Genomic DNA, 144,179 nt, shown 5'->3' with positions numbered 1-144,179 from the left:
TATTTTGATGGGAATTTTATTAAATCTGTAGATCATTTTTGGTACAAATGGTCAATAATTATATGAGAAAACATTCAACATCTTTAGCCATCAGGGAAATGCAAACCTAAACTACCCTGAGATTCGATCTTACTGCAGTCAGAAGGGCCATTATCAAAAATACAAAGAAATTCTGGTGAGGATTTGGGGTAAAAAAAAAAAAACCTTATACAGTGTTGGTGGGAATGTAAATTATTATAACCACTATGGAAGTCATTAGGGAGGTTCCTTAAAGAACTAAGAATAGAACTACCTTATAATACAAAAGAATTAAAGATAGATAAAGGCATAGCCATGTTTATCAACATAATTCATAATAACCAGGAATTAATTGAAACAGCTGAAGTATCTGTCAGTGGATGAACAGATAAAGAAAACATGTTATATATATAAATGGAGTTTTATTCACCCATAAAGAAGAATGAAATTATGTCATTTGCAGGCAAATTATTAAATGTGGTGAGTCAGAGAATTATCATATGTTCTCTTTTATATGTAAAAGCTAATGGGTGGGGAGAACATCACAGAAGTAGAAGGGAGACCAATAGAATGTAAAAGAGGAGAAGGGTGAAGGAGGAAGGTAAGGTAAGGAGAGTTATTGGGGGAATGAAACTGGTCATATTATTTGTTATATACATATACCCATGTGCTACATGAAACTCACTATTCTGTTTAATTAGTATGCACTAATAAAAAAAGTCAACTATAGTTCTTTAGTTCTCAAAGTGTGATCTAGGTACCCTTGAGAGGTTTTCAAGGTTAAAACTATGTTTATAGCAATAAAAAGATAATATTTGCTTTTTTAACAAAATCAATGCAAGAGTCTATAAAATCATCTAAGGAATAAAAAATATCCAAAACATAAAAGGGGCAGAAGAATTGTTACATAAGAGGGTATGAAGAATTCCATTGATGTGGTTTTATATACCACCTTACACTTAACCTATAAGAAATTACCATTGGTTGAGTTTCAGTATAGTAGCAAAGAGGTATATTTGAAAAGACTATTAGAATTCTTCCCTATTTTCCAATAACTGTGTGATGCAAAATTTTCCTCACATGTGTCAATTAAATAACATAGCAGAATATGTTGAATGGAGACACAGATTCAGGATTCAATTGTTTTCTACTGACCCACACATTAATGAAATTGAAAATAATGAAACATTGTCATTCTTCACTAATCTGCTTTTGTCTGCTTATTTAGAAAAATACAGTTATCATGCACTTATTATTTTTTAAAATAAATTATTAAGTAAAAATTTTAAGAATTTAACAGCAATTAACAATAGATAATACATATAGGAAAATATTATTGCCATCCACAATAATCTTTAAAAATAAAAAATACTAGAAAGATTGAAATATTGTCATCAGAATAAAATGGAACTTGGTCTTCAAGATAAAAAAAAATTAAAAAAATAAAAAATATTAATACCTAGACTTTGAAAACTTCTGTTGTAAGATCATGCTTGTATACTCCAAAGAAATAGAAAATGAGTGACATGACAAAATAAAAACTTGACTATTTTTTCCTATAGAAAATAGATATAGAACACATAACACATAGTAAAAATTGAATTCTAATGTATGGTATCATTTGTATACCCACAGTCCTTTTAAATTCTCTGTTGATATTTTCTCTTAAAAATTATTTAAGAATAAGGTCACATATCATGTCATAATATTTTCAGTAGGGCTTGACTAAGCAATAGGAAGAGGTAGTTATCTTTGTGATACAAGAATGAATATTTCTAAAATTACTAAAAAAAATCATGAAGAATACCTTATTCAAATCAGCCTCTGCTTATTCAGTACAATATTCATGAATTCAAACTCATTAATTTAAACTCAGGGATCACATTGTGAATAAATCACCCAAAGTTACAGAGATATTTCTTTTTATCAGTGAGGTAACAGGGAATCCATCCCACAAAAACTTAGATGGTCTTTAGTTATATGTGCCCAAACAAATGTGCTTTAGTGTATCTAGAAGTTATTAAAATTTTAACATAATTTGTATATTTACTCATATATTTCTTCATAAGCATAATTAACAACCTTGGTCTCAGGCACATGGTGTAACAAGCAAACTCCTGAGAGGACAATCCATGGTCATTCATAAATGATTACTGGTGGAAATGTACTCTTGGCTCTCATGGATGGGAAGATCATTGCTGGCTGGAGTACACATTCTCTGTAATTTGTTGGCTTCACTAGTACACTCTAAAATCAGATTTCCCAACAGGGAAGCTGTCTCAGCCTGTGTGGGGGTCAAGAAAAACCTTTCTATGATGAGAGCATGCTCCATATGTTTAAGTGTTATACTCAACATCTTGTCTTGTGATGCTCACATGATTTCCTATGTTAGCCTTTTCCACATTGATTATAGCTTCCCAGTTAATTCATACCCAGTAGTTTCTCATGTTTTCATTATTCCCTCTGTGATTATCTTTTCTCTTTATTTCCAGATGTTCTTCTGTTCCTTCAGTGTTTTCTATTAGTTTTCATTTTTATAAAGTTTCATTTTTTTCTGGCAGAATATTTTAGGGACATCTAAAATGGAGTGATTGTTTTCCAGAGGAATGTGCAAGATAATTCATTAAGACACAGAAAGTAATTGTCAGTGCTATCATTCTGATTTATTTTTGCTTCATCCTTAGAAATTTATTTCAATATATCTTACAGTAATCACAGTATATTAGTTCAGAGGTAAATGTGTATAATTTATAAACATATATCCACATATAGTGAATGTGTATCAACACTTATTTTTCAATGGTGTATACAATAAAAATATTTTGAGCAATGCATAATGGCCCACATTTGTAACTCCAGTGACTTGGGAGCCTGAGGCAAGAAGCTCACAAGTTCAAGACTTGTCTTATCAACTTAGTGGGACCCAGTCTAAAAATAAAAAGGACTGGGGATGTAACTCAGTGATAAAGTAACCCTGGGTCTAATTTCCAGTACAAATACACACACACACATTTATATATATATATATATGTATATATGATTGTATATTATATATATGCATGATTATATATTGTGTGCTTTTCCTTTTTAAATTACTTCAGAGTTTCTTTTAATGTATTTATTCATTTATTAGTTATACATAATATTGAAAATGCCCAGCTATTTACAAGTGGTCACTACTTGTTTGTCACCTGTGTTACCACTGGTAATTTTCTGTTGTGAATTTTGTATAGCCTCTGATGCCTATCTATCTAGTTCTTGCAAATTACATAGAAATTGTTCACCACCATGCCTCATCTAAAATATAAATAACTAATCACATATCTAGTATTATATTTCTTTAGTTCTGATAATCTTTATACCATGAGTCACAAATACTGTCAAATGTGTTCTTATGAAGGTGATAGAAATTTCCAGTATCTTTGAAAGTATGTGCAGTTTTTACTAAATGTAATATCAATGTGCTCATAATAACTTGGTCCTGATTTATCATAAATAAAATAGTAGAGTAAAATGTAATGTCAAAGGTAATTTAATTCCAACTCCTGGTTTTTAGCAATATAGAAAATATTCCTCAAAACATTAAGGAACTTACTAAAGATTATATAGCAAGGCTAGAACTTAAACTAACCTCTTAATTCCTAATATAGCACACTTCAACGAAACCAGGGCAGGAATCTAGAGCATGTTGTGATTAATGCTTGGATATTACTTATGTAAAATATTTCATTGATCATTGTTTTAGTTAGTTTTTCATTGCTATAACCAAAAGACCTGGCAGGAACAAGGTAGAAGAGGAAAAATTTATTTTGGCTTATGGTTTTAGAGGTTTCAGTCCATAGTCAATCAGCTCCATAGCTCTGGACCCAAGATAAGATAAAACATCATGACAGAAAAACATGGTGGAGGAAAGAAGCATAGGACATGGAAATTGGAAGAAGAGAGAGCTCTGCTCACCAGAGACAAAATATAAACCCAAAGGCATACCTCTGGTGACCAACTTATTTTTTTTAATATTTTTTAGTCACACATGGACACACAATATCTTTATTTTGTTTATTTTTATGTGGTGCTGAGAATTGAACCCAGTGCCTCACATGTACAAGGCAAGCACTCTGCCACTGAGCCACGACCCCAGCCTGACCAACTTCTTGTACAGCTACTCCCCAATTAATCCATATCTGTGGATTAATCCACTGATTCAGTTTTACATCTCATAATCTAATTAATTCACTTCCAAAAATTCATATATCATCTCACACATGAGATTCTGGCGGCCATCTCACATTTAAACCATTACAATAGGTATTGATTTATTCCCTTAATTGTTCATTACATTATTTTTTAATCTCTCCTACAGTGTTAGAATTTAAAGGTCCTATATTTGTCTTCCATTATAACATAGATACTCAAAAGCTCCGTAATCAAATTGGACTTCATAATAATTTTGAAGAGGTGAATGGGACATATCATAATCATAATTCTTTTAGTCAGAATGTTTTGTATATTTTTTTCTGCAAGTGAATATTTCTGATTGTTGCATGCAGCAATGATAAAAATCTGAGAATCCAAATGTCTTTAATGTCACCATCATTAGTCTCCACATCCTGACACATGCCTAGAAGAAAAGAACAGAGTGGGACAGCAATGTGTGTGTTCTCTCCAAAGGGTGTTTACAAACATCCTTAGTCCTCAGATAAGAATGTGGATTATTATTTATTGAATATTATATCTTCTGTAGCAGGCATTTTACAATACCATACTCTATATTAGTATTAAGTACTAATAATGGTCTCATTGCTGGTGTAATAAAATTGCTTCTAATGGATTCTCAGTCTTCTTTTTTAAAAATAAATTTACCAGAAACTCAACTTATAGTAAATGCAGTTTCATTTCTTTGTATAGCTTTAAAGAAACACAAAGGTGTATCCCTGAGCGCACATTTCAGAAGTTTTAAATGAGTCTTTGTGTCTGATTTTTATTACAATGTGAATGTTACAGCAATTTTGGTTTCAATATATAAACTGGAGCCTGTTTTATGCATAAAATCATGTAGTTCAATCTCCAAATACATTGCCCACTCATGCATGATAATTAATTTTTTATTGAACAAAGCCCTAAAATATAAAGCATTAGTTGATTATGTGTAACCAAATGATGTTAGATGTCCAAGGGCAATTATGATAAAATATTAAAGCAATTTTATATCAAGAAAAGATAAAAATATACAGCCACATATTTTTAATTCAGTTACTTCAATATTTTGCACATTAAAAATGTATATAAGAGCTGCCAACTCAGTTGCTTCAAAAATGAAGTTACTTTATTTTTGAGAAACTCCAAGTTTGCTGAAGTGCATTTGAGACACTAGGAGTCACAAAAAGTTGCTACCATTAAGCCTCCTCTAAGCCAGGGCGAGCTCATGATCCTTTCTTTAATAATAAATTTAGAATTATTATTAGAAAATGTGCCACATTGTAGCACTCAGAGATAAACTATGTTGCAGTAGTCTCTTGAAAAAAGATAGAAATAAGTCGCTTAATAAAGTCTAAATCATTCCTTAGGTTAGCTAATAGAAGCACCCGTGGTTATAAAATTAATCAGTCCCTGCTATTACAGCAAATTGGTGAAGATTGTATTGACACATCTTCATCTGCATGTCTCATCAGAGGTGTCCGTGCCATTTAGCTACGAAACCCTGGAGGCTTCCTCTGCACAGAATCTTATAACACTTCAATTAAGGGACACCAAGCTGCCAACCAGACAGCGGCGCATTTATTTCTTGATGACTCCTTAAGTTGTGCCACAGGCCTATCATTAAGAGAATATTTTTCACAGCAGGTTGCAAAGATCCTCATGCCATTAAAAGGAATTGAAAAAGCATCAATTTGTTGTTTCCACCTAACACAGATATTTTTCATTGCTGGAACAGCCATTAAAAACAATCTGTTTTATTGCATTGTGAAAAGATCACATGAAGTACACATAATGATTTATTTTAAGGATGACATTAGGATTAAAACCACTGTGAAAATGTAGTATTTGAAATAAATATTTAGGAAAACAAAGTCTCAAATATGCTTTTCTCTTTTACACCAAATTACTAATAGACACTTATTGATACCTTGAATCAGAGTTTGAAAAATGTTCCAAAAGAATGGCTTTTAGAAGGTGGTGAAGAAGAGCTTCTTTGGAGAAGCATGCCTCAGAAGAGTGGCATGCCTTGAAATTTTAAGTGGAAATTCTTTGAAAATTAGTAAACCAGAACTGAATTCTTTGAAAATATAATGGATCAAATGCTTCTTGGGGGCAATTATGTGGGGATCTTTTGGAAGGAGGAGTTTAATGCCATTGCTGCATTGTATTGACTTAAATTACTATTTTTCAGAGTGACAGAAAACACCTAATTCTAGTGATTCACTTAGATTAAGGCAGCTGCTGGCTATGGGTGCCTCTCTGACATTGAAGTATACAGTGATTCATTTTGAAACTTGTTTTCGCAGTCCCAGAGTTGGGCACTACTTGACAGTTCACATCAAAATTAAGTTAAAACAGGGAAAAATCTTTGTCTAAGAGTCTCCTTAATGTTGTTGTTTAGAAAATTCTAATGTTTTTCATGAGTTGTTTTTGACAAAATTATTAAAGGAAACAATTTAAAATCACATATTTCAGTAAGGGCAATATAATATATAAAAATTGTTTCCTAAAGAACAGGAACAACGACACAAACAACTTCATGAAAGAGGACTTATCACTCTTGTCATACCAAATGTGGGGTACCCTATAAGAAAACTGGTCTTTCTGAAACCTTCTAGGACTGCAAAAAATTGTGAAAGGGGTACTACAGAGCCCAATACAACTCTTATGTATATATTATATATATTCTATAACTCTTACATAATAAGAGTTATAATTGACTTTAGTATGTGTGTGTGTGTGTGTGTGTGTGTGTGTGTGTGTGTAAACCTATATAAAAAAGAGAGTGGACTCTGTAGCGCGCGCACACACACACACACATATAAAACTCTTATGTAATAAGAGTTGTAATGGACTCAGTATTTTGCCATCTCAAGACTCAGACACTCATTCCTACTGATGTTAGGAGTATTAGTGGCTGGTGATCAGAACTGAGTTCCTTAATGAAGACTGTATTCAGCAGTAGACAGCCCACACCCAATGACTAGTCTATGGAGAAAGGGAGTACAGGCCTTATCCCCTGGCAGCAGAAGGGGAAAACTCTGATAGACCTTCTCCCCTCTGGAGCTCCACCTGTGGAGCTGACTGAGGTCTTTTGGTAACATCATCACAATTAAAATATTATCTCCCCTTCAATCTGACTTATTCTCACTGTATCATAGGTGTTGACCTCAAGGGCATACACCAATAAACCTTCTACATGAAAATTTTCATCTCAAATATGATCCCAAAGAATATAACTAAACAATCATACCACCTGTTTAATGCATAGGATTTGATTAGTATGAGTAGGTTGGAGAACTGTAGTGGTATGGGGACACCTATTTTTTACAAAGGAGGTAAAACCAAGGAAACTCCTTTGCAGGGGATATGTCGGATATGTCCACAGCCCGAATGTAACTCCCTTTTGGTTCCCTACTGCACCTGCACTGAGAACAGAAATGTGAGATGACACTGCCACGGCACAGAACCATTCACAATAGGAGCAGCTGAAATCACAGGTAGACTTTGCAGATGTGACCCAGGGCACAGAAACTTGGCATCAAGGGATTATTGAGCCAAAGACCTGGGATTGTTAGTTTTGAGGGAGCAGTGTTGGATCTCACCAGGGACTCTAACTTAAAGTGCAAAATGTAACTAAATACATTATGTGTGCAACTAAACATGTACTGAATCTTAATATTTATGACATGGAGTTATTCTCTACACAGGAGATTTCTTTCTCTTTTTTTTTTCCTTTGTTGTCTTCTTTGCTTATCTTCTATGAATTATGGAGCACGTATTTGCTCCATTTGGCAATTTAAACTCTCTGCTCCTCAATTTTCTCATGGGTAATGAAGGGATAAGAATTTCTTTCACAGGATCATTTTCCATCTATCCATTAATTCTTTCACTTATTTAAAAATATCTTTTGAAAATTTACTATGTGCCGGTTACCACTGTACTGTTTAATGCATAGAATGAATACAATGGAGAATATAATGAATGTAATGGCTGTGAATATAATGGAGAGTAAAAATATATAAAAAAGGGAAAATGCAAGAAAGATTCAAACTGACTAAAAATAATTACCAATCCCTGACATAATAAGTCTGGTAAAGTAGAAACACCAAACAAATTGGTCAATATCAGAAGATGTACAAGTTATAATTTTCATATGAGCATATAAAAGGAGTGAATAATTTAGACTTTTATTTTTACAAATCCCTTATGGAATTGCTGACCATTAAACTAAGTGAAGAATGAAGTGCAGTTTCATGAGTGAGGACTTGGAGGGGTGGGAGGAGCCCTATGCATGAAGACTATAAGGTAGAAGGGTGAGAGCCTGGCCTATTTTGAAGAAAGTGAGGTTCTCAGAACAAGATGAAAGTGGGGGAAGAGAATCAGTGAAGAACAAGGCTGGGGAGATAAATGGGAATGAAAACATAAGGACATGTGTACTACCCTTGTAGTCAGCATGAGTGAAAAGCAATGGGAGGTCTTTGAGAGATTTTAAGCTGAAGAGGTTTGGGATATGACATATTGCTAGAGAACTGGTCTAACCCCTTTGTATAAATTGGATGAACATTGGAATACAGGGAAAGTACACAGGACAATAGTCTTGCTGAAAAATACTAATTTCCTAAAGCAACCCATTGTGGGCTTATTGAGCACCTTGACAGAGTTGATAGAATTTGGTTGCATTCCATTTATATATAATGTCTCTCCATTACCTTTATTTCTCCTGTTTTTTTCTCCCTAATTTAAAAAAAATCTTTTTAATTAGAGAAAGTGGTACCAGGGATTGAACTCAGAGGCACTCAACTACTAAGCCACATCCCCACCCCTAATTTGTATTTTATTTAGAGACAGGGTCTCACTGAGTTGCTTAGTGTTTCGCTGTTGTTGAGGCTGGCTTTGAACCTGTGATTCTCCTGCCTCAGGTTCTCAAGGCGCTAGGATTACAGGCATGTGCCACCACACCTGATATAATTTTTTTTTACCTTTTAATAACATACATTCAGCACTTTTTAAGGAAATTTCAATAAGAGAACAAAATCATATTATTCATGACCAATAGAATACCACACATCTCTGCTCCTAAGTAATTTGCACTGCCAAGAAAGGAAAATGGGAATACCAAGCCATTCCCCTCAGGATTTATGGGGCAATGAGAAGAAGTCGTGGTTTTCACGGTGTTGTTAGAGGTGAAGAAGGAGAACTTAGGAATCATTTGGCAGATGGAATTATGGGTAAAAAGAGGTTAAAACTCTTGGGTAAACTAGAAGAGGTGAAGTTGAGATGGAAGCAACAATGATTTACGAAAGAGATTTCTGAATATCTGATCATCAGGCTAGGAACTGAACATATTAAGTTTTAAGGAAGTATAATGCAGTTTCTTCATGATAGCAAAAGGAAAATATAAAGAAATATAGGTATCAAATATTATGGTAATATTGGCATATTAAAATAGAATCCATGCACATTAGTATACATAATATGAATTTTCATTCATTAAAGAATTATAATTATAATGAATCAGACATTTCAAATACCTTGTTTCATATCTTTCAAGCAAAAATTGGTAGTAGTCAATTTATGTTGGAGAGAAATAGCATAGAATCAAATAAATTCTTAGACACAATGTATACCATAACCACTATCCTGATTCTTCACAGAAAAATATTGGATAATAGATCTGAGTTTACTAACAATGAATTCAATTTGCTTATATTTTACTTCTTTCAAATTTATTGGGGTAACATTTAGTTGCACATATATCATGGTGTATTTTGATGATCTTGATATATGTGTTCCTTTGAGACCATCAGTGTAATCAAGATAACACATACTTCCATCATTTTTGAAAACTTACCCGTTTCCCCTTTTTAATCATTTTCTTCTGCCACTTCCCATCCCTACACAAGCTCTGAAGTACTTTCTTTAACTATACATTAGTTTGAATTTCCTAGAATTTTATATAACTGCCATCATACAGTAGGAGTCTGACTTTTTCCACTAGCATACTTATCTGCAAATTCATCATGTGGTTGCATGTATCATTAGTTGATTCCATTTTATTAATGAATAGTATTATACTGAATGAGTATACCACAAGTTGTTCATCATTTCACCTACTAATGAACAGTTGATTTGTTTCTATGGCCTATTTATCACCAAAAAAGCTATTATGAACAAGGATGCACAGGTCTTAGTGTAGACATATGCTTGTGTTTACATGGATAAATGCTTAGGAAGTGATTTGCCTGGTGATATGATATATGTATATTTACCTTTAAATAAACTTCCAAAATGATTGTATCCTTTTTTTATTCCCACCAGTAATTTTACAAAAAAATTCCAATGGCTGACATTGTCTATATTAACTTAAAGGACATTTATAAGCTAATTATAATTTTCTCATTATAAATAAGGAAACAAAAGTTCAAGTTTATCAAGAAAATTATTTGTTGTGGCCACAGAACAAGTGAGTAGATGAGGTGGAATTCTAATCTGTTGGATCTGACAGCAATAGAACCCATTTTCAGAATGCCCAAGAAAAGCTTTTATAACTGGAGGACTACTTTTTCTTTGGATAGATGTGATTTTCACCCATTGATTTGTTGCCTCCGGTTTGACTTGGATAAATGGAGAGAATGGGAAATTATTTTAGTCCAAGTAATGGTTCTTTGAACATACAAGGTCAAGGTATAGCTTTATATGGTTGACTGAAATTCAAACTTGTGATTTGCCATCAATTGGTGAAGAGATATATAAGACTTCAATGAACAAACAATCCCTTTAATTTAAGAGAGTAGCTTGAATTCAGATGAAGTGCTACTTAAATCAGCAACCATAGCCATGCTTTCATTGGTTTAATGGCTTCTTCTTTTTATTGTTGATTTTGTTTCAAGGAACAGATAAAGACAAAAGGACTGAAACACACACACACACATACACAAAACTAGCTTGGGGGAAAACAAGAGGATAAGGCACCTGCAGGAGATTAATGGACAGAAGTGCTTTCTCTTTGTTTCCATTTTTAATAAGACAAACACATTATGTAAAATTTAAAATGTGAGAACTGTACATAGATGTATGAAAAGCAACCTACAAGAGGCTCTTGTGGTTTTTGATGCTGCTGTTGGCACCGTTTCTTCTGACTACTGACCAGTGCTTTGATTTTTATGATTACTCCTGATGCAAGCCTCTATTGTAATCTGAAAGATAATGATGAAATAAGTTTTTTCTTGGGGACATAACATTTTAGCATTGAAATTAAAACAAACAGATAATTGTAACTCTTTAGAGAAGAATCTGTGTAAGGGTGGAATGCATTTAGGTATCAGTGACTAAAGGTCCAAAATGTCAACATCAGAATTACTATTTCTCAAAAGTTTTCATTCCTCTTCATTCCTCTACTGCTGTCAACTGCAGTAATCTCTCAGACAGATTGAACAAATAAAAATATATGACAGTTAAATTTGATTTTTCAAAATAGCTTATGCAATATTTGGGACATACTTATAGCAAAAAATTCATTGTTTATCTGAAAAATTTAAATGTTTGTCCTGAATTTTTATCTGACAATCTGATTACCAACAGAGTTTACCTCCTTTTTTACTTTGAATTTGTGGTGTTGGCATATGGAATATTAATATGTATAGAAGAAGTAGGAGACCTAAAAGCAGTCATTAAAAATGGAAAAAGTTCAGTGAATTCTTTCAAACTTTCAAAACACAGCCAGCTATATGGTTTATCTATTCATACAAACATACCATCAATAGTTAGTCATTTTGTACAATTTGACTATTATCTTTTAATAAATTCACTGAATTTGAATGAGGCACAGAACTCAACATAATAAATAACCTAATGGTTAATGACTAATATTCTTGACCTCTATGTATCCACTATAGCAAGGAGATTATCTTAGCCCTCATGATAATGAAACACAAAATTTAATAAGGCAGGAATAATAATGATTATTCTCTTATTCTATAGGTGAGGACACTGAAAAATAAAGAAGTTAAGCCCCATTTTTTCCCAAAGCACACAACCAGTAAAACATACAGCCAGGAGGTTCAACTTCAGAGCCCATATTCTGAACTACTGTGCTATATTGACATGCTCCATAGAAACAATAATAAATATGCATTGCTTAGGAATGATGTAAATAAAAAATATGCAGGATTTCTACTATCAAAAGAGTTGAAAGACTAGATATATGTTTCATGGTTTTGAAATATATTACTTTTTATTTGAAATATATGACTTTTTCATTTTTATATAATTTCTCAATTTTAAAATGATAAAAGCTGAATTTAAAAATGTCCCTAATAGTACAAGCTAAGCAAAACATAACTGGCTCTGAATTCAAGTTATAGTCATCAGTTTCCAACTTATTTTTTCCAGTTTTACTTATTTACATATTTTATGTGTGCATTGTAATTATACATAATATTGGGATTTATTGCACATATTGGTACATGCAACAATATAACAACATGGATCCTCTGTACTTCCTCTTTTCTTCCTCTCTTCCTTCCCCTTGGCCCCTTTACTCTGCTCTAAAGGGCCAAGTATTTTCAGGAGATACTTGTTTTCTCTTTTTTTTCTCACTAGCTTCCACATAACAGAGAAAACATGGTACTTTTGTTTTTTTGTTTGTTTGTTTTCTTTTCTTTTGTATTTGGACAGAATGCCTTTATTTTATTTATTTATTCTTATGTGGTGCTGAGGACTGAACCCAGCGCCTAAGCACGTGCTAGGGGAGTGCTCTACCACTGAGCCAAAATCCCAGACCAAGAGAAAACATGGTACTTTTGACTTTCAGCATTTCTTATTTCTCCTAACATAATGCTCTCAAGTTCCATCTATTTCCCTGAAAATGACATTTTTTCCTTCTTTATAGCTGAATAAAACTCAATTGTGTATATATACTACATTGCTTTTATCCATTCATCAGTTGATGGATACCTAGGCTGGTTCCAAAATTTGGCTATTGTGCAATGTGCTGCTATAAACAGGGGTGTGCGTTCTTTGAATTTTTTTTTTTAGTGTAGTTTGTTTTTAATTGACATTTAAAATTGTACATATTTATGGAGTACAGTGTGAAAATTCAACACATGTGTACAATGTGTAATGATCAAATCAAGGTAATTAGCATTTCATTCTCCCGAACATTTTTCATTTCTTTGGGTGGAGAAGCTTCAAAAGACTTAAAGTTACAACTCCTCAGTTTCCCCTGAGTTCCAAAATCAATATACAGCTAGAATGAAACTTCAGTCCTCCAGTAATGCTTTTCAGGAAGTAGGAAATTATTCTAAAGTCAATCTTAAAAGACGCATTAGAAAAATATTCACAAATATTTGAGTAAAGGAGACTAAATAGAGGGAGGTTTGCTCTACAACATAGTAAGAGTAAATATTATAAAGATACAAATCTTTTCCAAATTAATATTTTAATTCAATAGATTTCCAATAAAATCCTAACAAGTGTATATGCATATATAACTCTTTAAGTCTATTCTAAAATTTACATGGCTGAGATTAGTTTTTTTCATTTCATTCAACTGTATTTCACATTTTTTATACCTTAATATTGTCATATATCCACTTAATATTAAAATTTAGCATTGTTTCATTAAGATAATAATTATTCTACACTTTTAGGAGTCAAATAAGGCCCGAATGTCACAAATGGTGGCAAGTTAATACATTTCTCTTTCATCAATTGCTTTTCTTTCTTGTAACTTATTTATTAAACAAACCAAGTTGGGTTTCCAATAGAGCTTTTTATAGTCTGAATTGATAACTTCATCCTACAATGTAGTTTAACATCACGCTTTGCTCTCTGAATTTTCCGGTAAATTGCAGTTTATATGAAGACTTAGTAAGACAGAAGTAGCACAGGTGTGGTGGCTCAGGGTCATGGGAGCTGGGGCGTGGAAGGTGAGGCAGAGGCAGGAGGATCCGAAGTTCAAAGCCAGACTCAGCAATTTAGCCAGGCGCTAAGCAACTATCTCAGTGAGACCCTGTCTCCAAATAAAATACAAAAATAGGGCTGGGGATGTGGCTTAGTGGTCGAATGCCCCTGAATTTAATCCCTGCCCCCACCACTCCTTTGGCAGGACTACACTTTCCAGGTGGTATTCTTCCAATTGGAAGCACATAATGCCTCATTGTGTTTCTCTTTGAAAGGCTAGTAGCCATTGGTGATAAATGTCTAGATCCATTAATCTATGGAAGAGATTGCAAAACATTGATACTTCAAAGCTGCAATAATTCTTCTTCATCATTAGATAGAATGCTCCCACAAAACAACATTTCTTCATCTACTATTTAATTAACTAAAATACAGTTTGTCTGTAAGAGGGAAAAATAAATGCTTCATTACTTTAGCTAATATAAATCAGATAAATAAGAAAATAGAAAACTCATCATCTTTAATATGAAGACTTATTTCAAAATTTAGTAATTATTGCAATCTGGTATTGGTGTAGACATAAATGGACAAAGCAAAGAGTCCCCACAACAAATATTTATTGAGTCTTCAAAATTTTTCATTGAATTTCATTAGCAACCAAAGAAACATGCATTGTCAGAAACTTAGATATTTCCCTCTTATTCCTAGTCACTACTCTTTTTATGCTTTATGTAATTGGAATAATATTATATGTATTCTTTAGTATTTGGCTCTTTTTATTCAATATTACATTTGTGAAATTCTTTTATGTTGCATGAAGTTATGGATCATTTTTGTTTTTATTTATGTATAAAGTCCAAAGTAATAAGCACCTCTCAAAGCATTGAGAATAGAACAGATGATAAAGGAAAGTATCTGATTTCATGGAGCTTTACCTTCTAGTGAATGTAGTACAAATGCAAAAATATGCAAAAATCTAATTGCAAGAAATTAAAAAATTTAAATGTAAATTTCATATCTTTAAAACTTTTAGAAGAAATACTTATTTATAAGTTGCAAATACTTATTGAAAACCCACTTGTACCAAGCACTCTTATAAGTAGTATAGGTGCATCAATGAAAATAACATAAAAGTATTCTTATTCCTCTAAATCGCACATTTAATGCAATGAGCAGATACTAACACATAAACAAATTATATAGATTAGAGAAGTGTAAGTGCTTCAAATAAAAAAGTCAGTGAGAATACAGGAGTAGAGTGCCTGCAGAGGTAAGGACTAGGTTGCAATTGCAGATAGGATGGTCAGGAAATTTAGAAGAAAATTCCTTGTATCCTTAGAGTGTAAAGGATTCTTAAGTGACTTTAAAAACACACACCGTAAAAGAAATACTTAATTAATTTTACTGCATTTGGTCAACAAATTTCATATATCAGAAGGCATCAGAAAACAAGTTAAAAAAATCTCATATTTTTAAAAAAATAAACGTAGATTTATTATTGATTTATAAATTTTAAATAAATATATAAATTAAAAATAAATATTAAAATCCATAATATACAAAGAACTTTCTCAAGTTAGTAAAAAATACAAATAAGCAGTAGAAGAAATGGACAAAGTATATAAATATAAAACTCATAGACGAGGAAACTTGCCAAGTGCCATGGTACACACCTATAATCCCCAGTGGCTTGGGAGGCTGAGACAGGAGGATCAAAAGTTCAAAGCCAGCCTCAGCAAAAGTGAGGTGCTAAGCAACTCAGTGAGACCCTGTCTCTAAATATACTGTAAAATAGGGCTGGGGATGTAGTTTAGTGATTGAGTGCTCCTGAGTTCAATCCCTGGTACCCTCCCTCCCCCGAAAAAAAACATAGAGGAGGAAACTCAAATTTTGACTAAAATGGGGAAAATGCTAAATATCAAGGAAAATATAAATTGAATCAGAAATATTTGTATTTAGTTATTTAGCTACCCATCAAATTAGTTAAGATTTCAAAAAGGATTTCATGAAGATGAAGGGGCACAGCCATGAATTCTTGCTGGAATCAGAGGCACACACTAGTCAGAATTTAGGGTTACAAAGGAGATCAGAACCACAGATCCAAGGGCATTTGAGTTCTGGTTCACTTGTCCTTTTGAGAAAGGATGTTAACCAATTCTCCTATAACTTCTGTAATAAATATAAACGTCTCCTACTGAATTTTGAGGTTCTTTCAGGTTAATAAAGAGAAGGAAAGTGATATTCATCAACAAAAAGAGTTTGAAATGTACCCATTAAAGTTGAAGTCTACTTAAGCAAAATAAATAAACAAAAGAAAAAGAACAGAAAAGAAAAAAACATCAATTTGTGGGTTACCCAGGACACTTGCTTTGTGTTTGCCTTCCTCATACTCAGTTAGTGCCCATTTCAATACAATATGTTGTGAAGTCTCATCAGTAGTGATATAATTCAGATTTATAAAAAAAAATGTTACTCGATATCAAGATATCAAGAGAAGCTACCCTGTGTGTGATGCCAAAGTGAACTCTCCTTAATGAGAATTGAAAGATTACTCTCCTTCAAAGTTAGGGTTTACTATTTATGCTATCTTTTTACTACTACCCCTTTCTCATATTAAGATACTGAGATCTAGAATGGGAGTACTAGGAAGAATGTGGACACTCTCTTGAGAGTCTTCAAATAGGCGGAATAGATATATTTGAGTTTTCCTGGGGACATTTAAAATATGAATAGTAATTTTGAGGATTGGTTGTCATCATTTTCTAAGTGGCTCAATCAGTCTTCCCCACAATTCTGCTTTCTTAGAAGCTTGTCATTAGGCCAGCCTAGGCTACAATTGCAACTCTCCTTTCAAGCTCTGACAATGTCTCTTTGACCCTAATATGCCCTAGCTATTTAAAAACAGTTCACTTTTGAACCAATCTGTCTTTTAGAGTTTCCCAAGTATAATGAATGTGCTAAATGAAACCAAGCAATACTCATCCAACTAAGTCTTTTCTAGTGGGACATGTGGGTAAATGAAAGAGAAAGGACACCAAAGTAATTATTTATGGAAATATGAACATCATTATTAAAGACAAGGGATAGATGGAAATTTTAAAGACATCCTGATCACAAATTAAATATCTAAAAGAGCCATGAAGTGTTAGTCTATTTACCATGTAGAGGTATACGCAAATTTTAGTTAATCATTCATTCATCAGGCACTTCTTTGAAAACTTACTGTACATATGACATTATGACAGGATCTGGGATAAAAGAGGTTTTTCAAAATGTAAGCACTATCCTTGGAGAGTTGGTAGATCATGTAAATATTTATACAAATTGTTACAATATAACTTGATGATTGTTCAGTTAATTGTTTATGCAGTCCATTTAGAAATGTGGGGAGAAAGGCCCAAAACCTACTCTGATTTGGGAAGGAGAGAGAGTCAAGGAAAGCATCTTGAAAACATTTTGTTTCCTTGAATTTGACTAATAATTCTAGTAAATTAGAGCTGCAAACCCAGAATATTTCCTCTCCACAAGCACTACATAGATTAACAATTTCCCATTATTTGCACATGCTTTTATGCCTTTCCTTTAACTATGTCATTAGTTACATCAAAATAGTCGGGGGCACCACCTTTTCAGGCCATTCCCAGAAACACTCACCTCCTCCTCCCCTTTCTTGGCCAGTTGGTTTTTCCAGGAACAAGTGACAACCTATTCTTAACTATGTAACAGTATATGAAACTGTTGGGCCATTCCTGGAAATGCTACATTCAAGGATTGAATGATCAGCAGCCTGAACGGTCAAAGATTTCACATGGACCAAGAAAATTATCTTTCAAAGCTGAGACATTAGTCTCTGGAGGGAACTTGACCAGAATTCCACAGTGAAGTAGTTCACATGGTACAGTTGATTTCCACAGCGATTTCTTTCTAAAGAGTGGATGAGCATCAATAAAGGCTCATTCACGCTGAACTTTCAGTAATCGACTCATAAGGAACTTTAATGTAATTTGTTTTTACATAATGCAGGCTCATAAAATGCATCATTTTTCTTACCCAATTCATAGTTGGAAGATTTATCATTAAGAGGTTTTATTCAGGGCAAGACAATTTAAAAAAAAATGGAACTTTTTTTTTTTCTAATTCTAGCAAAATTCTCCCTGTTAAAGAACTGAAGTGCTTCAAACACCCTAGTAATGGTACAGTAAATTACATTTTCTCATTTAGAACATTGTAATAGATTTCTCTACAGAGTGATTTATCATGCAACAATTAGGAACCCAAGGGAATTAGATGACCATTTTAAATTTTATCAGCTTGTTTCAATAAACTGTTAATGTGACCCTAATGTTTGGGAAGCACTTTAATATAATCAGATTTTGGTTGTTCAATCTACTGACATTAATGGCTACCTCATTAATCATAGCATTCTCACTGAGACCTTGGAGGCTGAGCTAAGTTCAGTGGACCAAATTCTTATAATAATAAAAATAGGCAATTTCTACTGGGAAATATTCTCACTTTAACTACAAAAATGTGTTTTGTTATTTCTTAAAAATTGACAGGATAACTGGAAACTCCAAAAGCTTACAAAATAACACTTAAAACCCCTTTAGAGTTACCTCCCAAATTATTCAATTAAATTGAGACCTCCTGTAATCATTAACAGTAATGATTTTCTATTATTTAGAAGTTTAGAGGTATATAGCAAGACCTCAAACAAGCCAGATGATGAATACATAATAAATGTCTGTCTCCCAAACCTGGGTAGAATCTGATGGTTTGCACAAATCCTGCAGAAACTTCAGCTTTTAAAACCTTATAGTTAATTGCTCAGTTGTCTTTCAGGAAGGATATGGGAAGAAAGGCACTGCAGGGTGATTTATAAGATTTGAGGAAATTGTGTGTAAAAATAGAGGTTGATTTTAGTACTTCTGAATTTTCCCTTTTCATTTTGATAACAGACATTCTCTCAATCTCTTTTATGTCTATAGAACTCAAAGAAACAAGATATATTGTTTTTACCCCAATATCACTATAGTTTCCTGCTTGGATTACTGCTATAAAATGTCTTCGTATTACATATCATGGCTGGAAAAATGGACATAGTACCATCTGTTTCTAAAGTTAAGGTTTTATTTTATTAATTTTTCTTGTTAAACTTAATATAATATGATCCTATTGGAAACAGAGTTTAAAAAACCATGTAGTCAGCTGGAAAAGGTTTCTCTTTTCAGATGTTTTCAAGTCAGACTGAAATGATCTATGCTTTAAAAAAATTCATTTCTGGTTTCAAGGAAATCTCTTCATTAATTGTGTGGTTTGTTTTCTGGGTTTTATATTAGCCTCAAAGATTAAATTACAAAAAAATATAGCCATAAAAATTAAATTTAAAAATTTATAAAATGGAACCAAACATATCTTTCCAAAGCAGAAATTTTTTGAAAATAAAATATTACTGAATCATTCATTAGTCATAATATTTTCAATCAACTATTTAAAATATATTATTTTTAATAAAGACTGCAGGATAGAGATCTTTAAGAGGAGCATGAGCCCTCTGAAAATAATGTGGTAAATATACCTTCTCAAGGTAACTATGAGTCCAATTACACAGAACCGTGCCAGTTCATCTATTCACTCACCACATATTTATGAAGTACACTCTGTGCATTCTAGACTGTGGGTTCTTAAAATAACTTGCTGAATTATTTGCTAGTTCTATACCTAAAAATATTTCAAAAGATTAGAAAAAATTATATCTACTTTGCCTGGTATTCAGTAGGCACTTAATTCATTACTTTATCTTTGTCAAATGAATAAATACATCTACAAACCAACAAATTTTACAGACCAAGAAAATATAGCCAGATGTCCTTAAGTTGAAGACTCTCGAATAACAGATTCTTTAGTAGGAAGAGATTTTTCTGTGAAAACAAACATTGTTTATTGGATTGATTAAAAGGCATAGGTGAATTCATTGTCTGTCAGTCTAGAATTGTTAACAGGTTCTTTAAATAGTCTCTCTATTTGAAAAATGTAGAGACCATGGAAATACACTGCTCATGTCTTTAGCTGGGGTGCATCATTGGATGACATACACAGCTACCATCTTTGTCAATCCATAATCAGTCCTTGTTCAGGGCCATACTTCTTTCAAGTTGCTCCCAGCTGGGGGTACTGTGCAGGTTATTACAAGAAACAAGTCTCCTTTGAAGGACAATTTGGCTTGGGAACTCCATTGGCTTCAGCAAAACTTTCTTAGTATTGTGCTGCAGTATGAGCTTCTTTTTGCCCAAGCCTCCTTCCTTTCTCTTGACTTTCAGACATTCAGACTTCTATGGGGTCTGAAGGCTCTCTTTGCCTGCACTGGCTTCCTCCTTTTTATCCTCTCCATGTCTCCCCTTAGTAAAACCCTACCTCAGCCTCTTCTTAGAGGATACAAACATGGAAAATTTGTTTGTTTTTTAAATCCTTGAAAGCTCTTTTATATGGTAGAAAAATGGTCTTTTAATAATGTTGGCAAGGGCACTAACTGCTATCAAAAGGCTACAATAATAATCGTTATTATCTCTACAAACACGTAGAATAAATAAATATCTACTATTTGTCTTATACCTTGTTTATCCTGTTTTTATTAGCGAGAGGTTTTTTTCCCCCCCCCACCGGAAGCAGTTGGCAACTGTTATGGGCCAGCACTGACATTAACTATTAGACAAAAGAGAAATACTATTTTATCTTACATCACAAGCTTTGACTCTGTGGTTTGGTTTCAAGTTGCAGATGAATGAAATGCACAGATATATTACAAAACCATGTACATGTGCCCATTTGATGGCCCCAGATATATCATCTTGAAAAATAGATAAAGGTTTATTACCACTAAACACTATTTTTTTACCTTATATTCTGCTAATGCTTTATGTCATAGAATTTTTATTGTGCAACACTTTTCTGATTATTTCTCCAGCTTATTTAGGATAGTGATTTTCAAATCTTGTTTTTAAAGTATGAATCCCCCCATAAACAAACACTATCTATTAAACAAATAAAAGTGTTAGTGTTTAAGCACCCAGAGATTCAATCCTTCAACCTCACTTCCCCCAGAGACTTCTAGAATTCTACCTTGAAGTTTGAAAACGACCATTTAGATTATTGCAATCTTTTGGATCACAAACTAAATTTATACCCCCACATGCTGTAGGAAGGTATTTACGGACCTTGTTCCATATGGTGTCTTTTTTCAACTGTGACAGAACTTTCTATGAATGACAGTAGAAATTACATATCTGAATCGGGTGAAAAATTAATCTCAGCTGGCACCAAAGTTTTGCTTGAGAGACAATTGTCTTTGTTTAGGGAAATACTTTGATAAGTCTTTTAGAGAGTGGCATTTGAGACACTCAAGTCATGAGCTTTGAAGACAAATTTAAAAGTGATAAGGAACCTGCTCTGCCAAAGAAATGTATAAGAAATAGAGAGTTGGAAAAGAATGAAAAAGGATTGGGAGAAAGAAGCAGACAAGAGTCAGGCAAGACAGTGAGGGACAGAAGCCCAAATGATATTTGAAAAGCCAAAATGTAAGATATGCCCCATTATAATTTCAACTATGTATTGTAATTACAATGACTCTCATAATAGTACATCAACTTATGCTACAGATGTTATATTGAATTTATTTCTAACTGACATGGCAATTACCTAATGTATGATACACTTCTACTTTACTGATAAAGAAAAGTAAAACCAGGGCTCTTCCTTTATATATTCATTCTGTGAACACTCATTTACTGAAATATTGCTAATTAATAGATGCTGTGTTAAATGCTGGGAGTATGTATAGGTGAAAAAAGGTGAAAGTTTTGGTCTTAGGATGTGTACATTTATGTTGGTGGTAGAAGATTCGGTGTTAGGTATATATACATATAGATATATACATATATTTTTTTAAGAAAATGCACTCTAATAAGTCAAACATTTTAAACAAGGCCACTCTTTAAAAAGTTAGAAATCTTGGCTTTTCTACTTCATGTCTTATAATAGACCTAAAGTGGGTGGATAACCTACTAGAACTGCACACCTTACCATGTGTTATTGATTACTTCAGGCACCTTTCATAGCTACTCACAGGACTTGGAACAGTGCTTTGAATTTAAAATGTCTTCTTCTGTGCTTGATGTGCCTAATTATGTCAGCACCAGCTGGAAGGAGATATTGACAAGACAGTACAACACGGCTATGTTCCCTACATAATTCAAATTCAGTGGCAGCCTTCCACCTCCGTCTCCCCCTTCCACCTCCATCAGCATGAAGTGGAGCGAGTGTAGTGCTCCATATTAAATGCACAAGAAAGAAAGGGCTCAAAGACAGGGTTTGCTATGCTTTCAGTCCTTCAGTACCAAAGGTCTCTAATATCAGAATTATCATCAATAATTAAATTACTTAATAGCCACAGGATGTACAAAGCAAGTTAGGTTCAAATGATGTTTTTAATACCTTATTAATTTGTTACTTCTGATGACAGATTTTGATCATGTTTGTTCCCCTTCCTAGGGTAAAGCAGGAGGATATCTTTGGGGGATAATGCCTTCATAGGTCTAACAGCAACTTGAAAATAAGTACATACTCAATGGAAGCACTTAGTTGCTGCTTAAGCATATATGTACATGTATTATATAAAGTCATTTAAAATGTAGTTTTATATGTTTCATTGATCTTTTACTGGTGTTATCTAACAAATATTTATTGAATACCTAACATGTTCCTGATATTGGGATAGACCATACAGAAAACAGTTTTATTCCACTAGAATTTTCAAGTTAGTGAAGGATACTACATGCAGGCAAATAATTTAAGTGAATAAATAGAAATTCACAGAATGCTATGGGAGCACTTGGGAGAACAGCCTAGTCTTTTTTGTTTTGTTTTGTTTTCCTAATTAAATTTTTTGTTTAAAAATAAAATGTTTACATATACCACATGTAGCAAAACAAAACATGAGCTATTCAAATAGAATAATATTTAGAGAAAAAAATTACAGAAAATGAACAAAGGCTTACTTAAACTTCCTTATACAATTTGTTGAATATATATATTTTTGAATAGCTGGGAAGACTAATCACTTTTTTGATTCATTCATTTAAGCACAAGGCTATTTTTAGGAACATATCCTTAAAATTCTGTAATGTAAACAATGCAAATAAAAATACAATTTTAAAAGAATGCTATCATAATAATTGTAACATCAACATATGAAATTAGTATAAAATGACTAATGGGTTGTAGCCAAATAGGTGTTTAAAATGTAGACTATTTATGGAAATACACTTGAATTTCTCCACAGATTAGGCACAGAAGGCAAACAAAAAATATTTCACTGTATAAGGTAAAGATTTCTCAGTACTAAGATACTATATATGTAATTTTTTTTTTCATTACTGACCATAGGTACACTAATAAACTAGATCAATGTAAGGCATATTTTAAGTCCAACAAAATTAAATAGCATTTGTGTTATTTTGCTGTTTCTATAGGTTCTTTCCTTTGCAAGGAACAAAAATTCATTCACTTCACCTCACATAAGCGATCCTATAAAAATAAGGCAAACAAGAATCTTAATCTTGAAGGAAAGCTGGAAAAAAATGTTTTAAGCAAGAATAAGAACCAATGAACAGTCAGACATGGTGGCAAATGGAATGTAGTCTTTGAAAGCTCATACAACTATCAAGTTATCTCATTGCTTCCTCAGCTGTCCAAGGCCCATCCCTACTCAGTCAGCCTCCTATCTCTGCCTGGCTTCCTTTTGCATGTTTTCACCACCTTGAGCTACCTCTGTACAGGTCCCAGGTGGAAAATCTGATTAGTTTAGATGTCAGCATCATTGGGAGGTGAGACTCTCATGTGATGCCATATCATAAGCCCTGAAGTTAGGTCATCACCCCAATTAAATTGTTGTGGTCAAAATGGCAGGGTCAGGTGGTAGAGAATGCCACTATCCATGACAAGGCTACTGCCTGGGGTCCTCTTTACAGGAAATTTACTAAAATACTAATATTTACTTCTAACATTACTTCCACTTTATGATATGGCATCTTCATCATTTGAATGAGCACCCTTCATCCCAAAAAAATTATATTTAAGATGCCTTAGTTTTACAGATAAAATTAAAACTTAAAGTAAGTGCATTAACATTTGCACCCACCCCAAAGTTTTTTAAAAATATTAGTCAATATTTGATGTTATACAAAGTGGATGAAATAAAAATAGAACTTGAGACTCTAGGAATTTACCAAGTGAAGCTATATCAACATAGAATAAAACAATAATTACTCACTTTACTGAATTAAAATAAAAGAGAACATCAAGAACCATGTACTGACATCAGTATGTTTTTCAGTGCTTTCTTTATTACCTATGTGTTTTGGTATTACAAACCTATCACTAAGAATAGACATGCCATAAATTTGCAGTCATATAAATTATTATTAATAATTTAAAATATCAATAAACTATTTGATAACATTTACTGACTGCTTACCATATGTTACATACTCTATTTTTTTTGCACATGTAAGACACTTTCATTGTTGACAGGGTTGAAATTTATCAGTCAGTAATATACTTGACAGCATATTCCCATTTAATATTTTTATGCATTAACTTTTTGAATGTCCCAAACCAATGAGTTAATGCCTATTAATTAGCCCCACTTATAGATGAGGAAACTAAATCAGGTTAAATTATTTGGAGGAAGTCACCTCACAGAGCTCATTGTCTTTATCACTGTACCATACTAGCTCTGAGAAATCTTTTATCTGAGTGTTCCTGCTGAGAAAATAAAATTTTCATCAATATCTAGATGACCAAAAGTTCAGGCAGAATAAAAGAAGCTAATAAAAAGCCAGAAACACTTAGGGAAGTTAAACTTGAAGACAGATTTGTAGGAAGATTAGTTGATCTACCAATACGAATTTTCCTTATTATATACTCTAAACACATGTATACACCTTATGGCATGCAAAGTATTTTCCTTCCATCTTTGCTATTGCCCAAGTATCCACTAACTTTTCTGAAAACATCACTTAAAAAAAATGTCAATAACTTTGTCTCATCTGGGTCTTAGTACCATGGAATTCTTGTGTTCCATAAATTCCTGAAGAAAACTGACTGTTGCTAAAGTCATGCTAGGTTCATTTTGAGGTGTGGGGTTTGAGAAAAGCAAGAATGAGCAAACCCTGCATATGTACTCGTGTGTGTGTGTGTGTGTGTGCGCGCGCGCGTGTGTGTGTGTGTGTGTGTGTGTATGTATGTAGTGTAGGTACTCTCAAAAACCTATTTAAATACAATGCCAATGAGGCTTGATTCAACATTTTTTTCTACTCATTTTACTAAAAATCCTGCAATCTTTGTGTTCTTTGTCTTCCTAAAGGTCAGATTATTTCATCTACCACTGCTGGAGGCTTATGAAAGAGGCTCCAGCAAAACTAAATCCCACACAAACTGGATTACTTAGTACCTTGACAGTGTTTTTGTCCCAACACCTATCTGAAATCAGATGCTCTGAAGGTTGACATCTCATCTCCACTCGTGGTTTCCATGACGAGAGATTTCCACAAGTACTTGCCAAGAAGCAGAGTTGGAAGGGCGCAAAAATAGCACCATAATTGGTGCCAATGTTTTTCCTTCACTGTATTTCTTTTTCTTTTTCCTCATTTCTGTTCCTAATGATCTTTAACCTAGGAAATGGATGTAAGAGTGATATGGTCAGCCCTGGTGTGGCGTCAATAAATTTTCTGAGTTGTTATTAGAATCTAACCCATTTACAAGGCATTCGAGTATCTTCAAAATCTGTTTCTAGCCTACTTGGACTGCTTAGATATAACCAGCCTTATAGTTTTTGTATGGAAATATTTCAAGCTTAGAGAAAAAATGCAGAAAGTATTACAATACCATGTATCCTTCATCAAAAAATGGGTTAACATTCTATGATATTTTATTCAGATCTTTTTAAAATTTTCATTTTAATTGACAAATAATAGTTACATATATTTATGGGGTGCAACAGGATATTTTGATATATGCATACACTGCAGAATGATTAAATTAATGTAATTAACACATCTATCACCTCGCATCCTTAATTTTTTGTGGTGAGAACATGAAAAACCCACTTTTAGCAATTTTGAAATATACATTATTAACTATAGCTATCATGATGTGAAGTAGATGTCAACAATTTATTCTTCCTGTCTAACTGAAACTTGGTAACTTTTGAATACCATTTTCCCATTTCTCACTTGTATGAAGCCTGTGGTTATCACCATTCTACTCTCTCTGAGTTCAACTTTTTTTAGATTTTTAAGTGCAACCTGCTTCACTTAGTATACTGTACTTTACATACATCCATGTTGCAAATGACAGGATTCCCTTCGTTATAAAGGCTGAATAGTATTCAATTGTGTATGCAAATCACATTTTCTTTTTCATAAGAAGATCTTCCACTAATCCACCTATTAGAAGTCATCCACTCTGGATGCTTGGGATGTATCCATGAGCAAAACAGACCCCAATCAGTGTTCTTGGGAAGTCACCATTCTCTGTAACTTATTTTCAAATCTTTTGGAAGAAAAACAATTGCTGCCCACTCCTGCTATTTCCTCCTGTTGGAAGTGACCCCCCCCCCCATCAGCTCAGCAGTACTATGTCTCCAGCCTCGTGCCTTTACTCTCAGGGGAAGCTATTTCTATTTGGTGAGTTTGGGAGAAGGAACTGGACATTCAGCTCTTCCTTATCTTCAGACAGGTATGCCTGTGGGAATCATAGTATAGATTCCCAACTGCAAAACATTCATTCCTCAGGGAAAAGCTCTGCCCCTGTGGGAGAGGGTCTGCATAATTGAGAGATTTCCACAAGTACTTGCCAAGAAGCAGAGTTGGAAGGGCGCAAAAATCTTCCAGAGATTTGTGGACAACTGCATCTATTTCAATATGAAGAAGTCAATTTTACCGCATTCCTGTCACATCTTTCAATGTGGGCTTGATTAGAATAACAGTGATATTTTAATCTCCAGTCCCTGTATTTTCACTTGTTAGAATGAAGGAGAGTCACTAATGGGAATTTGCCAAAAACCTGGAATTCTATTCCTCTTCCATTCTATCCAGAACAATAGCTTCTTGATGTTGCTATACATTCTTATCTATATATTAGTCTGTGTACGGCTAGTTTGTAACATTACATCATACAGATATAATGTAAATGTTTTATCCATTCTCTCTCTTGTGGAGCTTCTTTTGGTAGTCTTACATCTTTCCTCTAATTGTACTTCATCTCTGATGCCCAGTTCTGGGCCTTTAAAACTTCCATTTTTTTTCTCCCAGGAATAATTACCTCCTCTCTCCTCAGCCTCCATTTCTGTCCTCAGTGCCCACTGCCTAATTAATGCCAAAATTTAGGATTCAATCTAGATGTTTCTTCCTTCATGAAAACTTTCCTGATCCTCATCGGTCTTGCTTTCCCCAGATTTTGGTAAGTATCCACATTTCAAAAAGAAGAGCTGAATTTGAAAGTGTTTTATAAACTTGATTAAGTTCTATACAAAAGTAAAATATCTGTGAGGCATGCCCTGTAAATTCTTTGCATTAGAAATTAGCAAAATTAAGCTTGTTATTAAGTTGTTGGTAGTTCTGTTTCTCCAAGACTGGATTAGAAAACTAGTTGTTAATGAAGCCAAATGTGCATCTCATATTCCCGTTTTTACACATTGCACTGAATAATTTCTGATTAGAATAGAAAATGCCCACTGATTAAAAAACTTGCTGATATCAATGCCAGAGGACACATGAATAGATAGTTGGAGAATTTGTTCTGAATTAGCAAGCAGCTACCTTTTTTTTTTTTTAATCAGGGGAATTGCTTTGTGAAATGTACTTTGTTCATTTATTGTGATGACTGTATTCTAGTTTAAATAATTTATGATGAGACTTTATACCTAATTTTATAGGCTGAGTAATAGGAGTCCTTACCGAGATCTTTGCTAGTAAATCTTTACTGAGAAATATTCAGGATCATCAGTTTTCAGTGAGGAATTCCAGAATTAGTAGAAGAATTAGTTTGTTTATACTATACATCATACATATTAAGTTCAGTTCTGAGGAATATAAATCTCTATGCATAGCCCAAGGATGTATCACTTTATTTTATTATTTTTTATTTGGAAACAAGATATTTTTGTTTCTGATGAACAAGGTGGCTTGTGGATAGCACTCACAAGGGTTAATGAGAGTAAGATGCAAAAATCTTCTCTGCTTCTTTTTTTGTGAAAAGTACAGGCTCCATAATGTTTCCAGGAGGAATACTCTGAAACCTTCATAAAACATTTATATCAGTTGGGTAGAAAAAAAAGGAAAAAGAAAAATCTCCTTTAATAAAACATTTGCCCCTATTTCACTATGCTGCTTTAGAATTTTATTTATTCAAGCATAATATGCAATAAATTTGCATTATATGTACATTTTGCACGAAATGTGAACATGCCAAGGTCCTCATGTTATAAAGAAAGATAGTTTCCCACACATGAAAGGTGAGGATTTTGGTAGAAACTTCCTGATTTTCCACTGTCCTGGCTTTTATGTGTGTGTCATTTCCAGTTTGGGTTTAATCTATTGGTCTTAAATTGATATGATAAGGAAGCAGACAAAGCTTATGCATAACTTTCTGAGTGAGGGGTAAGTGAAACTATAAAATTAAAAATATATGATTGGGGAAAATAGCAAATTATTAAAAGATCTTGAAGAATAGTCATATACTACATTTATTTTGTAGTATTATCTTATTTTGACTACATATTAAATCCTGTAACTTAGTTGAAATTTTAAAGGTATGCTAGGATTTTATGAAGGAATTTTAAAATACTATAAAGCTCTTTATGAAAGGTCTTTAAGTGAAATATAATGTTAAAAATCACAAAAGCAAAAACTACACATATTATTATATAAACACGTGTATGCATAATTTCATAAATTCTAAGAACATACTATGTCTGGTCAGCTTTTTCATATGATTGCTGATATTTTGATAGTCTTTAAAAGGTAGCACAGTATACAGTTAATGTTTATATATCTTGAATAAAATATGCCACTGTTCTTGAGGAAATGTTAAAATGTTGAACATCTATGTTCTCCACAAGTAAATAACACATTATATGGCTACATTATGACCAGATTATATCTATTAGTTACTGCTGTGCACCATGTAAATCTCTAGATTCCCCTGGGAAATGAGAAAATCATTTCAGACTTCAATAACTAACAATCAGTTATTGCTCTGGGCAATAATAAAGCTGAATGCAATTACCTAAAGTGAAGTTAGCAGTGTAACAAATGAAATACAGATTTTTTCCTCTCTCTTCAAATAAATGTAGCATCTCCTCATCGTACACTACTGTGTATATTATAATAGAGACTTCCAAACAGTGCATTTTCTGAATAGTCTATTTGAGATTTGAAATATATGTGATTAAAACTTACAAAGTTACTTTTTATGGTATCATTTATTTGGTGCTCAGAAAAGTCAACAATAACAAACAGCAACATAGAAACAAACAAAAATATCAGACCAATAAGACTCACAGAACTGCACAATTAAAATATTTATTTAAAAGAATTATTAGATAGTTTGGCATCTTTAAAAATACTAAATTTTCCTAAAGAAAATGTTAAAATTTTCTGCTTAGTCTTTGTTAATGAAGCAAAATGGCCAGCATGAAAAATGATAAAATTGTTTTCTGAGTTAGCCATGAAAGGCTTACTTATATATCACTACACGGCATTATTAAAGTGTTTAATGGAATGAATATTAAAGAGAAAGAAATGGTTCATAATAAAGGCTAATTTACAAATTTTACTCTTAGAATTTCTTTTTTTCTCTAACATTACTTATTTATCCAAAATTGATTTCTAATTCATTATTTGCATATATTTCCTATTTGTCACAACAGAATGCAATTATACTGAAACAGATTTCCCAGTAGAAAGTTTATCCTGCTGTTTCACATTTTGTTTAACCATTTTTTTTATGTATAATTGTAGTCTGTATTTTGGCATAGACCTCTCCTGAAACAGTAGATTTTTTTTCTGGCAATTTGGCTGTTAGCATACATTTGATGGTGAATATAGCCTTTCATTAGCTCTGTATTCAAATAGCACTGCCAAAGTATTTTTCATGTTCTTTACTCATTTCTGTTTATAATAAGTCCTTGGAAGCTTGAAGCTGACATCTGTTTTCTGAAGTAATCCTTTCTCTTTCCTCTGTATGAGCACATACTGACTTATTATTGTAGGGTTGTTTATTAGAGTTGGGCTGCTAGCAATTATTATTATTTAAGAAAAATGGATTGTTTTGTGGGGAAAAACACATAGGAAAACTGCATGAATAATGTTACAACAGGATATGTAAAAATTGGCACCTACAAACATTGACAGCATCTGCTTAACCACATATTTATATTTCATAGTTTTATTATATGTTGAGTAATTAGAGGAATGCTTCTATTTCATGGACCACTCTATTAGAAAATAAAACTCATGTGCCATAGTAAAATCATTATTGAATTTTTGTGTCTAAAAACCCAATTTTAATTCCTTTATTTTATTCAAGTTAATCCTCTTTCTGTCTCCTTCCCATCCTTTCTTCCTTCCTATTGTCCTTGCTTTCATTAGCAATTATTGACCACAGGACTGTTAGGCATGGTCTGTAGCTATCAGGAAGGACATCACCAGCTAACAAAAACAATAAATTATTTTTTTTAAATTGGATAAGAGTCAAGCCAAATTGTCAAAGTGTTACTCAATAAAGGCTTATTAAATAAGTATATTTGTCCATTAATTAGCAATCTTCTGAAGATGGAATATTGAGGGGATTGTGTATTTCATTCCACAATACGTACTATGAGGGATCAAAAATTAGTGAAATGTTAAAGTCTTTGAAATCTTCTCTTAGTGTATTGTAGACAATTCTGAAGATTTAGCAAAGTCAGATTGATTGATTTCTCTTGTGTAAGATGTCACATTTCTTAGATATGACCTTCATACTTCACACCCATTCATAGAAAGATCAAGAACACCAATGTGTTCAAATCTAGCATGCATCAGAATCACTTAGAATGCCTGTGGAAGCACAGACTACTGAGTCCTCATGAGCATTTTTTTTTCTGTTTCAAAAGATCTAGGGTAAAGTCTAAAAATTTGCATTTCTAAAGTTTTCAAGTGATGCTGCTTCTGTTACTGGACTGAGGAAAGCACTTTGAAAATGACTGCATCATATCATTTAGTAATATTTTCCATCCTTTGGTTGGGAGGGTTTATAAACAAACAAAATGTACTAGAAAATACTATTGGTATTCAAGATATAATTAGGATCCTCAGGAGATGACAAATCATTTCTGCTTTATTGTCTAGCATGTACAATTATTGGAAACTTTTGAAAAATTTTTAAATACAATTAAAAGCCAGGCAAAATGTTTAGTATTTTGTCCAGTCAGTTTTCCACAACTATATCTGACAATGACCAAGTAAAACAGTAGAGAAAAAATATTCATAACAATAACAGAAAGTTTACTTTCTGGAAAGCAACAGCATCTACCTGGGACTGCAACCACTACTTCCAGTTTATGAATTCATAATATTTTGACCAATGTGTAGAATTTTGTAACTACTCAAGTATTTTGCTTGATCATTAATAAAAATAATTTCTGTGCATTCAGTTGGACTTAGGATATTTTCTAGCACAAATATAGAATGGTTATCATTATTATTATCATTATTATTATTATTTGGTACAGGGAGTTGAACTCAGGAACATTCAACCACTGAGCCACATCCCCAGCCCTATTTTGTATTTTATTTAGAGACAGGATCTCACCGAGTTGCTTAGTGTCTCGCTGTTGCTAAGGCTGGCTTTGAACCTGCTATTCTCCTGTCTCAGCCTCCTAAGCCACTGGGATTACAGATGTGTGCCACCACACCCAACCAGAATGGTAATTATTTTTAACACAAAAATAAAAATTTAAAAAGCCTTTGACCTTTAAACAAAGTTTCTGGTTCAAGACTTATAGAAGTGTAGCCAGGCATGGTGGTATACACCTATAATCCCAGCAGTTTGGGAGGCTAAGGCAGGAGGATCACAGGTTTGAAGCCAGCCTCAGCAACTTAGTGAGGCTATAAGCAACATAGTAAGACCTTGTATCTAAATAAAATGGTTCAGTGGTTAAGTGCCCCAGGTTCAATCCTCAGGACCAAGAAGAAAAAAGAAAAGCCTACAGAAGTATGATTTATTCTTTTGAATTTGAAATTCCAAAATTAACCTATATTACCTTCCCATCCATTTTGAATTTCATCTTATTTCCCTGGATTTTTATTTTTTTGCATTCTTGTCTTCATAGTTCAATACTAAATATCTGCTTCATGACCTTTTTAGATACTTTTCTTCAGTTTATGGATATTTCTCCTCTAACTTCATCATATACTTCTATCTTGGGCTCTCTGAATTTGTATGTATCTTGGTTTTGATATATCTGAAGTAGAAAGGTACTAGGTAAGAAAATGGGCTTCAGTTTAGACCAGTTTCAATAACACCCCTGCCAAATCAATACTTGGGTCAAGTTTCCTGGCCTCTCTAGTCCTCGGTTGCTTCATCTGTAAAATATGCCTAATTTCCATTTTACAGTTTTGTGCTAATGGTTGAATCATAAAATGTTTGTAAAATACAGACCAGTGTTTGTCATATAGTGAATGCTTATTTGATGGTTTCCTACTCTCTCCACAAGTTTAGTCCCTATATGACCACATTGCTAGAATCTCCACTGTAACCATCTCTTCCACCTCTGACCGGGGAGGGAGACCTGAAAAATGTTGTTTGTGGTTCTATGATGACATTTTCTTTAAAAAATATGATTTTGCTTAATGTAAAGCTTACCTTTGAATAGCACTTTAAGTGTTACAACAGCATCTTTTTCATTTGCCTCTCTCATAATGAAAAATTTATATTTTACTTGTGAGTTTTATATTTTAAACAGCAAATATTGTTGAAAATATTGTTCATGTTAACTTCCACTGCTTTTGATCAGGCAGTACTGCCATTAAATTGGAGCAAGAAGGGTCCCTGAAATTAGAAGGGTCACTGGAAACACATGCACGTGAGTGTGTGCTCGTGCGCACACACACACACACACACACACACACACATGAATCATATACACAGTTTATTGGAGACCAACTTAGCATCTATGACACTCAGAACTGTGCAGTCAATATTAACAAAGAGTAGCTGATAACTTGAAGCAGTCATTCTTATAAGGAATATTGAAACTAGACCATAAATTATGCAGCAACTTCCCTTTTCCTAAAAACTATGATGATGCTCATATCTATCTGTTCTCTCTTTCCTCCTTTCTCTCTCCCTTTCTCTCAAATACAGAAATTCATATTCTCAGATAACCGAATTTTATTAAATGTTACCAAACTCTTTGTAAATATTTTCTTGTCATTCCTGAACTTAGAGACAATATCAAGCTTGTTCTTCACTGCATATCTAATATACACTGGACATTTAGAATATAATTGGTACTAAATACATATTCATTTTTGTTTGAACAAACTGTTTTCTCATGAGTTGATGACTTTGAATCTGATATTCCTACAAGTCTATAACCCTTCACTAGAATCTTATTCTCTTTCCTGAGAGGTTTCCTAATTGTCTTAAAAAATATTTTTAAAAAATCTTTCCCTCTATGCTCGCATGCTCTTTCTTCACCATTTCCAGCATTCCTTGGTCTTAATCGATTAAAACATGTTAGGCCCTCTGAAAAAAAAATGTTGATTTACCTGTCTAACTTTTTCATTAGAGTAACTTAAAGTTGTCATTTCATTTTTGTAGTTTTAGGTTTCCCTTTCTTTGAATATGTAAATAATACATTTCAAAGTCCTATTATCTCTACTGTGAAAGGTCCAATGAGATCTACGATATCTTTGAGGGTTTCTCAGAGGGATTATTTCTTTGCTGTTTTCTACAATCTGAATTCCTAATGCAAATTTGATTATTATTTTTGGTGCCTATTGTCTTACTTTCTGTGATTTCTTCTCTTAATTCTTTTCAGTTCAAACATTTATAAAGCATTACTAAGCAAAAGGCTTACAGGAAATGAAAGGAATTACATCCATAGCACTGAAATAGAAACACAGCATAACTGAGAATTGGTCATTTTAAAATTATCTAGATATCTTCAACACCAGGAATGTCTCAGTAAATACCAATGTCTGTGGATCACACTCTGTCTCCATACTGATTATAAGTCTTCTCCCTCTGTTAGGTGATTTTCCCATTTCTCTGCTTTTTAACACTCTTTTTAAAATTCTGACAGCTAAGGAGTTTTGTGTACTTTGAAGAGTAAACGTGTTCTCAATGTCCACCCTAGTCTTTATCTTAGGACTCTCTGTATAAATTCATTAAACTTCATTATTAAACTTTCTAAGAAAATTAAAAAAATAAATTAAATAGAGAAATTAATCTAAGATCTAAACCCTTAATAACAAAATAGAGTAGAATATTCCCAGAATTCAGAAAGGTAGGGATTTCACTATTTAATATATTCAATATCATCTTATACTAATAAATAATCAGTACTGAGATGACTCAAAGAAGAATTAATCTTAGTGCCTAATATCAATTGTCTGTGAGTTCATGTCATTACTTTAAAATAGTTTTCTTATAAACCACACAATTCAGCAGCCCCATGCTCCTTAAAGTTCAACACAATTATTCAAATAATACTGTTATAGCATTTATAGGATACAACACAATTTTTCTTACAAGTAGGCCTTTATTTCTAATTTAAAGGTGTAGTCTGAATATTTGGACTGATTTTCCAAAATTTATTGAAAAAACTCAAAATATATGAAATATAAATGCCATGAAAACACTGGAAAATAATAAAGGGTACAAGTAATGGACCAGAAATGCTAAAGTATTGGGGGAGAATAGAAAACAGAATGGAAAGATGCAGTCTATCATAGTGCATTCTGAGACTGGGAAGATAGATAGCACCTTACTTGAAGTCCATGGGAAATAGTTTAGAATTCATTCCAAGGGCAATGGAATGTTATTGAAGAATTTTAATCAAAGAAGTAATATCATCAGATTTATATTGTTATAAGCTCGCTCTGTGAGATTTTTGAAAAGTGAAATTTTATTATAATACTTATGTTCTCAATTACTTATCTTCTCAGAAATGCAGAAAACAGTATGGGTAATTGATGGAGCTGAGACTATGCATACCTGTTTCAAGGCTTTGCCGAAATAACTGTGGGAGAATATATTTAGAGTATGCTATAGGTGGGGAAAGGAGTGCTGACATTTTGGATCTTCTCAGACCTGAAAAGACTACCAGAAGAACCACACAGATGGACCAAGACAATTCCTATGCCCAAGACTGGGAACACATTGAGAATTGTAACGAGAGAAGATGTAAATTAGAGAAGCCTCATCCTGGTGCCACAACAGAGACTTGAGAGTTGGTAAGCTACAATTCACCTGCTCATAGAAAGCATGGATAGTACCTTCTATTATGCATATATTTCCCATCATATGAATAATTCAGAAAGATGATCTAGCCACTAGGGTTGAAGAAGATACGAGTAGATGAGGGAAAATATGAGGACTTAAAAAGGAACCAAGAAGATGACCCTTAGTTTAATCCCTGGTACCAAAAAAAAAGAAGTAAAATATTATAGATCACACTCCATGATACCAGATAAATAATAAAATAATGATCAAATATTTCTTTGTTTGGAATAACTCTTAATTATTCCTTTTAGTGAGTAGTTATGAAATTAAAACTACAATTACAAACTAGAAGGTAATAAAAAAGAGAGCATTTCATACACAACCCTAAAACTAAAAGCTCTAATGAGAAAAAATGCAGGTTTAAAAACCTTTCAATATTTATAGTAGAATATAATATATGCAATAATACTCATGTTAGTAAATTTTTAATAGGAAAATCGAATAAAAATATAGCGTAAGATTTAAATTTTTTAAAAAAAATAGAAGATGAATCCTTTTTAAAAAACATTTTTTTAGTTGTCAATGCACCTTTATTTTATTTATTGATTCATGGTGCTGAGAATCGAACCCAGTGCCTCACACATGCTAGGCAAGCACTCTGCCATTGAGCCACAACCCCAGCCCAAAGGTGAAATTTTTACAAAGGTGAAAAACATATTTATATGCCCTGAGGAAAAAATACATATGATTTGAATATGAATGTGAAAATAATCACAGATATGAAAATAATACTAATTTGTAAAATAAAAAATTATAACTCTAGGCAAAAAGTTTGAAAAACTAAGAGAAGGGAAGGTTTTCTAGAAAAATTTATTTGTTAATAATGTATATCCAAGAGGTATAAGACATGAGTAGATAAATGATTATAAGAGAGATTTGAAAGCATATTAAAATATGTCACCAAAGTCAAATAAACCTATATGCTATATAATCTCCCAGTGCTTCAGTTTTCTGATCTATAAAATGTAGATAATGTCTTTCTCACAGAGTTGCTGACAATTGCTTGTCTACATATATAAACTTCTTAGAGTAGTTTATTAGGCATCATATAAATGTTAACTACTTCATTATTGGAGACAATATAACCCCAATGCTATGAAAAAAAGAAAAAAAGTGCATCATTAAAATAATACCAAAATTTGATTATTTTAAGAAAAAACAGATAATTGGACAAAATACACCAATTTTACTTGAAAATAGAACCACAAAATTCTAAATGTATTAACAAACCAATTCTAGTATATTAAAAATAATCACAAGTTATTTGAGAAAATGCCTGGGCTGGGTACAATGGTACATGCCTATTATCTCAGCTACTTAAGAGGCTGAGGCAGGAGATCACAAGTTTGAGGCCACCTTGGGAAATTTAACAAGATCTTGCTTCAAAATAAAAGTAAAAGGTCTAAGGATGTAGATCATTAGTAGAGTGCTCCTGGGTTCAATCCCCAGTACCAAAAAAAAAAAAAAAAAAAAAAAAAACAAAGAAAGACAAAAAGAAAAAAGAAAAAATATATATTTATTCTAGGAAGGAAGAAGTGCACTGATATCCACAAATATGATCTAATCAATTGTTAAAGGAGCCATCCTGAAGAATATATAAGTAAATTCTTAAAAGAATTTGGTAAAATTTAACTGTTATTCTTAATTTTAAAATCTGAAATTAAAAAAAAACTAGTAAGATGTAAACTAGGTTGATTTCACAGAAACAATCATAATTATACTAAGCAGGAGACTATTTTCATACTAGAAACAAGGAATCTACCTGTTACTATTATTTTAACCTCACCTGAAACATTGTCCATTCCCCTCAGTATTTTATTTTTTATTATCATTTAAAAGTCTATAACACTCTGTATATTTTATTTATTTTTCTGGCTTCTTGTCTGTGTATGATCTAGAATGGAAGTTCCATGACAGAGGTTTTTTGACTCTTTTCTTTCTGCTGTATCCACTGAGACTTGAACAGTACCTGGAACAAAAATTAAATAAGGAGAAGAATTTAACAAATTAAGTAATTTATCCCATATTAATTTTGGGGTAGTAACTAATGTAATAAGAAAGTTGGTTAGAAGAGAGAAAATTAAACTAACAAGGTGGTGCAGGCCTGTAAGCCTGTGACTGGGGAAGTTGAGGCAGGAGGATTGCAAGTTCGAGGTCCAGCTTCAGCAATTTAGTGAGGCCCTAAACAAGTTAGTGAGACTTTCTCTCAAAGAAAAAAAACAAGTACTGGGGAGTTCTGCTCAGTGGTAAAGCATGCTTTTGAGTTTAATCCTCAATTATAAAAAAAATTGTGGGCTGGGAATATAGCTCAGTTGGTAGAGTACCTGCCAAGGCCCTGGGTTCAATCCCCAATACCATAAAAAATAAAAAATAAAAGAGAGAGAGAGAGAGAGAGAGAGAGAGAGAGAGAGAGAGAGAGAGAGAGAGAGAGAGAGAGATTTGTTTGGATGACTGCATGGCTCAAGAAAACTTATAGTAAATAAAGGTAATATAATTAATGAGTAATTTGGCCAGGATTTGGATTTTTTTTCTCCCAGAAATTTTAATTAGAGGGGAATTTAAATCTCTATAGGAGTAGATACAACTGGAGTTGAGTCACTGTTAATAGTGCTCTAAAATTTTGTTCATGGATTCTTGTTCCTGAGATCCTTGGAGCACTTCTCAATTATATTTCTCAATTATATAACTTCAGCAACACATTTCCTATTTTTACAGCTTAATTTAATGAAAGTCATTTTCTGTCACTTGGTATAAACACATTCTACCTATCAGAATAAGTAAAACATGTTTTTCATATTTTAGTTATAAAAATAAGGATTAATTTCTGTCTAGTCTGATTTGTGTGTGTGTATGCAAACATACATATATATAATCAAAAAGTAAAACATGGATATGAAAAAGAGCATCACTGCAAAAACAGCATTCATGTTAGTATATAACTGATTAGAATTCTTAGAGAAACAGTTGTTCTGGTTAATTTTCTTATAAATTAAAAAATAAAAAAGAAGCTCCCAACACTTGAGAAAATCTTTGTAAAAACTTTTTTTATTTTCTTGTTTTACTAAGCAATCAAAGAGCAAAATAGTGTTTCTTTGGTGAACCAGGTTTATGTTTATGTCTTACCCCTTCTGTCACTTTTTTATTAAATTATTTATTTATTCTAATTTGTTATACATGGTGGCAGAATGCAATTCATATCATATTACACATATAGAACACAATTTTTCCAGTTATTGGTTGTACACAAAGTGTTTTCACACTATTTGTGTCTTCATACATGTACTTAGGGTAATGCTGTCTAACTCATTCCATGTCATTCCTACCCCCTTGTGTCCTCCCTTCTTCTCCCTCCCCTTTACATATCTAAAGTTTCTCCATTCCTCCCATGCTCCCCCTCCATTACCATTATGAGTCAGCATCCTCATATCAAAGAAAACATTTGGCCTTTGGTTTTTTGGGATTGGCTTATTTCACTTTGCATTGTATTCTCCAACTCCATCCATTTACCTGCAAATGCCATGATTTTATTCTTTTATTGCTGAGTAATGTTCCATTGTGTATATATACCAAACTTTCCCTATTCATTCATCTACTGAAGGTCATCTGAGTTGATTCTACAATTTAGCTACTGTTAATTGTGCTGCTATAAATATAAACATTGTTATGGCTTATCCCTGTAGTATGATGTTTTTGAGTCCTTTGGGTATAAACCAAGGAGCAGGATAACTGGGTCAAAAGGTGGTTCCATTCTCAGTTTTCCAAGGAATCTCCATATTGCTTATCAGATTGGATGCACCAATTTGCAGTACCACCAGCAGTGTATGAGTGTGCCTTTTCCCCCACATCCTTGTTGTTGTTTGTATTCTTACTAGCTGCCATTCTGACTGAAGTGAGATGAAATCTTATAGTAGTTTTGATTTGCATTTCTCTAATTGCTAGAGATGGTGAACATTTTTTCATATGCTTGTTGACTGATTGTATATCCTCTTCTGAGAAGTGTCTGTTCAGTTCCTTGGCCCATTTACTGATCAGGTTATTATTATTTTTTTTTTTTTTTGGTGTTTTTTGAGTGCTTTATATACCCTAGAGATTAGTGCTCTATCTGATGTGCTTGTGATAAAGATTTGCTCCCATTTGTAGGCTCTCTATTAACCTCACTGATTGTTTCTTTTGCTGAGAAGAAGCTTTTTAGATTCAATCCACCCATTTATTGATTCTTGATTTTAATTCTTGCACTATAGGAGTCTAAATAAGGAAGCTGGGGCCTAATCCAACATGATGGAGATTTGGGCCTACATTTTCTTTCATTAGGTGCAAGGCGCAAGGTCTCTGTTTTAATTCCTAGATCATTGATCCACTTTGAGTTGAATATTGTGCATGGTGAGAGATAGAGATTTAATTTCTTTTTGTTACATATGGATTTCTAGTTTTCCCAGAACCATTTGTTGAAGAGGCTATCTTTTCTCCAATGTACGGTTTTGGTGCCTTTATCTAATATAAGATAACTGTAGTTATGTGGGTTTGTCTCTGTTTCCTCTATTCTGTATCATTGGTCTACAGGTCTATTTTGGTGCCAATACCATGTTGTTTTTGTTACTATTGCTCTGTAGTATAGTTTAAAGTCTGGAATAGTAATGCTACCAGCTTTACTCTTCTTGCTAAGGAATGCTTTGGCTAATCTGGGTCTCTTATTTTTCCAGATGAATTTCATGATTGCCTTTTCTATTTCTATGAGGAATATCATTAGAATTTTGATTGGGATTGCATTGAATCTGTATAGTGCTTTTGGTAGCTTCTGTCATTTAATGTTGTTTTAACACTACTCTATTTCAACCAGTGTTTTATTAATTGCTTTTTAGGATCTTCAATTTGAATCACTAGTATTTTTAAAAATCATATATTATAAACTCTTTTAAATTCATTAATTCTTCTGACAATCTTCTATTTGTTGTTTGCCTTATAATTCTTTAAAATTTTTTAACACACATGAGTTTTTTAAAACAATACTCATATAGTCAATGTATTGATATATTTTATGCTGATTTCTTCATTTATTTGTATGTTTAGATGTTTCTAATTATTCAGTTAGGCTACCATATTTTATTCTAGTCATAATTTCTTCTATGTTTTGGTTGTAATTTTTGATACATCTGTAATCTATTTTAATTTTGGGGATGAGTTCCGATTCTAAATTGATTATTTAAAGATAAAAACATATTTTATAGGTTAATCCTTTTATTCCTCACATATTATCTTGATCACACTTTAAATTAAATTCTCATGGTTATGGCTGTATTTATGTTTGTTATTCCACAGATTTGTCCACATACCACTGCATTTGTAGAACACTCATCTTTTTAGCTCTTCTTGTTTGTTTACCTTTTCACATAAAATTTAGGATTGTTTTTGCCTACCTGCTGTCAAAAGTATATAAATCACTGCCATATACTTTTGTTGAAAGGATTTAAGTCTATGAATTGGAGGAAAGGAGTAGATATTTTCATACCATTCACTTTAATATGTATCCATCATATAATATTCCAAAGTATAAGAAATTAAATAAGATGTAATCCCTGATATTAAGGACTGCCTTAGTCTGGCAGGGCACAAAACCAGGAGCCACTCAAGCAGGAACAAGCTTTATTTCCAAAACTCCCGAGAATGCCACGCATGCGGCCTCCTCCAGGGACACACTCCACCAACAGGAAATCCCTCCTCTGGAATTCCCTCCTACCGCACTTCCCCAACCAATGGGAACTCTCCTGGAGTCCCGGGAGAGCTCCAAAGTAGCAGGCCTAGGCAGACAGCAGGGGTCTAATCTCCAATTGAATGTGCATCTTAACATAATCATTATCATCTCAATGGCTTGCTGGGGTCACCTTTCAACCAAAAATGCTGTGTGTCATTCCTACTTGGCTATGGCTCTCAGCAAAGGACCTTGTTGTTAATAATTTACTAATTGTTAAAAGTATTCTTTCATGTGTTGGAAACAAAGAGAACTGATATATTGACCAAATTGGGAATCTTGAATATCCAGGGACAAATGGTGTTTGAGTTCTAATTCCTTAACTATAAAGATTACCCAAGTAAATGTTGGGGGTTAAGTAAAACAGAGACAATCTAATGTAGAAAAATTTTAGGAAATAAGTTGAATCACTGATAAATCATAATACTTTGAAAGAAATTGACTTTAGTTTTAGTAAAAATAAACATACCAAATCAACACAGTGTCCTTATACATTTAAATGCCAGAAAAGTTAGCATGAAATTTAAACAAACAAACACATACATACATACATACATATAAAAACACACATCCTTTTCTTCCTTTCTTCTTTTTGTAGCAATAGGAAATATTAAATTCACCTTTTTTGATAAAATGATTTTAGAAAATACAAAGGAGTATGAAGTCAAAATAAAATCAAAAAAGTTGTGTCATCCCAAAATAATACTTAAAACTGTATACTGTATTTATATCTGTGCCTGTGCCTTTTGTTTCTCTATCTGTATTTCTATATATCTGTATCAATGTTTATATCCATGTAAATTTATGGATATAATAAATATAATAGCTTGATTTTTCAGCAAAATAATTATTATTTTTTTTTACAGAGAGAGTGAGAGAGGGGAGAGAGAGAGAGAGAGAGAGAGAGAGAGAGAGAGAGAGAGAGAGAGAGAGAGAGAGAGAATTTTTTAATATTTATTTTTTAGTTCTCGGCGGATACAACATCGTTGTTTGTATGTGGTGCTGAGGATCGAACCCGGGCCGCAAGCATGCCAGGCGAGCACGCTACCGCTTGAGCCACATCCCCAGCCCTCAGCAAAATAATTATTGACACATTTTTTAAATTCTTCAAAAATAAGATTTTAATATATACATAGGGTCCTAGAATATAAATGTATTATGAAAGTCTTTGCACTAAGATCAGTATAATTATTCTAATCATTGTTTTCAAAAGTACTTTTATTTATTTGATGAATCATATCACCCTTTATACTTTTTATTATTAATAATTATACCAAGCAATTGCCTCTGGTAAATGCTCACCAATAAACTAAGCTCCTTCTTAACACTATTGGTATTCAAAGACAATAATAGTATTTATTCATTCTGTCTGTGCTAATTTTGCAGGAGAAACCCAAGCACTTATCACATAAAACCAATTAACATACATACATACAAAAGTCTATATGCTAAATAATTCTCCATAGAGTTTCCATTCTCTGTAGGAAAACAAATTTACTTTTTAGCTAATTTTTTAAGGAATTGTATAAATTCCTTGGAGACTCCAGAAAGTTTCTGACATCTGTTTATGATGTTATATCTATAGACCATCCCTTAAAAACATTTATCAATTGGAGTTATGAGTGGACTTTGGGATAAAATGTCATCAAGGTAAGACAGTTTCTGATGCTTCAAGAGGCCTAATTGCTGCCATTAGCTTCTTGAATTTGTTGCATTTCTTACATATATATCTCATAAAATAAGGTACAAATAATAGTTTGGTTAGTGTTCTGTGCTTAATTAGACTCAGGGAGGTTGACCTGAGTTGCTAATGTGTTAACTCAAAAGAATGGAAAGTCCTGAAAGATAATTCACCATTCAAAATTTAAGTGAGAAATGTAACCTTTTAGTTGACCATCCCATCCTATTCTCTACTGTAGAAACACATTTGGGGAAGTAGGTCTATTACCTGGATCCTTGTCATGTGTTATGTCACAACTTTGATTTTATTTCCTTATTTTAAGATATGATACATAGACAGCAACTATCTTAATTAACCATCCTTAGATTCCACTCAGTTATTTCTCTTTACAGATGTATATCTGTATTTCTGCATGTTCATATCTAGCCTTCAATTTCTGCATTTGGCAGACAACTTCTGTAGAACTAATTTTTTGCCTTTAGTATGAATACTCATACAAATACTATTACCTGAATTATGACAGTGTTCATTGCAGTTTAGAAGGAAAAGTATTATTAGCTAACAGGACCAAATGGAAAATAAGGGAAGGAGGTAGTAAGGTCCTATTCCATTCCAGATTTCTCCTGAAAACAATTCATTAATTATTTGGAAAATTACTGAAGTGAATTTGGGGGGCTGTTAGGGATTGAATCCAGGGCTTCACACATGCCAGGCAAGGGCTCTACCATTGAGCTACACTCCCAGCCCCATAAAGTAAAATTTATTCCTACTCTTTTTTTATGCCATGCATAAAACATGAAAATAAAACTAAATAGAGAAGAAGCTCTGAGAAATTGTTTCAACTTAGAGTAACTTGAGAGATTCTAATCTTCACATGTTCTTTATTACAGAATTATTGAGTTGTTGGATTCAAAGAGACTGAGGATAAAAGTATATTCTAATTAAGTCTGAGTAAAATTTTCATCATCAATTAGGTTGCAGTTACTAACAGTTAAAGATTTGTTAAGAAATATATTTTTGATAATTTCTATAGATATAATTGTTAATATTTCTAGTTTCTGGGTTCAACTATTTCCCCACACAGTTGAATTTCATATATAGGAAAAAATATTTAAAGCAAAATGCTTTAATGTAAATTTCAGAAAATGTGTATATCTGGTAAAACCATATGAAACAAAATAATTATTTCAGCTGATACTTGAGAAAATAGTGTGTTGCCTTTCAAAAAGATGCGAAAAGAAAAAAAAAAAAAAAAAAGGTTTCCCTGGTAAGCTATTCTATATTGCATATAGTAGAATGCTTGAACATGTATTTGATTTTTGCAGATATATGTAAAATTATCCTAAGAGATCTGAAAGGATCTCAATCAAATCCTATTGTGTATTCAAATCACTCAACTACTGCCTCCTTGTAATTAAAGACAACAAACACCTTTCTGGAAATTTGACGTACCTAACTCTATAGGCAGAAAACATGCTAGTTAAATAGATAAAAGTATCTAGTACCCTTAGCAATTTAAGTTAGTCATTGTAAATTATTAAGCTCATGCCTACATATTATACATCTGTACTCTATGAGCTCTATTAATGAGTAACAGAATGTCAGATTCTTATTAATTGGGCACACTAACATATTAAGATTCTTAGGCCGTAATATGAAGGGTTAGAACATGAATTATGCTAATGGCTCCTTTTTTTTGGCCTTTTATTAGCCAAATCCTGGGCACAGAATAGGTTAAAAAAAAAAAGAATATAGTTCCTTAACCATACTACCACAAATATTACCACCACCACCACCACCACCACTACTATCACCAAAAGACTCATTTAACAAATATTTTCTTGGGCGACAAACATGTTTTTTTTTTGTCATGTTTGCCAGAATTTGTTTAATGATTAAGTCTGGGGAAACCCTGAAAGACCTTAGGACGTTTTATTATATATATATATAAACAATAAATGCATGAGATTAAATTTGAACCTTTCTTTTCCACCAGATGGTAACTGAAAATACAGTGAAGATAAATCTCCTCTAATATCTCTAAAGTAAGCTATGCCTCAGTTTTTTTGTACCCAAAATAGATATATTCATAAATTTCAACCACTGCTTAGTTGTGGTGGAAGTTACTAAGAAATCAAAAGAAAAATGGAAAAAAAAATAAGTAAAAGATTAAATAGGAGGTGGAATCCAGAAGCTATCACAAATGAAGGTCATGGAGGAATGAAGATTTCATGGTCATTAGCTACATTTGTAATGAGAATTTATTGTACAGACACACTTATTTCTCTCTCTCTCTCTCTCTCTCTCTCTCTCTCTCACACACACACACACACACAGAGAGAGAGAGAGAGAGAGAGAGAGAGAGAGAGAGAGAACAAATCTCACATTTAAGACAAAAAAAAGCTATGTTTTCAAGAAATGATCTCAAACACTAGAGACCATTGGAGAACAAATAATAGTCATTCAAAAAATCAATCAGTGTCAGTTGACTTTGAAAAAGAAAACTAAAATGAAGTAATCTATGGTGGTGTTCTACTTGAGTCTACAGAAAAATTTAAAACAATGAATTTATTAACCTTTACACACAAAATAAGCTGAGACAAGTTTGTCATGATAATTGTCAGAACAAATTTATTTTCAGAATTTAGCTCAGCTAGAGGTAATAATTACTACATTATACATAATACTCTACTACATTTTTTGTGGCTTCCAATTTTTATGGAATACAAAATATATGAAATGTATACATAGAAAGAAAACATTTTTTTTTCATTTAAATTATATGGAACAAGTTAATGAATGCTAAATAAGTGATGACTTATAGCACAAATTGTCTACCACAGAATAAGAGGCAAACTAATTAAGCTCTTCTTTTCAATTCTTTGAAAAAGAATTAGCTAAGATTATTACTTAGTCTTCTTTTAAAATCTCATATGTTAATAATGTTTATGATCAATTGAATTTTTTACTTTTCAGACCCCTGCCCAACATGACCTCTAAAAACTCCTTTCCACTTTCACATCATCTGATTGTCTTTTAAATCCTTAGCTCATATGTAAGGCTCTGATGACCTCATATTTTCCTTATCATAATCTATTTGAGTCCTCTCACTATAACATGCTAACTAAACATATTCCAACTGTATAATTTATGTTAAATTATATATATATATATATATATATATATATATATATATATATATATATATATATATAAAATACTTAAAAAGCATTACTTGCACAGGGATGTTAATGGTTTTAACGATGATAGGGCACAGTGATAATGGAATGCCAATTTACTATTATAGTGAATTTTTTAGGCATTTCATTAGTAAAATTAATACTTTGTACTTCCTTATTTATAATCATATTTTTGTGTAATATCTAAAATTAACTTTCCATTTCTGTGATTTTGATAGACATCTTTTCAGATAACTGAACCTGGGAAAGTTTGAGTGACTTGAACAAATTAACAAAGAGTTAGGCACAGAAATTCATCACTGAACAAAACTGAGTTGAACTGATGAGAACATCACAAACAATTCTGTGTTTATTGCTCAGTTTAAGTAAAAATTGCATGTTCATTTTGAAAGCAATATGAAAAAACATGAAAAATATTGGTGAGAAAATTAAAAGGAAAAGTTCACTGGATTCTGAGCCCTTTTTCTAGCATCTGATAAAATCACATCTGTGGTAGACTTTATCCTATGTGTTTACCAAACCCTGAATTTTCTTTCCACCTTGAGCACAGTTCAATTACATCTTTAAGCCTCCCTTCTCCCAGTAGATGAGACCATGTGATTAAGTTCCAGCTAGAGCAATATGAGAAATTTGAAAATGATGCTTCTATGCTTGTACTCCAAAAACACACTCCTGTGATTGTCTATGGTTCTCTTAATTTCTTTTATTTCCCTTGTTTTTTAGATGAAATAGAATACTATTTCTAAGTAACAACTGCATTCTAGAACAAATTTCAAGAATATTTGTAGGACCAAAAAAATATCTAGCACTCACCAAGGTTAAGTTCAAAAATCAATTTAAAAAAAAATCAGGCAGCAAAAGATATAGGAAAGATATACTATGGGATTAAAAGCCTTTCTTCCAGTACTAACAAACCCAGATACAGATGATATAAAGAATTAGTAGGAAAGAATGATAAATACTTACAATAATTATATTTCAAATGATCAAGAAAGTAGAGAAAAGGATAAAATGTTAAGGAAAAACAATGATGATTTTTTTAATGTTAATTTAATCTTATAAATGCAGAAAACAATGTCTTATCTAAAAAATACACTGAATGGAATAGAAGCTTTTCAAAATTATAGACAAAGAGAAAAATAGAAAAAGGGGAGACCAAATATGTATGTGTGTATGTATGTATATATATATATATATCTATATATATATCTATATCTATATCTATCTATCTATATATATATCTGTTTGAAGTTATTGAAGGAAAGCAAAAAGTGGAAAGGATAAAAGAAATTGATGCAAAAACAACTCCAAATTTTTGCATATTGATGAAATGTGAAACCCATATTTGTTGAAGCTCAACAAATCCTAAACACAATAAATATAGAAAAATCTGCACCATGCCATATTATAATCAAACTGCTTAAAGTGACTGGTAAAGGGAAAAATTTTACAATCAGAGATAAAAGATTAATTAGTAACAAAGGAACAAATGTAAGATAATAGCAAACCTCTTGTTGGTAATATGTAAGGCAGAAGAAAAGGAATAGCATCTTTAAAGTATTGAGGTAAAAACTGTCAATCTAGAATTCTATACCCAGCAATGTTATCTTTGAAACCGAAAGGCAAAATAACAACGTACTAGACTTACAAAAAGATGTAAAATTTACAACCAGTAGGCATATGCCATAAGAAATGTTTAGAGAAGGCTTTTAAGCAGAAGGACAATAATAGAAAATGGTAATACAGATCTACACAAAGGAATAAAGAGCATGTGAAATGGTAAATAGGTGGGTGAATATAAAATAATTCTTTCATATTTTAAAACCTTTAAAGGAAGATCAAGTTTTTAAAGCAAAAAATATCATCTGAATTGTTTGAGTTATAACATACATAGAAATATAATGCATGACAATAGCATAAAGCCTCAAGAAATATAAGTATATTTTGTCAAAATTATTTTGCTACATACAAAATTATATAATATGTAAAGATAGTGATAGTAAGTTAAGTATGTATGCTACAAAGGAACCATTGAAAATTATAACTACTAAGTCAGTAAATAAAATGGAATCATTAAAAATTCTATAATTTCCAAACAGAAGAATAAGAAAAGGGAACAAAGAAAAAATATAGAGAGAAAACAAATAGCAAAATGGTGTATTTAAATCTATCAAATTAGCAATCATGTTAATATAAATGGTCTATACCCCAATTAAAAGTCAGAAGTTGTCCAATTAGATAAAAAAGAAAACCTCAATTACATATTGCCTTTAAAAGTATTCAAAATATAAAGATGTAATTTGATTACAAGCAAAATAATGGAAAAAATAAATCATACTAATACTGGTTAAAAGAAAGATGACATAATTAAATTATAATCAGACAATGTTGAATACAGACAAATAATATTACCAGAAACAAAGAAGGTCATTTCACAATTGTAAAGGGGGTCAGTACATGTTAAAGGACATATCATATGCACATACTGACACAATTTTAAGTATATGAGGCAAAAAAAAAAATTATAAAACTTCAAGTATAAATGGACAAATCTACAAGTATAGTAGAAGATTAAATACCCCTCTCAAGTAATTTTTAAACAAAAAGATATATAATCAGAAAAATATAGAAGCCATAAATGCCCCTATAAAACAAGAAGACATAATTTAAATATGTAGAAACTTACTGAAATATAGCAGTATTCTCCTAAAGTGCATATGAAATATTTACCAAGATAACAGATATTCTAGGACATAAAATGGATTTCTATAAATTTTAAATAATAAAATTTATGCAGAGTATATTCTCTATAACAACAGAATTAAGTGGAAAATTAATAATCCAAATATGTCTGGAAAATATCCAATTATTTACACTAATAAATATGTATATATTATATATAAACTAACATATATAATATATATATTCTAAGTAATCAAATAAGAAATCAAATAAGAAATAAAACAATAATTAAAAGTTTTTTAAATAAGTGAAAATGAAAAGAAAACATTAAAATTCATGGGAGGAAAATTAAGCAGTGACTAGAGAAATTTATATCACTAATTTTCTATATTAGAAAAGAGAGAATTGTCTAATCAATGTCCATCTACCTAAACTTACTAAAACAAAACAAAACAAAACAAACATACAAATAACAACAACAGAAACCTTTCCCCTCCCGTCAGCAGGAACTGGGAGGCCATAAGTGCAGGAGGCTAGGGCAATAAGCCTTGCTAAACCTTATAAAACAGGTACCCTTGGTTGTTAATGTTTCTTTCATGATCACTTGTTCTGACTGGAGCAGAGACATGAACAGAGACATGTAAGCATCCCTACCAGAAATAAGAGCCAGGTCCACCAGATTTTGCATAGTAGAGGCAGATTTGGGGAGTGCAGAACTCTAAAATCAAAACAATTTTTCAAATTCTCCTCCAAGCTTCTGTTGGAAACATACAGTGCTTTCTGCTTGTATTTCCTCTTCTGTTGGTTCACATCCTATTCCTGGTCCAAGACAAGGCTATGAATAATATATAAGGCTGACACAGTAAGATGTCCAAGGGTACCATGGCACCACCACATCCATTTTCACAGTCCTCTACGAAGTACCGAGTTGGTGAATAAGTCAGATTCCCTAGTAGTCAGCATCAGGGGTGGAAGGATGAATCAGGAGCTACCTCATAACTGGTAAGATTGCTAGATATGATGGAGCTCCTTGAACTTTTCTATCTTATGATACATTAGATCATATGATACTATCAGTCAATTAAGAACCTCTCCTGAGATGATCTCCACCAAAAACTGAGCTGGAGAAACTATATACCATCTACACAATAATGATTTTTTTCTTCTAGGTTGTATAGTGACAATACCATTCCCTAAAGTAGAAGGTGAAAAATGATGGTTGGGGGTTGGTCTGACTTCCCTGAAATAGGATAAGCTCATTGAAAAAGTGCTTGGGGCTTAAGAGTTTGGTCTTTACCTTCTATTGGACTAATTTGGAGTGGAGGCTATGGATTAAGACAGAAGTCCATATCCAGAATACCTTATATTGGGATACTTATAGGGTATAAAGGTCTTGGCCTTACAGCAGGGATGAGCTAACAATCCAAGGAAGGTGTCAGCAAGTGATACATGTAAAAGTCCTGTTTGTTACTGGGCGTGACCTTGGAAGTCAGGGAAGTGGTCTTACTTCAGGTTTTCCTAGTCTCACATTTCTACTATTCTTGTATGGATTCTCACTGGCTGTAGAGGAGCTGGCAACCATGTAGGCTGTTCTGTTGATGATGGCACGGGGTTATCAACCTGAATTAGAACTTGATCTTCAAGTATTTGATGTGAAATTAATGAGGAGATCCAGGCAGGAGCTGGTTGTTTGCAAAGGGCAGGTTGGTAGCCAGCAGCAGTATGTGAAGGAAGTAATTCCCCAAAGCTAGTAATATTACATGGTAAGTATACAAGAATCATGCCGTTTGGGATAAGAGGTCCCAGACCTATACAAGATGGTAGTCATTTGTGCTTTCTTGGGTAAAGAAGAGAGTGCAATAGGGGACCAGAACATATTGTGAAGCTCAGACTTGATATTGTTATCTTGAACTTTTCCTTTTCCTCTCTTGCACCAAATATGTTATACTAATTGATCTGTGACTCTGCAGAGGTGGGATCATTAAAGCCAACCTTCAAAATCTCATAGTAATGAAATGGTATCAGACCAAGCTTTATAATTTGTAGGTGCCAGGGGATAATGTGCATGTGAGGCCTACTGTTACAAATAAAATAAAATAATAAAGAAAAAAGAAAAAGAAAAGAAAAACAAAACAAAACCAAAGAAACCAAAACAGGAATAATGTGCCAGTAAAAGTAGAAAAATATAAAATATTTTTGCTTTCTTTCACCATCTTTCAATTTTTCATGTTTTATATTCATTATTTAATACCATTCTAAGTAAAGAAAAAATATACTTTTTTATCATTAGCATGAAAAGTTTCATTTAATTTCATATTATACAATGCCAGTTTTAAACGAACAGGTAACAGTGATATATAGAATTGCTGCAATTACATAATTCATTTTTCATAGCTTACATTTTGTTCTTCTTTAAATAGCAATGTGATAGTCGGCTTTTTGTCACTGGACCAAAACACCTGGCAATATTTTTATTGTGGGCTCACAATTTCAAAGTTTGGGTACACAGTTGATCAATTCCGTCATTTTGTGCCCAAGGTGAGGCAACACTATGGCAGAAGGGCAGCAGGGAAAGGAAGCTGCTAACCTCATAGCAGCCAGAAAGTTGAGAGATAAATGGGAAGGAGCCACAGGAAAGATGAATCCTTCCAGGGCAGCACCCAGTGACCCACCTCCTTCACCCATGCTCTACCTGCACACAGTTACCTAGTTCATTCAAACTAGGAATGACTGATTAGGTTATAGCTCTCATAATTTGACCATTTCACCTTTAAATATTCCTGTTTTAATACAGAAGCTTTTGGGGGGCAACTCGGATCCAAACTATAACAAATGAAAATCCTGCAAATCAAGATCAACTGTTCTTATCTTACTTATTGATATGCACACATTCTCCCAATGCTATACAGAAGCAAGTGACTTCCATAACACACTTATCTAACACTTGTTTTAAATATCACTGAAACTTCATATCATGGATCCACGAGACTTCCCTGCTCATGGGCATCATGAACTCTCTATGAAATAAGATATCAAGGAATGGTAGTGCACATTTTATCTTGTGCTTATTTTCTCTGCTTATGCACATGCTTTATTGTCCCATTAAACTTCACTTACAAAACATAAATTCAAAGATAAAGTTATTAAAAATTTCAAGATAGCAACAGTAGAGCATTAATTAAACATGGGAACGCTCTAAGTGTGATGTGCCATATGCCTAAACAATGCTCGAATCATGACGCTGGCCCTGAGTAACAGGTCCTGGGACCCAGTAAAGATCCAGTTCATGTTCTGGCTTTTGTAAGGACTAAAAATTATGAAGACTTCCACCTGGTGGGATTTCCTGTTTCCTTGGCCTAGATACATGACCCTCCTAGGTGGGGTCATGCTGTGTGGCAATAATATTTGAGGATGTACCTAAAGTTCGGGTTCCCAATAATATACGGCAGCCCTGTGTAGTAGCAGCTGCTCACCTGGACTATAAGGCAGGGTTTCAACTAAACATGGGATAGTAGAAGAGCGCTTGAAGTACACTTTAACATTGGAAAATGATTAATTGAATTCATTTTACCAACAGAATAAAGTTTAAAAACATGATCATTTAAAAATACCTAGATAAAAATATGATGAAGCTAATATCCATTTATGGTCTTTCAAAAATAAGTCTTTAAAAACTAGATATAAAAAAGAATTTCATTAACCTAGTTTAAAAAAAATCAAATCAAGAAATACTTCATAATGAGGAAAAAATATAATACCTGCCACCATCACTTCTATTCAGTATTGTAATGGCTGTTATGCCATGAAAATGAATTAAAAATATTGAAAAGGAGAAAATAAAATTGTCATTATTTATAGAGGAAATTATTATATAGAAAATAAATAATATTTAAAGGAAACTTTAGCAGAATTGCAAAATAAAAAATAAAAATTCAAACATCAATATGGACTTCTGCTTCATGCTATGTCAGAATAGGTGAAAACTGACTAGCTTTTTTTAATGTAAGTTACTGTACAAGATAACATGAGTGAAATTTTTCAGGCATTATGAAAGAGTCAGCACATAACTGTGATTCCTGAGAGAAGGGAAACATTTGACATGATCCCTATGTTCACTGTAGATTTCTGTTTGGAACCAATTTCCTGATCACAATATGAGTAGTGTTCACTGTAGATTTCTGTTTGGGACCAATTTCCTGATTACAATATGAGTAGTTGGAAAACAAGCAAAACATACCAGTCCCACTGGTCTGTGGAGTCAAATTTCAGAGTCTGGGGCCATGAAAATGGCTAGCTTCTACAGGGCAGGATATTGAAGAGAAGAAAGAAGTACCTAAGGGAGAACTGAAAGTTTGAGAGTTTTCTAAAAGTCCTTGGTCATGAATTAGGCTGTGCACTTACAATGAAAGATGTTAAAAGGCTTGCTAAAGAATGGTTGCTATAAATTAAAAGATGAATAATGACATTAGAGATTAACTAGGCTGGAGAGATCATATCCAACCCAGGCAGAGCAAAGAAACCACAGAAATGGGTCATGCAAAAGACTGAGACTTCAGATGCAAATGGGTGCAAAGACCACACCATAAAGAAAAGCTTACTCCTAACTTACACTAAGAAGCTTAAAACCAAGCCTTGATAAGAACATAAGGGGAAAAAGAATTTGTAATTTGAGGTAGCCTATGTAGTGTAGTGTGTCTTGGAAATGTCAACAAATCTACCTTAATAGAGCACATAAAAATACTATAGAAATGCAAAGTGATTGAGAGCGATTCATTTTGCTGCTAGAAAAAAAATCACTTTTCAAAATAATATAAAATAATCAAGTCTCTAAAACATATCATTTACAATATCCCATGCTATGGTTTTGATGTGGTTTGTTCCCCAAGAATTGATGTATTAGAAGTTTGGTTCCCAGTTTGGCGATGTAGAGGTGATGTGGAACCTTTATGAGCTAGGACCTATTGGGGGGTCCTTAGGTCAATTAGAAGCAAGTCCTCGGAAGGAACTCTGGGACTCCAATCTCCCTGGCCTCTTATCTTGTGATGAGGTCTCTTGCTGTCATATATGCTCCCACCATGATGCTATCCTCCATCAGTTCTTCCCAGAGCTCAAATCACTGAGGATGCCCAATCTTGAACTTTCAATCTCCAAAATTGCAAACTGAATAAAACCCTTCTCTTTATAAAGTTAGAATATATCAGGTATTTTGTTATGGTAACAGAAAATGGATGAATAAATTCAATATCAAATAAAAAATTATCAGTCATGCAGAGAGACAGAAAATAGGACCAATAGTCAGGAATAATAGTAGTCAATATATTGTGACCTCAAGAAATCATAGACATTTTAATTGTCAGGTAATGTGAATAAGACAGCTACTACTAACATATTCAAAGACTTACAGGAAAATATGCAAGAATTAGGAATCTCAGTTGAAAACTAGAAATATATGAATGGAAATCCTAGAAATTCTACAGTAACTGAATCGAAAGCTTCACTAAATCAGCTTCAAATCAAATTATAGGGAGCTGAGTGGGGCATTCAATCTGAAGAACAGTGAGTGAAATCTTAAAAAAATGAACACAAACTTAGTGAAGGGACCTGGATGACACAATGATCATTCCTGTACTTGGAATCCCCAAATAATACAATTATAATGGGTCAGAAAAATTATTTGAAAAAATCATAGACAAAATTTCCCAAATGATATGAAACTTTGGCTTACATATCAAGCATTCAAGAAAATTAAAGTAGGATAAATTTCAATAAACTTATATGCATAAGCATGTGGTAATGATATTTCTAGAAACTAAGATGAAATCTTGAAGACAGATGTGGAAAGAATAGACAGACTACAAACAGAGGAACATCAACAATAAGTAATGACTAATCTGGCACTATAAACATGGAGGAAAGAAGACAATTGCATAACATTTTAAATGCTGAGATAAATAAAATAAAGCTTTCAACTAAAAAATCAGAATAACTTTAAAAGAGGATAAAGATATTTTAAGGCAAATAACAGTTGAGAGAAAATATCACCTATACACCTATACTATAAAAATAATAATTTTGTAATATGAAGGGAAATGATACAATTGGAAATGTAAGAAAGAACAAAATGTACCATAAGGAGTAAATATAAAAGTGAAATCTCTTAATTTCCTTGAAAAAATCAATTATTTTGGACAAAGTAACTGCATTTTTTAGTTTTTCTAACTTAAAAGAAACATATATAACAAGATGGGAAGAAGATAGATGGAATTATACTGTTATAAGTTTCTTACATTTGTGAAGTGTGATGTATGAACGGGAATTGTGAAGTGTTATGTGTGAAATGTGAAACTGTGAACTCCAGCTTTAGTTGTTAGAGTTGAGGAGAAAATGGCATAGCATGAAGGAGGAATTGCATGAAGAGGAACATAGGAGATTACTCTTAGCAATGTAACATTAAGTGGAGATAACACTAATGAATCTCAGCAAGGATTTAAGGATACAAATGGTTAACGCCAGAATGACCACTAATAACATAATAAAACAAATATTGATAAAAAGCAAATAGAAGCCATTATCTTATTAAAATAAAGTTAATGAAGGGTAAAAATATTTGACTGAACCAAATGAAATCAGGAAAGGAGAAACAAAAGATAAAATCAGGATTGGAAAAGAGAAAATATATAGAAAGATAGTAGGCTAAAAATCTTCCATATCAATAATTACAGTAAGTGTAAGTGGAATATAAAGTAGATAATGAATTAAAGATTTTCAGACTGGATAATAGAAGTCAACTCAACAAAACACTGTCTAAAAGAGATAGACTTAAAAATAAAGGTATGGGAATGAATTTCGTAGAAATAATAAGCCTAAAAAATGCAGTTTAACTTTATTAGTATCAGGTAAAGTAGACTTCTAGATATAACCACAGAGTTGGAAAAAAAAACCCACACAATTCCATAAGCTAAATGAGTTGATTCATCAGGAAAGTCACATAAATTATAACGTATGTTTCTAACAGACTTGCAAAATACATGAAGCAAGAATTAATATAATTAAAGAGACAAATGCCCAAGCATGGTTGGAGATATAACACTTTTCAGTAAGTGATAGAATATGTTGAAAACATCAATATAGACTACAGCTGGACACGGTGGGCACATGCCTGTAATCCCAGTGACTCTAGAGGCTGAGGCAGGAGGATTGCGAGTTCAAAGCAAGCCTCAGCAAAAGGGAGGCACTAAGCAAGTTGGTGAGACCCCATCTCTAAATAAAACAGAAAATGGTCTGGGGATGTGGCTCAGTGATTGAGTACTCCTGAGTTCAATCCTGGTACCCCACTCCCCAAAAAAGATATAGACTACAATAGACATCCATAGAACACTACATCTGACAATTGTAGAATATACCTACCTCCACCCCAAGATAAACCTCAGGCTGGGCTATTTTTAAAAAGTATCAGTAATTTTCAAGAGTGTAAATTCTTAAAAGAGTTTGTTCTCTAATCCTAATTAAATTAAAGTTCATACTAGAAACTACAAAACCTTCAAGTACTTGCAAACTAAACCGCAGAATTCTAAATCTATAACCCAATGATAAAAGAAAAATTCAGAGCTAAGGAAATTAAAACATATTTCCCAAGGAATGCAAATTAAAAAACTACATTTCAAGTGCATGGGATAAAACCAAAGATATTCTTAGTCACAATATTCTAGTTTTAAATGGTTACAGTAGAAAAGAATAAAAATTTAAATAATTATTTTAGTTTATACCTTAAAGATATAGTAACATAAAAAAATTAGTAAGGCGAAAATAAATAATAAAGGTAAGAGCAGAAATCAATGAAATAAAAAACAATAAACTTATCAAGACAAAAATTGTTTTTCTGAAAAGATTAATGTATTTAAATACTATAAACATTTCAGTTAGGAGGACAAAAGGGTATAATACCTCAGAAAAACAATTTGGTAATTTCCTTTTATTTAGAATATGGACTTGATCTACAACTTTTTTTGATTCTACTCTGAATTATAAGCCAAAGAGAATGTCTGGAAATTTTGCATTAGAAAATTCATGTGTTTACACAGCAATTTTATTTGTTACAGATGAAATCTAGTGACAATCCCAAAATCCTACAACAGAACAAAAATGTGAATTGTGGTATATCAAGCACTAGAATATTTCTAAATAAATCAACCATAGCTATGTAAGGCAATTTAATAAAAAACCCTTTCTTGAGTGTTTATTAGGTTCTCTTGGGATACATCAATTTATAGAACCAACAAAGATCAATACTCTCAAGCAACTTACATTCTTGGGGTAGAGATAAATAATAAATAATGCACATAATAAATAAATAAATTATGTATAAATACATTAAAAAGTGATGAAATATTATGTACAAAAGAACAAATGAAGCATCATAAGGGACTCTGGAATACTGGAGTTGGGGAGAAACTAGAGTATTATAAAAAGAGCAGTTGGAGATTGCTTTTAGCACTGTAGTATTAAATGAATATAATGTTGATGAATCTTAGCAATAATATTGAGCAGCAGATATGAATCCCTGATATACATTGATAAGTCCCAGTGCTTTGCTGAGGATGCATGAAGCTCCTATGGGATTCTGCAGTAGCTCTTTTCCCCAGATGTGAGAAATGGGAATGCTCATTGAGATGAGCAGCACAAAATCAAAGCAGCTTTGATTACTGAGTCAGCACCTGGACATTAGGAGGCTATCAACTGTAAAAGCCATTATTATCTCTCATTTTATTAATGAGAGAAAATGCTATCTGTGAATTATTTGTAAGCTGAATCATGATTTGGGAAATGTTTAGAATTATTGACATATATTAATTGTTCAATAAATTGAGAGAAAAAGTGTAAATGTGAGCCTTTTCAACTGGCTAGGCTAAAAGATATGTCTTATCTACATTTCATTTTTTACAGATGCAGCAGGTAGCTGCATATTTGAAATCGCGTTCTTATAGTACTTGATTTGTGACTCCATTTTTCTTTCACTTATGTGAAACTATTCTCTATACATGTTTTTATATTATTTAAATATATCATGTATAATATATCATCTATAATAGATAATTTTTCATGATTTCAGAGACCATCTTGCATTCAATTATTCAAAAACAAACAAGTGTTGAAAAATGACTTAATATAGGTTCATTCTTCCCATGAAATTCATTTTTTATATGTGCTATGCAAATATAATTTCGAATGTTGTACATGTCAACAGAAAATATTTTCTGTGATTTACAAATTTTCTGACTTTTGAGAAAGAAGCTTTTCTTTTAAGAAGACCATTCCCATTTTCAAGTTTCTAATAAGTGGTTTAAATATAGTACTGTAAAGCAAAACCACAACTTTCACACAAAATTTTAGGGGATCACAAAGCTTTTTTGGGGGGGGAGAGTGTAACCAGGGATTGAACTCAGGGGCACTTGAACACTGAACAATACCCCCTGCCATGCTTTGTATATTTCATTTAGAGACAGGGTCTCACTGAGTATGCTTAACACCTCGATTTGCTGAGAATGGTTTTGAACTTACAATCCTCCTACTTCAGCTTCCATAGCTTCTGGAATTACAGACATTTACCACCATACCCAGCAAGATTTCTTAAATTAAGTCACATGAAAAATAATTTTTTTATAAATAATTTAAACAAAGTTCACCCTAAATGTTTCCCTGATTTTGTCCTAAGATAAATGCGGGCGAATAGCAACATGAGTCTGACCTATTAAGTAAGCAATTAGTTCCAGGTACTTTGATAATTAAACCATTAAAATTTAAGATAAACCTCTTCTAAACAAAATTAAGTAATTTCATGTTATATTTACCATTTTAATGTATTCAATAGACTTCACAATATTTTTGGCAGAATCATCATTTTAAGATATTTAAATTTCATGATTAATAAAACAGTTTCTGAAAATGAGTAAAATTGATTCCGTGAAACTTTTAAGTGTATTATTTTAAGTCAAAGGTGTAAGCACACAAAATTATTAGATTCTAGTGTATATTTCAATTTTTCACAAATAGAACCTAATATATGTCATTATATGATAAAGAAATAAGTATATTTATAAAATATATCTGAATGCTTTATTTTACATTAAGCCTTTTAGGTCTTGTTATATATCTCTAATATATCTCTAAAATATATTTAATATTTGCTTAGTTATATTAGTTCCTCATAATTTTTTCCAATGTACATTTATAACTATGGAATAATTTCAAATCACACATTTTCCAAGTTTTGGAGCAGAAGCATGATGTGCAATAGAAATAATTGAGATGTGGATAGCACAAAACTCTCAATACTCCAAGTTTGGGGAGTATTAAAAGTTAACTGGAAACATCACTTTTGGAGCACCTTTTGAAAAACTTATAAAACTACTTCACAATAGTTATATTATAGGATGAGTTAGCTAGTGTTCATTTACACATCAGTAAAACGTAGAATAACTAGTTAGGACAAACTCTTAAGTATATGTTCACAAGTGATTCAGGGATAGACTTATTATCTGCTCTTTTTTCCTTATTTCCTCACAGGGACATAGTTTAAAAATTTATTACTCATATGTAGCACAGTATTTTATGCTGGGTGTGTAACTAGATAAGAAGGTACAGAGTTTCAAAAAACTTGAATATATGCTTCAAAAATCTGGAGCTGTACCTATGGATAATACATAACTGTGTTTATTTCAATGATTATAAATTTACAAGCATATAATGCATTTATTTAAATGTATATTTGTATTTTCTCACATATATGTGAGAATGTCCAAACGTATTTGCTATACTTATACTTATTTGAAATGGATTCAAATAAATACATTCAATGCTTAAATTTGCAGTACTTATTTATATAATGCACTTAACATACAATTGTAACTCTTTCTTTTTAGACTAAAACCAAATATTTTTGAAAGATTAAAAAAACATAATGAAGACTAGGAGTCACACAAACTGAGAAAGTTTTGCAGAGTTATTTGCAGTTAGCAAGCTTTCAGATTTTAGAAATTCAGCAGGACAAGAAAATAAAATCATTTGCAATTGGAATGTGTTTCTTTTATTCCTACAATTTTATCATAAGATGGTGGGCATTTTAATTGAATCTCAAAGCACTATCTAGAGACACTGTTTTTCTTGGTTTTGGTTTGATATGTTAAAAAAAGGGTGGGGTTTGCTATTTTAAAGTCACACACTAGGAACCTGATTAAGGATATTAATATAATCACGTTTAACTTTACCTTTATTTCTGGTAGATTAACTGGAGACTAGAAGATGATTTAGGAGGACACAAAATAAAATTACATTTTGGATTCAATTCCTGGCCATGATATCCTGGGAAATTTCAAAGAACCTTCTGGTTAGTCTATTTATACTTTTCTTTTATTTGAATGCTACTTTCTCATGAGATTTTTTTTTTTTTAAAAGATGATGGACTAGCCAGAGATAGGTAAATTATAATTCATCAAGAAAAAAACCAAACTGAAAGTTGCATGATTTTTTTGAAGGACATTTAAATTGAGTTTACTAAAGTATAAAAATGACTCCAGACACTTAGATTTTGTTGAATAATTAAATAAATGTAATCTCTCATAGCCTATGTTTCATTGTTCATAGGCTGTGGATAATAACTTCTCTTAGTGGGTTTTGTAAGATTATATAAATATATTACATGAAGTATTAGATTGTCAAATGCATTCCAAGTAATAACTAATATCTTAATATTTCTTCCTTATTTTATAGATATAAAAACTAAGTACCCGAAAATGACCCCAAGCCCTAGTTGTGGGTCATATTTCAGCAATTAGCTTTCCTAAGATTTTAAATTAAAATTAACATAAAGTTTATTTTTTCTTTCTTTCATTATCTTCCCCCCTCTCCCCTCTCCCCTCTCTCATTTTTATTTTTTTGGCTGGCCAAAGCTGCAATCAACACACTGTTTTCAAATACAGTTCAGTCTTCCACCTAGGGATACTTGCCTGTGAGTGTCAATTTGGGAGTATAAGGGTGTGTGGGGTGGGGCGTGTTCAATATCACAATAACTTCTTTTCGTCCTATATCTGTAAAATAAGTCAGTTTTCACATTTCTACCTTGCCGGACAGGTGTGGTAGCTTCTGACTTATTTCAAAAAGAAGGAAAGGCCTCAAGCCGCGCTTTAGCTTTCAGGACTCGCGCAGAGGCGGGAGAGAGACCAACCAATCAGAGAGAAGACTGAGGGTTGGTCCCGCCTCTGCCGAGTGAGCCCTGCCCCTTTTACGAACCGCCCTGTGGGAATAGCGGCGAGCGCCTGGCTCGTCCCGCCCCTGCCTCTGAGTGACAGGACGGTGGACAGCAACATTCCCAGCCGGACACGAAGTTTGTCAGCCCTTGCCTTGGCTGAGCGGAGGTGTGTGTGTGTGTGTGTGTGTGTGTGTGTGTGTGTGTGTGTGTGTGTGTGTATCTGGTGAGGGCTAGGGGGCTGGGGAGACCCTGCAAAGAAAGCTCCGGGCGCACCTCCTTAATTGAGTCCTCAAAACGTTTAGGACACGATCGTTCGGCCCCTGGGAGCGGTACTTGAGTGGACTGGGGGAAGGGAGATTTTGTAAGAGGAACCCGGAACTCGGGAAACCTAGTAGGTACGGTAATCACTTAAGGACCCTTTCCCGGGAGATAGGCGTTCGAGGTGGGATTGAGGGGATAAGCGGGCGCGGGGTTTGGGCGCAGGGTGGGCGTGGCCTCCGCGGTTGCTAAGGAACGCGCCGTTCCTGCCCTGCCAGCGTGTCTGGTGCCGGGCGCTGGGCCTTGGAAACGTTAGTCCCGCCCACTTCCTGAGGCTTTCCACTTGGCTAGTGATTGGTACCGTTCTGCTGTCAATTATCTTGCGACCCCCTACCCCACCCTCCTGGGCTGCCTTCTTGGTTCTGCAGTTCTCATTGAGGCCTACCTTTCGTGTATCATTTCTGCTTATTCGTTTTTCTGTTTCTCCTTATTAGTGAACAAGTATGCAGACCAAAATATTTGCAGAGAAGAGGACTTGGTGTTGGTGGTGTTGGTGTTGGAGCGGGGTTACTTTACCTGGTGCTTGGTGAATCCCTTAATCCAGGAGATGTTGGTGTCCATGTGGATGATTCTGAAAGAAGGGTTTAGGAATCTGTTCTCTTCACTTGCAGTTATTTTTCTCTGCTGCTTTTCTGAGCTCAATGAACTTTCTCAGAAAGTTGAGACAATTAATTCCTGGAGGTTCCCCATTATAGGCTCTCCCCTTCAACCCCTATGCTGGGTCTATATTTGACAGTCAGTGACTGTAGGGTAACAACCATTTCAAATGTCCTCTCCTTTGCTCATATCACTTGGCCCCAAATGATTCAGCAGAGCAAACATTCCAGAGAGAAAACAAAGGAGCTAAAATTCTGCTTTCACTTCCCTGTGCCAGGTTTGCAGTGTAAATCTTCAGGAAGGAAACTTGTACTGCTTGTTAACACTGGGAAGAGCACTGGCCTACAAGTCAGGAAACTGGCAGGATTAATTGCTTTTAGGTAATAACCCATTAATTCCTTTTAGGTAATAACTCTTTCTCATCTTTAAAGTGGGGATACTTGTTTGTGTCCTTCCTTTTAGGAAGAACTGATTTGAAAATGTATTTAAAATAATCATCTTTACAAAGTATTTTATACTTATAATCTGTCTATATGATCTGAATTGACAAAATAGTTATTCTGTTTAAAGTACTTTTAATTTTTCCTTATGATTTTTTTTAATCTTTAGGATTAGAAATAATCAAGAAACCACTAATGTATTCATTAATGATTCAGGGTTGTTCTGAAATGTCTTGCAGGATAACCTGCCCTCAGCCCCTCCCCACACCATCCCTCCTTTTTTTTTTTTTTTTTTTTTTAATGACGTGCATATGTAGCCTGAAAGGACAGGAGAGCATGTTTCTAATCCAATAATGATCAGACCCTATAAGGCTGTAAATAGAATTCATTATTTTCTTTGCTCAAGTCACCAATGAAAGTAGGCATCAATTGTAATATCAATTGTAGATGTAACATATTATCATTGGATAAGGACGGAATTGAAGAGGGAAAGATTTCTTACTTTTGTAATAAATCTTAAGGATATATATGTGTAACTTTTACTTCCTTAGAACTTTAATTTGAACTCTTTAACATTTGACTCTTTCCTTTGACTTTCATTATTAAACTCTATTTCCAATAGAAACTAGAATGAGGAAAAATGGATACAAGATAATGGACTTCGTGATTTTAGGGGTTCAGTAAGTAGTAAGTCTTTTTGAACTGTTTTGAATTTGTAAGAAGTTTACAACATCAGCTTTGTTACTAACAGGCTGATTGAGATTAGTGCTTTAAATAGGACACCAAAAATAAGTACTAGTATTTCCTACCCTCTTTTATCCTCTAAAAAAATTTAGCTGATAGAAAAATTTCATTTTTCAGAACAGATGCATTTACCCAGAATCACTGCTGTGCGTGTTCCATAGCTGTACTCATTGGCATAATATACACCAGCATATTCCAGCCACTGATCAGATAACTCCCCTGCTGAGAAGCTACACAAGGAGAGGGATCTTAGGCCAGGACTGGTAACTTAGTGCTCTGGTTTTCCACTGTGGTGGTTAACTGGAAATGTGTGGTAGTACTTTTGAGTTATTAAAGTATCTTTAAAGTGAGTAATGGCTTTTGGGACCCTGAAGTTTAGAGATGTAAAATATTTGGTATGTAGAAGAATTATGAAGTTTCACAAAGAATAATTTTCTTCCCTCACTCCAATGCACAAGGCATTTCCATGGAAATATTGGTCCTACAGAAGTTCTTTCATGTAGAAACATGTTTCTACATGAAAGAACTAGGGCATATTTCCCCAATTTTTAATGTCAATAGATTTGGTTGTAATGGTGAAGTCTTAAAAATACTACTTAGAATATATATTTCTTAGTATTCTTTCAGAATAACTAAAATGATACTAACTAGTGAGACATATTTTGTATTTGCTACCCTCAAGAATTTATTACTAAAGAGATAATGATTATATAGTCCTAGAACTGATTATTTTTCATAGCTACTACATGTATTTAACATTTCCTATATGGTAGAAATGTTAAGTATCTTTGGATAATTTGAGTGAGATGGGTATGTATATATTTTTATGAAATAATTTTGAAATGTTAAACAGCAATAAAAGATATGTGTTTGACATCCAGAGGTTTAACAATCTCTTTCATTGAATTTGAAGGTAAATAAATGAGGGACTCTTGTCAAGTTCATGGCTTTACACCACTGAACATGGAGAATGGGGATAGTAATAAAGTAATTTAGTTCCATAGTAGTGTTACATAGGGACATAGCTGCAAAAATAGCATAACAATTAGATTGAACAGCTTAAAATTTTACCAAAGAGAAAAGAAACTTGACTGTATTTTAAGCATATTTGTTTTGCATACTTTAAATGTTGAAAATATTTAAATATTTTGGGTATTAGGAATAACAAATGGATACCTAAGAAAATTTCTAATTTTTGTTTATGGTTTATTACCTAAACCACGTAGAAGATAACACTGGATGGAAAAACTTGGCTCCTGTAGTAGAGAGATTATTTTTTGGATATTGTAACATTTCCAGTGATCAAATTCATTATATAGGAAGGGTTGAAGATATATGGTTCTCTTCCATTGTTTTTGAACCATATACTTGAACATTATAATATACTCCCATTATTCATAGAGACTTAATATAGCACTGAATTTCTCTCAATAGGGGCATTTCAGGGTTGTTGTTGTGTTTTTCCTCTTAATATAGGCAGGTATAATCAGTTTCTGATTCTGTTCTAGGGGTCTGTTCTGTGTCTCCTCTCTTCCCCTTCATGTTATCTCTCCTAAACATATTTGGAAAACATTACACTATGCAGGACCAGCATATACTCTTTTAAAAATATAAAAATAAATAAATTTAGCATTTGAAAATGAATTAAGTGGAACAAAACATCCTGCAAAATCAAGGCAAAGGAAATCAGCTGAAGACTCTGAGGCATACCTATGAAAACTTAAAAGTAATTTTCTGCTAAAGAAGAACATTTCAGGGAATTCTTTGATATTTAACATATTCAGGCATACATGAACTCTGTAGATAGGAAAATTCTATTTAAAAAGGACAGATACTGATGATGTGATAATAGGAAGATAGAGAAAACAAAATGAGTACAAGGAAACTAAACATATTAGAGATATATACTTTTTAAAATTCTTGTTATAACAAATTACAACAAACTTTGTAGCTTAAAACAACAATTTTATTTTCCTACAGTTCTATAGTTGAGGAGCCTGACATATACCACAATGAGCTGAAATAAAGGAATCTGCAGAGCTGCATTCCTTTATGGAGGCTCAGAAAGATAATCTTCATTTTCTTGACTTTTCTAGTTTTTGAGGTTGCCCACATTCCTTTCTTCTCTCTTCTTCCATTTCCATAGTCAACAAGATGGCATCTTTATGGCTTCTTATGTAGTCACCTCTTCTGAATATAGCAGGGAAAGGTCATCCACTTTTCAAGACACATCTAGATTATCCAGGGAGATCTTCCCATTTTAAGGTTCTTTATTTAATCATGCCACATAATCCTTTGAGCCATATAAGGTAACTTATTCACAGTTTCTCAAAATTATGATGGAACATATTTGGGTCAGGGGAGTATTATTCTGTCTACCACAATAACATTAAAAATCTGTATTTGAAGCAGTAAAAGGCAGAATTGATATTGTCATAAAGTTTAGTCAATACAGAGTATAGTCTTGAAAAGTTATATAGCTAAAATTTATGTCAACAAGTAAGATGATATATATGAGTATAAAGAATGAAGACCACTTAATTTTTTTAATATTTGTAGATTCTGAAGATGAGACAAGAATATAGATAATTTTTCCAAAAGAATAGAATAAAGCATTTGAAAAAAGGTAATAAACAACAACAACAAAAAGAAAGTAAAACTTTTCCCAAACTGAGAAAGACCAATGAATGCAGAAAGTCTTTATATAAGACATGACAACACAAAAAGGGAAAATATCACAAAATTTTCAAATGATGATAATAAATAAAAAAATATTTTACATAGGAAGGAAAGGACGAAAGCATGTTATTATCAGGAAATAAAAATTAGGTGGGTTTCCAACTTCTTTTCTGTAGTGTAAAATGCTGGAAGACAACAGAACAACGTTTTGGATTTTAAAAATATTCCCATGCAGACTATATTTCTGATGTGATGGCAACACAAGACCATATGTATATAAGGGGAAAAACACTAAGATACCTACTGTAAATGATAATATAAAAAAAAAGAACCATGATGTGTTTGTGTACAAAACTGATGGAATACTCTAGTATAGAAGTACCTTGAGATAGTTTTGTTAAATCTACTTAAAAATTGACTGAAAATTAATATTTACCTGCATAAGAAGATATATATTGTAAAAGTTAATTCAGTAGCAACATTCTGTGGTTAAATAAAATTTTGTGACCTTCTAATATATTTATTCCAGATATGAAATCTAGTATTTCAAGAGAATGAACAGATTTAAAAATATAACCACACTATTGATTTGCAAACTATAACCAATGGGCCTACTCTGGCCCACCATATCTATCACATGAACTTGTAAAAATCGTGTCATTTTGTGAATTGAAAATTCAAATTTTATTATTAATAAATAAAGTTTTATTGGAAAACAACCACATTCATTTATTTCCATATTGTCAACGGTGGCTTTTACACTGCAGCAGCAGAGTTGAGTAATTGCCACAGAGATGTGTATGTGACACTTTCATGGCTGCATACTACAAATAGTAGTGACACAGTAGTAACTTGATTTTGCCTCTTGGCATGCAAAACAAATTATTTGTATCTGGAAAACAGAAAAACTTTTACAACTCCTGAACAGAATTATAAACTTTAGTGTATAATATTAATCTTTTTCTTTTCAATTTAAGGAATCCCGATTTACTCTATTATTGCTTTCTTATGTCAGTATCTCTGGTCTTTTATGAACTGGTTTTAGCATCAAGAATATCTTATTCTTTACATTTAATAATCTGGAACTTCTCTTTCCCATCTGTAGAGATGGAACAAATCTCTTGCAAAGATTTCATACTTTCATTTCCAAAGACAAAAATCAGTTAATATGTCATTATTATAATAATGAATACTTTACTGTTTTGTGCTGAAATTATGAGTGCTTATAGAGATTAGCATGTGCAGTATTTAGTGAGTTATATGTCAATCAGATAATCACAGATTTGTCTGTCATGTATAGGGGAATTATACAGATAACATACGTAATTGAAACAGAGTCTTCAAGAACACCTATGAATTCAAGATAGATAAGACTAGGGATAAGGTTATATTGAGGTAAGAACAAGGTTTTTGAAACCATTAAGCTGTAGCAGAATGTTGTGATTAGGAAATTAAAAAAAAGTTTAGTGGCTAGAACAGGGTATAGTTAATAGCACCTGGAGTTTAGGCAATGTGGACCTGCTAGACTAAGGTTAGAAAGCTTTTGAACACCATGCAAAGCAGTTTGCATCTTATAGGCAATGAGGACCCATTTTAGGTTTTAAAATGATAGAATAATATGACCAGATTAGTATTGTAGAATATTGGTTCTTGAATTTTTTAAGTACAGCATACTCCAAGATTCATTAATTCTATGGGAACACAAATAAAAGTTGCCTTGGGAAAGATCTACTAATGTCCTACTTATGATAAACTTTTCCTTGAAGGACAGTATATCAACAGTCCCCTAGTTATCCTAGGAACATCGGTGTTATATAAATTTATGTGGAATATAAACTTATGCTATAAATAAATAAAAAAATTTCATATTTTCAGAATTAAGAAGTTTCCTGTAAAGTAAAAAAGTAATCTGTTCTGATTTCTCATCAGTAGATAAAAGATAGATCTTTAAGATAAAACATAATGTGTGTGTTTGCATACTGCCTTACTTTTACATAGGACTTATAAAAAGTTTGCAGAAACTTAAGATGATAGTTTAATTATGGAATATTTGAAGATGTTTGGATTTTATATTTTAAATATTTAAAATTAACAATTAGTGTTTAGCATTTCTTTCAATAAACTTTCTTTCAATGTCTACAGTGAATTTGATTAAGGTAAAATCCCACTTTGAACCTTTATTACTTATATAATGAAATAGTTTTGAAGATAATATTGTCTCTGATTTATATAGACCTTGATATTCAGCATATCATTTTAATAATACTATATTGAGCAATTAACTTACTAAATAATAAGGAAACTCAGTTTCCTCAGTTGGGGTTAATTATACCTATTGGAGGAGAAAGTTAGAATTTCTTTTTTTGGGAGGGTGGGGTACTGGTAATTGAACTCAGAGGCTCTCGACATATCCCCAGTCCTTTTTCTCATTTTATTTAGAGACAGGGTCTTACTTAGTTGCTTAGCTTCTGACTTTTGCGGAGGCTGGCTTTGGAATAATGCTCCTCCTACCTCAGCCTCCAGATCTGCTGGGATTATAGGTGTATGCCACTGTTCCCGGCAAAAGTTAGAATTTCTAATCATGTATGTGACCATGTATAGTATAGTATTTGGCATATTAGTTGCCATTTGACATTTGGCAACTGCTAATCAGCAGTTGTATTATTACTAATGTTATTATCTTTAATAAGGGCCCAGTGTCCATTATTTACATTTTAAAAATCCAAAAGTTCTACAAAATTAAAATTTCCCAAGTTTTGCCTGAACTCAACTGAGGAAAAAACCAGCCTTGAATGAAACAATTTATATCAAGATTTTTCTATGAAGTATTAACATTCTTTATCCACATTCCTTAAGGACTATTGTTTTTATGATAAATGGAATGTGTTGCTCTTTCTGTAATCTAAAACCTTCACAGAAACATCTGGCCCAAACATTTTAAATAAGGACTATAGACCTGTGTTATAATGACATCTTTAATATCTTTATTGAAATATAATTAACAATTGTAAGTAAGATTTATCATTTGAAAATATACAATTGTTTGGTTTTTGTCATATTCCTGGAATTGCACAACTACCACCACCACTTAATTTTGGAATATTTTCATTATCTGAAAAACAAACCATATACCTATCATAAGTAATTCTTCATTCCTTCTGCCTATATCCTCTAATGAACCACTATTCTTTTTTTTGTCTCTATTTATTTCCCCATTCTAGATACTTTTTTTTTAAGAGAGAGTGAGAGAGGAGAGAGAGAGAGAGAGAGAGAGAGAGAGAGAGAGAATTTTTAATATTTATTTTTTAGTTCTCGGCAGACACAACATCTTTGTTGGTATGTGGTGCTGAGGATCGAACCCGGGCCCCACGCATGCCAGGCAAGCGCGCTACTGCTTGAGCCACATCCCCAGCCCTATTCTAGATACTTTTATAAAGGGACTAACAGAAGTAATGTATTTAGCCATCTTTTGTGGCTAGATTTTTCAGAGCACAGTGTTTTCCAGCATCATCCATATTGTAACATATATCAATATTTCATTCCTTTATATGGCTGAATAATATTCCATTATATGGACCAACCACATTTTATCGGTTCCTCATGGATTGTTTTTACTTTTTGTTATAATAATAGAGTAATGAACTTTGCTTTTATTCTTATTTGTTATGTACAACAGCAGAATGCATTCCAATTTATATTACGCATATAGAGCACAGCTTTTCATATCTCTGGTTGTACACAAAGTAGAGTCACACCATTCATGTCTTCATACATGTACTTAGGGTAATGATGTCCATCTCATTCCACGTTCTTTCCTACCCCAATACCCACTCCCTTCCCCTTACTCTCCTTTGCCCTATCTAGAGCTCATCTAATCCTCCCATGCTCGTCCCCGTCCCGTCCCCCACCATTCCCATTATGAATCAGCATCCTTATATCAGAGAAAATATTCAAAATTTGGTTTTGGTGGATTGGCTTACTTCACTTAGCATTATGTTCTCCAACTCCATTTACTGGCAAATGCCATGATTTTATTCTCTTTTAATGCTGAATAGTATTCCATTGTGTATATAGACCACAGTTTCTTTATCCATTCTTCTATTGAAGGGCATCTAGGTTGGTTACACAGTTTAGCTATTGTGAATTGTGTTGCTATAAACATTGATGTGGCTGTGTCCCTGTAGTATGCTGTTTTTGAGTCCTTTGGGTATAGACTGAGGAGTGGGATAACTGGGTCAAGTGGTGGTTCCATTCCCAGTTTTGCAAGGAATCTCCATACTGGTTTCTAGATTGGCTGCACCAATTTGCAGTCCCACCAGCAGTGAATGAGTGTGCCTTTTTCCCCATATCCTTGCCAACACTTATTGTTGTTTGTATTCTTAATAGCTGCTATTCTGTCTGGAGTGAGATGAAATCTTAGAGTAGTTTTGATTTGGATTTCTCTGATCGCTAGAGATGTTGAATATTTTTTCATATGTTTGTTGATTGATTGTATATCCTCTTCTGAGAATTGTCTGTTCAGTTCCTTGGCCCATTTATTGATTGGATTATTTATTCTTTTGGTATTAAGATTTTGGAGTTCTTTATATATCCTAGATATTAGTGCTCTGTCTGATGTGCATGTGGTAAAAATTTGCTCCCAAAATGTAGGTTCTCTATTCACCTCACGGATTTTTTTTTTTCTGAGAAGAAGCATTTTTAGTTGGAATCTACTCATTTATTGACTCTTGATTTTAATTCTTGCACTATAGGTGTCTTATTAAGGAATTCAGGTCCTAATCCGACATGATGGAGATTTGGGCCTACTTTTTCTTCAATTAGGTACAGTGTCTCTGGTTTAATTCCTAGGTCCTTGATCTACTTTGAGTTGAGTTTTGTGTATTGCGAGAGATAGGGGTTTAATTTCATTTTTGTTGCATATGGATTTCTAGTTTTCTTAGCACCATTTGTTGAAGAGACTTTCTTTTCTCCAATGTATGTTTTTGGCACGTTTGTCTAATATAAGATATCTGTAGTTAGGTGGGTTCATCTCTGTGTCCTCTATTCTGTACCTTTGGTCTACCAATCTATTTTGGTGCCCATACCATGCTGTTTTTGTTACTGTTGTTCTGTAGTTTAAGATCTGGTATAGTGATGCCACCTGCTTTACTATTCTTGCTAAGGATTGCTTTAGCTATTTTGGGTCTCTTATTTTTCCACATGAATTACACGATTGCTTTTTCTATTTATATGAGGAATGTTATTGAGATTTTGATTTTGATTGCATTAAATCTGAATAGTGCTTTTGGTAGTATGGTCATTTTGACAATATTAATTCTCCTATCCAAAAACAAGGTAGATCTTTCCATAATCTAAGTCTCCTTTAATTTCTTTCTTTAGTGTTCTATATTTTTCATTGTAGAGGTTTTTCACTTCTTTCATTAAGTTAATTCCCAAGTATTTCATTGTTTTGAGGCTATTGTAAATGGGGGTAGTTTTCCTTATTTAGTCTATATACCTCCTTAAAGGTGTATATAAATAAGAGACAATATTACCTTCAAAACTATTTCATTATATAAGTAATAAAGGATCAAAGTGGGATTTTGCCTTAATCAAATTTTCTATACACATTGAAAAAAATGTTAATTTTATTGAAAGAAATGCTAAACACTAAAATCCTTTCAGAGGATTTGTCACTGATATATAGAAATGCCTTTTACTTATGGGTATTGATTTTATATCCTGTTACTTTCCTGAATTCATTTATTAATTCTAAAAGTTTTCTGGTAGAATTTTTTTTGGGTATTCTAGGTATAGAATCATATCATTGGCAAATAGTGCTAATTTGAGTTCTTCTTTTCCTATCCATATCTCTTTAATTTCTTTCATCTGTCTAATTGCTCTGGCCATAGCTTCAAGAGAAGTGGTGAAAGAGGGCATCCCTGTCTTACTCCAGTTTTTAGAGGGAATACTTTCAATTTTTCTCTGTTCAGATGTTGGCCTGGGGTTTAGCATAAATAGCTTTTACAATGTTGAGATATGTTCCTGTTATCCCCAGTTTTTCTAGTGTTTTGATCATGAATGGGTGCTGTATTTTATCAAGTGCTTTTTCTGCATCTGTTGAGATAATCATATGATTCTTATCTTTAAGTCTATTGATGTGATGAATTACATTTATTGATTTTGTTATGTTGAACCAACCTTACATCCCTGGGATGAACCCCACTTGATCATCATGCACTACCTTTTTGCTATGTTTTTGTATTTGATTTGCCAGAATTTTATTGAGAATTTTTCCATCTATGTTTATTAGAGATATTAGATGTTTTTTTCTTTGATGTGTCTTTGCCTGATTTTGGAATCAGGGTGATACTGGCCTCATAGAATGAGTTTGGAAGTTCTTCCTCTTTTTATATTTCACAAAATAATTTGAGGAGTATGGTATTAGTTCTTTGTTAAAGGTCTTGTAGAACTCAGCTGTGTATCCATCTGGTCCTGGGCTTTTCTTGGTTGATAGGCTTCTGATGGCATCTTCTATTTCATTGCTTAAAATTGATCTGTTTAAATTGTGTATATCATTCTGATTCAATTTGGGCAAATCATTTGACTCTAGAAATTTTTTGATGCATTCAATATTTTCTATATTATCGGAGTACAAGTTTTCAAAACAATTTGTAATTATCTTCTGTATTTTTGTTGTGTCTGTTGTCATATTTCCTTTTTCATCATGTATGTTAATAGTTTTTCTCTCTCCTTTTCTTTGTTAGCATAGCTAAGGGTTTGTCAATTTTATTTATTTTTTTCAAAGAACCAACTTTTTGTTTTGTCAATTTTTTAATTGTTTATTTTGTTTAAATTTTATTGATTTCAGCTCTGATTTAATTATTTCCTGTCTTCTACTAATTTTGGTGTTGATCTGTTCTTTTTCTAGGACTTTGAGATGTAATGTTAGGTTATTTGTTTGTTGACTTTTTCTTCTTTTAAGGAATGAACTCCATGCAATGAACTTTCCTCTTAGTACTACCTTCATAGTGTCCCAGAGATTTTGATGTTTTATCAGTGTTTCCATTTACATCTAAGAATTTTTGAATTCCTTCCTTAATGTCTTTTGCAACCCATTGATCATTCAGTAGCTTATTAGTTAGTCTCCAGGTATTGGGGTAGCTTTTATTTTTTTCTTTTATCATTATTTTCTAGTTTCATTCAATTATGATCTGATAGAATGCAGGTTAGTATCTCTGTTCTTTTGTACTTGCTAAGAGTTGCTTTGTGGCATAGTATATGGTCTATTTTAGATAAGGATCCATGTGCTGCTGAGAAGAAAGTGGTTTTGCTCATTAAAGGATGAAATATTCTATTTATGTCAGTTAAGTCTAAGTTATTGATTATATTATTGAGTTCTATAGTTTCTTTGTTCAGCTTTTGTTTGGAAGATCTATCCAGTAGTGAAAATGGTGTGTTAAAGTCACCCAGACTTATAGTGTTATGGTCTATTTGATTCTTGAACTTGAGAAGAGTTTGATGAACATAGATACTCCATTGTTTGGGGCATATATATTTATAACAGTTACATCTTGTTGGTGTATGATTCCCTTGAGCAGTATGTAGTGTCATTCTTTATCCCTTTTGATTAGCTTTAGCTTAGAAGTCTACTTTATTTGATATGAGGATGGAAACCCATGCTTGCTTTTGGAGTCCATGTAAGTGACATGATTTTTCCCAACCTTACACCTTCAGTCCTTGGATGTCTTTTCCTATGAGATGAGTGTCTTGGAGGTAGCATATTGTTGGGTTTTTTTTTAATGCAATATGCTAGTCTGTGTTATTATTGAGACATGATTTGTATTCCCAGCCATTTTTGTTTATTTGGTATTTAACTTGACTTGTTTTCTCCTTTGATTAGTTTTTCCTTTAGTGTAATATCTTCCTCTGCTGATTTTCATCATTGTTTTTCATTTCCTCTTTATGGACTATTTTGCTGAGGATGTTCTGTATTGCTGGCTTTCTGGTTGTAAATTCTCTTTAACTTTTGTTTATCATGGAAGGTTTTTATTTCATCATCAAATTTAAATCCTAATTTTGCTGCATGTAAATTTCTTGGTTGGCATCCATATTCTTTCAGAGCTTGTTATATGTTGTTCCATGATCTCTTGACTTTGAGGGTCTGGGTTGAAAAATCTGCTGAGATACAAATTGTTCTCCTCCTATATGTGATGATATAGGGGGAGATTCCTCTTTCTTATGACATTTAAGATTCTATCCTTATTCTGTATGCCAGGTATTTTCTTTATAACGTGCCTTGGTGTAGATATGTTGTACGTTTGTACATTTGGTGTTCTGTAAGCCTCTTGTATTTGATTTTTCAATTCATTCTTCATGTTTGGGAAATTTTCTGATATTATTTCATTGAAGAGATTGTATATTCTTTGGTTTGAAACTCTGTGCCTTGCTCTATCCTAATAACTCTTAGATTTGTTCTTTTGGTGCTATCCCCTCATTCTTGAATATTCTGTTCATGGTTTCTTACTATCTTCACTGTGTAGTGAACTTTATTTTCCAGATTGTATACTTTGTCTTCATCATTTGATGTTCTGTCTTCCACGTGATCTAGTCTGTTGCTGATGCTTTCTATTGAGTTTTTTATTTGGTTTACTGTTTCCTTCATTTCAAAGACTTCTGATTGGAGTTTTTTCAGAGTCTCTATCTCTTTCTTGAAGTAATCTTTTGCTACCTGTATTTGCTCTCTTTTCTCTCTGTTGGAGTGATTAGTTTTTGTCTCTGTTTGCTCATTTAGGTCATTCTTTAATTCAAAGATCATTTTAATTATGATCATTCTGAACTCCACATTTCATCAATTTCACTGCCATTGGATCTGTTATAATAGTATCCTGATTTGTTTGGGGTACTTTCCTCCCTTATTTTTTCTTGTTGTTTATGTGTCTTATTTTCTTGCAGTGTGGATCTGAGATATTATAGTTTCTGCCATGCAGATTATCTGTACCTCACCTTGATGCCGGGCTTCCAGACCCTGCAGGTGGATGCTACTGCAACTAAAGGTGGTGATTGCAATAGGGGAGGCAACTCAAGGTAACAGTGGAGGTGCCCCAAGATGGATGCAAAATCTTTCAGAGATTGGGCTGAAATGGTGAACCTTACATCGGCTTTGGGATATCTGCTCCGAAATGTAGTTGCTTTTAGGCCCTGTGTGTTGTCGAAAGGTAGAGGCTACTTTGTGGGGAAGACTATGGCGATGTCTGCAGTGTCCCAAGATGGAAGTGGGCTAGGCCTGGGCTCACAGGTTGGCGGGGGGTGGGGGGTGAGGAACCTGGACCTACCCTGGGCCTGAGTCCTTCACAGGTGGGTGGAGGCGGATATATAGGTGGGCCTTGTCATGAACATTTATGTACAAGATTTTATGTAGAGGTATTTTAATTTTATTTTATTTTATGTGATGAAAGCTATTTTAGTGTAAAACTAGGTGTAGAATTGTTAGTTGTATGGTAACTTTGTGTTTTGCTTTTTGAGAAACCACTAAACTGTTTTCCAAAGTGTTCACCATTTTACTTTCCTATCAGCAATTTATGAATGCTCCAGTTTCTCTCCACATCCTCATTTTCATTTGTTATTGTTTTTTTTTGGTATCATAATTCTAGTGGGAATGAAAGTGATATCTTGTAGTTTGTGTTTGAATTTCCCTAATTGCTAATGATGTTGTGCCTTTTTATGCACTTATTGGCAATTTGTATATTTTTGGAAAAAATGTCTGTTCAAGTATTTTATCCATTTAACAATTGATCTTTTGATTTATTTCATTGCTGAGTTTTGAGGGTTCTTCATATATTCTGGGTAGAAAACCTTTATCGATCACCTGATTTACAAGTGTTTTCTCCCTTTCGGTGGATTGTCTTTTCACTTTCTTGATCATGTTCTTTGAAGCGACAGGCTTTATATAGATGAAGTTTATCTGTTTTTTAAATTCTGTGCTTGTGGTTTTGGTGTTGTGTCTGAGAAACTGTGGTCTTAGTCAAAGGCACGAAGTTTTACTCTTGAGCTTTTTCCTAACTGTTCTAGTTTTAGTCTTTGTGTTTAGATTTGTGATTCATTTTGAGGTAATTTCTGCCCATGGTGTGAGATAAGGGCCCAACTTTATTCTTTTTTAGCACCATTTGTTAACAAAAGACTACATTTTCCTGTTATAACTTCTGACTTGGATTATTATTGGTGATCTTAACAACTGTAAGCTATTTTTAATGATCTTATTGGAATTGGTGAAATATTCTCTAAATTTTGAGTTTATTATTATTAGCAGTAGTTCTAACCATTTAAATGTGATATTCTTTTCCATATGAATGTTTTTGTAGTGTAAAAGTATAAAAAAGTTTAGTGTTGAGCACATGATGGGTATTTAGTAAATATTCATTGAACAAAAATAAATAAATCATGCTTCACTTGATTTTTAGTGGGTGCTTCTGGTTGATATTTAGTGGGTATTTAGAAAATAATATATACTTGAAAGTTTATGATTAAATAAATACAATTGTATTGTGAGTCAGCCTGGTACAAATTGAAATAACAGAAAATAATTTCAAATTAGTTTCTTTGCATGCATACTTGATTCTAGAATGTATTGGAAATATGTCCTGTTACTTTTTAGATAATCTTTGCAGACATATTGGATAAAGGAAATTTTAATAGGATTTTCTATTATATAATCTCTCAGTATCCTTATTATATAATTGTGGCTTGTGAAAATGGGCATAAAATGCAATATTTTCTGAGTGTATTCTGGCCATGTAAACTTATTTTGATTTAGTAGGTAACAGAGTTAGCAACCCAAAAAACTTTTAGAAATGCTTTCACTGTGATTCTATTCTGTAGACAATGAGGGAACTGGGGATCATCAATTTAACATTTACATATGCTCTATTTTGAATTTCAGTAAGAAAAAGCAACCAAGGATATTATTTTGGGTATCTGGAATTGAATTTGCCAGGATTGCAAACACAGCTTCCTCAGTAAAGACCTTGGTTTTGGAAACATCTTACCCCTTGGCGGCTCTCCAGAGTTCAGACTTGGCAGCATCAAGGACACAACGCAAGGTGTTTATTTGATTTAACATTTGGCAAAAGGTGTTTTGATTTGTAGTTTATTTCCTCTCACTTTGTTTCCTTGTTTTGGGTTGTTTGGTTCTGGCAAGGAACGTGGGTTCTGAACACAGTTCTTTCTTATGGAAGGCAGTATTACACTGAGGAAATGTTTTTACTTGTATTTATTTTGTGGTATTTGGATAAATCTAAGTAAATGAAGCAAGATTCATAAAGCTATTAATCTTTTTCTGATTGGTTGTTAATTCATTTTATATTATTATCTACTAAGATTTGTTGTAACATAAAGTACTTATTCTCTCTTGATATTTGATACATTATTATACTTTGGTACATTAAAATATTTTGGTAATTACATATTGGTTTTACTCAATTTTGCTGCCTAGCAATTAATGAACATAAAATATCAGATATTCAGTGTTTTTTTTTTAAGATTTCTCCATGCTGCACATGTATTATAGAGAGAGGAAATATGGCATAAGATGGAAGATTGGGGCTGTCGTTTCTTTGACCTTATCTTCTACTGTCTTTTCCCAGTCTTGACTCTTTGCAAAACCATTCAGTGGTCCTTCATTGCACTCAAGATAAAAGCTAAAGCTCTTAAATTGACCCATAAAACTGACCCCTTGTTTTCTAATTTCATTTCTGAATATTCTCATCCTCCTTCACTTGCTTAGGTTGTTTGCCTTTGCATTGTTCTTGTCTTGGATATCTGCATGGCTAGTATCTTTACTTTCCTTTGTATCGGTATTAAAAAGGTCACCTTCAAATTGAAGGTCTTATCTGACTACCATGCAATACTTGATATTCTTTCCCTGCTCTATAGCATTTATCACTATTTAATAAGATATGATTTTATTAAGTATTTTTTTGCTTATTGCCATTGTTTCTCAGAAAAATATGAGGCTATGATAGCAGGAATTTTTGTTTGCTTTGTTTTTACTCTATCTCTGCTAACTAGAATAGTCTCTTGTTCTTGATGATTGAATGAATGAACAGTTAATTCAATAAACATTTTAAGAACTTACTATGCGCTTAACACTGTATTCTCACTGTATTGTGAGAATGCAGGACCGAAGTACACAGTTCCTTCTTTTAGGAGTACAGTTTAATAAGGGAAATAGATAACTGCGACAGTCATTTTATTACATTCTTGTGTTATAATAAGAATATGACTATAATGCTATCAGCACTTGGAGAAGCAACATTTAAATCAGTTGATGTTGCACTCATGAAAATGTAACAAAAGTAACCCTCTGTATAAGTAAGAATAGCCTAGGTTGTGCTGCAGGAGTAAACTGGCCAAAAAAATACTGTTATGACACAACAAATGTTTATTTCTTTTATAGGCTGTTTGCCCCAAATGGGTTGATAGGGAAGCTTTAGGGACCCAAGATGTTGACCACTTCATCAGAAAGTATTTCCATGATCACAGCAGCAGTGGGAAGACTGGCTTATTATGAATTTGATTGGTCAAAGCAAATTGTTTAATTTGAAATGGGGGAACTGTGAAGTATAATATTGCCTTCTACCAGAGGGGAAGGAGAATTAGAAGATTAGAGTCAAATTAGTGACTGCCATACCCTTTTTCTGTTTTAAGGAAGAATAGAACATATCCTAATAAAAAATATTTTGAAGCATTTTTAGAGAAAGGAAGAACATGAGCAAAGATAGTAAAGTATTGTGTAATATAATAGCAAACTGTGTTTCATTCCAAATAGTTGGAGCACATTATATGTGTGGGATAAAGACAGGTTAAAAAGATCGGAGAGACTATGAGCCAGATTTTACCAAACTCTGAAGTAAGAACTGCATCTTAAAGGACATGGGGAAATATTCAATGATACAGCATACTTCAGGGGAATATCTTGACTAAACTTAAATCATAAAAGATTGTTTTGGAAGTGCCATGATATAGATTTGTGGTAAAGAAGACTGAAGATAGTAAAAATCAATTCTGCTACAAATTCAGTATTGCAAGTGATGCCCCAGGTGGAGGCACTGACAGAGCATATAGAAAGAATGGAACAAAAGGCATGTTTTGGGGTAATCTCCTGTACACAGGGGAAGCCTTGGCAGAAGATGGAACATTTCTTACCCTGAGATCAAAGTAGAAGTACTAATGAAGACAGGGTTTGTGTCTAAGGCTATGTGTAGATTTGTGTGTTGGTGTCTGTGAGAGACTTAGAGCAAGCTTGAATATTGACTGATTTACCTGATGGCCTGTATTTTCTTTCTGAGTTAGGAAATGAACCCAAGTGCCCAGACTAAAATGAATATGGATGGGAATTTGAACAGAGCTGTGCAAATTGGGATGGCTAGAGACAAATGGGAGATACAGAAGATTTGAGGCACAGGGATTGCTAGAAATTTTTAGCATTTTTTTTTAAAACTATACATTTTACTGCAAAAGTTGCTTTGGGAAACTCAGTTGTTTTTATCTTTAAATTGTTTATAATTCAGCAATGATTGAAAATGTATACCTTAGCATGTACAGATTTAATAGTTCTACAGAATTTTGAGCATGTGATTTTTATTACGGGGGCTTATAAAATATAATAGACTCTGGATAAGAATTTTGTTTAACTTGATAAGAAAATCTCAATCATTTCTTAATAGTGGAAAAATTTTATAACTAATTAAGTAATTATGCAATACTATTATGGAATTTTTTTTTCTGATAGCTCTAAACTTTTTTTTAGAGCAGCTTTTAAGTTCACAGCAAAATTGAGAGGAAGGTATAGAGATATCCCATATGCCTCCTGTCCTATTGCATGCATAATTTGTTCATTATCAACATTTCCTACTAGAGTCTTATATTTGTTACAGCTGATGAATCTGCATTGATACAGCATCACCCAAAATCCATTTCTTACTTTAAGGTTCACTGTTGCTAATGTACATTCTATGGTTCTGGACACATGTATAATGACATGCATCTACCATTATAGTATCATATAGAGGGAAAATTTTGTGTTCTGCCTATGATTGCTGCTTCATATTATAAGAGTATGATTATTTTTGTAAGAAAATGCCAAACTTCCAAAATGGCAATATTGTTTTGCATTCCTACCAGCAATGAGTGAGAGTTCCCATTGCTCCACATCCTTAACCAGCATTTGATGTTGTCAGTGCTCTGGACTCTGTCCATTATAATAGTGTGAAGAGATCTCATTATTGTTACTATAATTTAAGAGTTATTCTAAAATTGGGTTTCTTGTTGCCATTATATGTTAGATCCAGGATTATTATAAATACAGAAATGCTACATTTATTATCGCAGATGAAAGGTCCAAACCTCTATGATAGAATGAGTTTAATTAAAGTCAGGCTACTGCTCTAATATAGGAAAATGTATTGACATGTACAATGCATGTGGCAGATATAGTAGAAAAATTGACTTACAGACTAAGTAATACTAACATCAAGAAGAGGACATAAGGAAGAATTGGCAGAAGTGGTCACCTGAGAAGGTCCTTTTCTTAAACAGAAGTATAATTTTGGACTTCACGCAATCAGAGATTAAGCTGCCAGTTTAAAAAATAGTGAATAGTGTGTGTGCTTTTTTGTTTGTTGTTGTTCTAAAGCATTCAATTTTAGAAAGTAAGTATTTCTGAGTACCCATTATGTACATATACTGTAAGTATGTAAGTGATACTATGTTAATCCAGAGTTTCCAGAATTTATAAGCAAGGACAATATACATTTATTATCACAAATGAAAGGTTATTTAGCATCTTGTAAGTTATCTAAAGATACTTTTATTGAAGATTCTTAGCTGTTGATAAAAGATGGGTAGGAGATCTAGCAGTAGCAGAAACTGTACAATTACCTGTAATTAAGTTGTTACAGGCTTAGTATATTCGGAGACCATTCTTAAGAACCTATATATAATGGAGCTTATTGATTTTTAATGAGCATGGGGTTAAGGTCAGGGTGCTTTATGAGGGGGAGTCTAAAGTACTGTTTGCACTGTGAACCTTAACAGTAACTTATTGAATCAGCACAATGTAGAGGTATTAGTAATACTGAGCAGTTATTGTGTGAGAAGCATCATGTTAAGTACTTTATCTGATTTATTTATTTATTTTAGCCACTATAATACAGCCATGAGATAAGAGTTCTTATTGTACCCATTTTAAAAATGTAAAATGAGCTTACATGGGTCAATAGCTAAAAAGTAAGAGACTCAGAGGAAACAAGTTAAAGTAGAGAAGAGTTAATCTAGACTTTATTATGCTCATATTCTTTAATAATATGTAACTACTTTGTGCTAGACATTGTCCCTATTTTTTGAGAATCTTTAGTATGCAAAGCAAAGATCCCTGTTCTTTTGGTACTGCATTCCAGTCAAGAGAATTCAGAAAATAAACAATAGACTAATTTTAGTGTGAAAAATTATTTTAATAGTTTTAAACATAGTTTTGATAGATCTAAGTAAAATAACTTTTATGTTTCAACATTGATAATCTGATTGTTCATTAATTTGGTAGTGCCTACACCAAATCATGCAAAGTATGAAATATTGAGTGCTATAAATATTTATTAAATAATTAATTTGATGAAATAATCCTGACCATTATTATAGTGAAATCTCTCCCTTTTCTCCTTCCTTATACACTGAAGATGCAGCATTCCAACGAAGCAATTAAATATCATTTGTCATTTTTAAAGGAACTTTGTTTTCTGTAATTACAGACCTAGGTGGTCTATGGCTTAAAAACAATGAAACTGAATTTTAAAAAGGCCCTAGGATATATTTTTCTAAAGAAGGACACATTTAAGTACAGTCTTGGCACCTCAAAATATCTTCAGAAGCTCATGATTAAAGATTTAATTTTGTTCTTTTTGTTTGCAATATATGGGCTTATATATAATAAAAGAAAAGAGAGACAATGAATATGAAAATGAGAATGAATTACACTGGGGCTCCTTGGGTAACTTTTTCAGAATCCTACCAATGTAATGCAGGGAATTGAGTAAATATTTACATATTGTTAAAATAAACTATATCATTTTTCTCTGTGTTTCTTCTACTTTTCTTCAAGTAATCTTGGTATTACTATACCATATATTCCCTTATACAAACATGTCTAGTTTTACTGCTTGAAACCCTCTGTTAGGTAAACCATCTTGTATTAATTCTTTCTTGTGAGTGCTTTAAAGGGTTAAATAATGGATATGGTTTATGGAATTCATCCCTGAAATAATAATGATGTGGCAGAGTGAAAAATTAAAATGTTCAATCACAAGGTCATTAACAAAGAATGAAAAATAATTAAGGGCAAAAGAAGAAAGAAGGTTTTAAGATAAAAATCCAAACTCAACTTGAATATAAAAAGAGCTGGGTGTTGAAAAAGGCATAGCCAGGGTTTTTGCAGAGAATGGAATCTATATTAAAAGAAAAGTATAGTTCTGTTTGTAACTAGATTTTTATATTGAAAGAGATAGTATGAATGCGTTTAGAACAAGATTCTAAAAGAATTTTGGAAAAAATAGAGGTAACAAAAATGACACATATAGTTAAAAAATAAACTGTAGTTTGCATGACACATTAAGGAGAAATATGGTCCAGTCAGAGATTATGATGATGGCTAATTACATTAAAAAGTTGGAAAACAACTTTTTTTTTTTTTTTGCTTATTATTAGCTTTAGGGAATTGACTCATGAAATTAAGAGTTGCTTACTTTTACAAAATCCCATTTTTCGATCTGAGCTACCCAGAACAAGTTTAAAGGCAGGAACTCAGAATAATTCATAGCCTTTTTACTACATTCATTTTTAAATGCCTTATTTGAAAGGAATGTCCTGGTTTATGATTTTCATATTTTTCCCTTTTAGAAAGAGGCAGATGGTATGAAAACTGGACTCCCTTATTTAAAGGAATGTTGATATTTATAACCAAGCTTATCTCCAACAAGATTTGTTTTTTGCAGCTGTTCCAGGTTGGAAAAAAAATTATATTAAAGTCCTGGCTTGTTTTCCTTTCCATATTTTGGGGGGGATTTCAAAATGTGAAAAAATGATGTTTGATTTTAAATATGAATGCAATGTAAACTGTGATTTTTTTTCTGTCTATATGTGAATTTTCTGTTTGTATGCTGTGATGATATTACTTTTTGTTTTACTGATCTATTTCCTTGGTGCTTCACACTTAAGAAATAATTTACTCATTATTTTCTATATATCATCAAAATATTCTAGGAAATGTAGATTTTCATGAGGAGTTAGCTTATATTATTAAACAAATGAATTTCTTATTTTCCATTTTAATATTTTAGGCATTTTCCTCTCTGCTCAGAGTATCTTTACTTGTTTTTTTGCCTATAACTATATTTACATCATTTATTTTAATTTTTTCTTTTTATTTTGTTCTCTTTGATTCCCTTTTTAATTATAAATGATGCCATATTTCTCTGGATATATTTTACATCCCTTATTTTTATAACTTAATTGAAAAATAACTATTTTATACTATGAACAATACATGAAGCTGTCTCTTTGGGCACATGTAAATATAAAAGAATGGACACCCATGCCTCCATATGCATAGAATTTTTATACATATGTATATGTGTATAAGGACCAACACATATATAGTTTTCCATAAGAAAGAATTTGTAATTAATGCGTTGTGAATAAATGTGTTAACTATTGATTAATGGGAAGGTAGCAAATAGTATGCTTGTCAAATTAAAGGAACTCCATTATTTATGTAGTGATATCTTCTTGAATATGAAATATTGTGCATATTGTTACTGTGTTAGACTTACATATTTTTCATTTTAAATTCTGAAGCAAAAACTTTTACTTAAAAATTTCTGTTGCCTCTCTATCAACAATTTCACCATTTACTTCAACATCATGAAATGCAGCATACTTGAAATCTATGAAACCGGTCATTACTAGTACCAACAACTTAATTATCTCCAGAGAGATTTCTTGCTCTTTTAAGAACAAATGTTTTAAGTTTCAATCTTTAGTTCGCAAAACAAATTTCATTTTTTTTTTTTTGGTCACAGAGTGAATGGTGCATGAGTCCTTTCAGTAAATTTTGTCACTTCAATCTATTCCGCATCTTCTTTTATCCTTTCTTTATTGTTTACAATGATGCTCACTGAAGTGAAATATGAAGAATATGGGAACTCAGTTGGTATATCACCTCTTTCTTTCTTTTTATAAGTGATGTTTTCACACAAGTGGAATACTCCATTACACAAATACCATTTTGTTTGCTTTATGTGGATTTGGAAAAAAAAGTTACATGGAATTTTTTAAATAGAGGAAACAAATTGACATGACACAGTTAGTTAAAACTCCTAGAATTCTATTATTCTATGCATTTACCATGTAACAAAGCAAGTGATTCTGTATAAGGCATAAAACTACAAATAAAAATGTTGCACATCTCTACTCCCGTTTTTTGTTACTGCTTTATGCTTCTTTATGTTTGTTTCCAGTGAATAACTTTATGAGCAAGTGTTTAAGGACCATACAATGTGGAGTTGTCTATATTCATTTTCTACTCATTAAGCAAGGAGATCCCACATATATGTTATTAAATCCTTTGAAAATAAAAAAATGAAGGATATTCCTTCAATCAGCATCTTACATATCTGAATGAACATAAGTCAGATAGGAAAAGCTAGGACATAAATATGATATGGCTGAGGAGGGAGATGATGTGTTTAGCCATATAAATATAAAAGTATCAGTATATAATAGAAAGTGAAATAAAATATATTTAACTAAATTAAAATCATTGGATTTTTAAATTCAGAAAGTTCTTATGAATTTCCTGTTTGCAGCTCTTTAATGTGAACATTGGTGATTATTTTCAGTCTGTTTATTGAGGCAAATAACAAATTGCTGATGATGGATCACTCTCTTTTGGAAATATCCTTCTTTAGAGCCCAATACAGAGATTAAGTATCAGCTTTTCAGAAGGAGGATTTGTTCAATATTGGTGCCATCCAGCATTGGAGAAAATTTCTTGCATCAAATCTTTTTCACCTAAAATTTTTCTTATTTCTCTAGTTTTGATCTCTAGACCAAAATTTAATTTATGTGAAACTTGTCTTCCCATTCAATGTGACATAACCACAGAATATCATCATAGTTACAAATTCCATCCACACACAAGCTGGGGAGGCAATTATGCAAGGGTGAGAGTCATTGGGAGTCATCTTAGACTTCTGCTTACCACATCTGATATAAAGTATTACCTATCAATATGAATATAATGATAATTTTAATGAGTAATCTGAAATCAGTTTTCTTTTTTTTTTTTAAAAAAAAACTTGATCACAGCTCCTTCTTGCTTTACTCAGAACATTTTTATATTTACTTTGACATTCCATTCTCTACATCTCTGTTGCTACTATCATAGTTTCCTCTTTATCTGGGTTTAGAGTAGTATAGACATCAGGAACCTACGTTTTTAGGTTTCTTGCCTTTTCTGAATTCCCAGGGAGAATTATTCTGTGTCTACATTCTACATTCAAAATTATTTTCAGAAAGCACAGAATATCTCAGCTAAGTACAAACAAACAAAAATCCTGCCATATATTTAGGAATCAATGTAGCAGAAATGCAATAATGTATTTTCTTATCCTAGGATCCCCAGACAATATATTTTGAGGCACAACCTAGGGTTGGGTAAAACATTGGAAGATAAAGAGTGAGGGAGAAATGGAAGAAAGAGAAACAGTGAAGGAAGAAAAACAAAAGTTGATGACTAAGCAGCCCTCAGATGTATAAGAAAACCCAGACACTGTCTTAGTCACTTGCTCAGTCATGCGGAGCATCGCCAAACAAACTGTATAGAATCGATCAGTTAAATTAAGGTAGGGAAAGAGATTTATCTGCCAACATCTTCCCAACTCTTGGTTTTCTTTGGTCAAACTTCTTCTCATGGCACATATCATCCCTGTTCTTTCAGATTGTGTTCCTAATCCTTGTGGGCAGTTGTTGGGGGAAGTCAGATCCCACAGTGTAGGCTGTGAGGCTTCATTGGAATCTGGAAGTGGTAGGAAAAACCAAGCTTGTGTAGGTCAGTGTATAGGTATTGCTGTGACTGTGGAGGTGATGTTGGAGCTGTGCCTCTTCCTTTACCCACAAAGGAGCACTATGCTAGTCAGTGGTTTTAGAAGATAAGTTGAAGGTAGTACCTGTTGCTTGCTAAGGGCATTGCCTAAGTGACTGAGAATTCAGTAGGTAGTAAATCTGGGCAAGTACATAAACTGGGTTCAACACAGGATGATGGTAATGATTAGATCTGGCCAAATTCTTTAAAGGTTATTTATCATATATAAATGTGATTTTCACAGTATCTGGTTCACAGTAAGCACTCATTATTTATTTGTTTAATTTTTAGTAATATAGTTTCTTTGGTCCTTAGAGTCTTTTCAACATTTAGATATGAGTTTCTTTTATGGTGGGAGAATGAATCAGGTATAATTACTATCAGAAACATAAATATCATTTCTTTGGATATCCTTTGTTGAGTGCTTGAGTTATTTAAAAAGCATTGATCTTTTGAATGTGTTACTTTTCAAATGTGAATATTCAGTTAGGGTAGTATTCCTTACTGGTGTGACAAAAAGTACTTATGAATTTCAAATGTCTGTGTGGAATAAAGAATTTCACAATTAGGAATTCAGATATTTATATGTCTTCTTACAGAAAGATTTTATTATTATTATTTGTTGGGTATTATCAAGGTTGATTGAATAAATGTTATTTAACCTTTTCACGTTGGTGCTGGTAATGATAAGTCTGTTTTCTAAGAAATGTTAAGTTTAAGAGAGAGAGAGATAGGAATGACAGAAATTCACAGTGACTGTGGGATTATCCAGAGCAGAGTAGCAGGTTCTCTGAAAAGAGAAATGAAAGAAGTTTCTGAACATTCAGAGTGTCTCACATTTTCTTGCTATTGCAAAAATCTATGACAAATTTGTGTAAAGACAAAAACTCAACATCCATGTAAAGTTTATAAGCTTTTATTATTTAAAACAACAGCAACAGGAAATATGTATTTTAATTTTCAAATTTATTGAAACAAATAGTTTTTCATGGAATCCTCCTGTTGGATAATCTCTGCAGAATATTTAGTCGTGTTCTCTTTTTCATTCCTAATATTGTTTGTATATTTTTCTTATTCTGTCTTGATGAGAGTTAGTACTATGTCATTATTTTTAAAAATTTATTCTAATTTGTTATATATGACAGCAGAATGCATTTCAATTCATATTACACATATATAGAGCACATTATTTTCATATCTCTGGTTGTACACAACATAGAGTCACACCATTCATGTCCTCATACATGAAATTAGGGTAATGATGTCCATCTCATTCTACCTTCTTTTCTACCCCCATGCTCCCTCACATCCCCTCCCTCCCCTTGGCCCTATCTAGAGGCAAATGCCATGATTTTATTCTCTTTTAATGCTGAATATTATTCTATTGTGTGTGTGTGTGTGTGTGTCCACACACACACCCACAATGGAATACTATATATATATATATATATATATATATATATATATATATATATATATATATCACAGTTTCTTTATCCATTCATCTATTGAAGGGCATCTAGGTTGGTTCTGCAGTTTAGCTATTGTGAATTGTGCTGCTATAAACATTGATATGGCTGTGTCCATGTAGTTTGCTGTTTTTGAGTCCTTTGGGTATAGACCGAGGAGTGGGATAGTTGGGTCAAATGGTGGTTTCAGTTCCAGTTTTCCAAGGAATCTCCATACTGCTTTCTAGATTGGCTGCACCAATTTGCAGTCCCACCAGCAGTGTACGAGTGTGCCTTCCCCCCCCCCCACACACACACACATTCTTGCCAATTTTTATATTCTTAATAGCTGCCATTCTGTCTGGAGTTAGATGAAATCTTAGAGTAGTTTTGATTTGCATTTCTCTCATCGCTAGAGATGTTGAACATTTTTTCATGTGTTTGTTGATTAATTATATATCACCTTCTGAGAATTGGCTGTTCAGTTCCTTGACCCATTTATTTATTGGGTTATTTGTTCTTTTGGTGTTAAGATTTTTGAGTTCTTTATATATCCTAGAGATTAGTGCTCTGATATGCATGTGGTAACATGGTAACAATTTGTTCCCAAAATGTAGACACTTTATTCACCTCACTGATTTTTTTTTTTTTTTTTTTTTGCTGAGAAGAAGCCTTTTTAGTTGGAATTTACCCATTTATTGACTCTTGATTTTAATTGTTCCACTATAGGACTCTTATTAAGGAATTCAGGCCCTAATCTGACATGTTGGAGATTTGGGCCTACTTTTTCTTCTTTAAAGAGAGAGAATTTCAATATTTATTTTTCAGTTTTCGGCGGATACACCATCTTTGTATGTGGTGCTGAGGATCGAACCCAGGCCGCACTCATGCCAGGCGAGCGCGCTACCACTTGAGCCACATACCCAGCCCCTACTTTTTCTTCTATTAGGTACAGTGTCTCTGGTTTAATTCCTAGGACCTTGATCCACTTTGAGTTTCGTGCATGGCAAGAAATAGGGGTTTTCTCTTTACTTCATTTCTCTTTAGTCTTTTGTAATTTAAATTTACTCTAAACATTTTCCTTTTTTAAGAAGAAAACCTAATTGACTTGTAATATGTACAGGAACATGCTTATGACCTAATAGAGCTGGGGTTGTGACTCAGTGGTAGAGTGCTCGCCTAGCATGCATGAGGCACTGGGTTTGATCCTCAACACCGCATAAAAACAAAATAATGTGTCCACCTAAAAATAAAAAAATACACAAATAAATAAATATTTTTTAAAAAATTATGGTGATATGTCAAAAGGACACAAACCACCTTGAAGGATATCCCATTGGCCAATACAAAGCAATTTGGGCATTAAAATAAACAAATTATACAGATGAAATCTAACTCATTGATCTATGATTGTATAGTGCTATAAACACAAATGAGTAAATAGGGAGAAGCAAATACTCTTGTACATAGTACAACACCAACTAATAAATGTGGTAGGAATGATGAAATTGGAAAATAATTATTTGGTAACTGTCAGAGTTTCAATAATTCAAGAAACATCAATAGATGGTAAACTAATAGTTGCGAAATTTTATAAAGAACAAGATATAAAGCTTTTTATAAACACATTGATTACTAAGGAAAAAGCTTAAATTCACAGTGGAGAAATTGGGCAGAAACTACCATAGTGAAGTAATCAAAGTTAGCATCACCAATTGAGGACATCATGCAATAAAAACAATACTATATTTGTGATATTACTGTGATGTACTTGTGAGTTGAGTGGAAACCAAAAATTGAGGGAGAAAGCAGGGGAAAAAAGTTAGACAAAGGATAAATGAGAAAATTAGGTTGATCATTCTCATTCAGAATGATTCTGAACGTATGATAGAAGTAGTCAGGGCTAGGGAGACAGGACCTTAGTGTATATTTGAAAGAATAAGGCAGGAGAGGAGGGCATATTATATGGAACAGGTGAACTTCGGGGACATCAATTATCAGTTTCACAGGCAGAGGTAGAGTGCTTATAAAGGAGGCCAAGAAAAAAATCTAAATGGAGAGGAGAATCAGGAAAAGTGTTACCTTGGAAACCAACAACTTAATATTTTAGGACTAAGTACTCAGTGGTGCCACATGCCTCAGTAATTTTGTAAATAATGACATTGTTTTCTCATAGCACAACCTTCTCTTATATTATCATATTTGCTGCAGGAAATTTCTAAAATATGAATGTTTCCTGAAACATAAGTATTGGAAAAGATTTGCCTTCCTTCCCTTTTATTGCAATACCTTACTAGTTGAACTGTGGTGTATTATAAATTGTCCTTGTGTTTCATAGTTGTGGCAAGGATATATCCCAGCTGTCCTAGTTTACACATTTGACTTTGGGTAGTGGGGTCCCTTGCTTTCACAAAAGGGTCCTGGTTTGGATGATAAATTATATAGCCATCCTGTTATAAGCTTCTGTTAATAGGATCATGCGAATCTGGGGAAGTAATAAATAAGTCTGTGTTGCAGCCAGTTATTGATATCTTTTATTCATTAACCAAAAGCTTATTCCCTTCCTTTATAATTCTAAATCAGCTTTTTAATAAATGTGGACAAATAACACTGGGAAATGTGGCATAGTCAAGCTTATTCTTTGAGACTGACAAGGCACCTGTACAGACTCAGAGGATTTTCAGTAGACTTTATTAACATATTATCATATTTGGAGTATATCAGAACATTTCATCTACACTGAACACACATGCTTCAGAAATTCCTAATCATATTCATCTAACATTTGGGCTATACAGATACAAATGTATTTTTACTAATAAATCTTCAGAAAAAAATTATTGGAAACTTAAAAAGTAGTTGCCATTTGAGATGTTTACATCTACAGTGTATCTATCACTTTTCTTCATCCTTTAGTCACCAGTTTTTGGTACCAGTTGGAAGAAGTATGGATTATATTATCTATATGAAAGCTGAAGCAACTCTGGATCTCCTAGACCTCTCTTAAAACAAACCAGTTTAAAGGGATTATGCACATTGAAAACTCGAGGTTTGAGACCTTTATTCATAATGTTTTCAGTTATTTTTTGTCTCATAAGCAAAAGAAGACTGAAAGTAGGTTAGTTAATATTCAAAATGGATATAAAACTGTCCTTTCTCAACTGTGTAATCCCTAAAGCCAAACATTCTCTTCTTTCTTCTCATTCCTCTTGACTAATCAGGCTCTTGAGTGAAGCTGCCCACCTTATTGGTTTTATGCCAGAATGTAGAAGTCTGTTTTTTACATTTTTTTATGTCTTCACCAGTACTTTATAATAATAAAAACAGAGTCTGCATTTTTAATTTGATACTATTTAATTGTAACCTCTAGAAACTCTTTTGAAAGAATAACTTTCATAAAATAACCTTTATTTAGAGAGAATAATGTAATTTGTGTGACTAATGACCTTTTAATTTGATGCCTACAAGTTCATAATAGGTATCTCATAGACCAATCCTAGCTTAACTAACCGATCTCCTTTTGCAAATATACAGGAAATTAACTAAAGTGCACTTCCTGTTTTGTTGAAATAAAACACTTGGTGATTTTAACAATCATTTTCCTGTGATGGAAATGATTACTCACTAGAAATTCTCTCCTTTATGTGGCTTCTCAGATTTGAAGTAACTATCCCTTTTATATTTGTGTAAAGTTCAGAATTTAAAAAAGTAATCCCAATGGACTCAGCTAATGTGGCACCCCCTCCTCCAGTGATGAGTGTTGTTGATGGTACACACAAGGCAGCTTTTTGTCTATTCTGGGCAGTATAAATTTAATGTGTTGTTTTCAAGTGTGTCATGTGTCCAGATGCCACAACAATCTGTGCATTAAAAAGGCATTAAAATGAAAGTAAGTAAAATATTTGTGGGTTATTTTTTGGTGGGGCCCAAGGAATTTGTGATGTAATTATGTTTGGATCAACTAATTCTGTTAGGTTTTGGGAAAAACAAGCACATTGTTTTCTTATAGCAATTATAAACATTTTATCAGTTATATTTCTAACACTCCCTCATTCCCAACCTCACCACATACCCTATACATACATTACCTTGCTGCTAGGGAGTTGATCCCCTTGTTGAACATGCTGCCTGCTTGATCCCTCCCCAGTCTTACTATTTCTAAATGGTAAGGTCTTGGACCTTTTGATTAATTATACTATAGTTAAAAAGCACTGTTATTGTCTCTCAGTTTTTTGTCTGACTCATGGCCCTATCGAGGCTGCTTCTAAATTCTGAAAAAGTCAAACACCAAATATTACTACTTTATATTTGCTACATATCTTCCTTAGTGGATTTGCCTTTGGATTTTAGCAAGTTTTCCCCCCCTGTTCTATTAATTATCTTCAAAATTTTCAGTCTTTCCAATCTTATTAAATAGAATCTGATTCAGTTATCATACAAAACTTTTTGATGACTGTTGCATTCAGAAGCAGCTTATTTAATAAAAAAAATTAAAAAGAAAATCATGAGAAACTACCACAGTTTAGTCATGCTGCCCCAAACAAACCTTACCATGCATCAAAGAGGATAAAGGATCCCACAGGCCCTGCTCAAACTCACATCTGCTTCCAACAAGACTTTGCAAATTACAGCATGCAAAAAATTACCTGTGAGCTTGTTATAAAGAAAAGCAGTGGTTCTTAATCTTTAATGGTCATAATAATCACCTGGGAAGTCTAAAAGCCAAGGAAAATTTGAGATCTATGAGCCTTAGCCCTTGAGATTCTGATTCAGAACTGTGATGGGGCCCAGGAGCATGCATTTTAATGAACATTCCAGACATCTCTGAGACTGGGAATGATGGCCACATTTTTACAAATGCTGACTTACATCCTTGAATTGCCCTGATATTGTAAGTATACCAGTGCTGAATTTCAGTTTGCCAACCCTTCCTAGATTGACTGGTATTTCCCCAGGCTGCAATTGACTCCTGAGAGACCGGAACATTCAGTATCATTTTGGGATAAATATAGTCCACGTTTCTATACCTTCCTGTTCTGTGAATGCTTATGCCCTGCATTATACTGTGGTTCTTTTCATGAACCACTCTTCTGCTATTCTCTTTTCTCCTTATATTTTTTATATACCACCTGAACTCTCTGTCATTGAGCACTTCATTGAGTATTACTTTTACTTTGTGAGATTAAACTTGATTCTTCTTATAGACACCACTTTCTTGAAGCATTCTAAAACAGAGACTATTCTTTCTTTAAATTTCTGCATACCTGTGAGTTAAGAGTTTGATTGTTATCATATTTCTATATTGCTGTCTCTAGATCATTTACTTTTCTGAATTTAAGAACAAACAAACAAACAAGCAAGGCAAGTTGAAACACCCAGCTCCTTTGTGGTTCATTCCATTTAACTGTACTGTTTCTCTCTCTACCCCCCCCCTTGCATCTATGGGCATTCAGATCCCTCCTTAGTCTTCTTAATTCACAATTTTTTTGTGTGTGTGCCCAAGCCCAAATTCTGCCACCAACCCAATGCTTTCCCTGTTCACATGTGTAATAATATGTGCATTATCCTTTCTCTCAGTTCCTTAGTTTTTCATGTTTTTCTATCCAAAACAAGTGCTATCTCAATAATATCAATTCCTCAAACTCACTATTTAATAACTTTAGTTCTTCTCTAACAAATAACCTGTAATTCTTCTACTGTTAATATTAATTATCTTTTACTCCCGAGTTTTGTTGTTCAACATCATCTAAACCTTAGAATCAAAACCCAATCAAGTTTCTGGTTAAATCTAAACCCCCACTATCCTCACTTTCTTCTCTAGCTTTAGACACCATGGGACATCACTTCACCCACTTTTTGTACTATCCTAAACTCTTTTTTTTTTCACCTTACTGCCCATCTGTTGTGCCCATTTAGAAGAACTAAAACTCTGCTTAGTCTGACTACCTTTTCCCTGTGCCTGTACTGGGCACCTGAGCACTCAGAAAGAAATACATTTATAGTCCTGTAGTCCAGTGCTACAATAGGTTAATGCTTACCAAATCCATTTGATCTCTTAGTATTTTCCTTCAACCTGTTTTCTTTTTAGACAACTCTGTATTCCTCCACAGCATGAATTCAGTATCTCTGTACTTTCTACCTTCCCTTTCACAGGAGACAATCTTTCCTCCTAATTCATAATAATAGCAGAGCTACCAAAACTCTCTCTCTCTCCTTTTGGCTACCAAACTTAAAACCACTTTTTTTTTTTTGGGGTGTGTGTGTGTGTGTGTGTGTGTGTGTGTGTGTGTGTGTATGTATGTATGTATGTATTTCAACCATTGTTTCTCTTTTTCCTATTAAAGTGAAAGGTAGTGTAATATGATTATTCAATCAAATATGTACTAGATTCTACCCCTTCCTATCTATTTGGAATTCTCAATCATTTTTTACTTTTGGTCCGGTTTTACTTTTTTCTCCCTTATCCCTTCATTTTCTACTTGTTCCTTTTAGTTATCATTTAAACCAACTCAAATTTCCATCTTTATTTAGAAATGAGCCTCAAGAGTAAAAACAAAGCATAACAACAAAAAGAGCAAAATCTTCCTCAATCATAGTTCCTTTCTACTTAGAGGAGATCACCCTAGTCAAGTGATGCTACAAGGACAAATAAAACTGATGAGTGCCTATTTAATTTGGGTCCAAAGAAACCTTTGCTTCTTTCACTCAGTGTATTTAAACCATTCTAGGAGATGTGCAGTGGTACCTCAGTTCCAATTTTAATTGGCATTTTGCTGATTACCAATGCTGTTAACTTTTTAATGCACTTACTTGTCATTCATATATCATCTTTGGTGAAGTTACTATTCAAACCTATTACTCCCTTTTTAAAAATTGGTCTGTATCTCTAAATATTATTGAGTATTCCTCATACATTCTGAATGCAAATTCATTTGTCAGATACAGGTATTATGAATACTTCCTATCTATTGCCTTATTTATATTTTACTAGTATGTTTTATGCACAAAAATTAATTTTGATGTAACACATTTTATTCTATGTTTCTTGATATTTGTATTATAACTAAGAAATATTTGCCTCTCTCAGGTCTTATAAATTATCTCTACTTTTTCCCTAATATTTATTTTATTTTTTTAGGTCTTCTGTTTAGGTCCTGATTATCTTGAACTGTGTATGGTGTGCAATAGAGGTTGAGTTACTTTGTTTTTTGTTTTGCTTATTTTGTTTTTCATAAGAAAATATAGTAATTCTAGAACTATATTTTAATACTGCATTAATTTTAATTCCATAGATTGAAGGCTGAAACCCAGCAACTAGGATTCTTTTCCTGGAGCATAACTTTTGGGGTTGACACAGTTAACTATTCTATAGTTACTTTTATGAACATTTATATTAATGTTGGCAAGTTATTAGGGTTTTGGAAGTAATCTTTTCACATTCAAAATTTTAGGTAATTTTTTGTGCTGCTACAAATGAAATTAATTTGGCAAAATTATAGTAAGCTGATAATAAAACTGATATAAAATAAAAGTCATTTGATCTTGAAAAGTTTTGAAAGACTGTTAGCTCTCTAGTTTTATACAAAATTTTGTTTCTTATAATAATGACTTGTCCCAATACAATCAACCTTCTGTATATAAGGGTTTCATACCCAAGCCTCAACTACAAACTGAAAATATTTGAAAAAAAGAAAAATTTTTTTTACTGAAAATAAATAGGATTTTTTCTTGTCATTATTCTCTTAACATGAAATTATAACAATTGGCATTAAATTTTGATTGTTTAAAGGCTTATAAGTAATCTAGAGATGATTTAGATAGAGTACATGGGAGGATATACACAGGCTATATGTAAAAACTATGCCATTTTATAAAAGGTTTTGCCATTTTATAAAAGTTTCTGGGGATTTGAATTTCTGAGAGGTCCTAGAATAAATCTTCCGTGGATACCTAGGGATGGTTATTATATTTATTTACTTATTAAAATGTTAACAATTAGTGGTAATATTAATAAATGCAACCAATAATGGATTGAGATAACTAACATTATTTAATGTAATGTTAATTTTTATGTTTATAATAACATACATTGTCTATTTCACATTCTGATAGTATTTCAACTCATTTTTTTTTCTTTAAATCTCTGGAGACCTAAATCATGTATGATGCCTCTCAGGCTAGGTTTAAGTGATTACTCATTGGAGATGATACTGGTGTGCATTATTAAAATATAGTTTCCACTAGTGGTGATGTATTGAAAGGACATTTAAAGCAGAATACAGAGCCTGAGTAAATTCATGAAAATGTTCATGACTTTCTTCATGGAACTAAAAGCTGAAATTGATAGTGTACGGAACATGAGTAAGAAACAAATGACAAACTCAGATCATTAATGGATCTTTATGTTAGTTTTTTTTCTTTAAGAAATATGTCATCATTTGCATGACTCCAATAAGTTAATTACATGAACAATTTTCAAGTTTGAATACTTTGGAAACAGGGTCATTCGATCAGGAATAAATATCTTCTTTCTTCAACACTATGTCCTAGCAGCTAGCATGTGGTTGTATTTTCATGATTCGTTCTCAATTTTGATCCAGCCATATAAAATATTTCTACATAATTATAATTTCATGCTTAAACTGAGGATTTTCTTAGGTAAGGGTTCTTCTCTTAGCTTTAAAAACTGAGATAATTATTTTTTCCATGGTCATGGGTTGAATCTTTTAATAACCTGTGTTTTGATATATATTTAAATGTCACAGTCTGGATTTAATGCTTTTTCTGGAAGCAGAGACATATGTGAAGGCTTTGGGTTTCTTATTTCTTTACTTGTTCTTTCTGGATTTCATAAAAAAGGTATAAATGAGCAATAAAATGACTTGGATGGAATGTGATTGAATATAATACTACATTTGTTTGTTTTAAAAGGTCACATATTTTGCTGAAAATTACATGTGGCAAAATTGTTATGTTAAATTCAGGTTAAGAAAGCATATTAAAAACAAAGATATCTTAAATCTTAAAAGTTCTAGAGTGTAAAGTTTTAATTAATGAAAAAATTAATGATGAATTATTTTAATATGCAATTTAGGCATTAAATAAAATTAGCATTCTTTCTTCTGTAAGTATGTGTTATCAAATTTCAAGAATGTTAAAAACTTCTCTGATGATTTAATCTGAAATCATTCCTACAGCAAAATTCATAAATAATAAATACTATCTTATTAATCCATATTTTAGTTTAGCTGGGTCTCAGAGCAAGATATCTCCTCAGGGAATGTAGTGTTCTTTATAAAAGGAAGTGATGAGACATAATCTCTAAGGAATTAAATTGTGAAAACAATCTTGGTATTGTACATGCTAATATAAATCTGTTATTCCCTTTCCGCATCTATCCCAACACATTTTAAATTGTGGATGATCTTGTATGCAAATAGCTGTCTTATTAGAAATTGCGGCTGTGTGTGCTAATGTCTCCCTGGATTTCTTGGGAGTTTTCTATCTAATCATCAAAGCAATAGAAATGAATGATGATTACTGCAAGACTTTGAAGAACAAAGAAAAGTCAGGACATTTTAGAGGTTCTAGATATATGAGGCATTGACAGTTTGAACCATACAGATGAATGGGTATCTCTTTATTGAGGTAATTTAAAATAGCCTTAATGTGTTTATTAGTAAAGTAAAATATTTTTCACTTTCTTGTGTTTGTTACAACTAATTAAATGCAAGTTTTTTAAAGTGTGCATTCTATAGATGTTTTTTGTTTTACCATTTGGTGAAATGATTTTTGCTTATATAAATAATTGGATATAATTTCAAAAACAATAGTAAAAGTTAAAAGTTTTAAAATTTTGATTATTAACAATCTTTAAATAATTAAGAATAAAAATTGAAAATCAGTTGATAATATATTTCCTTGATGGAAATTTTTTAAAGTTTTTATATTCAGAGACTATTATACCTATAAAATGTGTCTGTTTATAGAGCACAGGCCCTGATAAAAATTTAAATACTTTGCTATTTTTGTCATACAGAGAACATTTACAAATTAGTGAAATTCAGTTTCCTTTAGTGAAAAGATATTCTCAATTGACCCCTTACTTTTTATTTACTACAGGCAATGAATGAATAAAATACTGGACACTAAATTGTTAACTCTTCCTGGGATGTTGGTTTAAATGATCAGGAAGGAAATTCAGAGTAGCCATCTTGGCAGATAGCTTTTAGTAACCTGATTTTCTTTTTTTTTTCTTTTTACACATATTCCATAAGGATAAAAAACAAAACTATACTGAAAAAGGGATATTATCTTGTGTATTTATTTGTATAAATTAACTTCTCTCATAAATTGAGTGATATCTTTTCTAGCCTCACACAATTAAGATAAAAATAACAACTCACAATAAATAAATGCAAAATCACTATGCAAATGGATTTTCTATATGATTAATTATAATATGTCTATGAACATTATTTATGGTGCTTGTCTTGACAATTATTTTGAATGTTTTGAATTATAACAAGTAACTATAGGATTAGAGATACCTTGGTTTCATTTATAAATTTAAGAAATGTGTTATCTTACATGAAAAATTAAATGGTTTATTAGAGTGGAAGTCTTAATTTTTTGACTGTCATTTTTGAATATATTTATATTCCCAGATATTGCTTTAATACTATAAATCTGAATATTATTATGATTAGAAAGATAGGTTTTAGGTGAATTTAATAATTTTCTTCCATGTAAATAGAAATTATTAAATTAGAGATGCCTTTTACTGTGTTATGTGGGATCATTTTAGCTATCTCTGTGAGAATATAAATACACACACACAAAATACAGTTTGATCTGAACAGATTTCAAATGCACTTGGTGTTTTAGAACCTTAATAATGCTTATTAAAATATTTGCAGTTTGATAATTGCATCCATTTATATGGAGAGATCTCTACCTGTTTGTTTTAGTTGAAGTAATACCAACTGCTTTAACAAGTAGATGTAAGAAATGTATAGTGGCTCAAATGCTGCAAGTTTATTTCTTGTTCTCAAAAAAGTATGAAAGTGAAAAATAAGTTGGTTGGAGAGCTTTCCTCCATGCACTCATTCCAAATCCAGGCTGTCACAGAGTCTCCATCCTCATTATATCATTTCTTAATCCATTCTCATCTCAACCACATAAATTAGTATACATGAAAAAAATTTATGTCAGTTCTAGAAGTAGGAAGCAATTTACTCACATTCTATTGGCTGAAATCAGTGATGTGCCCACAACTAGTGAGAGGAAGCTGGCAAGTATAGCCAAATATGCCTGGGTAAAAAAAGAAAAGCATGTATTTTTGTGAGCAACCAAAAATTTTTACGATTTTTGACCTTTCTGGCCCTAAAATAGCCACGTACATCCTTTTCCCTGCCTCCTCAGTAAGAAAAAACTTGATAGAGTTTATAACTTACTGCATCCAGTTCAAAACCAAGAATCTAAAGCTAATAATGCACAGTCTTCTCAAGTTAGGATGTGGTTACTTGAGGTTCATAGACCATGAAATTTACCCACCCTTTTCCAGCCTCACCAAAAGAAGATTCTTGCTTAGACCCCAATTATGATCCTTTCAGAGGAACTCCTTCATTTTTTTTATTTATAATTCTGTTTTAAATATAGAGACCCAAGCATTGGTTTTCACTTTTAGACCTTTTTAAATGAAGTTTTTGCTTTCTTGATAAATGTAGTTCCCTCAAATATTGCAAAGCTTCTTACCATTTCTAGTGAGCTCCTTATACCAATAATTGTATGCTAATTTCTTTTGTACATATAATTCTCAACCTAAGCTTTGTTTCTATGCTTTGTTTCTATGCTTTGTTTCTATCCTCTGATTCTCTGTTTTTACCCAAGAAGTCTACTTGTAAGTAATTTGAAGTAATAGGCTCAGTTTAGACAGTAACATCCTTAATCTTTGTTTCTGTCTGTCTGTCACCCCTTCTCTTTCTGTTTTGAGCTGAGAAATTTTAATGTGTTTTTTGTTTTTCAATGTCTTTTTCAGTTTTATTTCTTGCTGTTTTGTTTTTAGCAATTAGCATTACCATATCATTAGTCCCTAATTTACTGGACTTTCTATTTCTGAATATTTTTGTTTGTGAACTGAGCAGTTCTTGCCTCACTTTATCTTCTCCTTATAGCACCTTAACTAAAAGCAGTGAAGAACAACTTCTCTTGCACCAATGTTGATATTATTTTAGCAAAACTTATATCTGTAATGAATAAAACCCACAGATGTATAAGAACTCAATTACAATTGAATTTTGTTCCTTTCTCATAAGTGGGATAATAGGGTGGTATTATGATTTGGATGTGAGATGACCCCAGAAAAGTTCATATGGCAATGCAGAGATGATTGAAAGTAAATTGATTAGATTAATAAGAGCTGTAACCCAACCAGTGGGTTAATAAATTTGATGTGTTAATAATTTGAATTTATTTCTGGGTGGGCACTGTAGGCAGTTACAATATGGCTGGAGGAAGTAGGTTGGAGGAGGTGTGCCCTTGGGGATTATATTTTGTCCCTGGCTCTTTGCATTCTCTCTGCTTCCCAGCTGCTATGTCTCCACCATCCCCTTCCACCATGATGATTAGCCTTATCTCAGGCCCAGAGCAATGGAATCAACTGACTATGAACTGAACCTTTGAAACTATGAGCCCAAGTAAATTTTCTTCCTCTAAGTTGTTCTTGTCAGGTATTTTGATCATAGCAGTAAAAAGCTTACTACTACTACAAGTGATAGAGAAGTTCATGAGAATACTCTTCTCCATTCCCACCCAGTCTGACCAAATTTCTGTTTCTACAAATGTAACTTGGAGATATCTGGAGTTCATTTCCACTTGAGCCTATTAGAAGGGGAACAAGGATGCAGGATTATGCTTGAGAGATTTTCATGCTAAAGTTTGAAAGTGATGCATATCATTTCCATTAAAATTTTTTTAGGAAAAACTCAATTTTATACTTGAATTTAGGCTAAGAAATATTGTCTAATTGTGCAAGCAAGAAATTGGAATACACATTTGGTGAGCAGATTATAATCTTTATTTAAATATAATAAATTAAACAGAAATAGTAGGATTTGAAAGATAATATTGAGGATTAATGAAACAGTATATATAGTATACAAAATATAAATAAATGGTAGTATCCTTATTGTTTACAGTAAGATGGACACCACTAGAACCTAAGTCATCCATTTTGTCTACAAACAGAATACAAATTTCCTGAAATTCAAACTTTTGCCTTCTTATCTTGTGCAATGCAGTAGGTAATTGGTACAAAACATGTGACCAAGAGCAAGCATGTATCCCCAGCCTATTTGAATGAATACTATGTGATTTTCACATTTACAGATAATATTATCTAACAGTGTGGTTTAATTGAGCATTGATATTTCTTGATAAAATAAATGTTTCCAAAAACAAATGATTGGAAAATTTAATTACCAGCAATTGTATCCTTGATAATTTATTTGAAAGAATTTTGTGTTCTTTATGGATATCTAATGGGAATAAGTCAAAGTCATTTTTACCCATTGCTTTAAAGATGAATTTTAAGGAATAAATTATTCCTGAAGTTTGTAGATAGTCTTTTTAAGGATTTCATTATAATTGTTTTCTTTCTTTTCAGCAGGCATTTTGGAGATCAAAGATGGGTAGAAAAGATGCTTCCACTATAAAACTTCCTGTTGATCAGTACAGAAAGCAAATTGGTAAGCAGTGAATTCCCTTTGATACACTCCTGTGAGTTAAGATAAAGAGAAAAGCAATTATGCATGATATTAAGACATAATTTTTTTGTAATACATATGATACATAGAAATGTACAAAGAAAAACTTAGAGATTTTAAGAGCAAAAACTACATTTAGCCAAGCTTGCCATAAAAATACATACTTTATGTACTTGTCATACATGCGTGTTTATACAATATTAGTTACATACTAGATCTCAAGGAAAGACCCTCCAATTTTAAAGAAGCAATATTCAACATATTCCTCTAGGAAAGTGTAGAAAATTGGAAATCAGAAGAAAAAAATTTAACTTTTCCTCCCCACCCACAGTGCACTCCTTTTGTGTACCCTTTCATCCCTGCTAACTCTCATTCTTTTGGAAATAAAAATGTAATACATTAATAAAAATATGTCTTTTAGTAACTGAAGAATAAATAAATAATTTCCAGGAGAAGTGAGAAAATAATTAAAAATAATTGATACCAAAACATAGGGTATATATTTAGTTCATAAATATGACACAGATGTACATGCCATAAATTTTTGAAAATTTTAAAACAAAATCTGCAAAACAAAAGACATGCAGAAAAAGTAGAATAATAATAAAGTGAAATAATAATAATCTGGCATACATACAGCCAATTAAGAATTTTTTGTATTGTTTCCAACAATATACAGGTTTAGAAAATATACAGGTTTATATATATACACACACACACACACACGTGTATATATACACATACTTACATAAATATATACACATACATAGATATACACATATATAACAATAATTACTATAATCAATCCAATTAAAAGTCATCATTTTACATAGTTATCTTTTTTGTGTGTCCTCAGAGCACCAAAAGTCTACTCTTAGCAATTTTCGGTTATGTACCTTATTAATTATGGTCCCCCTGTTGTACATTAAATCCCTAGATTTATTCATCATATGTGATTATAACTTTGTACCCTTTGACCTATGTGTACCTATTGCCCCCTCCCTTACCTCTAGTAAGCACCCCTCTTTCTCCATGTATTTGCCTTTTGTTTTCCTTTCAGGATTCCAAATACAAGATATCATGAAGCATTTTTATTTCTGTGTCTGACTTATTTCACTTACCATAATGCCTTTTGGGTTTATCCATGTTTTTGCAAGTGGCAAGAGATCATTTTTTTAAGGCTGAATGACATTTCATTTTATGTATGTATGTTCATGTGTGCGTGTATATATATATATATATATATATATATATATATATATATATATATATATATATATTTATGTACACACATCCCAGTTTCTATCTTGCAACCTGTCAACCGACACTGAGGTTGTTTCCATATCTTAGCTATTGTTAATAATGCTGCATTGAACATGGAAGAGGAAATATCTCAACAAAGTGCTGATTTCCTTTCTTTTGAGTATATAGTTAGAAGAGGAATTGGTTTTACTTTTAATTTTTTGAGGAATCACTATAATGGCCCCACCAATGGTACAGTTATTTGCTATTCTCCATATTGTCACTATCAATGTTACCTTCAGTTTTTAAAATACTTTTTTATTATATCCATCTTAATAGGAGTAAGACTGTACCTCACTTTTGTTTTATTTGCATTCCCCTGATAACTAGGGTCATTGAGTACATTTTCATGAACCTGTTGGCCATTTTCCTGTCTTTAGAAAAAGGTCTGTTCTGATTCTTTGCCCATTTTTAAGTCAGGTTTTTTCACTATTGGGTTGTGTGGGTTACTTACGTATTTTGCATTAACTCTTTCTCAAATATAGGCTTTTCACATATTTTTTCTACCATGCCATAGGTTGCTTTTTCATTGTGTTCATTGTTTTCTATCCTCTGCAGAAACTTTTAAGTTTAAAGTAGTTTTGCTTATCTATTTTTAACTCAGTTTGCACTTTCAGTATTTAATCTGTTTGACTTGGTTTTGTGTGTGGTGTAAGATTAGAAACTAGCTTCCTTATTTTGTAAGTTGATATTTCATTTAAGCAGCATCACTTATTGAAGAGACTATTTTTTTCCCATTGGTCAGTCTTGGCACTCTTGCCAAAGATCACTGGTCCATACTTACATAAAACTGTTCAATTGATCTATATATCTGATTTTATGTTAGTGTCATACTGTTCTGATTACAGTGGCTTTGAAATAGATGTTTGGAATCAGGAAGTGTGATGTCTCCAGCTTTCTTCTTGCTCAAAATTGCTTTGGCTATTCAGAATCTTTAGTGGTTGTATATGAATTTCAGAATTGTTTTTTTCCTATTTCTGTAAGAAATAACATTGAAGTTTTGATGGATATTGCATTCAATCTGTAGGTAGCATGGACATGTCAACAGTATTAATTCTTGCATTCCCTGAATATGAAGTATCTTTCCTTTAATTGCACTTGCTCTAATTTCTTTCATCACTCTTTTATGATTTTTCAGTATACAAGTCTGTTGCTGCTGTGTATTTTCTTCTTTTTGATGCTATTAAAATGAGATTGTTTCCTAAATTTCTGTTCCAGAAAGTTCATTGTCAATGTATAGAAATGCAACTTCAACTAATTTTATTTATGTTGAGTTTATGTCCTGCCACTTTGCTGAATTCATTTACCAGTTCTAACAGTGTTTTTGTAGAGTCTTCAGGGGTTCCATATAAAAGATCATACTACTTGCAGAGACATTTTTACTGTTTCCAATTTGAATGCCTTTGATTTCTTTGCCTTGCCTAATTGCTCTAGATAATAATGTGTTGAATGGAAGTGGTAAGAGTGGGCATCCTGGCTTTGTTTAAGATGTTAGAGGAAAAGTTTCAGTTTTTTTCATCATTGAATATGATGTTGACTATTGGTTTGTCATATATGGCCTTTAGTGTGTTGAGATACATTTTTTCTATGTTTAATTTGTAGAGACTTTTTATCATGAGGTGTTGCTGAATTCCATCAAATACTTTTTCTGCATCTGTTGAAATTATCCTGTGATTTCTATCCTTTATTCTGTTAGTATACTGTATCATATTTACAGCTGCGGCATATGTTGAACTATCCTTGCAATGCAGGGATACATTTTTGGTCATTGTGAATGATCTTCTTAATTGATATTGAAATTTACTTTTATTGAGGATTTTGGAACTGTGTTCATTGGAAATGTTGGCTAGTGGTTTTTATATATTTTTTTATATTTTATTTTCATTTTTTCCTTTGTTTTTTCCTTTGTCTGGCTTAGGTTGTTGGCTTCATAAAATTAATCTGGAAGTGTTCTCTCTTATATTTTTTGGAAACATTTAATAAGGACTGGCATTATTCTTTTTTAAATGTTTGGTAGAATCTGCCTGTAAAGGCCTCTGGTATGGGGACTTTCTTTGTTTCTGGTTACTGATTCAGTCTCCTTATTTGTTATTTCTATGTCTAGGCTTTCTATTTATTTTTAATTGTATCCTTGTTAAACTTCTAGAAATATACCCATGTTTTTAGAAATGTACTGTTTCTTCCAGTTATTCAATTGTTGGCATGTAATTCTTTATCAGAGTCCATTATGATCTTTTTCATTTCTATGGCTTCACCTATATTGTATGCTGTTTCATTTATGTTTGTATTTATTTGAATCCTTTTTCTTTTTTCTTAGTCCTGGTAAGGGTTTGTCAATTTTACCTTTCTAAAAAACTCTTCATTTTGTTAATTTTTAAAAATATTTTGTTACTTGTAGACACAATAACTTTATTTTGTTAGTTTTTTTTTTAATGTGGTGCTGAGGATTGAACTTAGTGCCTCACATGTGCAAGGCAAGCGCTCGATTGGAAGTCACAACTCCAACCCCCTCGTTATTTTTTCCTATTGCATTTCTTCTCTCTATTCCATTTATTTTTCTCTAATTTTTATTATTTTATTTTTTCTTCTAACTTTGTACTTAGTTTACTCTTTTTTCTAATTTCCTGAGATGTAAAGTTAGGGTATATACTTGGGATATTTCTTTTCTTTTAAAATGTTGTTCATTACTATATATATCTGTTAGTACTACTGTCTCAGTTTGTTTTCTATTTGTATAAAATCTGTCTGAGACCTGGTGATACATAAATGAGAGAGAATTTTTAGCTCATTGTTCAGAAAGCTGAAAAGCCGAGAGGATAGTATCCACATCTTATGGCAGCCTTCATGCTCCAGAAGACATAGAAAAAGGTACCACATGGCAAGACAAAACATGGTCAGCTCAGTCTCTCTTCCTCTTCTTATAAAGTCACAGATTCCATTATGTGGGTATATCCTGATGATCCTATGTAATCCCAGTTACCTCCCTTTTGCTCCACCTTCAAATATTATCAACATGAATTTAGGGATTACATTTCCACGTGAGTTTTGGAATTGTCATTCAAACTATTTCAACTACTTTTTCTAGAGCCAATGCATTTTGGTATATTGTGTTTTCATTTCCATTTGTCTAAATTTTTTTTATTGGTTGTTCAAAACATTACATAGTTCTTGATATATCATATTTCACACTTTGATTCAAGTGGGTTATGAACTCCCATTTTTACCCCATATACAGATTGCAGAATCACATCAGTTACACTTCCACTGATTTACATATTGACATACTCATGTCTGTAAAATTTTTACTTATTTCCCTTTTGAGTTTTCTTTGCCTCAATGGATGTTTAATTTTATACATTTGTGAATTTTCCCATTTTTCTTTTCTTTTTATTATTTAATTGATTTTATTTTTTTAAATACACGACAGCGGAATGCATTACAATTCTTATTATACACATAGAGTATAATTTTTTGTATATAAAGTATGTTCATGCCAATTTATGTTTTTATACATGTACTTTTGGGTTTTTTGCATTACAGTTCTTATTACACATATTACCACAATTTTTCATATCTTTGTATATAAAGTAGGTTGACAACCAATTTGTGTCTTCATTCATGTACTTTGGATAATGATGTCCATCACATTCCACCATCCTTGCTAATCCCTTGCCACTTCCCTTTTTTTTGATGTAAAAGGATGAATATTTATTGTTCTAACTTTATTTTTCTTTCTTTTTTTAAAATTTGTTTTATTATTAGTTGTTCAAAACATTACAAAGCTCTTGACATATCATATTTCATACATTTGATTCAAGCGGATTATGAACTCCCATTTTTACCCCGTATACATATTGCAGATTCACATCGGTTACACATCCACGTTTTTACATACTGCCATACTAGTGTATGTTGTATTCTGCTGCCTTTCCTATCCTCTACTATCCCCCCTCCCCTCCCATCTTCTCTCTCTACCCCATCTACTGTAATTCATTTCCTTGCCACTTCCTTTCCCTCCATCCTTCTTCCCATCATTTTGCTTTTCTTATTGATATCTAATTTCATTCCATTATGGCCAAAAAAAAAAGATATTTTGAGTGTTTTCACTCTTCTTAAATTTGTTGAAATTTGTTTTATATCCTAGAATGTGTACTTTTGCTATTGGGTGGAATGTCATATATATATTTTTTTTCTATAGGATTTTTATTTGTTTCCTTCTTGATTTCTGTATGGATGATCTATCAGTTAATGAAGTCTCCTGCTAATATTGTATTGTTTATACTTCCCTCTTCAGTACCATATATGCTGTGATGTTGGGTGCATATGTAGTAGGTCATTCATATCATAGGTTCCATATACGTGGATTCAACTGAGTACAGATAAAAATGTTTGGAAAACCAAACTGCATCTGTAATGAGCATGTACAAACTTTTTTCTTATCAATATACCTGAATAATATAATACAGCATAACATCTATTTACATAGCATTTCTTCATATTAGTTATTATAGGTAATCTAAAGAAGATTTAAAGTATAAGGGAAAACATGTATAAGTTATGTGCAAATACTACACCATTTTATAAAAGGGACTTGAGCATCCATGGATTTTGGCATTGAATTCTTGCAATTCCTGTGAAAATGGAAGCACACCTATATACATTTTTAATTATTGCATCTTCTTGATGAATTGACTCATTTATCATTATGTAATGCCCTTCTTTATTTCTTACATTAGTTTATTTTTATCAAGTATAGCTACCCCTGCCCATTTTTATTTTGTAATTACTGCATATCCTATCCTTTTTTCATGTCTTCATTTTTAGCCTATGTATGTTATTAAATCTAAAATGAGTCTCTTATTGACAATAGGTAATTGAATCCTTTTTTAAAAATCCATTTTGCCATTCAATCTTTTCATAAGTGAGTTCAATCCATGTACATTAAAATAAATATCTGTAGAGAAGGAACTACTATTGACATTTTGTTGTCTCCATGTGTTTTGTGTTTCTTTTGTTGCTCTTTCCCTCTCTTGCTATATTTCTTTGCAATTTAATTATTTTTATAGTGAAATACTTAAGTCTTTATCTTTTTCTCATCTATCATATTTTTTTTTTCCTTGTGGTTACCATGAGGCTAGCGCTACACATAATGGTGTAGTTTAAACTGATAACCACTTAACTTCAATTACATACAAAAATTCTTCACATTTGTCTCCTCAGACTAATTTTTAACCTTGATTTTTGTTCAGAGTATTTTCTGTATAATATTTTTTTATATTAAAGTTTTCTCTTTGAGTTATCATGTAGTCAATTTATTAAAATTCCCTTTGTGCTTGAAAGGCATAGGTATTTTCTAATATTTGGATGCATTAGTACTTATGTTAATTATGGTGTTGCATTTTATTTTGTACTTGTATACTCTAGCTATAATTTTTACAAGAAAGAGAATTATAATATCCTAAAACTGTGAAGCTTTTAATTGTTGTATTTCTTTTTTATTAATTTCTGCTTTATATATTTTGAAGCTAGGTGATTATTGCTTAGCATTTGCAAATTGATACATATATTTATTATATTTCCCCCTTTCCTATTATTATGACCTCTATATTTATAAAGTTCTCATAAAGTTTTTCTTAGAGTTCTTTTTGTTTTATATTAATATTGATAAATCACATTTCTTTAGTATTTTGATCTTTTTATCCTCTTATTTTCATCTTTACTTTAATGTTTACATGATTTTGGTATAGCCTAAAATTCTTTTTAAGCAGTTTTAATTCAATTACATTTATTCTGAATTAAAAAATCTACATTTATCCAATTTTATTTTATATTTCATATTTCTGGTGACTTTTCCTTGCTAATCTTTATTCCAACCTTCTTTCTTGAAAATTTTGATCATTTTTATTCTTTAAATTTTTTAAGTTTTTCTTTCATTTTTTTCTTCCATTTTTTGTTACCTTAATTTTTTTCTGGTATATTTGACTAATATAAAGTGTATTAAGTTTTAAATTCTTAAATTTAGTTTTTCTTTCCTATTTTTCATGTCTTTTTTATTTGTAGCTATGAAATTTAAATATTCCTCATGTCAGAAGATCCTAATTTTTTTCTTCACTCTAGTGATTTACATGGAAGGCATTTAATAAATATTTGCTTAAATATCAATAAAGCAACTTCCCTAATCTCAGATAATTACAATTCTATTTACCTGTTTTAACCTAGTGTTTGTATTAGTCTTGATTGTTCTATCATATCTCTTCAAATGATAAACTTACTGAAATGTTTTATGTATCTTTTTGAAGCCAGTTTTTTCTTGTTATCCCATTGTTTTTCTTTGATTTTACTTCCTTATATCCCCAAGTTCTTGATTTTTTTCTTGTTTGCTAAGTACAAACTAAATTTTGATGTGCTTTAGATTATCTTTTAACTACCTTTTCCCTTGTTAGAAATACCAGGATGCTGGCATGGGTGAGGGGCAGGGTTGTGGCTCAGCTGTAGGCACTCTGGGTTCCATCCTCAGCATCACATAAAAATAAATAAATAAAATAAAGTTATTGTGTCCAACTACAACTAAAAAAAAAAAGAAAAGAAAAAGAAAAACAAACAAAAAAGAAATATGAGGATGCCACAAGGAATTACACATACTTACTCAGAAGTAGTTTGGAAAGGCAAACTTTACTTCTGCAGAAGGGTATGCTACTAAATAAAGTCTGGCAAGCAAGCACACACAGATTGGGTATAACCAGCATTTTATCCCCTGGAGTACCAGGTCCCTCCCCTAGTTCCTCAATGGCTGAGTACTATGGGGTGTACCATCTTCCCAAAAGTTACTTTAGTATTACTGACTTCTATTGAGTTATTTAAAGAAATATACCTTTAGTTGTTTCTACCTCTCTTTGTTCTCCTGTGGTGGGAAAGCTTTCTCGGGGGCTCATGAATTCTGATATGTAGGCAGCTCTTACTTCTTTACCTAAGTTACTATTTCTTTATTGAGAGATTTCTATGTGTGTTGGTTAAGACATTCTATTTCAACGCCTCATTTGTTGAGGGGCTGTTCAGGTACATGAACTTTGGATCTGCCACATCCATAGGGTATGGTATTGTTGTGTACCTTTCCATTCTGCTGCATTTCTCCTCAGAGTGCCTTTCTTAAATCTCAATTTTACATTTAAATACTGTAGTCTTAAAATTGACTTTCTATTTCTCATACCCTCCATGTATAATTTGCTGCTTGTTGGTTAGCATTTTACTGTGACTTTTTGGGAAGTATAGCTATTAGCAATTTGTTGGATTAACTTCCTAGTATCACAATGGCTAGTGTTTGTTTCATTGTACTGTGTTAAATGATGGTGTGGCCCTTATAACGTATGATTGATATCCAGATTTTCTGTATAAATATTAAAAAATTATCATTTGTTTAAATTAACTTTATGTAATTAAAATAAAAAGTTTGCAAGAGATTTTCATTTCTGAGGATTAATTTACCAGTTTACTCTCTGAAGTACAGATATCTCTAATAATATTGAAAAAAATGCTTTTTGCAAATTTTATGTTTAGAGTTAATATCTCCCTTTTTTCTTTTTGGGAACATTGGTATAATTTTGTATGCATGGCTACAAATAAAGGTATACTATTCTGGTGACAATCCACTGAAACCATTTTTTATTGTTTCTAATTTCATAATAATTGTCCTTTTGTTAATTTGATTATTTTTTAATTAGTTACTTTATTGTATTTATAATTGTGTCTATCTTGAAGGTATCAAAATGTATACCATTTATTTATTGACATAACTACTGTGGATTACTATAGTGATCCCTAAGAAAGACTATTAATTTTTGGTTTTGTGGTGAATCTTTTTTTTATATATAATTTGTAATATAGTAACTAAAATTGTGTTCATATGGCAGTTGGGAAATTATGCAACAGATTGTATTGTTCTCTTATATCTAATTCTGATAATATGAGAAAAGTAAGATTCCAAATAGTGTTTTGTTTTATGAAGCTGGGAGGAGGGATTTGAAGCTGTTGATGAGAAATTATTCTAAAAATGTTGAAGGCAATATAAAAGTCTTTACTGTTGATTAGCAAATATGATATTTGTCAGTATCTTTGGCATGCTGTAAATAACTCATCTTCCAATAATTCATTTGAGTAATTAAATTTAGATTGCAAATTTTTCTTTTCAAATATTTTGACTCTTATCTCTCTGCTTTTCTATTGTATCTTAATTGGTGTGGTCTATATAAATGGACAATAAATTATATATCTTTGTTATAGAGATCAGACAGTGAATAGAACTTGGTATTCATCCCAGACAGAATTATGATTGAATGTATTTGCAAGATTAAAGCACTGAATTTACTTTTTTCTAATTAAAGGCAATTAAAGATTTCCAGACACAAATAAAAGACAATGAATTGAGGAATAAGTGTAGGAGCAAGTCCATTTGCAGGTGAAAAGATGTGCCTTTGAAGCAGAACCAGCTGTATTTTCATTGAAAGAATAACAGTTTAGGAAGCTTTTCTGCATGTGCTTGCTTGATAGCATAATGTACTCATAAGCAGCTTATGCAGTATTCAGAAAATAACAGTGCATTAATTTTTAAAGCAGCAAAGGCAGAGGAAGAGCAGTGCTGCCACGTTGATAATGAATGTGGCTAGTATAAAGTTCACGTTGAGAAAGGAAAAAAGTGAGCTTCTGAAAAATGAACATTTATAAAACAATAACCAAATATTCACATGGTAATGAGCTTGGGCAGCAGTATCAACAAAGGGCAAACATGTAGTCTTATTTCTGGGCAAGGGTAAAGAACTGAACAGGAGGGCACGAAAAGCAGTTAAGTAATTTTTTATTAAAATAAGGCAACTTCCAGGTAAAAGCATGTAATAGTTAAAACTATTGCTTTGAATATGTAATAATTTCTGACATAAATAAAGATTTTATATTGAATTAAGTAGAGCATATAAGTTATTGTTTCTTAAAATAATATAAAAGGGGTAGTGATAAATGCAATAGTGAAGTACTGAAATATTTATGAGATTTATTAAATATGTTGTTATATCCATAAACATTAATATATATTTTAGTAATTATATTGTGTACCTACTTAAATATGTGATTCTTTATAGAGATGGTGCTTATGCTTAAGTTAAATATGTTCTAATCATACTTAATATGTAAACAAATGAATTTCTAACACATAATATTCACTGATTAGAATTGTATCTAAAAATGGCTAAATATTTTATTTAAAACAGATACTAAAGATTATCTGCAAACTATATATATATATATATATATATATATATATATATATAAATTATGAATATTAGTGTAACAATCTTTGCTATAAAAATTCTAGGCATAATTGAAAATCTTTTGTATTGGTGTATGATTTTTAATTATGATTTTGCTTTTAGTTGACACTCATAATCCTGTTGAAGACTTAAAGCAGGAAATTCTGTTGATACTGAGTACCATACATTTTCAAGTATATATTTATATTTTAATTTAACAGTAGAATGCAGAGGTAGACTTGTTTAGCTTGGTAAAGTTGTCTGAGTTGGGATCTATACTCATATTACTGAGTGGATCTTAAGTCTTCTGTATCTTCTGTAATTGGAAGAAATCTTATAGGTAATTTTTTAGTGTATGGTAAAAATGATTAAAGTGATCTCAGGGAAAAGTGTCCAAGTCTTTTCTATTCCTCCAGTTCTCGTGAGTCCTGGCAAAATTGATTCTCCACTTTCTTCCTTGCTCTCTCAGTTTTATTTTATTCAAAGTTCAATTTCTGTTACTTAACAATGGAAATAATTCAGCAGAATCTAAAAGATATCTCCAGGATCCTCAGCAAGTACCTAGGTGCATATCTGAACCAAACTTGAACTGGTGTCCTCTAAGTCTACAATTGCAAGTGATATTCACTTTCTTTTGGAGGAGTGGTGCGAGGACAGGGGTGCTATGCCAATCTAACCTTAAAAGAAGAGGAAGAATTTTTTTTTAATTTGATAATGGTGATTTTGTAGGGAACAAGAACAAGAATGTAGGTTCAGGCTACCATTCTCAGTTCTCTAGCTCATCACAACAGTTTTAATTTGTGACCTCCCTCTTCCAATACTTTATTCTAGATCCTCTCCCTAATAATCATCTTCGTCTGCTTAAGTCTTTGAGTTTAGAATGTATCTTTATCTTCATTTCTGAAACTCTAAGCTCTTGGTGATTACTCTGGTTATAAAGCCAAATGGAAATATCATTAAATTTAAGATTGGTTATAGTAGTTAACCCCAGGAGTTCCCTCACATCTCCCCATGTTCCTTTTGATATTTACTATATATTAACAAGACAATTTATCCTTGATAACAAGCATACATTGTCCTAGCCAACACTGTTTTTTTTTTAAATTTTCCCTGTTTACCCATAAGCATTAAAAATCCAAAACTTCCTATTGAGGAAAACTAGTATTGTGCCTTCTCTTACCTCTCTTCTAGATAAACTGCACAACAAAATATACCACTCACAATTTGAGTGGGATTTCCCTTTTTCATTGTACTTTAGGGTCATCTCCAAGGTTAGCAATAATACCATAGCAGTCTATATCCAATCGCTGTCAAAACATTATAAAGAGCTATCTGTAAACTTTTTTTTAAAAAAATATTACAGTCATGTACCCAATTTTATGTTTTTTTTAAATCTAGATAACCCTCAGTTCATAACTAGTAGCTTAAATCTGATAATCTCATGACCAAGTAGTCATCTCCAGCAGTTTGGTAGGAATCTAGGAGTTTTTTCTTAACAGCCATACTTACTGAAGAAGGTATGGCAGTGTTCCAAAACCTTAAAGACTTTTTCACTTCTTTTTTATTGGGATCCACTAAAGACTTATTTCTATGTCTCAGCTAAAAAGTCTTCAGACTCCATTGACTCTGCCATTTCATAAACTCCAAGAGGTATAGTAGATTATCTGGCAATCTATTGAATAATTTTTTATTGACCCGTGCTTTTCACTATAAAGCTATAGCTTTTCAGGCCAACACACAAAAACTGTGCATTATAGATTTTTTTAAATAATAATAATGAACAACCATGTATCAGTCATAAAACATACACTATTAGCTTAGAAGCTATTTGTATGCCTCTTCCCTATTGCAACAACACTCCATACCTTTGAGAAACAACCATGATCTTGATTTTTTTAAGTCTCTTTTGTGATCATGCTACCTAAATATGTGAAAAAAATATTGTTTAGTTTTTGAGTTTATATTAATAAAATCACAATGTATATAATATATATTTTGCTTCATATCATGTTTTTGAGTTTTATTCTTATTAATGAATGTTGGTATACTTTACTTAATTTTAGTTCTTTTTAGTATTCCCTTGTTTGTATATACTGGTATTTTTCTACCTGTTCTGGTTTTAGGTAAATTAGATTATTCTCAATTTCTTGACTTTTTTTTCTATGTATCCTGTTATGAGCAATGCTACTGTGAATATTTTTATACATGTCTGCTTATCAGTTTACATGTACCGGAGTTCCTCTATAATGTTCACTTAGTAGAAGAATGTTGGGTCATAGATATGGATGCATACCATTATCAAATAATTCTAGTGTGGTTTTTTTTTTGGTTGTTGTTGTTTTTGTTTTTTTAAGAAGTTGTATCTATGCCACTTTCAAGTGGTAAATGGATGGCAGAGTATGGCAGGTTTACTTCTGGGAGACAATCCTGACGTACTTTACATCAGTGAACTTCCATGAATCACATTTATGTGGCAAATCTCCGAGGAGGTTCATACTTCTCCCTCTTATGTATATATCTGAAGAGGCTTCTCAGCACTTTCAAAGTCCTCCCCAAAGCTTATTTCATATCCTTGTTTTTTGATATGTTGTATAGTACTGAAGCCATTAATATCTCTGGGATTCAGATTGAACACCAAGATGTACAGTTGATCTACTTCTGCTATAGGACTATAAGTATACAACTATGTCTTCCATTAAAGAAAAGCAGCCTCTTACAGTTGCTGTGATTACAATGTAGAAAAATACATTAGCTTAATTAAATATATAGTTATGACCCATGATAAGAAATTTGTTATTATGCTACAGTTAAGAAAATGCTACAAGATTTTCATGATCAACTAGTCATGAATAGGTCTGTGAAAATAGGGTGACTGTGTATTTAAAGTTTTATTGATATAGTCAATCTCTAAAATTTCTTCTGGAGTATGCATTGTCTTTGAGATCATTCTAGTAAGAAGGGGGAATATTATTGGTATTTCAGCCTTACTCTTAAAATAGCTTTTATATTCTACATCAGAAAACCAAGCTGGAAATTTTATTTCCCAGGCCATCATTTGACTCTCTGCATTCAGAAATTAGAAAATGAACACAAGAGTCTGTTCTGTTCTGAGTCTGACATTAGGAAATATTTATTTTTAATTATCTGGCCTGTTAAACTCTCTTCCCCTTTATGTTAGTGTCTTTTGAAACTAAACTTCAATGGTCTCAGTGTTTGGAATTGCTTCTAACATATAGATTTGCCCTCTAACTTCATTCAAATATTTGTTCAAGTGACATCCCTGACTATCCTATCAGAAACAGTAGATATCTCCTCTTTATTGTCTACCTTATGTCTACCCTTGCTCTGTTTTTCTTTTTTCGTGCTTTTTATCACATGACAAATTATCATCTATCTACTGTTCACCCTTTTTTCCTGCTTAATACTATTTTTTTATTTGTTCTAATTAGTTATACATGGCAGTAGAATGAATTTTGACACATCATACATAAATGGATTCTAACTTCTCATTCTGATTGTACATGATATAGAGTTACACCAGTCGAATAATCATATATGCACATAGGGTAATATGTCCGATTCATTCTACTATCCTTCCTAACCCTATACCCTCTCCCTTCCTTTAATTCCCCTCTTTCCATTCACTTTTTATTTCAAAACTACCAGACTATAATAAGTACACACATCATAGTCTGGTAGTTTTGTAAGCAAGGACATCACTATCTTGCCTGACATTTTATTAAGGAAAATATACCTGTTCTGCAGTAGTATATACACTTGTAAATGTGTGAATTATTAAAGTCCACTATTTAGATAAACTTCCCTAGCAACGACACATGTTTATGGAATTCAAATATAAGAACAGCAAAGTCAAAAGAGATAAGCAACCATTAACTGAACTATGACTACAAAGCAATTCACTGCTTGTTTCCATTATATTAAAATGTAAAATCTGTTGTATTATTAAAAAAATTTAAAATAACTTGTGTTATTTTAGAAAATAAGAAATTGAATAAAACTCTGAAAGGTTTTATATATATATATATATATATATATATATATATATATATATATACATACACATACACACACATACACAAACACACACACACACACACACGCACACACATAGTCTCAAGGACAACCATGAAAACATTCTAAGAAATATAGTTGAAATCAAAATACATGATTTAAATGAAATACTAAAAAACAAAGGGAGCAAAGAGAAACAATAAAATAATAGTCCTCAATAAAGCATATCAATAGTTTCATTAAATATAAATGGTCTAAGCATAGTAAAGGTACTAAAGGACATATATATTTTTTTCAAATTGATCTTTTAAAAATGACCCAAATATAGGTTGTATAAAGAAATTTACTTCAAATCATGATATTAAAAGTAGGGGAGGAGACTGAAAATCTGTTCTACATAAAAGCAATAAGAAAAAATAGGGAGAAGGAATGGGGTAGGGAAAGGCAGTGAAATGAATCTGACCTAACTTTCCTGTGTACATATATTAATATACCACAGTGAATCTCACCATCATGTACATCCATAAGTTGCTAAATAAAAAAATTTAAAAAGCCATAAGTACATAGCAGAACGATCAGTAGAATAGAGGGAAGTGAATAGAGGGAGGGAAAAAGGGAAGTACTGGGGTCTGAATCAATAAATTATATTTCATGCTTTTATAATTACATCAAAATGAATCCTGTTGTCATGTATAACTAAAAAGAACCATAAGAAAGATTGAATATTGAAAGCAATGAGAGTATCCATTTCTTATGGTGTGCTGATAACACAGGAATATCAAATAAGTGTTCTGTATCCAGCACAACTATTAAACAAAGAGAGAAATTAAGCCATTCTTAGATGAACAAAAAAATGAGATAATTTTTCAGTAGCAGACATGATTAAGAAAATAACTTTAAAATGTAGTAAAGGAAAAAAGAAAGCAAAGGAATTAAAAGTGACTAGAAAATAACGAACACAACATGAAACAGTATGAGAGAAACAAAATGTCAGAAGCCAAATAGAAAACAAAAAACCCAAACAGAAATCCATCTTTATTATTAATTAATTGTATTAAGTGTAAATGGAATAACCATTTCAACCAAAAGGCAGGGAATGGTAGAATAAGAAGAAAAAATGATCCTGTCTATAAGAAGCACACTTTAGATTCAAGATCAAAATAATTTGACCATAAAAGAATGAGAAAGATAAACTAAGAAGCAGTACCCCCAATAGCCAGGATGGCTATTCAAATAGACAAAATAAGCTTTATGAAAAAAGTTTTTAGTAGAAATGAAGGACATTTTATAAAGATAAGAGGTATTTCTTCTGGAAGATATAACAATTATAAACATGTATGCACCTGGCAAAGATCCCTAAAATACAGGAAACAAGTCCTGATATAATTGAAGTGAGAAATAGATAACTAAGCTATATTAGTTGGAGACTTTAATATTCCATTTTCCATAATCAATAGAATGACTAGGCAGAGAATCATAAAAGAAATAGAAGACTAAAGCACTGCTACAACTAGATCTGTAAAACACTTTACCCAATAGGAGCAGATTGCATATTTTAAACTGCACATAGAACATTCTCCATAAAATAAGTCTTAAAAACTTTAAACAAATTGAAGTTATGTGATTTATTCTCTAGTACAATAGAATAAAATTAGAAATTGCTGACAGAAGCAGTTTATATAATTAAATTTTTAAAATGTTTTTGGAATAATACTCTTCTAGATAACCAAAAGAGCAAGTAAATAATATGGCAAATACTTCATGAGGAGTATAAACAAAAGATAAAACTTTAGAGATGGAGCTAAAGCAATGCTGTTTTTAACTTTTTATTTTTGTGACCCAAAGACCCAATGAGAACAACTTAGAGAAGGAAAAGTTTACGTTGCCTTATGGTTGCAGAGGTCCAATCCATGGCTGGTGAACTCCATTGCCCTAGGCCCAAAGTGCAGAAGAACATCATAACAAACGGGCATGACAGAGGATATCTACTCAGTTCATACAGCCAGAAAGCACACCACAAAGACATGCCTCCAATAACCTATTGTTTCCAACCACACCCTATCTGTCCACAGTTACCCCTCAGTTACCTCATTCAAGTGGATCAATCCACTGAAGAGGTTATAATTCTTATAATCTTACCATTCCCCTCTGAGCATTCTTGTCTTGTTCTTGAACACATGAGCTTTTGGGGGATGCTCCATAACAAGTACTTATGTGGAAATTCATATGTGTTAAAGACAATATTAATAAAGAAAAAATTTTAACTCAATAACTTTATACCTAAGTCAACAAGCAAATGAAGATCAAACCAAATTCAAGGCAAGCAGAAGAAAAGAAATAATAAAGATTGGAGTAGAAATGAACAAAATAGGGAATAGAAAATTAACAAAACCAAAAGTGTAGCAGTTAGAAATATTAAAAATATTGTTATACCTTTAGTTAGACTACCTAAAAGAGAGAAAAAAAATGCAAATTACTAACACTAGGGATGGCCTCATGGAAATAAAATGGATTATAATTGAATACAATAAATGATAGTATGCCAAAATTTGTTAACCTAGACAAAACAGTACCAAATATTAGTGATGCTACCCAAACTCATGTACATTGCAAATGAGAATGCAGAATGATACAACTATTTTGGAAATGGGTTGGCTGTCAGTTTTTTTGAAAAATTATATATATATATATATATATATATATATATATATATATATATATATATATATCGTGATCCTGTGACTCAGTAGTAGTCTAACCCTTATATAAAGGAAAACTTGTGCTTACACAAAGATCTCTACATCTGTGTTTTAGTCAGATTTTTCACCACTTTGACAAAAAGACCAAACAAGAACAACATAATGGAGGACAAGTTTATTGGGGGCTCATGGTTTCAGAGGTCACAGTTCCTAGACAGCTGACTCCATTGGTTTCAGCTGAGGTGAAGCAGAACATCAGGGTGGAAGTACATAGCAAAGGAAAACAAGCCAGGACATGGCAGCAAAGCAGCAGAGAGCTCCACTGACTAGGGACAAAATATATACCCCAAACTCATGCCCCCAGTGACCCTTCAGCCATACCCTACCTGCCTAGGGTTACCACCCAGTTAATCCATTCAAGTGTCTTAATTCTCTGAAAAGGTTCAAGGTCTCATAATCCAATTATCACAATGCCAAATGGATTTATTCCATTTTCAAGAGTCTCCATAGTCTTAACAGTTTCAGCATTACCCAAAAGCCCCAAGTCCTAAGTCTCCTCTGAGACTCACAGCAAACTCTCAGATGTTTTCCCCTATAAAACTCAAAAGCAAGTTACATATATGCGACATATACAAGCACAGAATAAACACTTCTATTCCACAAGGCAGAAACAGGGACATACAAAGAAAGGATGATACCAAAGCAACACCAAAATTCAGATGGGCAAACAAGTCCTATAGTTCTACCTCCAGCATCTGGGGCACATGATATCATGATATTCTCTCCAAAGGACTTATGAAGTTCCTCTCCTATGACTTTGCTAGTTATAGCCCCACATAGGCTCTCTCTTAGCTTGTCTCTGCTCAATTTCTTCAGCTTTCCTCAGCAGATGTTCTATTCTACTGGCATCTCAGGGTCCTCCACTGAAGCTGCAGCTTCCTTCTTAAATCTCTATGAATCATCCTTTCAGAGGCAGCCAACAGGAACTTTGACCTGGCTACACTTTGCCTGGCCTCTCAGGTCTTCCTTTAAAATCTCAGGAAACTTCTAAGACTCCCTAACTCCTGCATCCTGCATTCCTGCAGAACCAACACCACGTGGTTGACACCAAGGTCTGCCACCATCTCTAGCAGTAGCCAGGACTCCAGGGACCATGGCTACAGCAGCAGTTTGAGTCCCAGGGCCATTGAGCATGGTGAAACAATGTCTTAGATCCCACTGTGTAAGTATGGTGCCCCAATTCTCTCCTCAAAAGAATTTTTATTTTTATACCCTTGAGCCTGGAGATGGGTATAGTCTTGCAAATTTCTGAAATGCCCTCAAGCTATATTTTCTCTTGTATTTGGGTAAGTATTGAGCATTTTTAAGTGGTTGTCATTCCTTTAACACTTTCTTACTTACACTTTTTTGACCAAATTGCAAGTTTATCAAATCTTTCTTCTTTCCTTTCTAATCATAATTTTTCAGAATAAACTTGTCTAAAAGCCACCAGCAATGCCCATGTCACCTCCTAAAGGCAATTCTGCCTTGGAATTTTCTCCTTCAGACTAGTCTACCATCTTTAAATTCAGCCTCACAGAAAGTTATAGGACCTGAGCAAAATGTAGACAACTTCTTTGCCATAACATAACATGAATGACCTCCAGTCTGATTTCCAACTGAGTCCTTGGTTTCCTGTGAAACCTTTATGAGCCTAATCTTTACTATCCACAGTTCTATCAGCATCCTAGTCTTTTGAGCTTCCACCAGAATCACCCAGTAAGCTCCTGTTACAATAATCTAAACCTTTACAGCTTGCATCTCTAAACTTTTCAAAATTCTTGCCACAAATTCCAAAAAGCTCCAAAAGCTTCTGAACCACATCATCAGGTTAGTCATAGCAGCAACCCCACTTTTCAGTACCACTTTCTATTTTAATTGTTTTTTTTTTTAAAACATTGTGACCAAAATACACGACAACAACAATTTTATATGAGGAAAAGTTTGTTATTCATGAATTCAGAGGTCTTAGTTCATAGAAGACCATCTTCCTTGCTCTGGGCCCACATTGAGGCAGATCATCAAGGTGGAGGGTGTGGCAGAGAATAGTAGTTCAGGACATGGTAACAAGGAAGCAGAAAGAATTCCACTCACCAGAGACAAAATATAAATCCCCAAAGGTACATTCCCAGTGACCTACCTCCTCCAGCCACACCCTACCTGTCTATGGTTTCCACGCAGGTTAATGAAGTGGATTAATGTCCTGATTAGGTTAAGACTCCCATAACCCAATCATTTCACCTCTAGAATTCTTTGAATTATCTTATACATGAACTTTTGGGGACCACTTCATATTTAAAACCATAATAATGTACATTTATAATAGCTCTAATCATACTTGCTTAGCACTGTAAGTAACCCAAATACTCTTCAGTAAGTCAATCAATAAACTCTGATACCACCATACAATTGAATACTACTTAGAAATAAAGAATGAAGTCTTGATTATATGACTTCAGTAAATCACAAAGACATTACACTAAATGAATGAGAGTATTGTCACTTTATTGCCACGTTGTTGAAAAGGAAAAACTACAGAAATGGATGATAGATCTGTGGTTGCTAGGAATTATTGGTGAACAAGTAGGGACTATAAACATATAGTATGTTGCAGTTTTGAGAGGTTCTGCAACTATTCTGTATCCTGATTTTATTCTACATGAATCTATACTTGCATTACCTTTTATAGAAATGTATATCAAAAGGAAAAATGTAAATTTCAATGTATGATAATTTCAAAATTAAACAGTATTATGGAATTAGACTAGAGGGAGGAAGCATAAATCAGTTGATCAGAAATGTACAATTGAGAAAGACCTTGTTACCTAAACCTTTTAATAAGAAATGAAAATATAGACATTATGTAATGAATGGTATCCTTGAGGACAAAAAAAAATGGATGATTGAGGACTCAGATTGGCTTTATAGGCTTGAGTAACAGTTTTTTTTCTTTTATATGAAATTACTAAGCAACTGTTTAACAGATACTTTTGTTTTTGTTTTTGTTTTGGTCCTGGAGATTGAACCCAAGGCCTTGTGCATGCTAACCACATGCTTTACCACTGAACTGTACCCCTATTCCCTTGTGTGTATAACTGAGATCAGACCTAGCTGTGTTAAATGAATAATCTACATATAAAATCTAGATTATTATTTTTTCCCTAGGTGTTACTACTCAGAAGGTAGAGAATTTCATATTTTATGTTTTTAAATAATAATGACATATTATCTATCTTGAAGTCATAGAAATTCACCTGCTGTAAACTTATTTCATTATATATTAAGACATTTTCATTTATGAAGAATTGAACAGATGCCCCTGTCAATGTTTTCACTTAGTAGACCAAAACCACATTTTGCAACATATACTTTTGGATATCATAGTCAGCAAGGAGAATGCTAAATTAATGACAGACGTATTGTTTGGAAGAGTACCAGGTGTACAATCATGTTTAATACCATCTATTATAAATACAGTTTCAAATGTTCATATCAACTTTAATACAAATCTAGAAGTATTATTCTTGAAAGAGGATATAGGAGTTTAATTGAAATATAATACATTATTTACCAATGATTATATGGCACTTGGAGGAGAGTGATGAATTCTCACTTTGACTCTCTGAGATATATTTGAGTCTATATTATGACAAACATATTAGCAAAAATATTGTATATCTGACATCAAAACTACATGGAGATTTTAACTCACTCCATTTAGAATGGCAGCTATCAATAATACATATGGAATTAAATGCTAATGAAGATGTGGAAAAAAGAGAACACTTTTACACTGTTAATGGGATTTATAAATTAGTACAACCATTATCAAAATCAGCATGAATGTCCCTCAAAAGACTAGGAAAGGAACCACCATATGACCCAGCTATTCTATTCCCTAGTGTTCATTCTCAAGAAGTACTTTCAGGATATTATAGCCATACATGTATTTCCATGTTTATAGCAGCACAATTCACAATAGCCAAATTATGGAACCAGTGTAGGTGTTTATCAACAGATGAATGGATAAAGAAAATGTGGTATATATACACAATGGAGAAATCTAGAATGGAAGTAGGGAAAGCAGGGTAGCAGGGGTGGGGGCAATAGTTCTCATGAAAATCAAAAGGAGATTAGGAGAATAGAGGAAAGGGACCAGGAAGAGGGATGAGGGAGGAAAATGGAGAGACTCTGAGGAATGCTGTTGTTCAAATTATATTATTATATTGTGTGCATGTATGAATATGTAAAAATGAATCCTACCATTATGTACAACTATAATGCACCAGTAAAAAATTAAAAAATAGGAAAAAAAGACATAAAAAATTTCAGTTTGATATGGTCTAAAAAATAAAACATTGCATATCTGCATGGAAATTGTATTGGTTAAAGTAAACCTTTCTTCTTCACTTATTTTTTCCTTCTTTGTACCAGAGATTATTTTAAGATGTATACAGGATAAAACAAGAAATCACCTTTGACTTCAAATCTGTAATCATCAAAATTCTTTTTAGATTTTTATTAGAAATGTGCTTTGTAACCCTGAGTGGAAGCATTTGATGTGTCACCATTTTCATTGTTCTGAACTGTTTATAGCTCAGCAGGAATAATGACATGAATAATTTGACTGTTCAGATGTGAAATTAGAGTGAAAACTTGTCAAAGTTTTTTACCAAAATTAAATGTTCCTAATTTAAAATGGGTCAGAGTGATATTTTTCTGCATTTTATTTATTCCATTACTTACATTTAAATCATTTGATATACATTTTTACAATTGGTTTATTTCTGGATCATTAAACCACATCTTCAAATAATATTTATTAAGCTTCTGCTCATAGATTCAGAATATCTGGTATACTATAGTGGTTAATGGAAGAACATATGCCTTACTTAAAATAATAATAATACATAGTTCTTTAGACAAAAACATTTTTATGTGTCTAATGAATACAACTATGGCATTTCTACATTGCCTCCATCCATATGATTCTCTTATCTCTGCCATTTCAAATTCTAAAAATCTGTGTGAAATTTTAAAGGTGCTTCTAAATCATTAGCAGACATATTAAAAAACTGATTTATTCCTTAAGAGACACTTCTCAGAAGATGATGTACAATCAATCAACAAATACATGAAAAAATGTTCATCATCACTAGCAATTTAGAGAAATGCAAATCAAAACCACTCTAAGATTTCATCTCACTCCAGACAGAACGGCAGCTATTATGCATACAAACAACAATAAGTGTTGGCGAGGATGTGGGGGAAAAGGTACACTCGTACACTGCTGGTGGGACTGCAAATTGGTGCAGCCAATATGGAAAACGGTGTGGAGATTTCTTGGAAAATTGGGAATGGAACCACCCTTTGACCCAGCTATCTCTCTCCTCCTTCTATACCCAAAGGACTTAAAAACAGCATACTACAGATACACAGCCACATCAATGTTTATCTCAGCACAATTCACAATAGCTAAACTGTGGAACCAACCTAGATGCCCTTCAATAGATGAATGAATTTTAAAAACTGTGGCATATATACACAATGGAATATTACTCAGCAATAAAAGAGAATAAAATCATGGCATTTGCAGGTAAATGGATGGAGTTAGAGAAGATAATGCTAAGTGAAGTTAGCTAATCCCAAAAAACCAAATGCCAAATGTTTTCTTCAATATAAGGAGGCTGATTCATAGTGGGATAGGGAGAGGGAGCATGGGAAGAAAAGACAAACTCTAGATAGGGCAGAGGAGTTGGAGCGGAAGGGAGGGGGCATGGGGTAATTAATGATAGTGGAATACAATGATCATTATTATCCAAAGTGCACGTATGAAAACATGAATTCCTGTGAATATACTATGTATACAACCAGAGCACAATGAAAAATTGTGCTCTATATATGTAATAAGAATTGTAATGCATTCCGCTGTTTATATATATATATATATATATATATATAACAGCTTTATTGCAGATTAAATTTTATTATATACTTTAGATAAACTGCTCTCAGATTTATTTCACTGTGAGGATGTGGAAATTAAAGTTACAAGTTTTATCATTTAGATAAAGGAAATGTATGGGTAAGTTTTGGAAGAAGCTGATCATTAAAAGGAAAAGGAATAAGATGGAAACAAAAAGGCAAATTGCAAATGTGAAATAGATTATCTAACCATGTTAACTCCCAATCAGAAAAAATACATCAAACTATTATATTAGATTTTCTTTTGATTCTCTTCCTAGTTAAGAGTTCAGTTAGCTGATGTTATATTATCTAGTTAATGCCTTTGTTATTGTTATTATTAAATCTATTTTTCTGCCCAGACTGTATTTTATCTCTTTTATAGCTTATTGGTGATGTCACCAGATGGTGTACCAAAGTAGAAATTCTGTGACAATTCAGTTTTGCTCATCTTTCACTGTGAAACATGATAGAATTGATTGAGACTAGTATCAAAATATAGGTGTCCTATGTCTTTAATCTATACACATTAGTTCTATCCTCTATTAAGAGGAAACAAAAGTTAAGTACATATTTTTCTAATGAATTCAGGAGACCAAAATTGTTTTACACATTCCTTTAGTTTCTTAGAGAAAACTAGTAACTATTTCTCAAATTGATTGTATGAATACTAAATATATCTATACAAGTTTATAATTAGCTATTATTCAATTATGAAGGCAAAAGTTAATTTTTCTTATTAATAAGATCTTACATATCCTCATTTATACATTTGTTTCCAAATTCTTCCCAGTGTTTTACTCCCTTTACCATAAACTTACAATACAAAATGAATTATAATTTTTAACATTAATTGCACATCAAATCAAAAATGTCTGTCAGACAAATCAAAGATGTCTGTGAGAGTTTTATTCCTGAAGAAGTAAGAGAGGAGAAGTTGACCTTTGGGTACCAAGTTTATGGTTGTCACAACTGGGAACAAGTTTGGAACTATGTGTCCCTGAATTGCTCTATTTAAACATACTTTGACATTTCAGATGACTGTTAGGCTCGAATTATATATAAGCATAACTCATTGTCTAAAACTGTTTCTTTCTAGGCAAACAGGATTATAAAAAAACCAAACCTATTTTACGAGCAACCAAATTAAAAGCAGAAGCAAAGAAAACAGCAATAGGCATAAAGGTAGATAACTATTTGATAACTTTATAATTTCATATGTATATGCCATTTCATTTTCTAAAACTGGATTGCATAAACATTGAATTCTAAATGTTTTATGACATTTCAAAATCTAAACACCATGCCAGAATTGAAGAATTTTTGTAAAGAATTTAATTAATGGAAAACATCCTTCTTAGCCTGAGATTTTTTTTTTTTTTGGTGGGGGTAATGTCTTAAAATAAAACAATGTTTCATAAGTAAGCCAGTTTTTCTTAAATTTGTAATATATTTTTTCTCTAACTACTATGTGTATTGCTCAAACATTTCAGTGATGTATGTGTCTTTAGTCAAAAACCCTTCTTTCATTTTCAGTGAATTTATTTTTATAGTTGATTAAGGTATAGTTGTAATCATATATACTTAGATCATAAATACATATATATAATTTTGTTATTTTGTTATTGTTGCCAGTATTCTATGTTGAAATTCTAATGATATTCCCAAACTTATCCTTTTAGAAAACCAGTTTATCTGCTTAAGAGGGATAAATGCAACTGAGAATGATGTTAACAGTTATTAATTCAACATGCTAGCACAATAAAGTTTCACAAAATTACATTTACATTATTGCTTATGTTATATATTTTTTTGGCCAAGTACTAGAATTGAGGTAAACTAACTAGAAAAATTAATTTGGCAGTCTTACTACCAAATGTGTAAAATAATAAATGACCAGTACATATATTTTATTTAAATATTAAAATGTTAAAAGGAGATTTTGGTTTTTATCTGGCAGATGAGAAATCAATTTTTCTAAGTTATAGCTTATAGCAAATGCCAAGGTATTACTACCAAGCTGTAACAGCTGTTGAACTGCCAGATGATATATTTGGTTGTCTTCCAGAATTTGCTATTATGATCACGAAACACTGCCTCCTTTTTGCTTCTGATTGCTGATTTTGATCAAGCATTGCCATGTGATGTGGTATGTTTTCACAACACAGTCTCCTCAGTTAGTGCTATGTGTCAGTTTTTAATGAAAAAAAAATCTTTTTGTTGAAAAGAGAAATTAATCTTTTGAAGAGTTTTTCTAATTTCATATGAAATTTCATTCATCCTTTAAAATATTTCAATGACATGACTTTTGTAAAATCAATGCTTAGATTTTTATTTTACGTTTCGTTACTTGATGATTATCTATTCTATTAAGAGCCTTTTGTCATTGTCTTTCAGGGAAGTATGTCACTTACTTTTATCCTTCACAGTGCAGTGGAGTTTTTGTTTATTCACTTGTCAGGAAAATTCTGGTGTAACAAAATTCATTTGTGTAAAAGTTTAATTAGCAGTTATATATTAGGAATTGAGAAATAGTGCAGCCATTCAATTATTTGTATTTCACTCTTTTATACACATCCTTTTTTCCCATTTGCTTTATAATTTTTGTTATTTTTTAATTTGGAGAAATAATTATGATCCCAGTATGAGCTTAAACCTCCTTTATAATATAATTATCCAATGTCCCTTTAAAAACAATATAAAATTTATCTTCAAAAATGTCTTAATTTTTATCTTTATGAATGTTTATTCTTAGACTTCATTTACAATTTAAGGTATATACAGAAGAGTTTTTGACATCAGAACATAACTCCTTTTTAATAAGCTAGCATATCATTTTGATTTGTAAGCCTGTGAAAAACAAAGACCTTAACTTTAAATATTGTTTACTAAGCTTGAAAATTTATGTGAAGAGCCCATTAAGATGATATGAAACTTTTTAGAATCAGAACCATGAAGGTGTTTTACATTTCAAATCTGGCATACTAATTAGTTTGCCCTGTCAAATTTTGATTGCCTTGTCATTTTGGCATAGGATTTTAAATAACGAAATTTCTTTCAGCAATTGCCATTTAATGCTTTTTAATTTCCCTAGTGAGTGATTTTATCCATATTGATAATGTCAGAGAAGCAACTAAGGACTAATGAACATCAAACATGTTTGACTCTTATCTAGTTGATAGAGAATGACCATAATATTATACTATTTTATCACTTTACTACTTATTCCTTTGAATGAATCATAGTTTTACACTTAAATAATTTGAATCTACAGAGAGTATGAACAAGTGCATGAAATAGAAAAATAGCACCAATGACAACAACACTGAACATATGATGAGGCAGGCTTGGATCACATCTTTTTTGGCCCTTTCTATTGCCATGGACTAGCTAAGTCTAGGCTGCAAGTTTGTAAACTGGAGATTATGCCATTTACCCCATATAATGTTGTCCAAAGAATTAATATTACAGTACAAACATCAAGCACTGAACTTAGCACATGGAAGTAATTTATGAATAGTTAGCTGATTGAGAAAATACATGTTAGAATTAATAATATCTAGTTTGTATAAATAAGACTTCCCTAAAATGTTTTCCAGTGGCCTTCCCTTACTTAATCTATTTCTGCATTATGTGGTTCTATCATATATTAGGAAATGTTCTCAGATTTGTTGTGGGGATAATATTATGGATTAGTGTTGTAATGATTTAAAAGCATTACAGAATTTTAGTATCCTTTGTATAAAGATTATATAAATATTACTCAAACCATCATGTATTGAGAAATCTATGGAAAGGAAAATGAGTAAGTCATGATTTTCTTGAAAGAACTTAGACAAGAAATCACATATTTTAAGTATCACATTAAATCAAGAGTACTGATGCAAATCACAGTATAGAGATATAAAGAATTATACAATAGAGCCTTTTATGTTTTTAATGTTTTTTGTAAATAGACATTTAATAATAGAAAATGTTTTTAGGGAAGAGTTAATGTTTTCAGCATAACGTATGAATAAATTGTGTTAAAATCTATAACTAATTTACAATTGAGAAGTCATTCACTTCTTGTGTCTTACAAATGTAAATAAAATGTACTACATTATGACACAGTAATAAAATAATAAAAACTGTGGGGTTGAAATGAATGCCATCTAAAAATATTTGCATAACTATATTTGCTATTTAGTTGCTGTTCAATTAGAAGATTATGTTTTAAGAATTACAGCGCCACTAAAAAATTTTTTAGAATGCAAATATCTGTGATTCCTAGCATGTTGAAGGAAAAGAATCTAAAATTTTTAGTTAATTTGCTGTTTAAAAGGTTTATTCAAAAGGCACAATCATAATAAAAATAAAGATCAAAGTTTTGCTACATAAATAAAATATTCAGTGTTAACCAAATCCTGCCAACAACCCCTTGAGATGAGCAGCTTGAAATGTTACATTTGTTCTTTTTTGTTATTTCTGAATTAAAGCTAAAAATGGCCAAGGGGCAGGGAAGTCATAAATGCCTATCAGTCTTTTAAATTATGGTTAGAGTCATCAGCATCCTGAAAGCATTATTCTCAAATTTCATAATTTTTTGACCCCCACCCCCCCAAACTTTTTTCTCTACATGTTTGTCTCCTCAACAAATCTTTGGACATTTTGAAGAAAATAATTTGTTCTACCTCCCCACCCAATGTTTCTAAACCATCCCATGCCATATGTAGAATAGACATAATTGAATTAATGGATTTTCTGAAGTTGTATTCTATGAATAGCGTCTGTTTTCTGTCCTTAAATTTCTTTTTCATTCCTCTGGATATCCTGGAAGTATACAGTAACAATAATTCAGAGTTATTTTAAGAACAAGAGTTGAAAAGCAGCAATTAAAGTTGATTATCAATAAGATGAGAAACATGGCCTCCAATCAAGAATAAAAACTTCATTTTTGCATTAAGCTTGAGCAAATGAAATGGTGACTGCTGTTGATCAGTTTTGTTGTCCACTATACAGAACAGATGGAGTTTGCAGTTGTGTGTCACTTGTTTATTACATCCTCTTAAAATTAGTAGCTGTGTAACCAGATGGGTCTGGGAGCACAGCTGTGGATATAAGAAAATAAATGAAACCTGTCTGATGCTGCCATGCCCTTTTGAGATGCCAAAGTGTTCCAACTGTAACAAAGAAAAATTCACTTTCATTTGACATTATATTGATATATCAGATTTTAAAAACCAAGTCTTAAAAAAATTGACACTGAGTTTTTCAACCTCACAATTTTTATTATTTATTTTCATAGCTTGGATATGTAAATAAATTTAATTATGAACCTAAAACTCTGCATAAAATTATCTATTTGTAATCTCAACATTCAGATGAAAATTCCATGTTGATTATAAACAAAATTGATTTTAATGTTTTTAAAGTTTATTAAATAGCATATTATTTTATGTTCTTATGAGATGTAAAATCTATTCATGTGAATGCAAATAAATTGCTTTTTCATAAAACAATGAGAGTTAAAGGATATGCTACATAAGTGAAAAAAAGAAAGGAATATCAGGTCCAGCATTCTATTTGTGCCTTTTTGTTGTTGTTGTTAAGCCAAATGACATATTAATATTGAGAAAGTTTTCTTATAATACATACACACATACTTTTTGAGAACGAATATGACTTTTATAATATATATGGTAAAAATATTGGTTATTTAATGTAGTTGATTAATGTAATCACCAAATTATTCAATGAAATATCTAGTACCATGCTACACAGTTGTGACAGATTGTACTATATCTTGCTTCAGAAGCTGAGTACCAAGTTTTTGATCACCCACAAGATAAGCTATAAGATTTAATAGTTAAAATTTAAAATTTGAACAAGGTAATTATTGAGGATATATATAGATACATAATCTAGAACCTGGTTATAATAGCCATTTTTTCCCATGAAAAATGGAATGATAATTTTTAAAAAAATTGTATGTGCAAATGCTATCACCAATAGCAAATATAATTGAAGCAACAAATGAAGTTAAACATACTCAAATAGAGAAACAGATAAACTGTATAGGCACAAACTACATTGCTTGTGTCCAACATTTTGATATATAAACTATGAAAAGTTATCAAAACAATTTTTAATTTTACTATTAGGAAAAATACTAGGTTAACTAAAAGTAATAATATTTGAAATGACTCACCCACTGATGTACTTGCCATTGAAATGGGTACTGACATGGGCAAAATAAGTTTCTTTATTTAATGGCAAAAAGTGTTGAACAAAAAGAATGTGATTATTAGATTCAAATGATTCATTCCACACAGTGGAATAATACAGTTATTTTATCTAATGAAACTTATGACATTAACCAGTCTCTCTCCATCAATTTTAAGTCTGCTTTTTTTTCTTCCCTAGGAAGTTGGCCTTGTACTTGCAGCTATATTGGCCCTCCTGCTGGCTTTCTATGCTTTCTTTTATCTCAGACTGTCCATGGATGTTGAGCCTGATCTGGACCCAGATGAAGATTAGCTGAGCAGCAATCAATATTTGAAAGGAAAATAATTTTATAAAAGCACCCACTGGGACCAATACTTTCTAAAGTACTGAAACTACAACATCTTCAATATTTTCTTTTGGTACTTTTAGTTTGCTGAAATAGCTTTTTAAAATAGTTGTATAGGATATCAAGAAAAGAACCTGATGTAGCAATGTAGTATAATGTAAGCTACCAGATACATTTATAAATCTGTCAGTTTTGACAGGCTCCCTATACATGTTGCATTTAGATAAAATGTATAACATCCAAGTTTTCAGATGTCTTACCTAACTTACATGTATAGCTTCATCACTTACAGATTATTTAATGTGTTTTTGTTCTATATACATCATAGGTAAAAGTATGTATCCTAATCTACAGGAACATAATCAAATCACATTCAGAACCTAAGAAAGATCGAGAAGTCATGGGAAATTTTTCTCTTACAAAGAAATCCTGCTTTCTTTCCAGGCATATTTTATATCATTAGAGAGACTATCTGCACATACATTTACAGTAATCTTTTCCTTCTTTGCCAACTGTTCAGTGCACATGTGCTCCGTCAGAAATGGCACCTGGATGACAGAAGCTCAAAGAGTCACATATGTCTCTAAAATAGAGTTCCTTCCCTCTTGGGCTGCCTGAACTGGTGTAAATAGAAAGTTTGGTTGATCTTGATTTTAATTAACTTATTACTCTATTAATACAAACTTGGAATTCTATTTTAATTATGTTGTTCTGGCTGCCTGCAGTATCAGTTTGCCCTTCTTGTTAGAGAGATATGTAACAATCTGTCATTTAATTGTGCAGTCTTTTTCACAGCACAGAATAGCAGAAGTCTTATCTACTCAGAATCATTTTCTTGGGTTGTGTCCTAAATCTGAAAAACACAAAGTTGTTTTCCAAATTTACATTTTATCTTTTAAGAGTTAATCAATTAGAATTTTTTAGGGAAAATAAATAATAGAAGAAAATATGTACCTCATAATACTCTCATGTAGTTTCTTTTTATATAAACTTTTCAAAGTATTTTCCACTCGTTGGAGCATAATGACTAGGATATTCAACTTTTTTGATAATCAAATTTTACTACATTTTAAAAAGACATGAAAACATAAAGCTTAGAAAAATGGAAATTATATATCCATAGAAGAGTTGTTAACTACTACCTTATATAAAAATACATAGAAAATAGATATTTTGAGATATCTGCATAATGTATTTCATAGTGTACACATGGTATTTATGAAGAATAAATACAGTATTCAGATTGTTTTCATAGTGGCCAAGAGACGAAAGTTTTGATAAATACCCTAGGAATATTATGGCTTTATAAGAATTTCTTAAAGAACATATCTTTGGTACTTTTGCAAAAAGTTGAATATGACAGTGTAACATTATGCTCTGTAGAGTTTTTTAAAGTAGCATAATTTATTTCATCAGTGTGAAAACAGCCAAAGGTTCCAATATCCTCACAGATTATTTATGCCAAACATCTGAGGACAAAATTTAGCCAGTGTTATTTACTGGATTCTTCTCTTGAACTCACAGACTCAAGAGACAGACCAAGAGTTCTTTTATCCTCACCACAGTGGACCAATCCAAGTGGCATTTTTAGGAAAGGTTGCAGCATTTTATGCCATGTGGTATGTCTGTTCGCAAAGTGGGAGGCAAGGGAATATCCAAGCTGGCATTTTGGATATGATGGGCCTTTTACTTTCCTGAGTGACATGCCACATGTCAAGAAATACTGCTTTCCTCTACTCCCATCACATTTACGTGAACAATTTTCATTTAGTTATTTCCCTCCCATATGGTGTTAAAAACAGTCATATTAAATAAAGATTATTCCTGATTTTCAGTTTTAATTTAAATGAGAAGATATGTAATAATTGCTTATTAGCTACCCATACAAGTGAGATATTAACAGGGTTTACAGTATTTAAAATAGATAATTATGTTTTTGGAAATGTTTGAAAATTTATCATATTGAGAAAAACTACCATTCTGTTCTATTCATGAGGTGTTCTTTTGGAGGGAAATGATAGTAATACATGTTAGCCTAAATATACTGTAAATATAGGCAAATTTTATTGCCCAGTGTTATTGATACCTGAGTCAATAGCTAGTACATTTGTATGACTGATTGATTTATGATGGCCTCAGAAAACCATAAATCCAAAAGGTTTAAAGCTTTGATTTCAGTAAATAGCAGGTAACATGAGATGATATATGTTTACACAACAGTTTTTGTGAAATACAAATTTTGTGAACTCACATTACCTGGGAAGCAGCCAATACTGTAAAGAGAAATCCCAGATTGAAAGTCTGGTTTGAATCTTTGAAGACAGAAAGGTGATATCTTCTGCTGTTTCAGGAGATTGCACTTTTGAATAGTGAGTGGTATTTGGCAGAAATCTGAGACTGGCATCAAACATATTTTAGACAGGTTATTTTCTCTCCCATAATTTACTGCTTGGAATAATTCAGAAGACAAAAACAGAAAAAAAATTATAATTACTTTTCAGAATGTTCAAATCTATTTATTAACATACTCTGCAGAATAGATTTCCAACCAATGCTGGAAAGATAGCCTATGAAATACTGTGAATGAAGTATGAAGAGTTGCTGGTTCTTATTTTTCATGTAAGTTTAGACAAGGGTAAAGAATGTATAAATTATCTGAGGGGAAATATTGTAAAAATCTAACCTCATCTAGTATTTCTTTTAGAATTATTTCAACAAAAATGTAGGATTGATGGTTATTTTAAGGGAGCAAAATATATAAAGAGTATCTCTTATCGGTTTTTCATAAAGACAGAGAAATGTTCTCATCCCAACTGATGATTGTAAGATCTAAAATATCTTCTTACTCATTTCTGTCCAATAGCATAATAATCTGCACATAAATTTAATAAATGCATGTTAAAATTTAAGCTAATGTATTTTAGTTCTGAGTCTAGATTTCTTGATGTACAGATGATCCAAAATTTTTTAATTTAATAAATAAAATTTAAACATCATAATATTGATCAACAGCATTTAGCATTTATGAACTTTGGTTGTATTGTGATACATTTTTTTATATCTACAAATATAGGTATTTTTTTCATTCTGATTCTCTTGAAAATTAAGATAACTAGCCTTAAGTTACTACAAAATAGAAACATTGTTTTTTCTAGTAAATCAAGTATGCATATTTATTTAAAAACATGCTCAATGTTTGAATTCAACTTAGCATGCGTCTTCTCTCCAAATGAAAATAAATCTAAAATTGTGTTATAATGTTTATATGAATATTAAAGCATTTGCAGGTTCTAAAAGTATATAATCAATGATAATTCAATAGAGTGACTACTGCTTTGACTGAGTTTCAGAAATCAACTTTTTGAAATTAAAACTTATTCAATTTTAATGTATTTCATCATAACATAAGGTTCTTGAACTAGAAACTACCTAATTTTATATTCTCTCCTTAACAACAGTTAGACTTCTTTACACTTACCTGAGGCTTCTCTGAGAAGATTCCTACCCCTTCTCCCTTAGCAGCACTGCCTTCTTTTATTAGAATTACTCCAATGAAGTCTGGATAGAATGTGTTTGCTAGATTTTGTTCCTCTGACACCATATCTAGAATCAGTATAACCAACAGTTAAAAAAAAAAAATTAAAAATGTAGCAGATGAATTCAGAACCCACAGGAACATTCTTATATTTTTGAGGTTTTGACTATAAAGGTAGGTATAGAGGGAACTTGGAGAGTCATGTAAAAAAATTATAGTAGTATGGAAATATCCATAGAAGATCAGTAATTCATTTAAAACAATTGAACTGCAGCCGTATTCAGCATAGTGTCTCCTTGTTATACATTTTTTTTATCCTTAGCAACAGATATGAGATCCTTATTTCAAGAAAAATAAGATACTTTACATGCCAGAAGATTTTTTTTTGATGACAGTACCCCCTCCTATTCTTCATTTTTTAAAACAACAACCAAATTGGTAGGGAGGCAGCCAAAATTTGAGGTACCAATGCTTCTCGAACAGATGTCGCACCATTATTTTTTAGCTCGTTTAGATGAATAAACATGTTAAACTGTGAAGTATTACATTTTAGATTTTTTCATTAAAAAAAGAGACAATCTGTTTACTGTCCTAATTGAGACAACAATCCTTGTGGTTGCCAGTTTTGGCAGTCATAACAATGAACTATAAATATTTGGACCAATCAAGTAAATGGTGACTATAAAGGCTATAGCATGTGTAAAGTTCTGTTTTCACGGGCACCCCTCTTAGTATGGCATTTTTTTCTGACTTCTTCAAATACAATTGTTTGTGTGAAACTGAAGGTTCAAGATAAGCCTAAAAGAAATTGATTTCAATATCTAATTTCTTTCTAGTTTATCATCCCTTTTAGTGCTCAACTATCCATCTGCTCGTAACAAATTGCTTCTGCAGTCGCTCTATTGAATGTGACAATGCAGGTCTTCATTGGACTGCCTTCTCTGTTTGTCCCAGGGTACCACAAAATTCAGAGTTTTTTTTTAATTTTACTTTTTATTCATATTTATAAAATGAGGTTAAAAATATTTAAGCCTCAAATTGCAGAAATTAGTTTCTTTTTCAGATGAGGTTTTATGAACAAACATTGCTGGATGTAATGTTTGATAGAATGACCTTGAGGAGATCATGTCTTAGTCTCTACTAGAATGGTTTACTTGAAACGCCAGTGTGAGAGAGTTGGTAGACTAATGAGAAATAAACTATTGGTGATGCTAGTGCCGAACATTTATGATCCATGCAGGGACTGTTCTTCCATGCATCTTATTTGAGTGCTTCAGCTCCCTTCTCCAATTTTTTCCTTTTTTACTCTGTCTCTCACTGTTCTGAGTTTGGGCAGTCCCTAAAGTTCTCTCCCTGTTGTTTTGAACCCCAGTGGTATTTTGGTGGATTAGCACTCTCTCCTACGTCATTGTATATTTTCCCTATTAACCATCTCTGCTCCTTTACTTACAATCATCACTGATCCTCATCTATTTTCCTCTCTCATTTTTAACTGCTTTCACTTTTATTGCTAATCTTTTGAATTACACAAAAATAGAATAATACAATGACCTTCTATATAGCATCACCTATATAAACAGTCATAAAAGTTTGCCACCCTTATATGAATTTCCTCCATTTTTTATAACATGAAGTATTTTTAATTCTAGACATGGTGGCATTTTACTTGTAAATAAATCAATATGCTCTTTTAGCTGAGAAGAAAGTTGCTTTTTGTTTGCTTGTTTGTTTGATGTGTATTACCAGGAAGCCATTAGTTTAGCTAATCAAATTAAATACAGTTTCTTAATATCATCTAATACGTTAGTATTAAAATGTCCTTAATTGTTTTCAAAATAACTATTTACAATAGATTTTGAATCAAGGTTCATACTCCATTCAGTTTAACATTTCTTAAATTTCTTTTATTCTAAAACAAACCTTTTTATTTCATGCCATGGATTTACAGGTCCTTTAGAACGTAATAGTATTCTAGACTTGATCTTTTTCATCGTTTTCATTTTGTTTCTCTATTTTCATGTTTTATTTTAACTTGCAATGAGGTCTTAAGCTAGATTAGCTCCAAACAGATTTTTTGTTATTGTTATTTGTTTTTAAGCCAAGAATATTTCACAGCAATTAATAAGGAACATAATATATCTGTTTTTCTCACAGGATTTCTGAAATATATCTGTAAGTTCATGTAATAATAAACTGATTCTTGCCAAAATAAAGTTTCCTATTAATATTCTATTTATATCTTTTAGCATCCATTCACAATTATTTCTAGAGCTATTATATCTTTTTGCATTGAAAATGGCAATTTTCTGTCATTCCTTAAGCATTTATTACATGGAATTATTTTATTATTATAATCAAGATAGGATGTTTTTACATTGTTATATAATTGGAGACATTTATACAAGGTGTAATATCAAGTCAGGGTTATATTTCCATCTCAAATATTAATCATTTCTGTGTCTTAGGAATGTCACACTCTTTTAGTCATCATTTTCATCAATAGTTTCTGTACAGTGCTGCAGAAAATCAGAACTGATTCTTCTTTGTGTTTTAATGATCCTTATATGTCTTCTTTCCATCTTCCTACCTCCCTCTCCCTTTCAGTTTCTAGTGACTACTATGCCATTCCATTTATGTGGAATTATTAGATAAATCTTATTGATTTTTTGGTTACCCTAAAATGTACCTCGTACAGGAAAAGAAGGATAAATACTTGTATTTTTTCCTTTCACATTTATGCATTAGCATTCTCTAAAGGTGTCTAATGAAGATTTGAAACTGTTAATGATGCTGCTTTTACTGTCATAATAATTCATAGATTTAATATATTTGATGTACTTCAATACATTGTAATCATTATTCTTTTTAGTACCTTAACAATAGAGTATTCTCAAGAAAATCATGAAAGGTATATGTTTTGAATTATTTTTCATTTTTCAGAAAGCAATAGTGAGTGCAATCAGATTTTGAAAGCAACAGAGTTAGTGGTAAATATGGCAAAAATGGAAAAGCCTAACATTTTCTGATTATGTGTCTCACTAGAAAACTAACAAAATATTGAATGAGATTTATATAATATTCTCCTTTAGAAAATAACTATGTGATAATCAATAGTTTTATAAATCCACACACACACACACACACACACACACACACACACATATATATATATATAAACAGTAATTATAAAAATTAGTAAAATATCATAATTGAGAAGTATCTTTCACAACTGCAACTAAAATTATGGGCTATGTAAAAAATAATAAGATATGTGATGAGCCTTTATTTAAATAAAAACTCTACAGGGTAATGTAATATATTTATACTTAATGACATGAAAAGAAGTAAAAAAGAAGTTATAAAACATGACATGTGATACTATTCTATTTGTTTAAGTATACATGTCTTTGTGTATTTATGTGTGTTGGAAGAATATTTGGCAAAAGTAAGGAGTATTTGACTCTGGTTATGAATTACAAATGAAGCTTTAATAAAAAGGAGACCAATGGTCTTCCTGGACAGGAAGAATCAATTGTACAAATATAACTTTTTTCTAATATGGGAATAGAAAAGTAAAAAGTGAAACTTAATCTGTAAATATTAAAGTATAAATAATAAAAATAATGTCATAGTCAAGGAAAAAAGTATTGAGACCAGCAGAAAAAAATGCAGTGTCCAGGAATAGATAAAAATATAAACATTTACTTAATGCATCATATGTAATTACGATGAAAATAAAGCTTATTTATTAAATGTATTTTAACAATTGAGTATTCTTTTGGAAATTAAAGCACATTCATACCATGATTAAAACCAAGTTAATTTCTGATGAAATTTATGATTTCTATGTGAAAAATGTATTCATAAAAACTATTAGAGGAAATCATAGTAGACACTGTGGGAATCTTTTACTGGGAAAGTTATCTCTAGGAATTGATTCATGAGTCAAAAATCATCCTGGAAATACTATTAGATTATAGTATGTTAAATTAGAATGAAACCTTGTACTTAGAATTAATGAAGAATTTGAGGAAATAAGTCTGTTTTCTAACCTTCTTGAGGAAATAGGAATATCACATACTTTCTAGAAATCCATTTACAGTATCCTTCCAAGGCTTTAACTTTCATAAGTATTTGTAGATATTGGATGACAATGCCAGTAGTATGCAAAAATGAGCAAAGTTTGTCATCCACAGCATTGTTTGTAGCATAAAAAAAACCCTTAGAGTAATATAAATGTCCAACATTAGAGTCTCTCTAAATGAATTGTTTCTTCCATAAAATAAGCATGATGAAATCATTAAAATCATACATATTTATACTGAATAACATGAAGAGAAGTAAAAAAGAAGTTATAAAACATGACATGTAATACCATTCTACTTGTTTAAATATACATGTCTTTGTGTGTATTTATGTATGTTTTTAAAATGTGTTAGAAGAATATTTGGCAAAAGTAAGGAGTATTTGACTCTGGCTATGAATTACAAGTGATTTTTACTTTATATTGAATGACTCCTTCAGTCTATGCTTCAGGAAGACTAGAAGGAAAATGATTTTCAGAGATACATATTGAGTCCCAACACCTAGTAGGTATGTCTCTATTTTTTTCATTATATTCTTCTATTTTCCATAATTTTTAATCACCCATTGGATAAATATGTCTTTTTTTAAGAGAGAGTGAGAGAGGAGAGAGAGAGAGAGAGAGAGAGAGAGAGAGAGAGAGAGAGAGAGAGAGAATTTTTTAATATTTATTTTTTAGTTCTCAGCGGACACAACATCTTTGTTTGTATGTGGTGCTGAGGATCGAACCCGGGCCGCACGCGTGCCAGGCGAGCGTGCTACCCCTTGAGCCACATCCCCAGCCCAAATATGTCTTTTTTTCACAAATCCTCAACATAAGCACTATAGAAATAGACAATTCTGCTTTTTCACAGTGAGAAATTGATCAATGCTTCAGAAAGGATGAATATTTGAGCTTATTCATTTTTCATTAAAAAATTGAGGATTTGCTAAATGCCAATGGCTCTTCTTTATGCTTAAAACAAGTTAATGAATATTTTTTTAATTTTATTTTTTTGTTGGTTGTTCACAACATTACAAAGCTCCTGACATATCATATTTCATACATTAGATTGAAGTGGGTTATGAACCCCCAATTTTACCCCAAATGCAGATTGCAGAATCACGTCGGTTACACACCCACATTTTTACATAATGCCCTATTAGTAATTGTTGTATTCTGCTACCTTTCCTATCCCCTACTATCCCCCCTCCCCTCCCCTCCCAACTTCTCTCTCTACCCCATCTACTGTAATTCATTTCTCTCCTTGTTTATTTTCCCATTCCCCTCACAACCTCTTATATGTAATTTTGTATAGCAATGAGGGTCTCCCTTCATTTCCATGCAATTTCCCTTTTCTCTCCCTTTCCCTCCCATCTCATGTCTCTGTTTAATGTTAATCTTTTCTTCCTGCTCTTCCTCCCTGCTCTGTTTATAGTTGCTCTCATTATATCAAAGAAGACATTTGGTATTTGTTTTTTATGGATTGGCTAGCTTCACTAAGCATAATCTGCTCTAGTGCCATCCATTTCCCTGCAAATTCTATGATTTTGTCATTTTATATTGCTGCATAGTTCTCCATTGTGTATAGATGCCACATTTTTTTATCCATTCATCTATTGAAGGGCATCTGGGTTGGTTCCACAGTCTAGCTATTGTGAATTGTGCTGCTATGAACATCAATGTGGCAGTATCCCTGTAGCATGCTCTTTTAAGGTCTTCAGGGAATAGTCCGAGAAGGGCAATAGCAGGGTCAAATGGTGGTTCCATTCCCATCTTTCCCAGGAATCTCCAAACTGCTTTCCAAATTGGCCGCACCAATTTGCAGTCCCACCAGCAATGTACAAGTGTACCCTTTTCTCCACATCCTCGCCAGCACTTGTTGTTGTTTGACTTCATAGTGGCTGCCAATCTTACTGGAGTGAGATGGTATCTTAGGGTAGTTTTGATTTGCATTTCTCTGACTGCTAGAGATGGTGAGCATTTTTTCATGTACTTGTTGATTGATTGTATGTCCTCCTCTGAGAAGTGTCTGTTCAGGTCCTTGGCCCATTTGTTGATTGGGTTATTTGTTATCTTATTGTCTAATTTTTTGAGTTCTTTGTATACTCTGGATATTAAGGCTCTATCTGAAGTGTGAGGAGTAAAAATTTGTTCCCATGATGTAGGCTCCCTATTTACCTCTCTTATTGTTTCTCTTGCTGAGAAAAAACTTTTTAGTTTAATTAAGTCCCATTTGTTGATTCTTGTTATTAACTTTTGTGCTATGGGTGTCCTATTAAGGAATTTGGAGCCTGACCCCACAATATGTAGATCGGAGCCAACTTTTTCTTCTATCAGACGCAGAGTCTCTGATTTGATATAAAGCTCCTTGATCCATTTTGAGTTAACTTTTGTGCATGGCGAGAGAAAGGGATTCAGTTTCATTTTGTTGCATATGGATTTCCAGTTTTCCCAACACCATTTGTTGAAGATGCTATCTTTCCTAAATTGCATGCTTTTAGCCCCTTTATCAAATATAAGATAGTTGTAACTTTGTGGATTAGTCTCTGTGTCCTCTATTCTATACCATTGGTCCACCCGCCTGTTTTGGTACCAGTACCATGCTGTTTTTGTCACTATTGCTCTGTAATATAGTTTGAAATCTGGTATCGCTATACTGCCTGATTCACACTTCCTGTTTAGAATTGCTTTTGCTATTCTGGGTCTTTTATTTTTCCATATGAATTTCATAATTGCTTTATCTATTTCTACAAGAAATGCCGTTGGGATTTTGATTGGCATTGCATTAAACCTATAGAGAACTTTTGATAATATCGCCATTTTGATGATGTTAGATCTGCCTATCCCTGAACAGGGTATATTTTTTTATCTTCTAAGATCTTCTTCTACTTCTCTCTTTAGGGTTCTGTAGTTTTCATTGTATAAATCTTTCACCTCTTTTGTTAGGTTGATTCCCAAGTATTTTATTTTTTTTGAGGATACTGTGAATGGAGTGTTTTTCCTCATTTCCGTTTCAGAAGTTTTGTCGCTGATATACAGAAATGCCTTTGATTTATGCGTGTTGATTTTATATCCTGCCACTTTGCTGAATTCATTTATTAGTTCTAGTAGTTTCTTTGTAGACCCTTTTGGGTCTTCTAGGTATAGAATCATGTCATCTGCAAATAGTGATAATTTAAGTTCTTCTTTTCCTATTTTTATGCCTTTAATTTCTTTCGTCTAATTGCTCTGGCCAGTGTTTAGAGAACTATATTGAATAGAAGTGGTGATAGAGGGCATCCCTGTCTTGTTCCAGATTTTAGAGGGAATGCCTTTAACTTTTGTCCATTCAGAATGATGCTAGCCTGAGGCTTAGCATAGATAGCTTTTACAATGTCAAGGTAAGTTCCTGTTATCCCTAGTTTTTCTAATGTTTTGAACATAAAGGGATGCTGTACTTTGTGGAATGCTTTTTCTGCATCTATTGAGATGATCATATGGTTCTTATCTTTAAGTCTATTGATGTGGTGAATAACATTTATTGATTTCTGTATATTGAACCATCCTTGCATCCCAGGGATGAATCCTACTTGATCATGGTGCACAATTTTTTTGATGTGTTTTTGTATTCGATTCGCCAGAATTTTATTGAGGATTTTTGCATCTAGGTTCATTAGAGATATTGGTCTGTAGTTTTCTTTCTTTGAGGTGTCTTTGTCTGGTTTCGGAATCAGGGTGATGTTGGCCTCATAGAATGAATTTGGCAGAGCTCCCTCTTTTTCTATTTCCTGAAATAACTTGAAAAGTATTGGTATTAATTCTTCTTTAAAGGTTTTGTAAAACTCCGCTGTATACCCATCCGGTCCTGGGCTTTTCTTGGTTGGTAGTCTTTTGATGGCTTCTTCAATTTCATCCATTGATATTGGTCTGTTCAAATTGTGTGTATCCTCCTGACTCAGTCTGGGCAAATCATATGACTTAAGAAATTTATCGATGTCTTCACTATCTTCTATTTTATTGGAATATAGGTTTTCAAAATAATTTCTAATTGTCTTCTGTATTTCTGTAGCATCTGTTGTGATATTGCCTTTTCCATCCCGTATGTTAGTAATTTGAGTTCTCTCTCTTCTTCTCTTCGTTAGCATGGCTAAAGGTCTGTCGATCTTATTTATTTTTTCGAAGAACCAACTTTTAGTTTTGTTAATTTTTTCAATAGTTTCTTTTGTTTCAATTTCATTGATTTCTGCTCTGATTTTAATTATTTCTTGCCTTCTGCTACATTTGCTGTTGTTTTGCTCTTCCTTTTCTAGGGCTTTGAGATGAAGTGTGAGCTCATTTATTTGTTGGTTTTTTCTTTTTTTGAGGAATGACCACCAGGCGATGAATTTTCCTCTTAAAACTGCTTTCATTGTGTCCCATAGATTCCGATATGTTGTGTCTGTATTTTCATTTATCTCTAAGAATTTTTTGATTTCTTCCTTTATGTCTTCTGTAACCCATTGATCATTCAGTAACATTGTTCATTTTCCATGTGATGTAGGATTTTTCCTTCCTTCTTTTATTATTGATTTCCAGTTTCATTCCATTATGATCAGATAAAATGCAAGGTATTATCTCCACCCCTTTATATTTACTGAGGGTAGCCCTATGGCATAATATATGGTCTATTTTTGAGAAGGATCCATGTGCTGCTGAGAAAAAAGTACATCCATTTGATGATGGTTGATATATTCTATATATGTCAGTTAAGTCTAGGTTATTGATTGTGATATTGAGTTCTATAGTTTCTTTATTCAACTTTTGTTTGGAGGATCTGTCCAAAGGTGAGAGAGGTGTGTTGAAGTCACCCATAATAATTGTGTTGTGGTCTATTTGATTCTTGAACTTGAGGAGAATTTGTTTTATGAATGTCGCAGCACCATTATTTGGTGCATAAATATTGATAATTGTTATGTCTTGTTGGTGAATGGTTCCTTTTAACAGTATATAATGTCTTTCTTTATCCCTTTTGATTAACTTAGTCTTGAAGTCGATTTTATTTGATATGAGGATGGCCACCCCTGCTTGCTTACGAGGACCGTGTGCATGGTATATTTTTTCCCATCCTTTCACCTTCAGCCTGTGTATGTCTTTTCTAATCAGATGTGTCTCCTGGAGGCAGCATATTGTTGGATTTGTTTTTTTAATCCATGATACCCGCCTATGTCACTTTATTGGAGAGTTTAAGCCATTAACATTCAGAGTTACTATTGATATATGATTTATACTT

The 144,179-nt window shown here is 32.3% G+C and overlaps 1 protein-coding gene across 7 annotated transcripts; it reads left to right on the top strand.

Moving 5' to 3' along the window:
• The first annotated feature begins 61,311 nt into the window (after positions 1-61,311).
• Positions 61,312-134,329, top strand: TRIQK (triple QxxK/R motif containing). 7 transcript variants are annotated; one of them, XM_081266428.1, is made up of 5 exons: positions 61,355-61,449; positions 76,980-77,139; positions 101,346-101,427; positions 125,877-125,962; positions 131,183-134,329. In XM_081266428.1, exons 3-5 carry the CDS (start codon positions 101,367-101,369, stop codon positions 131,294-131,296), a joined length of 261 nt encoding a protein of 86 aa, XP_081122554.1. In that variant the 5' UTR covers positions 61,355-61,449; positions 76,980-77,139; positions 101,346-101,366; the 3' UTR covers positions 131,297-134,329. The 7 variants fall into 7 exon arrangements, with proteins under 7 accessions (XP_081122549.1, XP_081122554.1, XP_081122553.1 ...); XM_081266427.1 differs by lacking the exon at positions 76,980-77,139 and adding an exon at positions 92,311-92,570 and having other exon boundaries at positions 61,358-61,449; XM_081266429.1 differs by lacking the exon at positions 61,355-61,449 and adding an exon at positions 61,596-61,678.
• Positions 134,330-144,179: the final 9,850 nt, after the last annotated feature.

Source organism: Spermophilus citellus (genome assembly GCF_964194105.1).
Source record: "Spermophilus citellus genome assembly, chromosome: 14".
Lineage (NCBI taxonomy): Eukaryota > Metazoa > Chordata > Mammalia > Rodentia > Sciuridae > Spermophilus > Spermophilus citellus.
The sequence above is the reverse complement of the archived record's forward strand: the minus strand, read 5'-3'. Positions and strand labels throughout refer to the sequence as shown.

Bases quoted from the DNA above. Each gene is read 5' to 3' on its own strand.
- TRIQK (XM_081266423.1), top strand. From the start codon at position 101,367: ATGGGTAGAAAAGATGCTTCCACTATAAAACTTCCTGTTGATCAGTAC. The intron at 101,428-125,876 runs GTAAGCAGTGAA...GTTTCTTTCTAG, and splicing joins TCAGTACAGAAAGCAAATTG to GCAAACAGGATTATAAAAAA. The intron at 125,963-131,182 runs GTAGATAACTAT...TTTCTTCCCTAG, and splicing joins AAACAGCAATAGGCATAAAG to GAAGTTGGCCTTGTACTTGC.